This window comes from Pseudonaja textilis, chromosome 1, assembly GCF_049901715.1.
Source record: "Pseudonaja textilis isolate UNSWEBS1 chromosome 1, rPseTex1.2, whole genome shotgun sequence".
In the NCBI taxonomy this organism is placed as follows: domain Eukaryota; kingdom Metazoa; phylum Chordata; class Lepidosauria; order Squamata; family Elapidae; genus Pseudonaja; species Pseudonaja textilis.
In genome coordinates this window covers 317,581,125-317,704,543 of record NC_141990.1, presented here as the reverse complement: position 1 = coordinate 317,704,543, position 123,419 = coordinate 317,581,125, and the positions used below count along the sequence as shown (strand labels likewise).

General features: G+C 48.9%; 3 protein-coding genes and 1 long non-coding RNA gene across 11 annotated transcripts; 3 read left to right on the top strand and 1 right to left on the bottom strand.

The window, feature by feature from the left end:
- Positions 1-16,716: 16,716 nt before the first annotated feature.
- Positions 16,717-33,367, top strand: ACER1 (alkaline ceramidase 1). The gene is made up of 6 exons (XM_087936024.1): positions 16,717-16,809; positions 25,986-26,100; positions 26,849-26,987; positions 30,186-30,323; positions 31,855-31,992; positions 33,196-33,367. The coding sequence occupies exons 1-6, from the start codon at positions 16,717-16,719 to the stop codon at positions 33,365-33,367; spliced, it is 795 nt and encodes a 264-aa protein (XP_087792150.1).
- LOC148128363 (uncharacterized) lies at positions 19,222-20,450 on the top strand. Its single transcript, XR_015741257.1, has 2 exons — positions 19,222-19,573; positions 20,006-20,450. It is a non-coding gene; the product is annotated as an uncharacterized LOC148128363 (long non-coding RNA).
- An 11,418-nt stretch (positions 33,368-44,785) lies between the features above and the next one.
- Positions 44,786-48,864, top strand: PRR22 (proline rich 22). Its single transcript, XM_026722456.1, has 3 exons — positions 44,786-44,915; positions 45,807-45,863; positions 47,717-48,864. The coding sequence occupies exons 1-3, from the start codon at positions 44,786-44,788 to the stop codon at positions 48,862-48,864; spliced, it is 1,335 nt and encodes a 444-aa protein (XP_026578241.1).
- Positions 48,865-53,574: 4,710 nt separating this feature from the next.
- RFX2 (regulatory factor X2) lies at positions 53,575-119,431 on the bottom strand. Of its 8 annotated transcripts, none has more exons than XM_087922568.1 (18): positions 119,282-119,431; positions 92,175-92,272; positions 89,993-90,070; positions 86,081-86,160; positions 83,056-83,326; positions 81,200-81,274; positions 75,207-75,388; positions 73,412-73,531; positions 71,007-71,122; positions 69,631-69,749; positions 69,332-69,450; positions 68,845-68,996; positions 66,379-66,476; positions 65,595-65,744; positions 58,606-58,814; positions 57,344-57,497; positions 54,224-54,266; positions 53,575-54,126 (listed from the first exon to the last, which is right to left on the bottom strand). In XM_087922568.1, exons 2-18 carry the CDS (start codon positions 92,262-92,264, stop codon positions 54,029-54,031), a joined length of 2,154 nt encoding a protein of 717 aa, XP_087778694.1. In that variant the 5' UTR covers positions 92,265-92,272; positions 119,282-119,431; the 3' UTR covers positions 53,575-54,028. The 8 variants fall into 8 exon arrangements, with proteins under 8 accessions (XP_087778694.1, XP_087778693.1, XP_087778699.1 ...); XM_087922567.1 differs by having other exon boundaries at positions 75,207-75,391; positions 119,282-119,399; XM_087922573.1 differs by having other exon boundaries at positions 75,207-75,391; positions 83,236-83,326; positions 119,282-119,399.
- Positions 119,432-123,419: the final 3,988 nt, after the last annotated feature.

The following is a 123,419-nucleotide window of genomic DNA, read 5'->3' as shown; positions in this document are numbered from 1 at the left end:
TTACATTTCCAACATCATTCATCCTCTTTTCATCTCTTCCAATCATTTTCAGCAACCCATTTCCCAACTTAACACCTTCCTCTTTGCTCCCACCAGTGATAGAATCTATAAAATCTATCTAAATTGCACAATAAGCCGATCCCTCTTTGTTTTTCATTGCTAAAGTCAGCTTGTCCATTTCAGCGCCTATCAATATTTTGTTTTTTTTACTTCTTCTTCACTTGGTATGTCTGTCTCTTTCCAGTTCTGGGCAAATGTTCTCCTTGCTGCAATAATAATGTGTATAATCAAATAAAGCTCATCCTTCTTGTCTTTTTTTTTTTTTTTTTGGACATAATTCCTAATAGAAAACATTCCGGTAGATGATCTAATTTTTAAAACCCAACATTTCCTCCACGAGTCTTAAAAGTTGCCAAGTTTGGGCACCCTGGCTGTCATCTGTACCTGTCCTTTGGGCTTTTTCCTGCCCAGGTGTAACACCTGGCTCTCTCTCTCTCTCCACGGTAGTGTTGGGGCTGCAGAGATTCCTGCCAGCCAGGCATTGACTGGTGGGGGGTATTTCCAGCAGCCATTGCGAGGGCACCAGACTCTGGCAGATGGGGGGGTTAGGCCGCCCTCTGGAGCCAGGATGGCTGAGCAGCCTCTTCCCACCGACGTCTGATCCGCCTCATTTCCCTTTCTGCCTGCCAGCGATTCTCCTTCCGCGGTGTGGGCTGGTGTGTCTTGCCCTGGCAGACGGCTGCCGGCGCAGCAGATCAGTGGGAACCGCCTGCCAGACAGCCGGCAATTCCCACCCGTGGCTAATCGGGATGTGCCGGAGATGCCGCATCTCTTGCTCTGCTCACTCTCCCTTTCCCTCCCCCCCCCCCCACTTAAATTTGGCCTGCCGGTTTGTCTCCCGAGGGGGTTGCCCGCGGCCTCTTACAGATACAGACGAACAGAGTCGGAAGGGCCCTTGAAGGTCATCTAGCCCAACACCAACACCACCCAGCCAAGCAGACCCTACACTGTTTTTGACCGATGGCACTCCCCTATCTTCTTGAAAGCTTCCAGGGATATCACTTGATAAAAAAATTTTTTATCAATTTTTTAAAAAAGTTTTTTCCCAACGCCATCACTCTCCTAAACAAATAATTCCCTCAACGCCGTCCAACTATTTACAAAGTCTGCGCTACTATTACTATTAATCTTCTCATCACTCCTTATCACCCATCCCCTCCCACTTATGACTGTATGACTCTAACTTTGTCGCTTGTATCCTTACAACTTATATGGACTGTTTCTTAGTATGATTTGATTGTACCCTATAACTATCATTATTAAGTGTTGTACCTGATGATTCTTGATTCTTTACGAATGTACCTTTTCTTTTATGTACACTGAGAGCATTTGCACCAAGACAAATTCCTTGGGTGTCCAATCACACTTGGCCAAGAAAGAATTCTATTCTATTCTATTCTATTCTATTCTATTCTATTCTATTCTATTCTATTCTATCTATCATCTGATTTGATTGCTCGTTTTACCCTCTGACTATCATTAAGTGTTGTACCTGGTAATTCTTGACTCCTGACGAAAGTATCTTTTCTTTGATGTACACTGAGAGCATTTGCACCAAAACAAATTCTTTGTGCGTCCCATCACACTTGGCCAATAAAAGAATTCTGTTCTATTCTAAATAAGAAAGTAATTAAAGTAACTGTTCCAACAAGTAGCAATGTCCATTATATCAACTCCTAGTTGATAATGTAGCATCACAGTTGAGGAAAAGTCTGTTGACTCATGGGAAAAAGTACTGATGGGTTAAAGGCAGGATTTCCCCAGTCTCAGCATTATGAAAACGTGTGGACTTCAATCTCCCGCCGTTCCCCCAGCCAGCGTGCTGGATCTTCTCCCCCAGGCCCCAACTGAAAGAAGCTCTAGGGAACCCCATAACCAGAGGTGGGGCAGTTGTACAGCTGGCCAGCCCCAATTCCCACTCCTTGCTTCCAGGGATGGAGGAAGGAAGCAGTAAAAGGCTGTGGGTTCAAAGGCAGATTATCCTCCTGGGCTGGGTTTGCCCCCTCTGATGTTTGTTCCGTGCTGAGCCCAAGCCCACCCCACTCATTTCCAATCAAATCAAAGGGAGAGGGAGGGGTCCAGACTCAGGATCCATGGGGGAAGGGGGAAAGACAGGTTGTCAAGCCTTCCCTTTGAAAGGGGAGGGGTCCCATTCTTGGGAGGGAGTGGGATCAGCAGCCATCAATCCTGGGGGGTTGGGAGGGCAGAGGGTTTCAACTAACTCTTGACCTGCTTGCCAGTCGGTGTCAGGGAAGGGATGAAAACCTGGGCTAAGTCAGACTTTGGGGGCTGTTTGAATCAATTCGACTCAACTCAACAAGACAACTCAATACAACTCAACTCAACTCAATATAACTCAACACAACTCAATACAATTCAACTCAATACAACTCAACACAACTCAATACAATTCAATACAACTCTACTCAATACAACTCAACACAATACAACTCAACTCAACACAATACAACTCAACTCAATACCACTCAACTCAATACAACTCAACTCAACAAGACAACTCAATACCACTCAACACAACTCAACACAACACAACTCAGTACAACTCAACTACAACTGATCCCCACCCAACATTTCCATCGCTAAGCGAGACAGGTGTTCATTGAGTTTTGCCCTGTTTTAATTTTACAACCTTTCTTGCCACAACTGTTGAAGGGATCACTGAAGTCGTTAAGTTACTGATACGGTTGCTAAGTGAATCTGGTTAACTTTGCTTGTCGGAAGTTCGCCGAAGCTCATCATATGACATCTCCCCCCTTGGGACTCCACAACTGTCATAGGTATGAACCAGGTATGAAGCATCTGAATCTTGACCGCACGACCACGGGGATGGTACGACGGTCATAAGTGTGAAGAATGGTTCTTGTCCCTTCTTTTCAGCGGCATTATACCTTCAAACAGTCACTAAATGTGTAAGTTAAGGACTCTTTGTACTCTCGGTTGATCGATTGATGAAGGCAAATTGCGCAAAAGGCTGTGATCAAGATGGAAATCTTTTCTAAAGGCCGCTGCCCACTGCAGATAATTTCAGGAATAACCTTAATCAGATAAGGTAACCTATATTGTCATTCCCCCCAACCCCCATGGGCACATTGGCACACATTAAAAGTGAAATTCTGCTGTCTGCTCTCAAAAATACATAACATTACTGTTGGAACAGATGGGTTTTGCTAGAAAATTTATTCAAGCAATAGAAGCTATATACTATAAGCAAATGGCAAAGGTAATGATAGAGGGAGAACTGACAGACTCTATCAATATAAGAAAAGGAACAAGACAAGGGTGCCCACTATCACCTTTGCTATTTGTATTAACTTTGGAAGTGTTAAACAGAAATATTAGAGATGAAAAGAGTATAAAAGGAATGGAAATTAAAAAGGAATAATTTAAGCTGCAAGCATTTGCGGATGATCTGGTTTTCATCTTAGAAGACCCTTTAGAAACAGCACCAAAATTGATAGGAAAAGATAGAGACATATGGAAAGGTGGCTGGTTTGAAAATAAATAAAGATAAGACAAAGATCTTGACAAAGAATATGCTATTAAGACAAAAGGAAGAACTGGCAGACCTATTGAAAATTCAGGTCACGAATAAGATTAAGTACTTGGGGATATATTTGACAGCAAGATGTAGTACATTAAAAGAGAATAATTATATTAAACTGAAACAGCAGATAGCGCTAGATTTGGCGAAATGGGAAAATTTACAACTTTCACTAATAGGGAGAATATCAACAATCAAGATGAATATATTACCCAGAATTTTATATTTGTTCCAAACAATTCCAATTAGGCTTGGAAAAGACTAAAAATAAAATTGTGTTGAAATATATATGGCAAGGTAAGAAAGCGAGAATAACGTTAAAACTTTTGCAAGGTGCTAGAATTAGAGGAGGATTTGGTTTGCCTAATTGGGAGTTGTACTACTAAGCTACAAATTTGATGTGGGTTAAGGAATGGATAACACTAAGAAATACTAAATTGTTGACATTAGAAGGACATGATTTGTTGTTGGGGTGGCATGCTTTTTTATGGTATAACGGAACTAAAACACAGGGGTACTTTAGAAGACATTATATATAGGAGTCTCTGTGGTTAAACTGGGAGAAGATTAAAAGACAATGTTATTTGAAAATTCCAGTCTGGTTATCGACTATTGAAGCATTTTCGTATCCTATAATATACAAAAAGGAACAAACAGTTAGATATGGTGAAATATTGAATAAAAAGGGTGAACTTAAATCTATGCAAAAACTAGAGGAACAAGGTATAAAGATGAATTGGTTTTCATATGCGCAAATACATTCAAGGTATGATAAAGATTCTAAAACAGAAGGTTTCTATGATAAACTGACTGACTTAGATAAGATTTTGACAGGTACTGATGAAAAGGTGATTAAAAAATTGTATGGATATTTATTAGAAATTAAACTAGAAGAAGAACAAGTTAAAGAAACTATGATTGCTTGGGGGAAGAATTTTGGATATGGGATTGATTTAGAGAAATGGCAAAAATTGTGGTCTCAAAATTATAAAATGACAATGTCAACAGCATATAAAGAAAATTTGTATAAGATGTTTTACAGGTGGCATTTTCCCCCGACAAGAATAGCAAAAATGTTCAAGAATAAATCCGAAAAATGTTGGAAATGTCATCAGATATCTGGCTCATATTACCATATGTGGTCGGACTTGTGCGGATGCTAAAAAATACTGGACTAAAATCCACAGGTGGTTGGAAAAAATGGCAAAAAAACATATAGACTTGAAACCAGAGATATTTTTATTGGGAATTTTACCTGAAATATATAGTAAAGAATTGAAATACCTGATTGTAAATGTATTAACAGCGGCTAGGATTGTATTTGCTAAAAACTGGAAAAATGAGAAAACACCATCACAGGAGGAAATCATTAAGAAAATATTGGAATGTGCTGAAATGAGTAGATTGACATTTGAAATTAGAGAACAAGAAGATAAACAATTTTATAAAATTTGGGATCTATTCTATCAATGGTTAGACAATAAAATACAGTAATGAAATATGTAGACTTTTAGAAAATAATAAATATATATAGATGTACTTCTTTCTTATATCTACAAAATGATTTTAGGATAGATTTGGGGTGATAATATGAACTGTTACAAAACAAACTAAGTAAATTATGATTATCTTGTAAAACATGAACGAATAAAAGTATAGTCAGATTGATTAATAATGATACTAAGGTATTTAATTTTTGATTGACAATATGAGATTATATGCAATGTAATTGTAATTGAAGACTACGAAATGGAAGCACAAAACAATTTGTAAACCAACCGGCACACTGTATATACACCTATGGAAGATAGCTTGATGTTTTTATGTTTTGTTTGTTTAAGTTTGTTTTTAAAAACCAATAAAATAAAATAAAAATACATAATATCCATAGAGACATGCAATAATAAAAAGTCCCTTCCAACTCTGATTATCTGTTATCTGTCATCTATGGTCCAACAGCTCACTGATGATGGTCTTTAAGTTCATTGTTAAGTGCAATTATAGTTCTGGGATAAAAAAAAACCTGTTCAGAAAATGTGGTGGTCTGAGTTTTAATTGTTCAATATACATAGAAGACTTACAAATAACTTTATTGTCATCCTGAATGTACGCTTTATTTATTTGGTTCATAGTTACGACGGTGGCAGGCCTTCCGGGGTACGACCCTCCTCCCTTGGGGACCTTCCCAGAAGCCAAATCAGGTTCCTTTCAACAGCCCTGCAACTCATTTAATGACTGTGGCAAAACAGTTGTAAAAGGTAGGGCGACTCGCCCAACGACATGCCCCCCCCATTGCTTCCCAATGGTTGACAGCGGTGAATGTAAGTTGAGAAACGGCCTGTGGGAGGCAGCCAAAACAGAGGCCAAAATTTAAGCCAAAGAGCTGTTTGGTGAGTTTTGCCCCGCTCCCGGTATTACGTCTTTTCTCCTCATGGCGGTTAAGCGAATAACACCGCCGTTAAGCAAATCTGGCTTCCCCCGTAGAGCTTGCTTGCCAGGATCTCACCAAACGGGGATCCCATGACCGACCTCCCCTTTCCCAGGGACTCTGCGACCGTCATAAATATAAGTCGGGTTGGCGAGCGCCCCATTTTTATCCCCGCGAGGGCAGGGAAGGCTGCAACGGTGCACCAGTGTGCCGCATAACTGTTGGCATTCAAACTGTTTTACCACCAGTTCGGTGGCTGTTGGCTTGGTGGGCGCACTTTGCGTGCACGCGCGTGCAAACACAGCGCACTTTGCACCAGGCGCAGAGGCGTTCCCACTCGCCTCCTGCAGGCCTGCACTCTCTCGGTCGCTTCAGCAGCTGCCGCACGTCACTCGGCTGTGCCGCGCAAAGCAGCTGTGCTTCAAAAGGAGAGGATGAAGGGGAGTATCGGAGCCCAGGTGGGCGGGTGGGCCCAACCACAGAACCGTGGAGAGAATCGGTTCGTTCTCCGCTGCTCATCGGCGCTACCGGCTCGGCCGAACCAGGCTGAACCAGTAGAATACCATCACTGGTGCCGTGGTCCCTTTGAATGGTCCCTAAACGGTGCTACCGGCTCGGCCGAAACAGGCCGAACCAGTAGAATACCACCACTGGTGCCGTGGTCCCTTTGAACGGTCCCTAAACGGCGCTACCGGCTCGGCCGAACCAGGCCGAACCAGTAGAATACCACCACTGGTGCCGTGGTCCCTTTGAACGGTCCCTAAACGGCGCTACCGGCTCGGCCGAACCAGGCCGAACCAGTAGAATACCACCACTGGTGCCGTGGTCCCTTTGAAAGGTCCTAAGCGGCGCTACCGGCTCGGCCGAACCAGGCCGAACCAGTAGAATACCACCACTGGTGCCGTGGTCCCTTTGAACGGTCCCTTTGAACGAACGGCCGTAAGTCAAGGACCGGCTGCCTTTCTGCCTGAAAGAAGGTGAGCCAGCTGCCATCCGCTCCAAAGCTCCGGCTGCCACGCAGCCCTTCGTAGCTTCGGGGCAACCGAGGAGATTCAGGTCGGCGTGACGAAATGAAACTCCCCAAACGGGTCGGGGTGCTCGGAAGTCCCGACTGAAGGAATCGCTACCTCAGCGGGTGTTAAGATGCTGTTTCAGGGGTGGGCGGCCCTCCTGCCACCACCCACCCCGTACCTGTGATGGCTGCCCCACCTGGCTCCCCCTTTCCTCGCACGCCGAGGCGGATTTATTTAAATCTTTTCTTCAAGAGGCGCTCATCTGCTGAAACAGCCGGCGTCGGTATTGACAGCCGGAGCTCTGCTCTCTGCTGCCTCAGTTTCCCCCTTTGACCTCCTCGGGGCCAGTTCCTTCCATCCGCAGGTGGCAAAACAGGTTGGAAGGAAGAGGTGCCTGAACACCTGCCGGCACAGCAGGGGACAAGGCGCCAAGGTGGGGAGAAAGCAGAGACTCCTCCGAGACAGGTAGGAAGACGGAGAGATTCCTGCTCATTCCTGCTGGAAGGTTGCTGGTTGTTGGTTTTTCCCCCTCCCCTTTTTTCGGATCTCTGCACACGCTCAGGGGCACGGCTGCAGACGTGCCTAAAATCAGGACTTGCCGGGAGATGGTGACGGCCGGCCTTTTGCATTCCCGCTGGCACCGACTTTTTTTTTAGAGCGCTGGCTCCCTGCCTCTGACGCAAGAAACCGGCTAAACCGAAAAGTAAGGTTGATGTTGGAGAGTCAAAACTGTGCATGCCGCTCTGTGTGTGTGTGTGTGTGTGTGTGTGTGTGTGTGTGTGTGTGCGTGTGTGCTCTGGAGAAAGGAAGTGAAGCAGGGGGCAGATGACAAGCCCCCTTTTCCCCTCTGTGGGGAAAATCTGTGCTTTTTTTGGAGAAAATCTGACACAACTAACCGGTGGAACAGCCTGTCACCAGAAGTTGTGGTGGGTGTCCCATCAGCAGAGGTTTTTAAGAGGAGTCTGCAATAGAACAGTACAGGGATTTCTACCTGAGCAGGGGAGTGGACTAGAGGACCTCCAAGGTGCCTCCTAACTCTGTTATCCTCTTCTCTTCTCCTCTATTCTACATTCTATTCTTTCCTCTCCTCTCCTCTGTTCTCCTCTTCTTCCTCTCTTCTCCTCTCCTCTCTTCTGTGTTCTAGTCTCTCTTCTCTAGCATATTCTATTCTCTCCTCTCCTCTCCTCTCCTCTCCTCTCCTCTCCTCTCTTCTCCTCTCTTCTATATTCTAGTCTCTCTTCTCTAGCAGATTCTATTCTCTCCTCTCCTTTCCTCTCTTCTCCTCTCTTCTCCTCTATTCTATGTTCTAGTCTCTCTTCTCTAGCATATTCTATTCTCTCCTCTCCTCTCCTCTCCTCTCTTCTCTTCTCCTCTCCTCTATTCTATGTTCTAGTCTCTCTTCTTTAGCATATTCTATTCTCTCCTCTCCTCTCTTTTCCTCTCTTCTTCCCCTCCTCTGTTCTATATTCTAGTCTCTCTGCTCCAGCATATTCTATTCTGTCTTTTCTCCTCTCTCTCCTCTCTTCTCTTCTCTTCTCCTCTCCTCTATTCTATGTTCTAGTCTCTCTTCTCTAGCATATTCTATTCTCTCCTTTCTTCTCCTCTCCTCTCCTCTCCTCTCTTCTATATTCTAGTCTCTCTTCTCTATATTGTCTCCTCTCCTCTCCTCTCTTCTATATTCTAGTCTCTCTTCTCTAGCATATTCTATTGTCTCCTCTCCTCTCCTCTCTTCTATATTCTAGTCTCTCTTCTCTAGCATATTCTATTCTCTCCTCTCTTCTCCTCTCCTCTCTTCTATATTCTAGTCTCTCTTCTCTAGCATATTCTATTCTCTCCTCTCCTCTCTTCTCCTCTCTTCTCCTCTCCTCTCTTCTATATTCTAGTCTCTCTTCTCTAGCATATTCTATTCTCTCCTCTCTTCTCCTCTCTTCTCCTCTCCTCTCTTCTATATTCTAGTCTCTCTTCTCTAGCATATTCTATTCTCTCCTCTCCTCTCTTCTCCTCTCCTCTCCTCTCCTCTCTTCTATATTCTAGTCTCTCTTCTCTAGCATATTCTATTCTCTCCTCTCTTCTCCTCTCCTCTCTTCTCCTCTCCTCTCTTCTATATTCTAGTCTCTCTTCTCTAGCATATTCTATTCTCTCCTCTCCTCTCTTCTCCTCTCTTCTCCTCTCCTCTCTTCTATATTCTAGTCTCTCTTCTCTAGCATATTCTATTCTCTCCTCTCTTCTCCTCTCCTCTCTTCTATATTCTAGTCTCTCTTCTCTAGCATATTCTATTCTCTCCTCTCCTCTCTTCTCCTCTCTTCTCCTCTCCTCTCTTCTATATTCTAGTCTCTCTTCTCTAGCATATTCTATTCTCTCCTCTCCTCTCTTCTCCTCTCTTCTCCTCTCCTCTCTTCTATATTCTAGTCTCTCTTCTCTAGCATATTCTATTCTCTCCTCTCCTCTCTTCTCCTCTCCTCTCCTCTCCTCTCTTCTATATTCTAGTCTCTCTTCTCTAGCATATTCTATTCTCTCCTCTCCTCTCTTCTCCTCTCCTCTCTTCTATATTCTAGTCTCTCTTCTCTAGCATATTCTATTCTCTCCTCTCCTCTCTTCTCCTCTCCTCTCTTCTATATTCTAGTCTCTCTTCTCTAGCATATTCTATTCTCTCCTCTCCTTTCCTCTCTTCTCCTCTCTTCTCCTCTCTTCTCCTCTCCTCTCTTCTATATTCTAGTCTCTCTTCTCTAGCATATTCTATTCTCTCCTCTCCTCTCTTCTATATTCTAGTCTCTCTTCTCTAGCATATTCTATTCTCTCCTCTCCTCTCCTCTCCTCTCTTCTCCTCTCCTCTCTTCTGTATTCTAGTCTCTCTTCTCTAGCATATTCTATTCTCTCCTCTCCTTTCCTCTCTTCTCCTCTCTTCTATATTCTAGTCTCTCTTCTCTAGCATATTCTATTCTCTCCTCTCCTCTCCTCTCCTCTCCTCTCTTCTCCTCTCCTCTCTTCTATATTCTAGTCTCTCTTCTCTAGCATATTCCATTCTCTCCTCTCCTCTCCTCTCCTCTCCTCTCCTCTCCTCTCTCCTCTCTTCTCCTCTCCTCTCTTCTATATTCTAGTCTCTCTTCTCTAGCATATTCTATTCTCTCCTCTCCTCTCTTCTCCTCTCCTCTCTTCTATATTCTAGTCTCTCTTCTCTAGCATATTCTATTCTCTCCTCTCCTTTCCTCTCTTCTCCTCTCTTCTCCTCTCTTCTCCTCTCCTCTCTTCTATATTCTAGTCTCTCTTCTCTAGCATATTCTATTCTCTCCTCTCCTCTCCTCTCTTCTCCTCTCCTCTCTTCTCCTCTCCTCTCTTCTATATTCTAGTCTCTCTTCTCTAGCATATTCTATTCTCTCCTCTCTTCTCCTCTCCTCTCCTCTCCTCTCCTCTCCTCTATTCTATGTTCTAGTCTCTCTTCTCTAGCAGATTCTATTCTCTCCTCTCCTCTCCTCTCTTCTCCTCTCCTCTCTTCTATATTCTAGTCTCTCTTCTCTAGCATATTCTATTCTCTCTCTCTCTCTCCTCTCCTCTCCTCTCCTCTCCTCTCCTCTCCTCTCCTCTCCTCTCCTCTCTCTCTTCTCTCTTCTCCTCTCCTCTCTTCTATATTCTAGTCTCTCTTCTCTAGCATATTCTATTCTCTCCTCTCCTCTCCTCTCCTCTCCTCTCTTCTATATTCTAGTCTCTCTTCTCTAGCATATTCTATTCTCTCCTCTCCTCTCTTTTCCTCTCTTCTTCCCCTCCTCTGTTCTATATTCTAGTCTCTCTGCTCCAGCATATTCTATTCTGTCTTTTCTCCTCTCTCTCCTCTCTTCTCTTCTCTTCTCCTCTCCTCTATTCTATGTTCTAGTCTCTCTTCTCTAGCATATTCTATTGTCTCCTCTCCTCTCCTCTCTTCTATATTCTAGTCTCTCTTCTCTAGCATATTCTATTCTCTCCTCTCTTCTCCTCTCCTCTCTTCTATATTCTAGTCTCTCTTCTCTAGCATATTCTATTCTCTCCTCTCCTCTCTTCTCCTCTCTTCTCCTCTCCTCTCTTCTATATTCTAGTCTCTCTTCTCTAGCATATTCTATTCTCTCCTCTCTTCTCCTCTCTTCTCCTCTCTTCTCCTCTCCTCTCTTCTATATTCTAGTCTCTCTTCTCTAGCATATTCTATTCTCTCCTCTCCTCTCTTCTCCTCTCCTCTCCTCTCCTCTCTTCTATATTCTAGTCTCTCTTCTCTAGCATATTCTATTCTCTCCTCTCTTCTCCTCTCCTCTCTTCTCCTCTCCTCTCTTCTATATTCTAGTCTCTCTTCTCTAGCATATTCTATTCTCTCCTCTCCTCTCTTCTCCTCTCTTCTCTTCTCCTCTCTTCTATATTCTAGTCTCTCTTCTCTAGCATATTCTATTCTCTCCTCTCTTCTCCTCTCCTCTCTTCTATATTCTAGTCTCTCTTCTCTAGCATATTCTATTCTCTCCTCTCCTCTCTTCTCCTCTCTTCTCCTCTCCTCTCTTCTATATTCTAGTCTCTCTTCTCTAGCATATTCTATTCTCTCCTCTCCTCTCTTCTCCTCTCTTCTCCTCTCCTCTCTTCTATATTCTAGTCTCTCTTCTCTAGCATATTCTATTCTCTCCTCTCCTCTCTTCTCCTCTCCTCTCCTCTCCTCTCTTCTATATTCTAGTCTCTCTTCTCTAGCATATTCTATTCTCTCCTCTCCTCTCTTCTCCTCTCCTCTCTTCTATATTCTAGTCTCTCTTCTCTAGCATATTCTATTCTCTCCTCTCCTCTCCTCTCCTCTCTTCTATATTCTAGTCTCTCTTCTCTAGCATATTCTATTCTCTCCTCTCCTCTCTTCTCCTCTCCTCTCTTCTATATTCTAGTCTCTCTTCTCTAGCATATTCTATTCTCTCCTCTCCTTTCCTCTCTTCTCCTCTCTTCTCCTCTCTTCTCCTCTCTTCTCCTCTCCTCTCTTCTATATTCTAGTCTCTCTTCTCTAGCATATTCTATTCTCTCCTCTCCTCTCCTCTCTTCTATATTCTAGTCTCTCTTCTCTAGCATATTCTATTCTCTCCTCTCCTCTCCTCTCCTCTCTTCTCCTCTCCTCTCTTCTGTATTCTAGTCTCTCTTCTCTAGCATATTCTATTCTCTCCTCTCCTTTCCTCTCTTCTCCTCTCTTCTATATTCTAGTCTCTCTTCTCTAGCATATTCTATTCTCTCCTCTCCTCTCATCTCCCTCTCCTCTCCTCTCCTCTCTTCTCCTCTCCTCTCTTCTATATTCTAGTCTCTCTTCTCTAGCATATTCCATTCTCTCCTCTCCTCTCCTCTCCTCTCCTCTCCTCTCCTCTCCTCTCCTCTCTCTCTCTTCTCCTCTCCTCTCTTCTATATTCTAGTCTCTCTTCTCTAGCATATTCTATTCTCTCCTCTCCTCTCTTCTCCTCTCCTCTCTTCTATATTCTAGTCTCTCTTCTCTAGCATATTCTATTCTCTCCTCTCCTTTCCTCTCTTCTCCTCTCTTCTCCTCTCTTCTCCTCTCCTCTCTTCTATATTCTAGTCTCTCTTCTCTAGCATATTCTATTCTCTCCTCTCCTCTCCTCTCTTCTCCTCTCCACTCTTCTATATTCTAGTCTCTCTTCTCTAGCATATTCTATTCTCTCCTCTCTTCTCCTCTCCTCTCCTCTCCTCTCCTCTCCTCTATTCTATGTTCTAGTCTCTCTTCTCTAGCAGATTCTATTCTCTCCTCTCCTCTCCTCTCTTCTCCTCTCCTCTCTTCTATATTCTAGTCTCTCTTCTCTAGCATATTCTATTCTCTCCTCTCCTCTCCTCTCCTCTCCTCTCCTCTCCTCTCCTCTCCTCTCCTCTCTTCTCTCTTCTCCTCTCCTCTCTTCTATATTCTAGTCTCTCTTCTCTAGCATATTCTATTCTCTCCTCTCCTCTCCTCTCCTCTCCTCTCCTCTCTTCTATATTCTAGTCTCTCTTCTCTAGCATATTCTATTCTCTCCTCTCCTCTCCTCTCCTCTCCTCTCCTCTCCTCTCCTCTCCTCTCCTCTCTTCTATATTCTAGTCTCTCTTCTTTAGCATATTCTATTCTCTCCTCTCCTCTCTTTTCCTCTCTTCTTCCCCTCCTCTGTTCTATATTCTAGTCTCTCTGCTCCAGCATATTCTATTCTGTCTTTTCTCTCTCTCTCTCCTCTCTTCTCTTCTCCTCTCCTCTATTCTATGTTCTAGTCTCTCTTCTCTAGCATATTCTATTCTCTCCTTTCTTCTCCTGTCTTCTCCTCTCCTCTCTTCTATATTCTAGTCTCTCTTCTCTAGCATATTCTATTCTCTCCTCTCCTCTCTTTTCCTCTCTTCTTCCCCTCCTCTGTTCTATATTCTAGTCTCTCTGCTCCAGCATATTCTATTCTGTCTTTTCTCCTCTCTCTCATCTCTTCTCTTCTCTTCTCCTCTCCTCTATTCTATGTTCTAGTCTCTCTTCTCTAGCATATTCTATTCTCTCCTCTCCTCTCCTCTCTTCTCCTCTCCTCTCTTCTATATTCTAGTCTCTCTTCTCTAGCATATTCTATTCTCTCCTCTCCTCTCCTCTCCTCTCCTCTCTTCTCCTCTCCTCTATTCTGTATTCTAGTCTCTCTTCTCTAGCATATTCTATTCTCTCCTCTCTTCTCCTCTCCTCTCCTCTCTCTCCTCTCTTCTATATTCTAGTCTCTCTTCTCTAGCATATTCTATTCTCTCCTCTCCTCTCCTCTCCTCTCCTCTCCTCTCCTCTCCTCTCCTCTCCTCTCTTCTCCTCTCCTCTCTTCTATGTTCTAGTCTCTCTTCTGCTCTGCTGTGCTCTGCTCTCCTCTTCTCCTCTCCTCGGTTCTATATTCTAGTCTCTCTGCTCCAGCATATTCTATTCTGTCTTTTATCCTCTCTCTGCTGTCCTCTCTCCCGTCTTCTCCTCTCATATATCCTAGTGTCTCTTCTCTTCTCCTCTCTCTGCTCTCCTCGTTCCAAGGCCAGAAAACACCGAGGTCTTAAGGGTGGACAGCTTTGAAAAGTACAGAAAGTAGCTTGAAATAAATCCTCCATCCCAGTGGAAGACAAGTTGGGGTTCACCTACACCCCTCGAAAGCAGGGCGGATCTGTTCTCCGCGGCTCCCAGAGCAAAGGAGGGAGTGGGATCAGAAGGGGTTAAGGATGACCCTGTGGCGTTTCCGTTCTCAAGAAACGACGGGACAGCCGTGGGTCTGGAACGCTGTAGAGAGAGTCCTGCGTGAGCACGGGGGGGGTGGCGGGAGGGGGGAGTTGGGCTAGATGACCTCTGAGGTCCCTACCCAACGCTGTTCTTCTGTTACTCTTACCTGTGGACCAGGATGCGGTGTCAGAAATAGTTGCTTGGCTGCAATGACAACACAGAGTTGGCTGGAATGTGCGGTACCACAAAGCATATCTTAGTCAGTCCCCCGGGCGACGGATGATTCGATCAGGCGTCGGAGGAATGGCAGCTCAAGCGGTTGAAGAAGCTGCGCCGCCGAAACGCCTCCTGAAACCACATCCGGAGTGTCTGTGTGTGTGTGTGTGTGTGTGCGTGTGTCTTACCCTATGCACATTTCACGGATTAACAGAGTTGGAAAGGAGCTTGGAGGCCATCTAGTCCAACCCCCCGCCCAAGCAGGAGAACCTAAACCATTCAAGAGATTAAGAGAGTCGGAAGGGACCTTTGTGGCCATTTAGTCCACCGCCCCACCCAAGCAGGAAAACCTACACCATTTAACAGATTAGTAGAGTCGGGAGGAATCTTGAAGGTCATCTAGTCCAACCCCCCCACCCAAGCAGGAGAACCTACACCATTTAACAGATTAGCAGAGTTGGAAGGGGCCTTGATGGTCATCTAGTCCAACCCCCGCCCAAGCAGGAGAACCTACACCATTTAACAGATTAGCAGAGTCAGAAGGGATCTTTGAGGTCATCTAGTCCACCCCCAAAGCAGGAGAACCTACACCATTTAACACATTAGCAGAGTTGGAAGGGACCTTGGAGGTCATCTAGTCCAACCCCCTGCCCAAGCAGGAGAACCTACACCATTTAACAGATTGAGAGAGTCAGAAGGGACCTTGGAGGTCATCTAGCCCAACCCCCTGCCCAAGCAGGAGAACCTACATCATTTAACAGATTAGCAGAGTTGGAAGGGAGCTTGGAGGTCATCTAGCCCAGCCTGCCCCCCAAGCAGGAGAACCTACACAATTGATTAATAGAGTCGGAAGGGACCTTGGAGGTCATCTAGTCCAACCCACTGCCCAAGCAGGAGAACCTACACCATTTAACAGATTGAGAGAGTCAGAAGGGATCTTGGAGGTCATCTAGTCCAACCCCCGCACCCAAGCAGGAGAACCTACACCATTCAACAGATTAAGAGAGTCAGAAGGGATCTTGGAGGTCATCTAGTCGAACCCCCACCCAAGCAGGAGAACCTACACCATTCAACAGATTAAGAGAGTCGGAAGGGACCTTTGAGGCCATTTAGTCCACCCCCCGCACCCAAGCAGGAGAACCCACACCATTTAACAGATTAGCAAAGTTGGAAGGGACCTTGGAGGTCATCTAGCCCAGCCCCCCACCCACCAGGAGTACCTACACCATTCAACAGATTAAGAGAGTCAGAAGGGACCTTGGAGGTCATCTAGTCCAACCCCTGCCCAAGCAGGAGAACCTACATCATTTAACAGATTAACAGAATAGGAAGGGGCCTTGGTGGTCATCTAGTCCAACCCCCTGCCCAAGCAGGAGAACCTACATCATTTAACAGATTAACAGAATAGGAAGGGGCCTTGGTGGTCATCTAGTCCAACCCCCGCCCAAGCAGGAGAACCTACATCATTTAACAGATTAACAGAATAGGAAGGGGCCTTGGTAGTCATCTAGTCCAACCCCCAAGCAGGAGAACCTACACCATTTAACAGATTAAGAGAGTCAGAAGGGATCTTGGAGGTCATCTAGTCCAACCCCCAAGCAGGAAAACCTAGACCATTCAACAGATTAAGAGAGTCGCAAGGGACCTTGGAGGTCATCTAGTCCAACCCCCAAGCAGGAGAACCTACACCATTCAACAGATTAAGAGAGTCGCAAGGGACCTTGGAGGTCATCTAGTCCAACCCCCAAGCAGGAAAACCTACACCATTCAACAGATTAAGAGAGTCGCAAGGACCTTGGAGGTCATCTAGTCCAACCCCCAAGCAGGAAAACCTACACCATTCAACAGATTAAGAGAGTCGGAAGGGACCTTGGTGAGACGGACAGGAATCGGCCCTTTCTGGCATCCCAATGAGGCATTTTGGGTAGGAGCGGCCTCCCCGGGTGAGACGATTCCCCTGTGGAACTCATGGCCACCAGACCTGAGCATGCTGCAAAAGGCAGATTACAATCAACAGTTTGGAGAATTAGTCAGACACGGCGCTCCATCCGCTCCATCTAATAATAAAGTTAATTTGGCCACGCATCCGGCAGGGCAGGCTGTGCGTGGGCTCACCCCTTGGGCCGCGTGGGCCGGGCCCCATAAAAGGGAGCGCCAAGAGGCAGAAAAGCTGGACGGGCAACTTTGCCTCATTTCTTCCCTCTTCTTCTTTTTTTTTTCCCCCCGCTTTCCCTCCTAGAACGGCAGAGTCGACAGCGCCAGGATGCGGCACGTTTTCTCTTATCTCAGCTCCGAGGTGGACTGGTGCGAAGCCAACTTCGAGCGCTCGGAATATATTGCGGAATATTACAACTCGGTAATGCAACTTCTCCGGAGAACGTGCAAGAATCTCTTGTGGGATAAGGGGGCAGGTGCTTCAATTCCCTCCGGCCCATCCACTGGGGGTACGAGGGGGCTGCGTGGGTGGGCTCTATCCCCACTGGAGGTTTGCAGGAATAGAGTGGGCAGCCATTGGATTGGGACGGGGTGAAGATCTCTTGCTTTGAGGAGGGGGCTCGACTAGATGACCTAGAAAGAGGGCAGAGAAGAGCAACCAGGATGAGGAGGGGACTGGAGGCTGAAACATATGAACAACGGTTGCAGGAACTGGCTAGTCTAGGGAAGAGAAGGACCAGGGGACACAGGAGAGCATCTTCCAATAGTTGAGGGGCTGCCCCAGAGAGGAGGAGGAAGGGGGTCAAGCTATTTTCCAAAGCACCCGAAGGCCAGACAAGGAATTATAATGGATGGAAACTGATCCAGGAGAGATTCAACCTGGAAATAAGGAGAAACTTTCTGACAGGGAGAACAATCAACGCATGGAACAGAAGTTGGCTTCAGAAGTTGTGGGAGCTTCATCCCTGGAGGGTTTCAAGAAGAGACTGGAGTGCCATTGGTCAGAAATTGGTGTAGGGTCTCCTGCTTGGGTGGGGGGTTGGACTAGATGACCTACAAGGTCCCTCCCAACTTTGTTAATCTGATAATAGATAGGTTGGTAGGTAAGTAGGTAGAAAGAAAGAGAAAGAAAGAAAAAAGAGAGAGAGAGAGGAAAGAAGGAAGGAAGAAGGAAAGAAGGAAGGAAGGAAGGAAGGAAGGAAGGAAGGAAAGAAGGAAGGAAGGAAGGAAGGAAGGAAAGAAAGAAAGAAAGAAAGTAAGTAAGTAAGTTGTGGGAGCTTCATCCCTGGAGGCTTTCAAGAAGAGACCGGACTGCCCTCTGTCAGAAATGGTGCAGGGTCTCCTGCTTGGGCAGAGGGGGGTTGGACTAGATGACCTACAAGGTCCCTCCCAACTCTGTTAATCTGATAATAGATAGGTTGGTAGGTCGGTGGGTAGAAAGAAAGAAAGAAAGAAAAAAGAGAGAGAGAGAGAAGGAAGGAAGGAAGGAAGGAAGGAAGGAAGGAAGGAAGGAAGGAAGGGAAGGAAGGAAGGAAGGAAGAAAGAAAGAAAGAAAGAAAGAAAGAAAGAAAGAAAGAAAGAAAGAAAGAAAGAAAGAAAGAAGTTGTGGGAGCTTCATCCCTGGAGGCTTTCAAGAAGAGACTGGACTGCCCTCTGTCAGAAATGGTGCAGGGTCTCCTGCTTGGGCAGAGGGGGGTTGGACTAGATGACCTACAAGGTCCCTCCCAACTCTGTTCATCTGTGAAATGGTCCCCCCTACCCCCTTCTAGAGCAAAAGGGTTCCCCCGTCGGCTCAGACCATCGGTTCTCTGGGGTTGCTCAGCTACTGAAAATGGCTGCCCCTCACCTGCCAGTGGGGTTTTCTCAGCCAATTCAGAATCCAGCCCAGTCCTGAGGTCTAGAACCTTGAATTTTTCACCGCCTTATAGGCCTGTTCGCTTTGCAGCGAGGGACGCCTCGAACGCCCTGGGTTTTCTCCTTCCGGGTGCCAACCGTACGTTTCGCACAGTCTCGGCAACAGGCCGCGGTTGAGAAAGGGCACCGGAGCGCTGGGAAACGGCACGAAAAATAGCCCAACCCAGAGCATTTTTAGACTGTTTGGGGGCCTTTTTCGGGCTATTTTTCAGGTTGTTTTCCAGCCATTTTTTGGCTTGTTTTCCAGGCTGTTTTCTGGCTAGTTTGGGGGCTGTTTTCAGGCCCCAAATGCCCCCCAAATGACCTGAAAATGGCCTGAAACTGCCTGAAAACGGCATGAAAAAACGGCCCCAAACAAGGCATTTTTTTCCAGACCATTTTTAGGCCATTTTTCAGGCTGTTTTCAGATGATTTTTCAGGCCATTTTTCAGGCCATTTGGGGGGTTGTTTTACAGCCTTTTTGGACCGTTTCCCAGCTCTTTTCCAGGCTGTTTCCTGGCTGGTTTTCTGGTTGTTTTCTGGGCCATTTTGGGGCCTTTGGGGGGCCGTTTTCAGGACAAAAACGGCCCCCCAAATCATCTGAAAATGACCCCCAAATGACTCCCCTAAACACCCCCAAAACAGGCAGGCATGCACTGGCCAGCTCGCCTTCAGGTTTCTGGTGCTCTGCCATGCTCTCCTGCGTGCGCATGCACATGCATTCCAGTTTGGGCACTTGGCTGCCGAAAAGGTTTGCCGTCCCTGCACTTAAACAGTGGAAGCCTGAGCAATTAAAGCAGTGGACCCGGAAGAAGAATACAGTTAATCACTGATTTGTGGTCATTTGCTAGAAAGTTCTGCAGTTTCATTTCCTTGCAACCTAGTCAGCCTCTTCTCCAAAACTCCTGGAGGCAGAACAAGAAGCAATGGACGGAAACGGGAAGAAGGCGGAGCCTCCTCGCCGACAGACGGTAGATCGCAACTCTCTGCGGCTATCGTCCGTGCTCTTTCGTCCGAGAGCCCCAACCATTCTGATTAGGGGCTGAAACTGCCTTGGAGGGGCGGCAGAGTAAGGGGAAGCCGCAAGCCAGATTGTGGGGAGCCGCATCTCCCCCCCCCGGGCTTGGTTTTTTTTCCTCCCGAAGATGACCACAGCGATGGTCTAAAATGGCCACCCCGAAGAGGACGACTCAGCTGGACTAAGTTATGTGCAGGAGGGAAGAAAGAGGTGGATAACATCTGAACCGGGACAACTGGGCAATATAACCAAACAAAAGTACCCCGGGATTAAGGTAACATAGAATTTTTAAGAAAAGAAAAGTGAGCGGCGAAATTACAAAGGGACAGAAAAGAAAAAAAGAAAAATATTTTCGACAGCTAAATGGGGCTTCGAACCGGGAAAGGAAGAAGCTGGAATTAAAGACTTAATGAAATTGGACTAAAATAATTTGGGAATAAACAAGTATAAAACCAAAGCTGGATTTAAGATTGTCAAAGAATAATAATAACAAAGTTTACAAATTGGAGACTGGATTGTGTTGGAATATTGAGGTTCGAAAAACTTTACATAAAAATATAGGGGAAAAAAGTGAAGACTTTGTATAATGGAGAGTGTCACCTTTTGATAAAAATTTAGTTTAAATAAAAGGGAAAGCATCTTGTTTTTGAATGAACTGGTGTGGATATAACATTACAGAAATATTGAGACAAAGTAAGAATTTTAGAAAGTGAAAGCAGAACCAGAATAAAGGAAAAAGCAAGGAAGGAAAGATTGTTTGTGGGACTGATTGATGTTTTTGGTATAAACCCTGGGCTGGAATAGCTGAGAACTTTAAAAAACTGAAAGAAGAAAGAAGGAAAGTAAAAGTGGTTTCTTTTTGTGGACTTTTAATGATCGTAAAATATAAGAATGATGATATCTCTTCGGGAATTAAAAATGGAACTTAAAAATATGAGAGAATTGCCACAGGAAAGAGGCGAATCACTTTGCTCTGTGCTAGAAAAAATGGAAATGGCGATTGAAGAACAAGAAGAAAGATTCTCAGAGGAGGAGGAATCGACTCAAGGAGAAGACATTTTAAATAGACAATTAACACAAAGAACGCTACAAAAGAAGTGGGGAAAGAAGGAAGGTTAAAAAGTTGAGTTTTAAGAAAGCAATTAAAAGAGGGGAATACCTGTGAAGTCAGAAAAGGCAGGAAGATTCAGCAGAAAAGAGGAAAGGAAGATATTAAGAAAGAGAGGGATATAAACTGGAATGAGAAAAGATATGGGGAAAAGAGGGGGAGGAGAAGCAGTAAGAAACAGGCATGTGAAAGAAAGAAACACAGAACTAGTAAAATGTTAAAAGGAAATTGCTTTTTCAGAGATAATGGTTGATGAATTAAAAAAGGGATTCTGCAGGGTGACAAGGGGTAATAAGAATATCTCTGCAATTAAAAATATTTAGAAAATAGGGTAATATAGATACTGATAACTCTTATTAAAGGGGGGGAAAATATGCTGTGGAATCCAATTGAAAAGATGTAATGATTAATGGTTTATTGGGAATTAAGATGAGGGAATAAAGGTATATTCTAATCATTAAGGTGCCACACTCAAAATAGTAAAAGAAGGGAAACTTATACGTGTTCTTTTTTCTTTTTTTGTGGGTGTGTTAAGATCTGTATTAATTTAGAATTCATAAAAAAAAATGTGTCATGGAAAGGGAATAGGACAGACTAAAGAACCAGCTAAATTAATAAGTTTAATATAGATTATTAAAAGCAAGGAGAGACATCGGTAACTTCATTATTACCACTATTAGGCAAATATATATTGTTTATTTTTAAAATAAATATTAAGGATTATATTTGAAATAATTGAAATGAAATAAAAAGATGTTTAGATTGAGATTAATGAAAGAACTTAGAATTAAACTTTATTATTATTTATTAGGCAAACACATATTGTTTATCTTTATGTTTAAAAACAAATACTAAAGGATTATATTTGAAATAATTGAAATGAAACAAAATCGATTGAGATGAATGAAAGAGGCTAGAATTAATGTGTTTGTTTCTCTCCTTACTGGAAATCTGGAATGGAAAAGGTAATAATAGAATTAAGTATGCATATATCAACGTATAATTGCTGTCATATTTGTATGTAAAGATGATGACCCGGAAATACGTTGTCCACTAAAAAGAGATTTTTGTTTTTAATGTGAAAAACTGAATAAAGTTCTGTTAAAAAAAAAGAAGCGATGGACGGAAACGAACCAAGGAGGAATTTCCTGATAGTGAGAACAATTAACCAGTGGAACTGCTGGACTCCAGAAGTTGTGGCTGCTCCAAAACTGGAGGTTTTTAAGAAGAAATTGGACAACCGTTTGTCTGGAATAGTCTAGTAGAACCCCCTTCCCAGAACATCCAATCCTTTCTGGAAAACTTCCCTGTGATGGAGCAGATAACAGATAATCAGAGTTGGAAGGGACCTTGGAGGTCATCTAGTCCAACCCCCCCCTCCCTGCCCAAGCAGGAGACCCTACACCATTTCTGACAGGTGGCAGTCCAGTCTCTTCTTGAAAGCCTCCAGGCTTTCAGAAGCTCCCGCAACTTCTGAAAACAACTTCTGTTCCATTCTGCACTGTCAGAAAATTTATCCTTATTTCCAGGTTGAATCTCTCCTTGATCAGTTTCCATCCATTATTATTCCTTGCCTGGCCTTCAGATGCCTTGGAAAATAGCTGGGGCAGCCCCTCAACTATTGGAAGGCTGCTCTCCTGTCTCCCCTGGTCCTTCTCTTCCCTAGACTAGCCAGGCCCAGTTCCTGCAACTGTTCATTGTATATTTTAGCCTCCAGTGTCCCCTCATCCTCCTGGTTGCTCTTCTCTGCACTTTTTCTAGAGTCCCAACATCTTTTTTTATAGTGTGGTGACCAAAACTGGGTGCAGAATATTCCAGGCGTGGCCTTACTAAGGCTTTATAGAGGGGTATTAGTCCCTCCCTTGATCTCGATTGTATCCCTCTGTTAATGCACCATGTGACTTCAGGAGACAGGTGAGAGAGGCATAAGGTGAATGTTTCTTCCAGTCAGAAAATTGCTGTCCACTTTGAGGGTGGCCATTCCTTTCTGTGTGGGTCACCTTTCAAATACAGACGTGCCACTTTGCCACAATCACAACACATTCCTCCAGGCTTAGTCTATTCATAGTTCGAGTTCATCGTTCAAAGGAGTCGTCTCGTGCCATGGAAACAGCCTGTTTCCGTTCCTCTGTTCGGTCTAGGCCAATTTATTTTATTTTTTTATTTATTTTATTTTGTCAAGCGAGTATAAGATAATATGTATAAGTATAAACATAGTTAGGAATACATGAAATGGGTACATATAAGAAAAATAAAAGAAAGGATAGGACAGGGACGGTAGGCACGTTGGTGCGCTTATGCACGCCCCCAGCAGACCTCTTAGGAAAGGGGTGAGGTCAATAGTAGACAGTCTAAGGTTAAAAGTTTTTGGGGTTTGGGGAAGAAGCAACAGAGTCAGGTAGAGTATTCCAGACATTGACCACTCTGTTGCTTAAGTTGTATTTCCTGCAATCAAGTTTGGTGTGATTAATCTTGAGCTTGTATCTATTATTTGCTCGTGTGTTGTTGGTTGAAGTTGAAGTATTCATTGACAGGTAGGACATTGCAACGTATAATTTTATATACTATACTTAGATCAGACCGAAGGCGGCGTAGTTGTAGGTTTTCTAGGTCTAGAATTTCAAGTCTGGTGGCATAAGGTCTTCCGCAACGAGTAGAGGAGTGGAGAACTCTTCTTGTGAAATATTTCTGGACTTTCTCAACTGTGCTAATATCAGATACGTAATGTGGGTTCCAGACTGATGAGCTGTATTCAAGTATTGGTCTAGCAAATGTTTTATATACTCTAGTTAGTAGTGTGATATTACCAAAGTTACGATTAGGTTAAAAACTCTTAATGCCTTTTTGGCTATGTAGTTACAATGGACTCTAGCACTTAGGTCATTAGAGATGAGGACTTCAAGATCCTGGACAGAGTTTGGATCATCAACAAGGTCTTGACTATTTTATTTTATTTTCTGATTTTTTTTTTGCCAATATGTAAGGCGGAACATTTATTTGTTGAGATTTGAAGTTGCCATTTGTTTGACTATTCTGATACATAGTCAAGATCTTTTTGAAGGGTAGCAGTATTGTCTGTGTTATTGAACAGCTTTACATCGTCAGCGAAAAGAACGCAGTTGCTCTTGATATGATCACAGAGGTCATTTATGTAGAGGATGAAGAGAGTTGGTCCTAGAATGCTGCCTTGGGTGGACACCACTGTTGACAGGTACAGAATTTGATAGGATGCTCCCAATTTTGACCATTTGTTGTCTGTTTGACAGGAATGCTTCTATCCAGCTGTGCAGTTGTCCAGAGATACCATAAGATTTTAGTTTTAGGAGCAGTTTGTCGTGTACCACTGAATCAAAGGCTTTACAGAAGTCTATGTAGATTGTGTCTATTGCTTTGCCCTGATTGAGTTGTGTCGTCCGTATGTTTTTGCAGTTGCAGATTACAGGAGTTGTGGGTCACTGGAGGTTTTTAAGAAGAGACAAATGGACAGCCATTTGTCTGAAATGTGGTACAGGATCTTCCGCTCGAGCAATGGGGTTGACTAGAGGACCTCCAAGTTCCCTTCCAGCTCTATTCTGATTGAGAATTATTATCAGCAGGCACGACGTCCCTCCATTCCAACCGGATGTTTGAAAAAAATATATATATATCTGAGGACAGGAGGGAGGCATGCAAATCTTAGAGATCTCCAAGTTGCAACACACACACACACACACACACACACACGCCAACAGAGGTCCCACTTAAAAGGGTTTGCAGGAATCCCGACAATGGATCGCTGGTGGGAGAATTTAGGGTCGGTGGGGCATCGTTTCTTAGCCCAAGTCCTCGTCCACAAGCGAATATCCATGCCCCGGAAAGGACGCAAGCCAACAGATGTCTGGGCGTTGAAATCCACCTGTGCTGGCTGGGGAATTCTGGGAGTTGAAGTTCACTCGTCTCACCGTCCCTTAGATGAAACGGTATCGGTTCTTCCTGCTAGAGCAGAGGGTTGGACTAGATGACCCGCCAGATCCCTTCCAGCCAGGAGTGGGCTTCAAAAAAATTTAGCAACTGGTTCTCGGCCTCGTTGCTGGGTGGGTTGGCCTAGTTGGCCTCCCGTACCATGGCGGGGGGGGAGGACATTTTCACCCTCCCCAGGCTCCGGAGGGTTTTCTCGGAGACTCTGGGAAGGTGAAAATGGCCTCCAGAGGCCACCGGGAAGCCGCCTGTTTTTGGCCCTCACCCCTTCGAGCCCCTTCACTTACCTGGAATCCAAAATGGGCTCCGTGGGGACTCCGGGAAGAGGTGGGGAGGGGCAGGGCAGGAGGGGCCAGCCAGGGGTGGGATTGGCCGGTTCACCGAACGGACCGTAAAAATGAACAACCGGTTCGCCCAAACCGGGGTGAACCGGTCTCAGTCCACACCCCTCCCCGCTGCTCCCAGCTCTCTTCTATCCGGGCCTTCAGGTGTCTTCAGGTGGAGAAACCGCCGTCTCGGACCAGGGATCTCTGAACTTGGCAACGGTAAGATTCACGGATTTCGGCTCCCAGAATTCCCCAGCCAGCCCCCCAAGGACTGACGAATTCTGGGAATTAAAGTCCCAAAGTTTTAAAAGTAGCCAAGCTTGGAAAAATCACGCACACACAAAACTAGGAAAAAAATGATAGAGAATTCAGAAGTGATCCTAACTCTCTCTACAACCCCACATCCCTCGTTCTGCCCCGGTGGGCTTAGTAGCTCCCCGGGTGTCAAAGAGTGGGGGCCACTGGCCTTGCCTCTCGGACAGGTTTGCCCCATCTGGGTTTCTCATATTGCTAATCCTTTTTGTCTCTTTCTCTCCTTCCTTCCTTCCTTCCTTCCTTCCTTCCTTCCTTCCTTCCTTCCTTCCTTCCTTCCTTCCTTCCTTTCTTTCTTCCTTCCTTCCTTCCTTCCTTCCTTCCTCGCTCCCTTTCTCTTCCTCCCTCCCTTCTTCCCCCTTCCTTCCTTCCTTCCTTCCTCCCTTTCTCTCCCTCCCTCCCTCCCTCCCTTCCTTCCTTCCTTCCTTTCTCTTCCTCCCTCCCTGCTTCCTCCTTCCTCCCTCCCTCCCTCCCTCCCTCCCTCCCTCACCTTCCTTCCTTCCTTCCTCCCTCCCTTCTTTCCTTCCTTCCTCCCTCCCTGCTTCCTTCCTTCCTTCCTTCCTTCCTTCCTTCCTTCTTTCCTTCCTCCGTCCCTCCCTCCGTCCCTCCCTCCCTCACCTTCCTTCCTTCCTTCCCTCCTCCCTCCCTTCCTTCCTTCCTCCCTTCCTTCCTTCCTTTCTTTCCTTCCTTCCTTCCTCCCTTTCTCTCCCTCCCTGCTTCCTCCTTCCTCCTTCCTCCTTCCTTCCTTCCTTCCTTCTCCTTCCTTCCTTCCTTCTTTCCTTCCTCCGTCCCTCCCTCCCCTTCCTTCCTCCCTCCCTCCCTCCCCTCCTTCCTTCCTTCCTTCCTTCCTTCCTTCCTTCCTTCCTTCCTTCCTTCCTTCCTTCCTTCCTTCCTCCTTTCTCTTCCTCCTTCCCTACTTCCCCTTCCTTCCTCCCTCCCTCCCTCCCTCCCCACTCTTTCTCCTCCCTCTTTCCCTCCTCCAGATCAGCAACGTGGCCTTTTTCATCCTGGCCCCCATGATGCTGTGGCTCAACACCGATTACATTGGCTATCGTCCTGTGCCGATCCGGGGCTTCGTCATCTTGCAGCTTATTATTGGTAGGTGGCCACAAAGGCCAGGCAGGAGCAGAAGGCCAGGCCTGCCCTCCCCCCCGCCAGCCCTGCGCGGTAGGCCAGCCGAGCATCCTCCTCAGGAGAACTAGCCCCGTCTTCGTTTTAGCGCTGTATTCACACAGGCAGTCTTCAGAAAGTCCAACATGTCGGTTGCCAGGCAAGGCAGTTTTACCCCATTTTACGGCCCTGCCTTGCCACTGTCGTTAAGTGAATCAGTGCAGTTGTTCAGTGGGTCGCACGGTTACTAAGTAAATCGAGCTTCCCACGTGGACTTTGCTTGCCAGAAGGTCACAAAAGGGGGAATCGCGTTGACCCCGGGGACTCTGCGACCGTCATAAATACAAGTCGGTTGCCAAGCATCGTAAAATGAAGCGAAGCTCCACCGTCTCCCTTAGCAACGTTAAATTTGGAGCTCAATTGTGGCCGTAGGTTGAGGGTGACCCGTGGGAAGGACCCTTTGGGAGAAAGCATGGTCCTCACCTTATGACCGTAACAGAACCCGCCGGTTACAGCCGTCCATTACGACAGTCGTAAAGCAGGCCATCGGGACATTGATCTGAGTTGATGAGAATGGCCGCTGTCCAGGGGGTTCTGATGGGCCTCAATTGAACCCAGAGGCTTTGCCGGTGAGGAGACGGCCTGTTCGAACGGGAGGGGGGGGGGCTGGACTGGAAGACCTCCAGGGTCCCTTCCGACTTGCTTATTCCGTTAAGTCGCCCCTCTTCCTCCGCAGGCGTCTTCTCCTTCTACTACCACATGACCCTGAGTTACGCCGGGCAGCTCCTGGACGAGCTATCCATCCTTTGGACGCTCTGCATCTCTTACGGCTTCTGGTTCCCGGTCCGCTACTTCCCGTCCTTCATCAAAAACAGGTAAGGAGGCCAAACAACGCCCCCCCCATCCCCGGGCAGCTGTTCCGGGGGGGTGGGATTCAGAATTTACTACCGGTTCTCTGGGCGTGGCTTGGTGGGCGTGGCAGGGGGAAGGATCCTATAAAATCTCCTTTCCCTCCCTCACCCCACTCACCTGCTTTCCAGCTCCGTTCTCCCGTGCGGGGCAACCGAAAGAAGAGCCAGCCAATCAGCTGGGACTCCGGAGGCAGAGAATAGAAGGGAGAGGGGCCACTCAGAGGTTCTCCAAACTACTCAAAATTTCCGCTACTGGTTCTCCAGAACTGGTGGACTCCCACCTCTGAGCTGTTCCCTTGCGGCTGGAGGGCAGAGGGTCGGTTGGTGGGGATTGGGGGGGGGGTTCTCTGGACCCCAAAGGTGCCGGCTGGCAATGGCAGAGGGAGGCCGAAATCTGGGGGAGGGGGCGGGGGGGGGGCTGAGCAGGCAGCAGGTGCCAAGGTTCTGGGGACCGAAAGTGCAGCAACCTAGAACGAAGGAGGAATTTCTTGCCAGGGAGAAGAATTAGCCAGCGGAACGACTTGCCACCAGAAGTTGTGGTTACTCGAACCCTGGGAGTTTTTAAAGAAGAGACTAGACCACCATTTGTCTGGGCTGGCGTGGGGCCCTTGGTCTAGCCTGTGTTTTATGGGCATTGCCAGTGGTTTGGGACAGTGCCCTGCAGAGGGGTGGCAGCAATCTTACTTGAGGGGAGGGGAGGGGAGGAGGAGGAAGGAAGAAGAAGGAGAGGAGGAAAAGGAAAGAGGAGGAGGAGAGGAGGAAGGAAGAAGAAGGAGAGGAGGAAGGAAGAAGGAGGAGAGGAGGAAAAGGAAAGAGGAGGAGGAGAGGAGGAAGGGGGGAGAAAGATGGGGAGGAGGAGGAGGGAAGAAGAAGGCAATGAGGAAGAGGAGGAGAGGGAGAAGGGGAAAGAGGAGAGGAGGAGGAAAAGGAGGAAGGAAGAAGAAGGAGAGGAGGAAAAGGAAAGAGGAGGAGGAGAGGAGGAAGGAAGAAGGAGGAGAGGAGGAAAAGGAAAGAGGAGGAGGAGAGGAGGAAGGGGGAGAAAGATGGGGAGGAGGAGGAGGAAGAAGAAGGCAATGAGGAAGAGGAGGAGAGGGAGAAGGGGAAAGAGGAGAGGAGGAGGAAAAGGAGGAAGGAAGAAGAAGGAGAGGAGGAAAAGGAAAGAGGAGGAGGAGAGGAGGAAGGAAGAAGGAGGAGAGGAGGAAAAGGAAAGAGGAGGAGGAGAGGAGGAAGGAAGAAGGAGGAGAGGAGGAAAAGGAAAGAGGAGGAGGAGAGGAGGAAGGAAGAAGGAGGAGAGGAGGAAAAGGAAAGAGGAGGAGGAGAGGAGGAAGGAAGAAGGAGGAGAGGAGGAAAGGAAAGAGGAGGAGGAGAGGAGGAAGGAAGGAGGAGGAGAGGAGGAAAAGGAAAGAGGAGGAGGAGAGAGGAGGAAGGAAGGAGGAGGAGAGGAGGAAAAGGAAAGAGGAGGAGGACAGGAGGAAGGAAGAAGAAGGAGAGGAGGAAAAGGAAAGAGGAGGAGAGGAGGAAGGGGGAGAGAGATGGGGAGGAGGAGGAGGAAGAAGAAGGCAATGAGGAAGAGGAGAAGAGGGAGAAGGGGAAAGAGGAGAGGAGGAGGAAAAGGAGGAAGGAAGAAGGAGAGGAGGAAAAGGAAAGAGGAGGAGAGGAGGAAGGAAGAAGAAGGAGAGGAGGAAAAGGAAAGAGGAGGAGGAGGAGAGATTTAGATTTCAGCAAAGCATTCGATAAAGTAGACCACAACCTACTTCTTAGTAGGCGAGAAAAAGGTGGAATAGATAAGCACCACCACTAGATGGACTGGCTGGCAAACGGTACTCAACGAGTAGTCCTTAGTGGGTCTAAGTCTACCTGGAGGGAAGGAAGCAGTGGGGTGCCACAAGGTTCCCTCTCAGGCCCAGGACTCCTCAATATCTTCATTAACGTCTTAGAGGAGGGAATAGAAGGGGAACTTACCCAATTTTGCAGATGATACTAAGCTGGCAGGAAGAGCCGACACCCCAGAAGATCGGCTTAAGGTCCAGAGGGATCTGGACAGACTAGAACACTGGGCCGTAACTAACAGAATGAAATTCGACGTAGAGAAAAGGGAAGTCCTACACTTAGGCAAGAAAAACCCAAAGGACACATACAGACTGGGTGAAACCGGGCTCAATAGCAGGAACTGGGAGGGGGGATCTTGGAGTCTTAGTGGACAACCAGCTAAATAGGAGCCAGCCATGTGCAGCAGCAGCCAAAAAATCCAATGCAATCCTAAATTGCATCAACAGAGGGATACAATCGAGATCAAGGGAGGCACTAATACCACTCTATAAAGCCTTAGTAAGGCCACACCTAGAGTCCTGCATCCAGTTTTGGTCACCACACTATAAAAAAGATGTTGAGACTCTAGAAAAAGGGCAGAGAAGAGCAACCAGGATGATGAGGGGGCTGGAGGCTGAAACATACGATGAACGGTTGCAGGACCTGGGCCTGGCTGGTCTAGGAAAGAGAAGAGGAGACAGGATAGCGGTCTTCTAATATTTGAGGAGGGGCTGCCAAGGAGAGGAGGAGGAAGGGGGTCAAGCTATTTTCTAAAGCTCCTATAGGCCAGGCAAGGAATAATAATGGATGGAAACTGACCAAGGAGAGATTCAACCTGGAAATAAGGAGAAACTTTCTGACAGGGAAAACAATCCACCCATGGAACAGAAGTTGCCCTTGGAAGTTGTGGGAGCTTCATCCCTGGAGACTTTCAAGAAGAGACTGGACTGCCATCGGTCAGAAATGGTGTAGGGTCTCCCGCTTGGGCAGAGGGGGGTTGGACTAGATGACCTCCAAGGTCCCTTCCAACTCTGATTATCTGTATCTGAGAGGGAGAGGAGGAGAGGGAGAAGGGGAAGGAAGAAGAAGGAAAGGAAGAAAAGGAAAGTGGAGGAGGGAGAGAGAGAGATGGGAAGGAGTGGAGGAGAGGAGGAAGAGGAGGAGAGGGAGAAAGGGAAGAAGCAGAGGAGGAGGAGGAAAAGGAGGAAGGAGGAGGGAGGAGAGAGATAGAGAGGTGGAGAAAGAGTAGGAAGGAGGAGAGGAAGAAGAGGAGGAGAGAGAAAAGAAGGGGAAGGAGGCGGAGGAGGGCCTCCTCCAGGGTCAACCACATCAATATGGCCGCCCCTCTCTTAGGGAGCAGTTCCTCACCTTCGTGGCCACAGTGACGGTGACCAGCACCCTGATGTCCTTCGTCAAGCCGGCCCTCAATGCCTACATCCTCAACTGCGTGGCTTTCCACCTGCTCTACCTGGCGTTCGTGGAAGTGCGCAGGTAAGCCGCTTCTTTCGCGGGGCTGCCTGCTGGGCCCCGGACCCTGCGAAGGGAAGAGGGCTGCCTTTCCCCAGTCGCTTTTCTCAGAGTCCTTGCAACTTAGGAGGAAAAGAGGAGGAGAGGGAGAAGGGGAAGGAGGAGAGGAGGAGGAAAAGGAGGGAAGAGGTAGAAGGAGAGGAGGAAAAGAGGAGGAGAGGGTGGAGGGGAGGAGGAGAGGAGGAGGAAGAGGAGGGAAGAAGTAGAAGGAGAGGAGGAAACGAGGAGGAGAGGGAGGAGGAGAGGAGGAGGAAAGGAGGAAGGAAATAGAAGGAGAGGAGGAGGAGAGAGGGAGGAGGGGGACAGAGATGGGGAGGAAAGGAGGAGGAAGGGGAGGAAGAGGGAAATGAGGAAGAGGGAGGAGAGGGAGAAGGGGAGGAGGAGAGGAAAGGAGGAACTTCCTCCTCCTCTCCTCTCCATCTCTCTCCCCCTCCTCCCTCTCTTCTCCTCCCCCTCTTTCCTCTTCCTCCTCTCCTTCTTCCTTCCTCCTTTTCCTCCTCCTCTCCTCCTTCCCTTCTCCCTCTCCTCTTCCTCCTCTCCTTCTTCCTTCTTCCTTCCTCCTTTTCCTCCTCCTCCTCTTCTTCCACTTCTCCCTCTCCTCTTCCTCCTCTCCTTCTTCCTTCCTCCTTTTCCTCCTCCTCTCCTCCCTTCCCCTTCTCCCTCTCCTCTTCCTCCTCTCCTTCCTTCCTTCTTCCTCCTTTTCCTCCTCCTCTCCTCCTTCCCCTTCTCCCTCTCCTCTTCCTCCTCTCCTTCTTCCTTCCTCCTTTTCCTCCTCCTCTCCTCCTTCTCCCTTCTCCCTCTCCTCTTCCTCCTCTCCTTTTCCTTCTTCCTTCCTCCTTTCCTCCTCCTCTCCTCCTTCCCCTTCTCCCTCTCCTCTTCCTCCTCTCCTTCTTCCTTCTTCCTTCCTCCTTTTCCTCCTCCTCTCCTCCTTCCCCTTCTCCCTCTCCTCTTCCTCCTCTCCTTCCTTCCTTCTTCCTCCTTTTCCTCCTCCTCTCCTCCTTCCCCTTCTCCCTCTCCTCTTCCTCCTCTCCTTCTTCCTTCCTCCTTTTCCTCCTCCTCTCCTCCTTCCCCTTCTCCCTCTCCTCTTCCTCCTCTCCTTCTTCCTTCTTCCTTCCTCCTTTTCCTCCTCCTCTCCTCCTTCCCCTTCTCCCTCTCCTCCTCTTCCTCTTCCGTGACCTGTCGTAAACCGAGGACTCCCTGTATTCCGTCGCGGAGGCCTTGCGGGGAGCCATTTCCGAGGTCCGGTCCAAGGCCAGACTGGCCCCCCAGAGACCGGCAGCCAAGCCATCTCCACGCGGAGCCCGGCCTTTTCTTCAAAGCGGGGTGCGGGGAGAGGACCCCAGGGGCTCACCCCATTTGAGAGGGAGGGTCTGGGAGAGGCTCCCGGTGCAGGGACTCAGGTGGGGACCCAGCGGGGAGGCTGCCCCCCTCCCCCCCTGGGGCACGGATGGGCTGGACCGCTAAGCCCGCCGCCCCCCCTCCCTCCCTCCCGCAGGTGCAGCAGCCCGGCCGTCAAGCGTGCAGCCTGGACCATGACCTTCTGGTGGGTCGTCGCCATCAGCTGCTGGCTGGTGGACAAATTCTTCTGCGGCTTCTGCCAACGGCTCAACTTTTGCTACCTCCACAGTTTCTGGTAAGAGGGAAGGTGAGGGAGAGGGAGGGAGGGAGGGAGAGGAGGAGGAGGGAGGGAGGGGAAGGGAGAGAGGAAAAGAGGGTGGGAGAGGGGAGAGGGAGAGGGAGGGATACAGAGGGGGAGAAGGAGGGAGGGAGGGAGAGAGAGAAGGTGGGAGGGAGAGGGAGAGAGGGAGGCTAGGAGAGGGAGAGAGGAGGAGGGAGGGAGAGGAGGAGGGAGGGGAGAGGAGGAAGGGAGAGAGGAAAGGAGGGTGGGAGAGGGAAGGAGGGAGGGAGAGGGAGGGATAGGGAGGGGGAAAAGGAGAGAGGGAGGGAAAGAGAGAAGGAGGGAGGGAGAGGGGAGGGAGAGAGCAAAAGAGGGAGGGAAGGTGGGAGGGAGAGGGAGAGAGGGAGGCTGGGAGAGGGAGAGGGAGGGAGAGAGAGAAGGAGGGAGGGAGAGGGGGAAGGGAGAGAGGAAAAGAGGGTGGGAGAGGGAAGGAGGGAGGGAGGGGAAGAAGGAGGAGGGAGGGAGAAGGAGGGAGGGAGGGATAGGGAGGGGAGAAGGAGAAGGAGAGAGGGATGGAGAGAGAGAAGGAGGGAGGGAGAGGGGAAGGAGAGAGAGGAAAGAGGGTGGGAGAGGGAAGGAGGGAGGGAGGGGAAGAAGGAGGAGGGAGGGAGAAGGAGGGAGGGAGGGATAGGGAGGGGAGAAGGAGAAGGAGAGAGGGATGGAGAGAGAGAAGGAGGGAGGGAGAGGGGAAGGGAGAGAGGAAAAGAGGGTGGGAGAGGGAAGGAGGGAGGGAGGGGAAGAAGGAGGGAGGGAGGGAGAAGGAGGGAGGGAGGGATAGGGAGGGGGAGAAGGAGAGAGATGATGGAGAGAGAGAAGGAGGGAGGGAGAGGGGAGAGGAAAAGTGGGTGGGAGAGGGAGGGATAGGGAGGGGGAGAAGGAGGGAGGGAAGGTGGGATTGAGAGGGAGAGAGGGAGGCTGGAAGAGGGAGAGGGAGAGAGAGAAGGATGGAGGGAAGGAAGGTGGGAGGGAGAGGGAGAGAGGGAGACTGGGAGAGGGAGGGAGGGAGGAAGAGGGGGAAGGGAGAGGGGGAAGGGAGAGAGGAAAAGAGGGAGGGAGGGAGGGGAGAGGGAGGAAGGAAGAGGGGTCTAGTTCACCCCCGGGCGGGACCTGGAGGTCGGAGAGGGACTGAGGCCGCTTCCTGCTTCCCCCCCCCTCCAGGCACGTCCTCATCAACATGGCCCTCCTGCACTGCATCACCCTCATCCTCTTCTTCGACATCTACCACGACCTGCCCAGCAGCGAGCCCTCCATGGAGTACTGGCCCAGCGGCAACTTCCCCCTCGCGCTGCCCTACGTCAAGATCCAGAAGCCCCTGAAGTGGTGCTGCTAGCGGTGGGGCTGGCGGGGCAGCGTTGGGGGGGGCAGGTGGCCACTACCAAACCCCCCCATTGGCTCCTCCAGGATTGGACCCGGCAGCTATAGGGTGGGGGCCTCGGAGATCCCGGGAAGGAGGCGGCGGGGACCGTCTGCAGGCCGCGTCTTCCGTGGCCCCGTGCCCTCCATCGCTCGCACCCAGGTCTCCGAAAGGACAAAGACAAAAACCAGAGGCCGGACATCCAGCAGAAATTCCATTTTTTTCTTCTTCTTCCTCTTCTTCTTCTTCTCTCCCCAAATGCCCCTGGAGATTCTCCATCCTCTTGAGTCCTGGTTGTCCTAAAGGTGCATTTTTTATTTTTATTTTGGTCAAGAGGCAACTGGACTTTCTGGGTTTTTTTTTTTTCTTTGAAGACGTTTCGCTTCTCCTCCAAGAAGCTTCTTGGTTCTCTCCAAAAAACCGTATTTAAAAGCATTTTGGTACCTTTCAGATTAGAACATAGAATAACAGGGTTTTGGGGAGACCTTGGAGGTCTTCTAGTCCAACCCCCTGCTCAAACAGGACACCCTCTCCCACTTTGGACACAACAAAGAGGTATCCAGTCTCTCCTTAAAAACCTCCAGCAATGAGGCACCCACAACTTCTGGTGGCAGGCAGTTCCACTGGTTAACTGTCCTCCCTGTCAGAAAGTTTCTCCCCTGGATTAGTTTCTACCTGTTGTTCCTTGTCTGGCCTTTTGGTGCTTTGGAGAACAGGTGGACCCCCTCTCATCTTTGGGGCAGCCCCTCAAATATTAGAAGACGACTATCACATCCTCCATAACCCTTTCCATTAAACTAAACCTACCCAGTTCCCGCAACCATTCTTCGTATATTTTAGCCTCCGGTCCCCTAAATCCTCTTTCTCGCTCTTCTCTGCCCTCTTTCCAGAGTCTCCACATCTTTTTTTAATATCGTGGCGACCAAAACTGGCTTCTAAACTATTCCAAGGGTGGCCTTACTAAGCATTTATAAAGCAGGACTAACCCGTCACCAGATCTCGATTCTATCTCTCTGTTTAGGCATCTTGAATCAGAATAAGAGCTGGAAGGGGCCTCGGAGGGTCTTCTAGACCAACCCCTCCCCCCTGGCTCAAACGAGAGACCCTATGGGTGGCCCTCCATTTTTTTTCTTAAGTACGTTTGGTCAGCCCGGGTCAAATCCATCTGGGGGTGATCCTGTCTATCCCGTGTTTTTTTTAGCTTATTGAGAATTAAATTGTGGTCTACTCGGTCAAACGCCTTATTGAAGTCCAGCTATGCTCTCTCCGCAGCGTTTCGCTGGTTTGCTCATTTAGTCACTTTGTCAAGCCGTGCTGACCGCTAGTTACAACTTCGTTTGTTTCTAGATCTTCGCAGATCCGGGTTTTTTTAATTCCCCCCACCCCTGCCCCCACCCCAATCTATTCCCAGGCATTTTTCTAAAGTGGGTTTTTTTTTTTTTTTAAAGTGCCGTGTCTTAAATGGCAGCCTGGCACTCGCTTCAAACCAAGTTTGTTCGATAAGGCCATTCAATTTAAAAGGGAAAAAAACTTGAACAGGACACCCTTATACCATTTCAGACAATTGACTGTCCACTCTTGTCTTTAAAAAAAAAAACACCTCCGCGGAGTGCATCGGCTTGGCTTTTTTTTTGGCAGCCGCGGCATAGCACAGACTCACGCTCCAATAATGGCCTATGAAGACACCGACTCTAGGACCGTTTCACAGCTACGATGGTGCCCCCTCTTCCCTACCTGTGCATGAGCAAAGCATGGCTCTTCCTCCTGCTGCGGAGGAGAGAGCAAGATCAGCGGATAGAATTGGCGAGGCCTAGGTCTCCCTCCCCCTCCCCCACCCCCCGCCACACAGGAAGCCCAGCCCCTCCCTCTCCGAGGCATCGGATCTTAGGGGTGTCCCAAAGGCACGGCTAGAAAAAAAAAAATCAAGATGGCAGCCGCGACTTTGTGGTGGAAACTCCGCCAGTTCCTTACGTGCATTGCAAGCACCGTCGGTGACTTTAGCGATGATCCTGGAGAGAACTCGGTCTTCCCAGAGCGATTCATTGCCTGAATTCTGCAGGATTTCCTTTCTGGGACCTCTCCTTGGTCTCTCTGTTTCCTTGGCTAAGCACCCAGCTCCTTCCTTTCCCTTTTTTTATAACAGGGGTCCCCAACCTCAACCCCCCCCCCCAGGGCCGGGCCGTGGCAAGCCAGAAACCAGGCCTCACACATAAATGAAGCTTCGTCTACGGAATGCAGGCAGGATGCAAAGCCACGTCCCGCTACGGTCCACGGGAAAACCGCTCTCCATGAAACCGGACCCTGGTGCCCGAAAGGTTGTTTCTAATTGCCTCGCCCCGCCTCCTGGTCCTTCCTGGATTTCTTCGGTCCTCCTTAATATGACTCAGAATGCCTGGAGCACCATATTTTGGGGGTGTGTGTGGAGGGACTCTGACCAACTCACAATAAAAGGGAACCATTTTCTTTTTCTCGGATTCAGAAAATATTCTTCCGTTGAAGCTGTCCCGAATGGCATTCACCCTTTTTTTTTTTGCCGCTGGATGAGAGCTCTGGCTCTGTCGGTGTGTTTTTCTTTTTCAAGATAAAAATCTCTTCAAATCTTGTATGCAATTGATTTGAATTGTCCTGGGAGAGAGGGAGAGTGGAACAGAGAATAATAGGATTGAAAGGGATCTTGGAAATCCAAGCCGTACACCATGTCAGGGAAATGGGAGAAAAGGAAGTGTAAGGTTCCAAAGTGTACTCGAGTCATCAGAATGCCAAAGAGAGAAGAGGCTTTGGGGAAAATATATCAGCTTTTATTTGTAAATAAAGAAGAGCTGGATAGACATCCCACAACATACAGACAAACAGCATGCAGTGAAAGGCCCCACCTTGGAGAAGGTATGGCGTCCTTTTATACCTTCAGAGACATCAGCTTAGTACCAATTCTGGGCCCCTGGCCCATGCCTTCCCTGTAGGCCTGCATTGACCATGCAGCAAGGAACAGGGGGAGCTTGGTGCTTAGCAACACAGGTATTTACCTGGTGTAACCCTGTCAAGTTATGACATATGCCATTCCAGGCATCAAGTTATACAAAACAACAACAACAACACAACAACCAAGATAACTGAAGTTAGATCACTGGTGGAACCAAGTGGCAGAGGGAATTCTAATGCTTGCAGAAGTGAAATAGCAAGTAATTATTATGTCCTTTCATTCCTCCTTTTTCTTTAAGGACAGGATGCCTCCTGTCGGTGGTGAACTAGGGGAGCATATTTAAAGGGGACAGTCTGGAGGACCGCGATACTTGCTGGTGTATTGGGAGGGGTAGCAGACTCCCAATGAGCTGGATTAAAGGGATGAAACAGGTGAGGAGAAGGAGACCTCCAAAAAGTTAACAACACTAGACATCCAATCCTGCTGTTTTGCTGTTAAATTTAAATCAATGGCAGTTTCATTAGTTATCATTTCAAGCACTGCCTAGAATCACCTTATAATTCCAATCAGCGTATAAATGGGAGTTCTGTAACTGAGACACACTATCTTCTGCTCAAGTGGCTGGTCCATATATCTGACATTCTTTCTGGAGGCCGCACATCATCCTTCCTCATAAACAGGTACACCCAGTCATTCACCTTGTTCGATGGGCAGTAGGAAAAAAAAAAAACTAGGTTTCACAGAGCCTCATACACCTACTCCATATCAGCGGCCAGAAAATTGCACATAGGCAAAGTTTCCACGTATCAACTATAAGCCATCTGGAGCGTGACGATTAAGAGTTACCACATCCATCCATAACTCAATCAGTCTAGTTGTATTTTCAAATTACTAGGTTGTGTCAGGGTCAATGCAGACTGAAAGGTCACATCTAGCAAAGAAAACACCCTTGCTTGTAATGTGTGATGTTTCACACCGATCATTGCATTGTATTCTCCTATTAGTGCTTTGCATAAGAAAATTATTCCAGAATCGAATCAAATCGAATAGAATAGAATCGAATAAGGAATAGAATAGAATTCTTTATTGGCCAAGTGTGCTTGGACACACAAGGAATTTGTCTTTGGTGCATAAGCTCTCGGTGTACATAAAGGGAAAAAATACATTCATCAAGAATCATAAGACATAGCACTTAGTGATAGTTATAGGTCATATAAGTAAGTCATAGGTTATAGTCATAGTTTACTAATAATCATAGTCACAATCATCCTCATCCTCATCATCTAATAATCAGAATCATAATAATAATCCTAGTCATAATAATCCTAGTCATAGATGATCATAGGTTACTAATAATTGAACCATTGCATTAAATCAATCCATTCTATATCTTCGGGGTTTATGATATCACTATCTCCTAGGTAGATTCAATTTAGGTTGATCCGAATTCAATGCCCCAATATATAGAGTTTATATGGGAGCAATCCTGCGCACAGCTCCACAATCACAGCATCCCACTATTCCCCGCAGGCGTGTATCAGTTCACAATCACAACAATAACGACAACAATATTCAGTTCCCATCACAGAGGCAACACAATTGGTAGAGTGCAAAGTTGCGCAGCTTCTTTGGGGATCTTCAGAGGGAATAAGAGAGGCCTCAGGCTGGAAAGACGAAAAAGTTGCTACTCCTACAACAAGAAACATCGCCAACAAAAACCATTCATACCACCATGACCACATCTGTTTTGGGGGATGTTTATTCTCAGCGGGTCTTCTCCAGGAATCACTTTCCACTCTTTAAGTTCTCCCACTGGTCCTTTGACATGTGTGTGATGGTCCATGCTTGGTTTTTAGTTTGGACGGCTGTTTCAATGGTCAGCAGGTACGGCTTGCCCAGAGCTTGGCTAGGTTTTTCCTCAGGTCAGCTTTTATCATCAGGCTGGAACTTATGGACAGCAAATTCGAGAGGCAGAGTTTGAGCTAATAGTCCTTTGTTTCAGAGGTAAGATTAAGAGGAAGAAAGGCCAAGTATACAGTTCTTTACAGATTTACAGATTAACAGAGTTGGAAGGGACCTTGTAGGTCATCAAGTCCAAGGGTCGCCAACCTTTTGGACCCCAGGGACCACCAAACTCATCATTTTAAATCCCACGGACCAGAGACTCTGGGAAAATCGCCCCAAAAGCCTGCAGGAAAATCCCCCACCCCGTTTTCCTACCAATTGATCGCTCTTTATTTGGGATCACAGGATACCGTCTCCAGCTCCGTTCTCAGGGAAAGAGAGAGACTTTTGGCTTCATGCAAGGAAAGCAGCAGAAGCAGCAGAAGTCTTTTTTTCCTCTCCCACAAACTCCGCCAGAAAGGAGCCTTTGCCGGCTCAGCCTCTTGGAGCAGGAGGCCTTGCAGGGTCCCAAAGACTCATTTCTGGCAGAGTTTGGGGGAGAGAAAGGAAGACTTTGGCTGCTTTCCTTGCGTGCAGCCAAAAGCAGAAGAAGGAAGAAGCGGAAAGAAGCAGCCCGGTGGCCAGGCCAGGCACGTGGGGCGAGTGGTACAAGTTCTCCCCCTTTCCCCCTTCCTCTCACTACAGATTACAGATTACAGATAATCAGAGTGGGAAGGGACCTTATAGGTCATCTAGTCCAACCCCCTGCCCAAGTGGGAGACCCTACACCATTTCTGACAAATGGCAGTCCAATCTCTTCTTGAAAGTCTCAAGCGATGGCGCTCCCACAACGTCCAAGGGCAACTTCTGTGCCATGGGTTGATTGTTCTCACTGTCAAAAAGTTTCTCCTTATTTCCAGGTTGAATCTCTCCTTGTTCAGTTTCCATCCATTATTCCTCGTCGGGCCTACAGGAGCTTTAGAAAATAGCTTGACCCCTTCCTCCTCTCTGGGGCAGCCCCTCAAATATTGGAAGACTGCTATCATGTCTCCTCTGGTCCTTCTCTTCCCTAGACCAGCCAGGCCCAGTTCCTGCAACCGTTTATTGTATGTTTTAGCCTCCAGTCCCCTCATCATCCTGGTTGCTCTTCTCTGGACTATTTCTAGAGCCTCAACACTACCTCGTGTTGTTCGCAATGCAAGTGACGCAAGCCTTGTGTTCCCACGCAGCCTGGATTCATTGCTTGGGGGGTGACATTTCTCTGTGGACCACCAGTGGTCCCCAGCCCACTGTTTGGCGACCACTGAACTAGCCCAATCCCCTGCCTAAACCGGAGACAAAGTGCCTGCAGTGAAAGTCCCCACGTCGGAGAAGGTATGGTGTCCTTTTATACCTTCAGAGACACCAGCTTAGTACCAATTCTGGGCCCCTGACCCATGCCTTCCCGGTAGGCCTGCATTGGCCGTGCAGCCAGGAACTGGTGGGTGGTGGTGAGGGGATGTCTGGAACCTCCATTCCATCTTCCCTTTCACTCCACCATGGTTTGTTGGCAAGCTGAGAAACAATAATGGCTGCAACAGCAAAAGTGCTCTTCAGAACTTAACCCCCTAAAATGTAGGTGATACCTGGGACAGCTGTTAAGTGAGCAACATGGTTGTTAAGTGAATCGGGCTTCCCCCTGGACTTTGCTTGTCAGTAGGTCACAAAAAGGGGATCATGTGACCTTGGAACACACACAAACACAGAGGTGGGACTTATCTCCGGGGGGTGGGGGGGGAATGATTCTGCCTACGGAGATGAGGTGGTCCGGTTGCTTTCATGCTGTGGAGACCGTAACTTGGTCCTCAACACCAATAAGACTAAGGAGCTTATAGTGGACGAGAGAAAGAACAGATCAGACCTCCAGCCCTTGCTTATCCATGGAGACCGAGGGGAGCCAGTTTTAAGTTTCTGGGTGTTACCGTAAAAGGGGACCTGACCTGGTGGGGATCACATTACAGCCCTGGTCAAAAGGGCCCAGCAGAGATTAGACTCCCCGAGGCTTCTCAGGAAACAACAACTGGATGGAAAACTGCTGGTGACTTTCTACCGCTGAGCAACTGCGTTCTCTTCGCTGATGATGTAAAGCTATTCAACACCACAGACAATACAGCTACCCTTCAAAAAGACCTCGACTATGTATCAGAATGGTCAAAGAAATGGCAACTTCAAATCTCAACAAATAAATGCTCCGTCTTACATATTGGCAAAAAAATAAATAAATATCAGAAAATAAAATACAGGCTGAATAGTCGAGATCTTGTTGATGATCCAAGCTCTGTCAAGGACCTTGGAGTCCTCATCTCTAATGATCTAAGTGCTAGAGCCCACTGGAACTACATAGCCAAAAAGGCGTTAAGGGTTGTTAACCTAATCCTACGTAGCTTTTTCTCAGGTAATATCACACTACTAACTACAGCATACAAAACATTTGCTAGATCAATACTCAACTACAGCTCATCAGTCTGGAACCCACATTACGTATCTGATATTAGCACGGTTGAGAAAGTCCAGAAATATTTCACAAGAAGAGTTCTCCACTCCTCTACTCGTTGTAGAATACCTTATGCCACCAGACTTGAAATTTGAGACCTAGAAAGCCTAGAACTACGCCGCCTTCGGTCCGATCTTAGTACATAAAATGATATATTGCAATGTCCTACCTGTCAATGAATACTTCTACTTCAACCACAACAACACAGGAGCACACAACAGATACAAACTCAAGGTTAACCGCACCAAACTCGATTGCAGGAAATACGACTTCAGCCACAGAGTGGTCAGTATCTGGAATCCTCTACCTGACTCTGTGGTTTCTTCCCTAAACGCCAAAAACTTTAACCTTAGACTGTCTACTATTGACCTCACCCCTTTCCTAAGAGGTCTGTAGGGGGCGGCATAAGCGCACCTACGTGCCTATCGTCCCTGTCCTATCCTTTCTTTTAATTTTTCTTGTTCGTATCCATGTATTCATAACTATGCTTTGTATTTATACCTATTATCTTGTAAGCAATTGACAAAAATAAATTAATAAATAAAATAATATTTTATTTTTTTTAACTTACGGCACCTCTGTATGGTTTGCCAATTGCACGGTGGCAGATAGGACGGCACTCCAGAGGGTGAACGTCATTGCCCAGAGGATCACGGGTTGCCCTCTCCGCTCTTTGGAAGAGCTTTATAGCTCCCGCTGCCTTAAGAAAGTTCAAAACATCCTCAAAGATCCATCTCGTCCTGGGCACCCTATTTTTTTTTAAACTATTACCATCTGACAGATGGTATGGGATAATAAAAACAAGGACAAATAGGCTGAAAAACAGCTTGTATCCCAAGGCAGTAACTCTTTTGAATTCTACTGTATAGTGCAGTGCTGGTGTGGTGTTGGGGATTCTCAGTTCAAGGTGTGGCGTGTGAAGGATGTGTGTTTGTGTTTATTTTCATGGTCATGATGTGCACTGAAGGTGGTGTTTGATTTCATTGTATGAGGTGCAAGGACAATAAGGTAAACTAAACATGAAAGCATTTTAGAGATACAACCAATAAGAGGAAAATATCTGTAGCTCAGAGCTGTGGGGTCCTTAGTAACATCCTTAGCTACAGCCCTGATGATATTACTTAGTTGGGTAATGAAACGTCTGTAACAAAACCACCAAGCTCAGAGAGCGCCAAAAATTCCACAGAAAAAGAAACTCAGATAAGCAGGGATTAACACCAGACAAACCAGCAATACCTTAATCAAGGCACTATTAAGGGAGAAATCGCTCTCCTACCAATGCAGACAAGGCAAGGCACTAGTATATGAAGAGAGAGCAAACCCCACAACCCCTACTAGCACTGATGATGTTATCTAGCTTGGTAATGAAATGTCTGCAACAAAACCACCAAGCTCAGAGAACACCAAGGAATTCACAGAAAGAGAAACTCAGATAAGCAGGGATTAACACCAGACAAATAATCCAGCAATATCCGAATCAAGGGACTATCAAGAGAAAGCCCCACACTCCCTATTGGTGGTCTAGTAGTTAGGATTCTTGGTCATCAATCCAGTCCCAGTGCAACTGAAGTTGCCCCGCCTGTTAGGGAAAATACACCTAGGTGTTGTGGCTCCGGGCTTGGATTCAGCTCCTGTGATTGATATGAGTTCAAGTGAAGAGGTCATGGAAGAACAATATGAGCCGGCCTGGCTCAGTGATTGGACTGATAACCAGGATGAGGAGATGGACGTGACAAAGGACGACAGACCTGATGTATTAGAATTGTCAGGACCTTTGACCTCCTCTGGTTCCTTATCTGATCAACAGCCAGGAATGGCTGACAGGGAAGTTTTGAGAGAGTCTTCTAGTGGAGATGAGAACTTGGAAAATTTGTGGTTAAATGTAAAAAACAGAAGACGGTTGAAAAGGCAAAATCAGCTGGAGCGAATGAGGAGAGCAAGTCAGTAAATTAGCACGTTGCCTCAATGAGTATAAAAGGACACAGCTGGGCTGGTACATTTTGCCAGGAACAAAATAACTATTTGAGTGAAGACGTTACAGCAAGAAGCTCTGAGGCTGGAGATTTATTGCCAGGACTGGTTTGCCGGACAGAGTAAAGATTTATGCTGTGGTTTCTGCCAGCCGTTATCTTGTAAGACTTCTTTCCGTTTGATTTAATTGTGAAACGGCTGCTTTCTGTTTTGTTCGTTTGAATTTTGAAGGGGAGTCATAACACCTAGGTATTCCATAGCAGCCTCTTAAAACTTGTGGGATCGACCCAAAAATGGGGCATGCGGAGGCCAAAAATGGGGTGCACCGAGGCCAAAAATGGGGTGTGGCGGCTGAAAACAGGGTGCACGGAGGCAGCCATAGGCTACGGCAATCCCTGCAGCCTGAAACAGCTGATCGTTGGGAGGCCAATCCAAGCGACTATCAGCTGCTTGTGCTAATCAGGCTGCGCTGAAGCTGAAACTGGCTGTTTGCTGCAAAGGCAGATTTTTGTTTTTCTTGTTTTCCGCCCCCAAAAGCTAGGTGTGCCTTATACTTTGAAAAATAAGGTACCTAGTTGGGTAATGAAACATCTGCAAGAAAAACCACCACACGGAGATAAGCCGCGTGTCAAACCGGAAGTTGGTCTGGCTGCAGCCTTTTTCCTTTTTTTTGCAGGGTTTTTCCTATTAGGGTTTCTTTTCACATGGATTCAGGTTGACACAGCTTGGAGCTGAAGGGAGGGTAGAGATAGATGGTGGTTGTAGCCAAAACAGGATAGTCCTTTTATGAGTCAGAGACATTCCAACAACTGTCCGGCCAGAGAAGGAGGGGAGACGTAACCAGGCAACCAGCCACTACCCAGATTGGACAATGTGGTTTCTTGTTTTGAGAAAACAGGAAGCGTTTACTTTTTAATGTGGTGGAAAGCGCGGGGACATTCAGAGTTGGTTTTCCACCAGTTTATGCCAAGATTCAGAGCTGGCTTTCTACCAGTTGATCTCCAAATAAAACTGTTCTTTGAGGAACCAATTTGGCTCGGAGTTCTGCTTGCAGTGGGTGTATTACTTGGAATCTTGGCACGCTGAGTAGCACCATTGGCCGCTCCTCACAGTCATAATGTACACAGAAGATGGTATTTAATTTCGTTGTACGAGGTGCAATGACAATAAACGAATTCATCCAAGAGTCAAGCAATATCCTAATCAAGGAAGTACCAAGAGGAAAAAAAAAATACTCTCCCATCAGTACTGAAAGAGCAAGCCACTAGTAGATAAACAGAGAGCAAATCCCACACTCCCTACTAGCACTGACGATGTTGCCTAGTTGGGTAGTGAAACATCTGCAAGAAAACCCCACAGCCCAGAGAGCACCGAGGACTCCCGCCAAGATGCAACGGATCGGAAGGGCAAAGCCTTCAAAACAAGACCCAGACAAACCAGAGCACCACGGACACTCTGCCCCCTCCCCACCCTAGCCAGGACCCCAATGGGCTTGGGAGGGCGGGGGAGGAGGAGAGAGCAGGGAGACCCCGAAGAGGCCAGCCACGGATAGATCCTAACTGCCACACGAAGGGCAGAGCTTCAATTAGACGCCAGGGTGGCCATCTTGCCTTTTTTGACTGCTCCCTCAGGTTTCAGGGATGGGGGGGAGGACACAGCTCAGATTTGGGGAACGTCCAGCCCTCTTGGTGCCCACGTGGCTCCTCCGTTCCACAGACGTGACTCTTGGAATGCCCAAAGGAGGTTCGAAGAGGACGACAATGGGGGCCCTGGATCTTCTGCCCACACCAGAGACCCCCCCCTTGCCCCATCTTGGTTCTTCCTTGCCCACCTCTTCTCCTCCAGCCCCCTTTCTCTCTTTCCCCCCACCCCCACCCCTACCCCGCTGTCCGTCCGTCCGTCCGTCTGTCTGCCCCACAGGGGTCGAGGGGATGCAGAACTTATAAAGGACCCACCTGGAACCTGTCTCTGAGTAACCATGCAAACAGAAGGAGGGTGCCCATGGCAACGGACTCCAGGAAGCCACGCCCCTCCCTCCACGGGGGTCCAGATGGGAAGAAGGTCCTTCGTCCCGCCCAGAAGGAGCATGCAGCAGCCCAAAGTCTTCTACCCCCAGCACGAGACCTACGCCTCTCGACCCTTGGAGCGAACCGACGGGCAACAGCGCAACCGATGCTTCCCGGCGTTTGTCCTGCCCGAAAACCTTGCCTCTGTAGGTAGGCATCCCTTACTCGACCCATAGCTGGAGTGGCAGCCCTGGGGGGGTAGGTGGGTGGGGGCTCATCTATGCCTTCCCAGGCTTGGGCCCTCTTCTGGGAGGGCGCAGTGCCCCATTGCAACTTCCTGGACCCAGCTGGACCTCACGGACATCCCCGGGGAGCCCATGGGATGTTGCCCAAGGAAAGGGATGAATCGGTCTTATGGGTCCACAACCCCCGCCCCCCACCCTCCTGGGTTCATTCTTGGTGGGGCATCCTGGCTTTCCTACCCCCTTGAAAGGACAGGGATGCAACCCCCTCCCTATTTCACTGCTTGAAACCGCCCCCGAGGGGATGACTGGACAGATGAAATTCTCGGCTGGGACAGGGGTGGTAGATTTTCACCATTTCTGCCAAGAAAGGACCCCTTGCTCTCAAAATCAAGCTCTCTTGAAATGCCCTGATGGGGGTGGGGTTGAAGACACCCTTGCCCCCAAAAGTAGCTGGTTTCCTTCCACCCTCTTTCCTCCTCCCCGCAATTCAGCCTTGGAAGGAGATACAAAACTTCTTGCAAACTTCTGCAGGGGTGAAGTTGACGCAGCTTTCTGCTCCATTCTCCCCCACCCACCCACCCAATGGTTTCACCCAAACTTAAACCACCATCCGGCACAAATAGGAGGCCAACAGGTCGGAAAGGCACTTTAGAAGGCAAGGCCAAGCTAAACCAGGATTGGCTAAACCCTAAAAGCTGGCGGCCACATTTCCATCCAAACTCTACGCTGGTCCAAATGGGAAGCCAGAGGATAAAAACAGCAGCCAGACGTGGTAAATTGAGGGGGGAAGCCACCAATCCTGGCTTAATCCGCGAACCCTGGGAAGCGGCTGAATCGTCTTGTGTTGTCCTTACAGGAACACCCAGTTTGTATCACCTGCCCAGCCAAGACCTTTGCGCAGCGCCCCCAGCAGGTAAATATTCCGTGGTGCGTAGAAAAAGGAGCCCTTGTGGCAGAGTGGCCTTTGTGGCAACCCCAGGATGCTGGCTTGTCCCTTCTGTGCTCGCCGTTGCGCTTCACATCTCATCTCCAAAGAGTTTTCATCCACCGCAGATGCAACCCAGTGGTGCAATATTTTGTGGGGTTGGTGGAGCCGGGGAGGGTTAAGGGAAACCGGAGTTATTTAAAAATAAAAGTTCTTGGGAGGGAAATTGTAGAAACTGGACAGGCCTCTTGCAGGGGTCCTGGGGGAAGGGTGGACTCACCCCCCCCCCCATTCTGAAGGTAGAGCTCCCCCGTCCCCATCCAGGGGAGAAGACCAGGACTGGACATTGTGGTGTCCATCAATGTTCCTCTAATGCTCAAGATGATTGATTCATGTTGCAGTTACCTTTCCTCTCTCTCATCTCTCATTCTCTCATTTGTGTATCTATGTGTAGAATATCTATCATCGATCATTCCCTCTAGCTTCATCATATCTATTATCCATCCATCCATCTCTCTCTCTCTCTCTCTCTGTCAATCGATCATCTCTCCCTCTCTCATCTCTCATCCCCTTTTTCTTCATCATATCTAATCTATCATCTATCAATTCTCCTCTCTCTCAGCTATCATTTTCTCTTTATCTTCATCCTCTCTCTCTCTCTCCCTCTCTCATCTATCATTCTCTTTATCTTCATCATATCTATCTAATCTATCATCTGTCTATCATCTCTCCCTCTCTCTCCTCTCATCTATCATTCTCTTTCTTCTCTCTCTCTCTCATTCCCTCTATCTTCATCATATCTAATCTATCATCTATCAATTCTCCTTTCTCTCATCTATCATTCTCCTTATCTTCATCATATCTATCGATCTAATCTATCATCTATCATCTATCATCTCTCCTCTCTCTCCTCTCATCTATCATTCTCTTTCTTCTCTCTCCCTATCATTCTCTTTATCTTCATCATATCTATCGATCTAATCCATCATCTATCATCTCTCCCTCTCTCATCTATCATTCTCCTTATCTTCATCATATCTATCGATCTAATCTATCATCTGTCTATCATCTCTTCTCTCTCTCTCCTCTCATCTATCATTCTCTTTCTTCTCTCTCCCTATCATTCTCTTTATATTCATCATATCTATCTAATCTATCATCTATCATCTCTCCTCTCTCTCCTCTCATCTATCATTCTCTTTCTTCTTCTCTATCGTTCTCTTTATCTTCATCATATCTATCGATCTAATCTATCATCTATCATCTCTCCCTCTCTCATCTATCATTCTCCTTATCTTCATCATATCTATCGATCTAATCTATCATCTGTCTATCATCTCTCCTCTCTCTCTCCTCTCATCTATCATTCTCTTTATCTTCATCATATCTATCTAATCAATCATCTGTCTATCACCTCTCCTTTCTCTCTCCTCTCATCTCTCATTCTCTTTCTTCTCTCTCTCTCTCTCTTCTAATAGATCATCTGTCACGTCTCTCTCCTCTCTCTGTCTCTCTCTCTTTCTCTTCATCCTATCCATCACCTACCTACCTACCTACCATCTATCATCTGCCTATCTCGGCCTCGTGCATCTGTCCCTCTTCCTGGCCCATGCAGTGCAGGAGGTGGGAATGGGGCTCCTTGCATGTAAAGCATCCGTGTATGGGCATCTGCTCTGGCTGGGCGAGGCCTTCTTCCCCGGACTTCAGGGCATCTTGGGCACAAGGAAAGCCATTTTGGACGCTTCCAAACCAACGGCGTTGTCCGTCACACCCCGGCTGGGCTTAGGCCCGGACCGGTTCCTCCCCTCCAGCTGTTCCTGACCTTTCGCCCTTCGTTGCAGGCTTCCACATGGCGCCCTGCGGCTGCTTCTTCGACCCCCGAATCTACCGCATCGAGTGGGCCACGGCCAACTTCGTCCAGCCCTCCATGTACAAACTGTCCGGCGGGCCCAACCCCACAAACTCATATCTTCTGGACAACCAGAAGTACCTCAAGGGCTCCGTCCAGCCGCTGCCCTACGCTCCCTATCAGCCCGTGGCCGGCAACCCGCTGTTTGCCACGCCCTTCTTCAAACCCGAGGGCTCCCCCGCCAAGCTGACTGACCACATCGGCTTTGTGGCTAACCTGTCCCAGGGCTCCCCGTTTGTGGAGGTGCCCCGCCTGCCCGGCGAGAGCCTGATGCCCGTGGAAGACCACAAACTGTTGGCCGTGGTCCAGGATTCAAGTCTCAAGGATCCGCAGCAGCATCCCAGCCAGATGGGACCCTACCAACCACTTGACCCCAGGCCCGGCCTAGCTTTCCCCGTCTTCAAGAGCTTCCCGGTGGAAGGAGCCGACTTCAAGGTCAGCGAGGTGCCCCTGGGGATGGGGGAGCTCCCTCTGAGCCCTGGCAGCCACCCCGAAGAGCCAGTCCCCTGCAGCGGGATGGAACAGCTGGAGCCTTGCGTGAACCTGGAGGGGATTCTTCCCCGGGAGACGTCCTTGATGGCGGAGCCAGGCGAGGCCTTTCCGCTGCTGGACCAGGTCCCCCTAGAAGATGCCATGAAGCTGTTTGACTGCTTGCCCATCCATTCGGACACCGAGGCCCCCCTGGAGGACCTGGGAGGCGGAGGGCAGGCGGCTCTTCCAGGGGAGGCCGTGGTGCAGGAGGGCTGCTTCTCCGGCGGCGAGGACTCATCCAGTGACATCCGGTCCCTCAACCTGCCGGACGAGCTACTCTCCTTTGACTACAGCGTGCCGGAGATCCTCAGCGCCGTGACCAGCTTGGATTATCTCTACGACGTGAACTCCTTCGGGGAGGAGATCCCATGGGAAGGCAGGCTGGGCTCTCCGCTGCCTCTCCCGAGACTCCTCGGGTCTCCCGCGGGCCTGGAGGAGAAGAGGAGGAACCTGGGCCCCGCCAACAGAGCCAGGAAGCCCGAATGGGCCTGCATTCAGGGGGGCGACAGGGAGACCCCGGAGGAAAACTCTGCCTTGCTGGCCCTCTGAGACGGGCAGGAGGAAGGGGGCAACCTGGGACGTATCTTTGAGCGCAGAGAGTTGGATTCAGATGGATCTGGCGCATTAAAAAGGAAAGAAAAAAAGGGAGTGTATCCTGATACGCAGCGGCTCCTGCAATGCATGTGGCTCCTTTTCTGTCGTCCGGATACGGCTTCACGGGAACCTGGGTGAACCGTGGCAATTGCACTTGCCCTGGAATCCTGGAGTTGGAGGGATCTCTCTCTCCCTCTCCCCCCAATTCCCTGAGGACATCTAGTCCAACCCCTGGATTGGTGCAGGGGTCCAAGAGGAAGGGTCCCCGGGAAGCGGGGGATTTGCCCATCTGGGAAAGGGGGTATTTATCATGCAGAGGAAATTGGAAAGAATGTGTGGTGAATCGGGGGGCCTTTAAATCCGCGAATGCCACAGGTGGGGGGGTGGGCTTGACTGGTTCTGCCAGGGTGGGAGTTAAACCCAGGTGGGAGTGTGAGGGCAGCACTGTGCATGATGGCTTTAATATACTGGGCTTGTTTAATTTCCTGTGTTGCTGATGTGAGCCATCCAGCGATATTATAAAAGTTTCCTTCCTTCCTTCCGTCCTTCCTTCCTTCCTTCCAACCTTCCTTCCTTCCATCCAACCTTCCTTCCAACCTTCCTTCCTTCCTTCCTTCCAACCTTCCTTCCTTCCATCCAACCTTCCTTCCAACCTTCCTTCCAACCTTCCTTCCTTCCTTCCAACCTTCCTTCCTTCCTTCCTTCCGTCCTTCCTTCCTTCCTTCCTTCCTTCCAACCTTTCTTCCTTCCATCCAACCTTCCTTCCTTCCATCCAACCTTCCTTCCTTCCATCCAACCTTCCTTCCTTCCTTCCTTCCTTCCTTCCTTCCTTCCTTCCTTCCTTCCTTCCTTCCTTCCATCCAACCTTCCTTCCTTCCATCCAACCTTCCTTCCTTCCATCCATCCAACCTTCCTTCCTTCCATCCAACCTTCCTTCCATCCATCCTTCCTTCCATCCAACCTACCTACCTACCTACCTTACCCTTTCGTTTGATATGCTACCCATGTCAATAGCAGTAGTGATTAGGCATATTTACCCCAGTGCTTTCCAGCCCTCCCTAAGTGGTTTACCAAGTCAGCCTCTTGACCCCGAACAATCTAGTCCCTCATTTTACCCACCTCGGAAGGATAGAAGGCTGAGTCAACCTTGAGCCAGTCAGGATCGAACCGCTGGCAGTCAGCAGAGCGAGCCTGCAATACTGCATTCTAATACTGTGTTTCCCTGAAAATAAGACCCTGTCTTATACTCTTTTTGCCACCAAAAAAAGGCACCAGGTCTTATTTTGGGGGGGATGTCCTCCACTGAAAACCTCACTTGTGCGAGTCGCCCCCGGCCTCCTTTTCGCTGTCCGAGGCCTTCAGGAACTTCTTCTGCGGCCAGCAAGGCCTCTGCAGCCGATAACAGAGCTCAGGATCGATCCAGAGCTTTCTTATCAGCTCTGGAGGCCTTCAGGAAAACCTTGCCGGCCTTGCTGGCTGCAGAAGAAATGGGCTGGCCAGGCAGGTATCGGGGGGGTGCGAGGCCTGGCTACACCTGTCCAAAGGTAAGTAAGTAGGGCAGCTTCACCCCTCCATCCCCACCATACCTTAATTTTTTCTGGAGTGGGTGGGATCTTAATTAGGGCTTATTTTGGGGGTCGGGCTTATATTGGGTGCATGTGTAAAAATCAAGCTAGGACATATTTCAGGTTAGGTCATATTTTCGGGGAAACAGGATAGATAGATAGAATTAAGACAGAAGATAGATAGATAGATAGATATAGATGATAGATAGATAGATAGATATAGATGATAGATAGACGATAGATATAGATGATAGATAGATAGATAGATATAGATGATAGATAGATAGATAGATATAGATGATAGATAGATGATAGATATAGATGATAGATAGATAGATATAGATGATAGATAGATGATAGATAGGGAGATAGATAGATAGATATAAATGATAGATAGATAGATAGATAGATAGATAGATAGATAGATAGATAGATACAGAGAGAAACAGCAATAGACTTATGGATTGCTTCACAGTCCTTTCCAGCCCTCTCTGAGCGATTTACAGTCAGCCTCCTCGTTTTACTGACCTTGGAAGGCTGAGTCAACCTTGAGCCGGTCAGGATTGAACCGCTGGCAGTGAGCAGTGAGTTAGCTTGCAATGCTGCATTCTGATCACTATGGCTCTTACAAGGGAAAGGAAGGAAGAGAAAGAAAGAAAAGGAGAAAGAAAAAAGAGGGAGGGAGGGAAGAAGGAAGGAGAGAAAAGAAGAGGGGGAGAGAAAGAGAAGAGAAAGAAGAGATGGAGAGGAGAGAAAGAAAAAATGGAGAAAAAGAAGGCAAGGAAGGAGAGAGAGAAGAAAAAAGATAGAAAGAAAAGGGGACAAAGTAAGAAGAGAGGGAAGGAAGAGTAGTAACACTTAAGACTTATATACTTTACAACCCTCTCTAAGTGGTTTACAGAGTCATCCTATTGTCCCCCAACAATCTGGGTTCCCTTCTCACCGATCTTGGAAGGAAGGACGGAAGACTGAGTCAACCTTGAACTGATGAGTGTCGAACCACTGGCAGCGGGCAGAATTAGCCTGCAGTACCACATTTAACCACTGTGCCACCATTCTCTGGGCTGCTTAAATCTTTTAAATTATTCTCTCAATTATGAAACCGAATGAAGGAATGAATCTAACCAATGAAATACGCAAATATTTTGCACGCCACTTTGTCGCTGCGTTCATAGCCAAGCTCGTAACTTTGGTCTTCCCGTTTTGGGGCTGTCTCTCGCGCGCCCATGATTGAAACCTGGGTGCAGTTGGCTAAAGAGACGAGACCCCACTTGTAAGCAGGTCAGCAATTCCCACAGGGGTACCTGGGCGCGTAAGAGCCCTGTGAAACCTTGGCATGCTGGGGTTGGCCTTGGTAGCTTGCTGAGGGTTGTGGGGGGACCTGCAGGAGGATCCGGGTGCAACAACCTGGGGAGTTCTGGGAAGCCTGCTTGCAGGGAGAGGATTTTGCCATTTTGCCAGTCAAGTGGCTGTTTGAGCTGGGAGCACAGGTAGGCCTGGACTGAGCCCCAAATTTCTGACGCCCAGCAAGTTTCAGCGAGTCTGGCCTCCGTTTTACAACCTGTCTTGCCGCCGTTGAGTGAATGACTGCAGTTGATCGGTTAGTAAGCCAGTTGTTAAGTGAATCCAGCTCCCCCGTTGACTTTGATCGGCAGGTGGTTGCAAAAGGGGACCACCTGGAACATTGCAACCATCATAAATACCCCGTTTCCCTGAAAATAATTATCCAAAAAATAAGACCTAGCTTGATTTTTTTTTACACGTGTGTCCAATATAAGCCCTACCCCCCTCCCCAAAATAAGCCCTAGTTAAGACCTCACCCCACTCTGGGGTGCATAGGGTGGGGTGAGGTAGACAGGTAAAAATCAAGGTAGGATGGAGATGGGGAAGGTGAAGCTGCCCTACCGATACTTACCTTCGGACAGTTGCAGTCAGGCCTCATACCCCCCTCTACACCTGCCTCACCATGCCGGCCCACTTCTTCTGTGGCCACTGATCCGCGCCAATCCGGAGCTCTGTTATTGGCTGCAGAGGCCCTTCCTGATGGCCTCTGGTGGCAAAACGAGGCCAGGGGTGAGGCACGCGTCCACCAGGAGCCCCTTTCTCACCTGCAAGAGGCCTTTCCTGAAGGCCCCTGGCAAAAGAACGGAGGCCGGGGACGATGCACTCAAGCGGCGGCAAGTGGCTACAGAGGTGGGCTGGCGGAGGGCTCCTGTTAAGCGGGGCGAGTCAAGTGGAAGGTGTCCCCCGAAAATAAGACCTGGTGCCAGGAGTAGGATTCAAATTTTGTAACAGCTGGTTCTGTGGGCGGTGGCTAGGTGGGCATGGCCATGTGACTAGGTGGGTATGGCTTTTTTGCAGCAACACCCCCCCCATTTTGGGGGGCCTTCGGGGCCTCCTGGACGGAGCAGTAAGTAAGCGAGGAGAATCCTGGAATAGCTGATCATAGGAACAGCTGATCGTCGGCAGGGGGAAAAAAGGAAATACCTTAAGGAGGGACTGGATGGGGAAGACCACGGTCGGCTCGGGCATGTGCGCAATGTTGTGCATGCGCGATAAGAACTGACTGGGAGGGAGGGGTGGGTGGAGAGGGGTGGGCCCAGCCAGGGGCCTGATTTGCTGGTTTTCCAAACTGTGCAGAATCATAACAACCAGTTCTATAGAACCGGTCCGAACTGGTAGAATGCCCCCCCGGCCTGGTACCTTTTGGGTGGTAAAAAAAAATAAAAATAAAACCAGGTCTTATTTTCGGGGAAACACGGTACGAGTTGGGGACTGACAAGCACCTGAATTTGGATCCCGTGACGGCCAAGAATGCCGCAAGAGTCATAAGCTGGAAAAAAAAAGAGGTCCTGAGTACCCTTTTTTCCAGGGTCCCTTGAACTTGGAATGGTCGCTAAATGAAACCCTCGAGAACCACCGGCACTGCTCAACCTGGCTGGGGAGTTGAAGTCCAACCCATCTTCAAGCAGCTCGGGTTGAAAAATTCTCTCCTAGAGTAACCCACCTCGGGTGGTGGCTCCTTGAGGGCCCAGGAGAAGAACGGCGCTTAGCCAGGTGAGACGATGGGCAAAGAGGCATGGAAGGATGACGACGGATGTTCGTGGTTGGCCACAAGTGTCCGTTTATTTAGCAAGAGTCGGAGAGGACACCGGAAGGACGCCCTTCCCCTTCTCTCGCGAGGCGCAGAATCGACCGGCGGCCCCCCCGGATCACAGTGGCACCTTGGCAGGGTTTTCCCCCCCGTCGGGGAGCGGAGTCACTTAAGGCAAAGCATCGGAGCAGGAGGGAGGACGGGAAGTGGGCCGGCCGGGGGACCCTTGCAAAGAGAAGGACCGGCCGACGGTCGAGGACCTTCTCTGTCTTGCCGGACACCCGGCCCGTCTTTGGCAAAGACCCGTAAAAGCACGAGGAAGAGGAGGAGGAGGAGGAGGGACGAAGAGGCACAGCGGCGTCCGGGAGGGCCAGGAGTCCTCGCAGGGCATCGTTCGGAAAGCTTTGGCACTCTCGGCGGAGTCGGGATAGAGGACAGGGGCGCACGGCCTGCCCGTCGGTTAGATCTCCTGCAAGGATGGGCCGGGGTCGCTGTGCTCTCGCTTCACCCGGGGCTTCACCCGGGCTCCGGCCTCGTGTCCCAAAGTGCCGAAGGCGTCTGTGGGAAAGGAGAAAGAGGGGACCAGCTTTACTCTGGGGTGAGGGGCAGGGCGGGGGAATCCCCTCTTTGTGGAGGAAGGCCAGAGAGTCCCTACCTTTCTCGAGCACCGCCGGGGACAGGGAGGCGAGGTCGCTGAACTGGAAGAGAGAAGACGACGGGGGTTCAATGGGGGCTCCGGAGACCAGGCAGGGAGGGAGGAAGGGGCCGGTCTCCCACCCGGGCCCTCTCCCAGGGGTGCATGCAGTAATGGCGGCGGCAACGTTCAGGTCTACAGCCCCGGAGGCCAAAGGGAGGAGCGGGGTCTCTGGAGGGTCTGCCAGAACTGAGCAGGACTCCCCCAGAAAGGGAGGCGGTGTCTCCAGCCCCTCCCGGTGTGTGTGTGTGTGTGTGTGTGTGTGTGTGTGTGTGTATGTGTGTGTGTGTGTTATTTTTAAACTGGGGAGAATCATCCAGCTGGCCAGCCTTCCATGGGACAACTCAGGGCAGGACGACTGAACCGTTCAATGGGATTGTTTCAAATACATGGAAAAAGATGACTGTAATTTTTGGACATCCACGTTTCATGGCGCCTCCTTTTGCATCCATTCTCTTTAATTGCCGTAGCAACAGCACTTGGACTTATGTGCCGCTTCGTAGTGCTTTTACAACCCTCTCTAAGCGCTTTACAGAGTCAGCCTCTTGCCCCCCAACAAACTGGGTCCTCGTTTTAGCCACCTTGGAAGGACGGAAGGCTGAGTCGATCTTGAGCCGGTGAGGACCGAACTTGCTGGCAGTGAGCAGTGAGTTAGGCTGCAATACTGCATCCTGACCACTGAAGCACTATGGCTCTTCCTTCCTTCCTTCCTTCCTTCCTTCCTTCCTTCCTTCCTTCCTTCTCTTTCTTTTCCTTCCTTCCTTCCTTCCTTCCTTCCCTTTCTTTTCCTTCCTTTCCTTCCTTCCTTCCTTCCCTTTCTTTTCCTTCCTTCCTTTCCTTCCTTCCTTCCTTCCCTTTCTTTTCTTTCCTTCCTTCCCTTTCTTTTCCTTCCTTCCTTTCCTTCCTTCCTTCCTTCCTTTCTTTTCCTTCCTTCCTTTCCTTCCTTCCTTCCTTCCCTTTCTTTTCCTTCCTTCCTTTCCTTCCTTCCTTCTCTTCCTTCCTTTTCCTTCCTTCCTTTTCTTTTCCTTCTTTCCTTCCTTCCCTTTCTTTTCCTTCCTTCCTTCCTTTTCTTTTCCTTCCTTCCTTCCTTCCCTTTCTTTTCCTTCCTTCCTTCCCTCCTTTTCTTTCCTTCCTTCCCTTCCTTCCTTCCTTCCCTTTTCCTTCCTTCCTTCCTTCCATCCTTCCTTCCTTCTCTTTCTTTGCCTTCCTTCCTTCCCTTTCTTTTCCTTCCTTCCTTCCTTCCTTCCTTCCTTCCTTCCTTCCTTCCTTCCTTCCATCCTTCCTTCCTTCTTTCTTTTCCTTCCTTCCTTCCCTTTCTTTTCCTTCCTTCCTTCCTTCCCTTTTCCTTCCTTCCCTTTTTTTTTCTTCCTTCCTTCCTTCCGTTTCTTTTCCTTCCTTCCTTCCTTCCTTCCTTCCCTCCCTCCTGCCTTCCTTTGCCTTCCTTCCTTCCTTCCTTCCTTCCTTCCTTCCTTCCTTCCTTCCTTCCTTCCTTCCTTCCTCCCTCCCTCCCTCCCTTCCCTTTCTTTTCCTTCCTTCCTTCCTTCCTTCCTTCCCACTTAGCACTTGGACTTATGTGCCGCTTCAGAGGGCTTTTACAACCCTCTCTAAGCGCTTTACAGAGTCAGCCTCTTGCCCCCCAACAAACTGGGTCCTCGTTTTAGCCACCTTGGAAGGACGGAAGGCTGAGTCGATCTTGAGCCGGTGAGGACCGAACTTGCTGGCAGTGAGCAGTGAGTTAGGCTGCAATACTGCATCCTGACCACTGAAGCACTATGGCTCTTCCTTCCTTCCTTCCTTCCTTCCTTCCTTCCTTCCTTCCTTCCTTCCTTCCTTCCTTCCTTCCTTCCTTCCTTCTCTTTCTTTTCCTTCCTTCCTTCCTTCCTTCCTTCCCTTTCTTTTCCTTCCTTTCCTTCCTTCCTTCCTTCCCTTTCTTTTCCTTCCTTCCTTTCCTTCCTTCCTTCCTTCCCTTTCTTTTCTTTCCTTCCTTCCCTTTCTTTTCCTTCCTTCCTTTCCTTCCTTCCTTCCTTCCCTTTCTTTTCCTTCCTTCCTTTCCTTCCTTCCTTCCTTCCCTTTCTTTTCCTTCCTTCCTTTCCTTCCTTCCTTCTCTTCCTTCCTTTTCCTTCCTTCCTTTTCTTTTCCTTCTTTCCTTCCTTCCCTTTATTTTCCTTCCTTCCTTTCTTTTCCTTCCTTCCTTCCTTTTCTTTTCCTTCCTTCCTTCCTCCCTTCCTTCCTTCCTTCCCTTTCTTTTCCTTCCTTCCTTCCCTCCTTTTCTTTCCCTTCCTTCCCTTCCTTCCTTCCTTCCTTCCTTCCCTTTTCCTTCCTTCCTTCCTTCCATCCTTCCTTCCTTCTCTTTCTTTTCCTTCCTTCCCTTTCTTTTCCTTCCTTCCTTCCTTCCCTTTTCCTTCCTTCCCTTTGTTTTTCTTCCTTCCTTCCTTCCGTTTCTTTTCCTTCCTTCCTTCCTTCCTTCCTTCCTTCCTTCCTTCCTTCCTTCCTTCCTTCCCTTCCCTCCCTCCTGCCTTCCTTTGCCTTCCTTCCTTCCTTCCTTCCTTCCTTCCTTCCTTCCTTCCTTCCTTCCTTCCTCCCTTCCTCCCTCCCTCCCTTCCCTTTCTTTTCCTTCCTTCCTTCCTTCCTTCCCACTTAGCACTTAGACTTATATGCCGCTTCAGAGGGCTTTTACAACCCTCTCTAAGGGGTTTACAGAGTCAGCCTCTTGCCCCACAACAATCCGGCTCCTCCTTTTACCGACCTCGGAAGGATGGACGGGAGGCCGGTCAGCCTGGAGCCGCTCAGGGGTCGAACTGCTGGCAGTCCACAGAATTAGCCTGCAATGCTGCCTTGTGACCACCGCATCCCTCCCTTTGCTCGACATCAGTGCAAGTCTTGTCCTGCAGCGAGTTTTCCCGTGGCCTAGACCGCCCCCACACCGCTAAGCAGGGGACCCATGTTCCCCTGCCCCCCCCGGCCATGATTCCTGCCCTGCAAGGTCTCCTGCTCCAGCCGGGGGTTGGGCTAGAAGACCTCCAAGGGTCCCTCTCAACTCTTGTTCTTCTGTGACCCCCGGCTCGTTCCCGGCGCTCTCACCTCTCCCATCACCGCGATGGGCGTCTCCCCCGTGGCTTCGGCCACCCGGTGCTCCACCAGGTAGAACATGTACTCGTCGTACAGGAGGCGGATCAGGTGGAAGGAGCCGAAACTGGCGGCGCTGCGCAAGGTGAGGTCGCGGATCACCATGGAGCTGGGGGAGAAAGGAAGGGGTGCCCGGCAGCTTAGCCTGAGACCCTGGGGGGGGGGAGGGGAGGGGGAGGCCCTCCCTGCCTTGGTAAGAGAGGAGGGGCCTTTCCCTGCCCCGGGGGTGTGGGGGGAGGGCTCTCGGCAAAGCGACACGTCTGGGTGTGTGTGTGTGTGTGTGTGTGCGTGCGTGCGTGTGCTGATAGAAGGGAGTATTTGCAGGGTTGAACTGAGAGGTCCTTGGGGGGGCTCTGTGAACTAGACTGTTTTCTTGTAGACGTTTCATGGCCCAGCTAGGTAATGTCATCAGTGCTAGAAGGAAATGGAGTTTGCAGGGAGGAGGAGGAGGAGGAGGAAGACAGAGGGAGAGAGAGGGAAGGAGGAGGACTGTGGGGTCCTTGGGGTCTCTGATCATGGTTGTTTTCTTGCAGATGTTTCATTACTCAAAGAAGAAGAAGAAGAAGAAGAAGAAGAAGAAGAAGAAGAAGAAGAAGAAGAGGAGGAGGAGGAGGAGGAGGAGGAGGAGGAGGAGGAGGAGGAGGAGGAGGAGGAGGAGGAGGAGGAGGAAGGGGAGGGGGAGGGGGAGGAGGAGGAGGAGGAGAAGAGGAGGAGGAGGAGGAGGAGGAAGGGGAAGGGGGAGGAGGAGGAGGAAGAGAAGAGGAGGAGGAGGAGGAGGAGGAGGAGGAGGAAGGGGAAGGGAGGAGGAGGAGGAGGAGGAGGAGGAGGAGGAGGAGAAGAAGAAGAAGAAGAAGAAGAAGAAGAAGAAGAAGAAGAAGAAGAAGAAGAAGAAGAAGAAGAAGAAGAAGAACAACAACAACAACAACAACAACAACTGTGGGGTCCTCGGTGCTCTCTGAACTCGTCTGTTTGCTTGCAGACGTTTCATTACCCAGCTGGGTAACACCATCACTACAACTCCAGCGCAGGATCGTGTCGGTGTTCGTGTTTAGATACAACGTGATGGCGTCACGACAGGCTCTTCCAGGTAAGGGAACCCTCCCCAAGGAGAAAGCTAGCAGAGCAGACCGCAGTAACCGGTCAGTTTCTACACACACACACACACACACACACACAGAGGAGGGGCCGGGAGGGGCGAGGTGGGGGGGGGCGCTTACCTGTAGAAGGACCACTTCAGCAGGAACTGCCGGGCCGCCCGGGGGAAGCTGGCCGCCCCCTCGTGGGGCTTCAGCACCTGCGACACCACCTGGCCCAGCCACCTCGCCCACTGGTCCAGGGAGCTCTGCTGCTGCAGCGTCACCTTGAAATCGTGCTCCAGTTTCTGCACCAGCCCCTCTTCGCACTGGCAGACCCAGGAGGCTTGCTCCTGCCCGGGGGAGGGGAGGGGGAGAGGGAGAGGGAGAGAGACCCAGAGAAGAGGAGGTTGGAGGAGGAGCTGGGCGGGTTTCCTTCTGCAGGCGTCTCATGAGCCAACTTGGTGACTTCATCAGTGCCAGAAGGGAGGAGGGTTTGCAGAAGGTTGGCAGGGAGGAGAAAGGGGACCCTGGGCGCCCTCTGAGCTTCCTGGCGGGCGTTTTATGACCCTGTTAAATAACACCATCAGAGCTAGGGAAGGAGGGAGGAGGAGGAGGAGGAGGAGGACAACGACAGAGGGGTTCTGGGTGGTTTTCTTGCAGATGTTTCACTGCCCAACTAGGTAGCGTCATCAGAGCTAGAAGAGAGTGGTTTTGCACTGCAGAGTGGTGGAGGAGGAGGAGGAGGAGAATCAGGAGGAGGATTCTGGGGTCCTTGGGGGTCTCTGAGATTGGTGGTTTTCTTGCAGATGTTTCATGACTCAACTAGGTAGCATCATCAGTGTTAGAATGTAGCTGAATGCAACGAAATTTCATTTTAGGGTATGGCGACGAGTGCACATTCTATCTATTTTATCTTCTTTCTATCTATCTATCTATCTATCTATCTATCTATCTATCTATCTATCTATCTATCTATCTGTTATCTTCTATCTATCTATCATCTATCTATCTATCTATCTATCTATCTATCTATCTATCTATCTATCTATCTATCTATCTATCTATCTATCTATCTATCTATCATCATCATCTGTGTGTCTTCTGTCTACCTATCTATCTACATACCTACCTACCTACCTATCATGTCTCTGAGTGTGTGTGTGTCTACCTACCTACCTACTTACCTACCAACCAACCTATTATCTGCCTGCCTATCTACCTACTTATCTACCCACCCACCCACTCACCCATCCATCATCTATCCATTATCCGTCTATCAATCATCTTTATCTACCTACCTACAGTACCTACTTACTTTGTCTCTGCCTGCCTACCTACAAACCTACTTATCTATCTATTTATCATCTCTCTCTCTCTCTCTCTCTATCTTTCTCTCTCTCTCTGCCTCTCTGCCTCTCTGCCTCTCTGGAAGTTGCTCTGTGTTTACATATGGTAGCTTGGCTTGCCAGCGTTGATTATTTGTCTGGTGTTGATCCCTGCTTATCTGGGTTTCTCTTTCGGTGGGGGCCCTTGGTGGTGGTCTTCTTGCAGACATTTCACTACCCAACATGATAACACCGTCACTTGCCAGCATTAATGAGGAGTGTTGATTTTCTCCTTGGTAAGGTACTGTACCTAAACAGGGAGCCCATCCTGTTTTCAGCCTGGGTGTTTGCAGCCAGGGTGTGAAACAGACTCCTTCCCCCCTGCCGCCCCTCCTTCCCTCTTCCCTCTTCCCCAAATTGCAAATCTGGACTTTCTCTTTAAAAGGACAGTAACTTTGGACCTTCAATAAATAGGGAAGTATTGTTATAACCAATATATCTTCCTCTGAAGATTGGAAGCAATTTTATTTCCGGTGATATAAGCAGAAGTATATTGAAGCCAGGAGCGAATGCTCAATACAAATCGGAGTCGACATAGTAAAAATATAAACTGTTCAAATTGCCAGTGCAAGACTATCTTTCTTTCTCTTTCTCTTAAAAGCAACAAACTTGGAAAACATATTTAAATTAACTAGGAGGGGGCCAGAAATCCCATTCATCAAGGGAAAACAAAACAAAAAATTTCCTGTTGCCTCCCAGTGAATTGTTCTGTTTATCTCTGCTGAAGAAGGGGCCAGAGATCCCCCGTCAACATCTTTGCATCTTTACAATCTCAAAAACTCAATCTACAAAACAAGAAAGGGAGTGTAAACCCTTGCTCATTGATTGTTTTCAAACAGCCCAGGAAAAGAGACCTTGTGCCAGTTTATCAAGGGTTATAAACCTATTCTCAGATATCAGCAACAGCTAAGCAAAACAAAGCAAAGCATTAACCCTTTACTTACCAACTCTCAATACTGCTTCATACTACTTACTTTCATTATCGCAAAAAATCAATTTCTTTAAAATAATTAATTTTCATCAAATGATTGATTTATTGTTTTTTGCTTAGTATGATTGAATGTTTAGTGCATATAGTGTAATTACTGAATACCTGATTAGTAAAATCAGTGATTTAGTGAATTTAATTGACCACTGTGTTTAGTAATTACTGTAATAAATTAGGCTGTTCGTTGCTGAGCAAAATTTGATTAGAGTGATTTGAATAACCAATTGATCAATTGATTTTTAGTAATAAGCAACCTTACTTTTGATTTGTTCTCTAACATATCAATTACATTTATTAATTACCAACATTCATTAAGTAACTCTCTACCTATCACATTAACTAGCTATTGTAATTGATTACTGTACCATGCCAGCGAAAAACTCCAAACCAAAACAAAAGAAAAATATCTTTACCAATGACCTCCAGACTCCTGCACATGTTTCAAATGTCTTGAAACCATCAATGAAAGCGAAATTTACATCAAATGACACCTATGGGATAATCTAGCCCACCCTGCCTGCTTAAACGCAAACAAAAACCTAGCTGATATGGTTAAAAATTCAGATACATTCTTTTTTCTATGTCCATCATGTTCTCCTAAGCTAAACAAACTGAGTACCCTACCTGACAGAGTTGAAAACATAAAATCACTCATTCACTCAATAGAAGAACGCTTTGCAACAAATTTTGAAACAACTATACAAGCAAGCCTAATCTCTCTTGAAAAAAAAAAATACAGCACGGATAAGTGAGTACCTATCAGCTCAAAATCAAATCCCACAACAACCACAACTGCGACCTCAACTACAATCACATACAACCAAAAATAACCACCAAACCACAACCACAAACAATTACTATCCCTTCAAATAATTCCACAAATAATATCTCCTTACTCATCAAAGACACCATGGAACGTGAACAGAAACGTCCAAAGGCCATCTTATTTGGACTCGAAGACACCAACGAATCAGACAACATCACCAAAGTTTGTGATATCATAAGCAACTCTAATACAACAAACATCTCTCCTGAAGATATCATTGAAATAACCAGAGATGGCCATGGGTACAAATACAATGACGGCTCTGTGGCCCCAAGATTTTGTAGAGTTGTATGCAAAAATGAGTCCAGCAAACGCATATTCTTTCATACAATAAATGCCATTGCAAAAACCAATCCCAACCACAAAAAACTTCGCTCGAGACCAGATTTATCCATACTACAAAGAATCCACTCCCATGAACTCCACGCAGAACTCAAAAACCGTCTAGACAATGGAGACAAGGACCTGTACGTTGACTATAGAGCTGATTGAATCAAAAGAAAGTCACACAACCCACAACTCCACATCCAACCCCACCCCACCCAATCCAACATCACTCAAAACTAGGCATGCACGCCACTAACTACCTCTATTCCAACCACAACTGGCCTTAAATGCAAGCTACTCAATCCAAGAAGCCTTGCAATTTCTCCTCTTAATAAATGCGGCTAAATTCGACATGATATTTGTCTGTGAAACATGGCTCAATGCATCTCCCCCTGACTCCATTACCACAGTAAGAGACTATCATGTTTACCAGTCAGATCGTGAAATTCATAGAGAAGGTGGTGTTGCTATCTTCTATAAAAAGTCCCTACATCTAAAAAACATCCAAGTTACCCAGGAGCTTGCTATTCCTGAGACCATCATCTGTGAACTGTCCTTAAATATCACATTTCGGTTCTTACTATATTACAGAGCCCCTGATTATGACATCGAACATGCAAACAAGCTAAATACACTACTAACTTGGGAAGCATCCTGCCCACACGCTTTTATCTTTCTTGGTGACTTCAATCTACCTCATCTTAACTGGACCCTAAACGAATGTACAACTGAACCCACACATACAACCTTTTACAATGCAGTAACAAATCTGGGAATAGAACAACTAGTAAGTAACAACACTAGACTTAACAACTGCCTCGATCTCATCTTCTGAAATAGTTTGAATTCAATTTACGGAATACGAATTAAAGAACCCTTTTCCAACAGTGACCACAACATGATTGACTTTTGTCTCAACATACGTCCACACAAAAATCATCACAAAGACAGAATCCCCAATTATAACTTCAAAAAAGGCAACTATGACCTTATAAACAACGATTTCTCATCCCTTGATTGGCAATTTCTATTCACTGGATGCAATACTGTAGAAGACCATTACAACATATTTTTAATTGAAGTCAAAAAAGTCATCAAACTATATGTACCATTAACAACTCCCAAAACCAGAAAAAAAAAAAAATTACCCATAACAATAAGGAAACTTCAATCCAAAAAGAAATCACGTTGGCGGAAAAACAAATCTGGTCGCGTTGCCAACTTCAAAAGCCAATACAAAAATTTATGCCACCAGATAAAAACTGAATGCACCAATTATCACATTAAACAATAAGAAAACCTTCTACGCACCAATTCCACCCGCGCTTTCTACAATTTTGTAAACAGCAAACTAAAAGACTCAAGGTCCATCCCACCCTTGTAAGGACGTAATGGTAAAGACTGCAACGACGACACCATTAAAGCCAACCTCTTTAACACATTCTTTGGCTCAGTATTTGTAAACAGCAATGGATCATGCCCAGTATTTCCTAGCCTAACCACAGACAACTACTGTACAATGATCTAATACATATTGATTTTACAGAAGACATTGTTGAAAAAGCACTGCACAATCTGAAACCATCTCTATCTATTGGACCGGACAGAATATATGCCTACTTCTTAAAAAAGCTATCCACTGCCATAGCAGAACCTCTACGCATACTCTTTGAAAAATCTTTCAGGACCAGCTCCTTGCCAAAACTATGGTCACAAGCCACGGTCATCCCCAATCTCCTTATGCTGCGTTACCTGTAAAGTCATGGAATCAATTATTAACCAATCCATCATCCTCCACTTAGAGACAAATAACCTACTCTCTAATAAACAATTTGGTTTCAGAAAAAAACTATCCTGCAATCTGCAACTCTTACACTGCAAAAACATATGGACTACATAACTCAATCAAGGCAAAGCAATAGATGCAATCTACATAGATTTCTGTAAAGCCTTTGATTCAGTGGTACACGAGAAACTGCTCCTAAAACTAAAATCTTATGGTATCTCTGGACAACTGCACAGCTGGATAGAAGCATTCCTGGCAAACAGACAACAAATAGTCAAAATTGGGAGCGTCCTATCAAATTCTGTACCTGTCAACAGTGGTGTCCCCCAAGGCAGTGTTCTAGGACCAACTCTTTTCATCCTCTACATAAATGACCTCTGTGATCATATCAAGAGCAACTGCGTTCTTTTCGCTGATGATGTAAAGCTATTCAACACCACAGACAATACAGCTACGCTTCAAAAAGACCTTGACTGTGTATCAGAATGGTCAAACAAATGTCAACTTCAAATCTCAACAAATAAATGTTCTGTCTTACATATTGGCAAAAAATATATCAGAAAATAAAATACAAGCTGAATAGTCAAGACCTTGTTGATGATCCAAGCTCTGTCAAGGACCTTGGAGTTCTCATCTCTAACTATCTAAGTGCTAGAGCCCACTACAACTACATAGCCAAAAAGGCGTTAAGAGTTGTTAACCTAATCCTATGTAGCTTTTTCTCAGGTAATATCACACTACTAACTAGAGCATACAAAACATTTGCTAGATCAATACTCAACTACAGCTCATCAGTCTGGAACCCACATTACGTATCTGATATTAGCACGGTTGAGAAAGTCCAGAAATATTTCACAAAAAGAGTTCTCCACTCCTCTACTCGTTGTAGTATACCTTATGCCACCAGACTTAAAATTCTAGACCTAAAAAACCTGGAACTACGCCGCCTTTGGTCTGATCTAAGTATAGTATATAAAATCATACATTGCAATGTCCTACCTGTCAATGAATACTTCAGCTTCAACCACAACAACACAAGAACACACAATAGATACAAACTCAAGGTTAACCGCACCAAACTCGACTGCAGGAAATACGACTTCAGCAACAGAGTGGTCAATGTCTGGAATCCTCTACCCGACTCTGTGGTTTCTTCCCCAAACCCCAAAAACTTTAACCTTAGACTTTCTACTATTGACCTCACCCCTTTCCTAAGAGGTCTGTATGAGGCATGCATAAGTGTACCAATGTGCCTACTGTCCCTGTCCTATTGTTTCTTTTATTTTTCTTATATGTATCCATGTATTCATAACTATGTTTTTACTTATACCTATTATCTTGTAAGCAATTGACAAACAAACATAAATAAATAAAAATAAGTAAAAGATTCAGTAGCACTGATGATGTTCCCGAGTCGGATCATGAAACGTCTGCAAGAAACACCACCCAGCTCAGAGAGCACTGAGGACCCCACAGTCATTCTCCTCCCCTTCCTCCTCCTCCCCCTCCTCTCTGCAAACTCCACTCCCTTCTATCACTGATGAAGTTCCCTAGTTGGGTCATGAAACGTCTGCAAGAAACACCACCCAGCTCAGAGAGCCCCAAGCGACCCCCTACTCTTAATTCCCAAATTCTCACTATTTCTGGCAAACAAAAACTCTATTACACAGTGTCGTTTTCGGGCCGCGTCCTGCTACAGAAGTGCCGGACTAGGAGTCCCACCCACCAGGGTGCCCATGGCCGCAAGGCAGCCCTGCCTGCTGCCCGCCCACCCACCCCCACCAACACGCCCAGGAGACCCCCGAGTCCTGAACTGACCTGCACGTTGGCAAAATCCACCCGGTTGAGATCGCTGAGCATTTGGTTGATCTGGGAGGTGTTCTGGAGGACGGCCCGGGCGGCCTGAGCCAGGTGGTTCAGAGAGGTGTACCTGCGCAGGGTCTGGGCAAAGGCACTCACCACGCTCACCTGGGGGAAGAGAGAGAGCAGGAGGCTGCCCAGGTAGGAAGCCAGGAGGAAGCAGTCCCCCGATACTTATGGTGACACCTCCAAGGCAGACAAAATTACCCAAGGAACAATTGATTGGATACATCATATATGGGCACAAACTGGTGAAAAACCGACTCTGAAAGTTCCCGCGGCTTTCACCTGATTAAAAGTCAAAGTTTCCCTCAAAGTTTCCCCAAACAAACAGTCGCACGGTCCAATCAAAAGGCTGCCCGGTTGCTTGGTTACTTGGCTCCTCCTCTGGCCAGCCCCCTGTGAGAAGGTCCTTGGTTCCCACAGGGTAACTTTCTCGTTTCGGCTCACTTTCAGGGTCGACCTTCCCTTTCTAAATTTTAAAGATATTTTGTGTGTGTGTGTGTGTGTGCGCGCACCCGAGATGAGAGATTAGGTCGGTCATGGGTCTCCACGGAATCCCACCACGGATGCAAAGGGCACCATCGTGTCCTTGGCAAGACGAGGTCGAGAGCCGGCCCTGGCGTCCCGGTGCCCCCTTCAAGGAGGAAGAGGGTAGCGAGGGTGACATTTTGGGTGGGAATTTTGTTCCTGGGGGGGTGGGGTGGGGGGGGTGGGGGAGACCACGGCGCTGCTTGCTTACCTTACTCTGGACCACGGGCTGCGGGAACTCGCTCATGGCGCTCATCAGCCAGCCTTCCAGGCTCTTGGCAAAGTTGCGGATGGCTTGGGTCAAGGTGCCTGCGGCGGAAGAGAAGGGAGCGGCCTCAGCCGAGACGGGCAGCTGCGATCCCCGACCGGAAGACCCAAAGGGGCTTCTTCCCCCCCCCCTCAAAAAAAAAAGCAACTGGAGTTTTCTGATTTTTCGTTTGGAGAGGGTTCGCTTCTCCTCCAAGAAGCTTCTTCTTCAGCTCTGACTGGATGGTTGGGGAAGGGAAGGATGGAGACTCCTTGCAGACCGCTGGGACATTTGCATCCTTTTTAAGAGAGTCGTTGAGGCCGCTTGGTGGTTTTACCTGCGACCTCGGGGGTCACCTTGGAACTGCTGAATGGACTCTGTGGTAGACCAGAGACGGACGATGTGGTCAGCAGTTCTAAGATGGCCCCACACGCCATTTGTACTACTCAGGTGATCCTATGGCCCACAACAATCTGGGTCCTCCTTTTACTGACCTCGGAAGGAAGGATGGAAGGTTGAGTCAACCTTGAGTCTGTCAGGATCGAACTGCCGGCTGTGGGCAGAGTTAGCCTGGAATACGGCATTCTAACCATTGTGCCACCATGACACCACTGTATTAGGAAATATCTTCAGGGCTAGGATGGAGAGGGCTTTGTGGAATGGGGAGAGGAAAGGCGGAGGAGGAGGAAGAGGAGGAGGAGAAAGGGAGGAGGAGGAGGATTATGGGGTCCTTGGTGCTGATAGGTGACACAAGTAGGTGACATCATCAGAGTTGAAGGGAGTGCTGTGTAGATACAAGTGGGTTGCCCTGTTTAGTGTAAGGTACAGCAGGAGCATTGATTTCTACTCGGTAGTTCCTAAAACAACTGTTTGTCAACTAAAAAAATACTCCTTTGATCTTTTTAGTTGCCAGCAGAAAGGGAGAGAAAGCAGCGCATTCCTTAAATGCTTCAGATAACTGCTAGGCAGTCCAAAGCTGTCTGCGTGCAAGATTATTATTGGAGAGCATGATTGATGACTCTTGGCTATGGATGTGTCCCATTGGAGAATATACACCTAGGGGGGGTGGGAGGAAGACCAGGGTGATGAATGAATGTATTTTAGTGTCAGTTGCACCCAGGCTAATGCCAACATGGCCGCTCCTAATAAATCATTTTTTTTTTTTACTCTGAGAGATGTGGCTAGAGACTTATGATTTGAATGGAGGTGGATTTGTTGGGAGCTATTTTTTTTACCAATCCAAAATACGCTAGAGAATTGTGTGAGACTGAGGCAAACCAGCCATCAACGGGCACAGAGAGATAAATAACACGTACACACCGTTCAGAACCACAAGACCAAAAGGGGAATTCTGGGAGTTGGAAGTCTACCCATTTTAAAGTAGGTGAGACTGAGAAACCCGGCCAGAGCAGGAATCTGTATTTTGGTACCCGCTAAACCCCTCCCCATCAAAAGAGAACCCGCCACTGCCCAAAGCAGTATGTTTCCACGGCGCTTTCTCCCCATGGCTGGTTATTGAAATCCAGTTCCTTATCCTACCCTCTGGAACAACTCTGAGGTTTTTCAGGCTGGCGAGAACCTCAAACTCTCCACCGATGCCCCGTGTTCAAATCCCTTAAAGAACGGGAAGCTTAAAAAAAGGCCCCCAAGGTATTGTACCAGAGATATACAGTAGAGAACTGATACATTTGATTGTGAATGTACTAAAAGCAGCTAGAATTGTTATTTGCAAAGAATTGGAAAAAGGAGGAAATACCAACACAGGAGGAAGTTATTAAGAAAATAGTGGAATGTGCTGAAAATGAGTAAATTGACATTTGAAATTAGAGAACAAGAAAAAAAAACAGTATTATAAGATATGGGATTTATTTTATCAATGGTAAGAAAAAAAAGTGTGGAAATGATATATTTTATAGATAAATTTGCAATATAAAAATAATAGAATTTAAGAGAAAATGATATAAGAATGTATTTTTTATTAGATGCAGTGGCAATGGAAGTTACATTACATATTGGTTTAAAATGTTGAATATCCTATATGAAGTGGTGGAACAAATAGTTATTGTTAAATGAAAGAACCATAATGATAATAATACTTATATATATACATAAAATGGAAAATATGAGAATTTATGGGACTTGTGAAGGAGGACTACAGACACGTAGCACAAAATAAACGCAACCAGTCGACACACTGTACGTAACTGAAAGATGGTTTCATGTTTTTATGTATTGTTTTGTCTGTGTTTGTTTAGAAAAATAAAAAACTTTATAAAAAAAGAAAAGGCCCCCAAGGATTTGCGGAGAGGAAATATGATCGAAAACTCGGTGATGGAGGAGTCTGAGCTGAATGGGGAAGAGGAAGAGGCGGGTTCGTGCACCCACGCACGCACACACACACACGCAGACACCCTGGTCCCTTTTACGCACCGGGAACAGGCCGGAGAACGTCCGGGATGAGAATCTCCACCAGGGTTTGGTACAAGAGGTGGTCACAGCTCCGCATCCAGGCCAGGATGGGCTCGTGTTTGCATAAGGCGATCAGCTGGTGTCTCGGGAGGATGGCTTCGTAGGACTCTTCGCTGCAAAGGGAAGGCATGACTGAAAGCATCCGGGCCGCCCCTCTTCCTAAAAAAATCCCCTCCAAGGACTCGTCTCCGCATTCGGAGCCAACGCTTCGAGGGCAGAGTTAAAATACAGGTGGTCCCCCACTGTCCACTAAAAAAATATGCTCGTTTGGTCTTTTTAGTTGACAGCAGAAAGAGAGCGTGTCATGCCCTTGTTAACAGCCAGGCTCTGAGGGAGAGGAGGGACAGCCGGCAGGGAGTGGCGGTGTGATTGCGGAGGTTGTGGAGGCCGCCTCTGAATTCACTTTGAGCCTAACTGTCACGGGAAGCAGAGAGGCCTGTGGTGTTACCTGGAGGCTCCGGCAGCAGAAGCGCCCGTCCGGCTGGGGATGGATTCGGAATTCCAGAAGGAACGCCAAAGTTTCTCGAGGAATGGCAGCTGGAGGCTCACCACCACTTCGACGTTGGCCTGCAGGGACAGACGCCCCCCGCCCCCATCAGATTTCGTTCCAGCGTGCGGGAGACCGAGGGAGCAAGGCATCTCTGGACAGAGGTGCTCCCGTGGTTGCCAATTAGACGCCGCACAGCGAGCCAATGGAGGCAGGGCCCCCCAGGAAGGGCCGCATCAAACCTGGCCTCACAGAATCACCTCGCAATGCCGGCGGTAGAAGAGCTGCAGAGCCTGGAGGTCGCGCGTCTCGATCCCTTCCTGCAGGAGGACGCTTTCCGGATTCAGGACCGGGAATTCAGGCAGCACGTGAGTGACGTCTGCGGGGCAAGAAAAAAAATTGTTTGGGAGGGGTTTTGTTTGTTTTATGCACCGTTGCCATAATTGTAGTATCAGGGTTCCAGTTAATACACCCATTTCGGAAGCATCTTCAGGGCAGCCATGTAGTTTCAGTCAATGCGGCTAAATTTTTGTTATACGGCTGGCAAAATTAGGCGGAATCTTAACTGCCCACTGGTGATCCACCGCGAATCGCAAGATATTACCAGTAGCCCTTCTGACTTAACGACCACAATTGTGACCCAAGTTTCCATGGTTAATACGTTGTGTCCCGTTTTACGACTTTTCTGGCCACAGTGGCTAAGGGGGAACCCCTGTGATGGTAAAGTTAGTCCCTCGGTCGTGAAGTGAATCCCCATTGACTTTGCTTATCAGAAGGTCACAATCCTGGGCCACTTGACCACGGGGACACGGCAATGGTCGTAAGGGTGAAAAACAGTCACTTTTTTTCAGTGCTGTCATAACGTCAATCACTAAACAAATGGTTGCAAGCAGAGGGCTCTCTGTACTTCAAAGCCTCGCACGATCTGGCTTTGAGGCGCTGGCTTGGAGCCTGGGATTCAAATTTATATATAGATTAAATTTATGTACCGTCTACCTGCCAGGGACCTACCTGTGCGAGGCTTGCCAAAAGATAACAGACAAGAAATAATTTGCAAAATAAGAATCTTCAAATATAAACTCAGGATACTGGAATGTCCAGGAGGCTGGAGTTTTCAAAACGTCTTTGCTTCCTGCAAAGTACGTTCTCTGCACAGCTGCCTTTTATCTTCTTGAAGGAGGGGCCATTACTTTGCAGCCTTACTCTTGAGTCGCCCGTGCTGTTGTAACTGCTCTTTCCTCCGAGCAAACCTGCGCGCATGTGCGCTTGGCACAGGCTCCTCAGGAAACTCATCGCTGCTGCCAGCCCCCACAATCTCCCAAGGCAGCAGTCCACTCCCCAATGGTCCCGGCCCCTCATCTGAGTCCTCGCTCTCCTCCGCCGTCCGCACCTGCTGCTGGCTAACCACACCATCAGGTTACTCTGATGCTGACCCTGACTCCCACACCTCCTCCTCCTCCTCCTCCTCCTCCTGATTTGGCTGCTGGAGGGCTGCCGGCACATCATGTCGGATAAGGATATAGGGTGGCAAGTAAATCGAATCATTAAACCCAAAGAAGGTAAAAAAATTTGGGGGTCCTGTAAAATGCACTTTATTGACCAAGACCGACAGCAGGCAATCGGAAGCATTTCTCACCAATGTATTGCTGGTGGTGTTGACACTGGGCCGCTACTGACTCTTCGGGGGTAGTGTGGGGGGCACTGATGCTCCCCCCCTCTGTTGCACCATCCAACTTCTGGGAAGGTCGGTACCTGCAGAACGAGAGGGGAAGAGACTCCTTTTATGAGGGCTTTCAGGGAAGGAAGGAAGAATAAGGGCGTAACAGAATTGGAAGGGACCTGAGAGGTCCTCTAGTCCAACCCCGTTTGAGCAAGAGACCATGTTGGACAAACGGTTGTCCGATCTCTTCTTCAAAACTTCCAGTGCTGGAGCACCCACAACGTCTGGATTGCTAGAATATAGAATAACAGAATTGGAAGGCACCTGGGAGGTCTTCTAGTCCAACCCCCTGCCCAAGCAGGAGACCTGATGTCATTTCAGACAAATGGTGGTCCAGTCTATTTTTAAAAATCTCCAGTGTTGGAGCAGGTAGAACTTCTGGTGGCAAGCTGTTCCACTGGTTCATTGTTCTTAGCGTCGGGAAATTTCTCTTTATTTCTAGGTTGGATGCGGGGGCGGGCTTCAAAAAATTTAGCACCCGGTTCTGTGGCCCAGTTGCCGGGTGGGCGTGGCCACGGTGGGCGTGGCCTAGTCAGCATCCTTCACTACCCTGGCCTGGGAGTAGAAATGGGCTGTGGGGGGGGGGCTGTTTTCACCCTCCCCAGGCTCCGGAGGCATCTCTGGAGACTGGAAACGGGCCCATTTCTGGCCTTCCAGAACTTCCAGGCGGCCCATTTTTTTGTCCTCCCGGAGCTTCCACGCAGGCCCTGTACTTTCCTGCGATCCAAAACGGGCCATGCAGGGACTCCCGGGTGGGGCCAGCCAGGGGTGGATTTGCCGGTTCGCCAAACTGGCCACAAAATCAACAACCGGTTCGGCTGAACCGGTGTGAACCGTGTGAGCAGAGGATTCCCTGGTTGGATTTCTCTTGGATAAACTTCCACCTGTTAACTTCTTGTCCCGGCCTTGCGTGCTTTGGAAAACAGGTTCATCCCTAGTGGTGTGTTTGTGTGTGTGTGTGTGTGTATGTGGTTGGGTGGGTGGGGGGGACAGCTGGTCAGACGGGACTTCTGGAAACTTCCAATTTCTTCAAGGCAAGCCGGCCATTCAGCCCCAGTTTTATTTGTTTTGATCGATTAGCCCTCGGGCCGTATCGAAGGGCAGAGTTCCAGGTGTCAGGATTCCGGCAGTTACCCCCCCCACTCCCATTTAAATCATGAGTCTCGAGCCAAACTTCCAAAACTCAAAAAGGATTTATCGGGAGTTAACATGTCTGGCACTGCTTGGGTGTAGCCGACTCTGAGATATATCATTCACTGTCACCCTTGACCCTGGTTTCCCCCACCCCCCAGGGGTATTGTAATTCATATCCTCCAATGGGACACATCCATAGCGTCATGCCCCTAGTGGAGACTGACTCCGAGACAGCCGACAGGGAATGGAGGTGTGGCTCCGAGGGTTGTGGAGGAGGCTGGGGAAGGGCAGAGGCCGGCTGGGCAGTCAGAGAAGGACCCAGGCCCATCCCCTCTCCATCCTAGGGCAGGAAGGGAGGAGCGGATAAGGGAGAAATGTGAATAGGGTGGTCTACGGGGGAGGTAAGGGCCCTGATCCCCTTCATGGGCTGCAGCTGTGACAACTGAGTAAGAGGACGGACATGCGTATTGGCAAACGCTGGAAACAAAGCATGGAAATATCTCTAGTTTATGGTTTCTCTCTGGGTTTGGCGTCCTTCCCAGTGTGTGTTCTGTTATCTGTGGACGTCCACCAGGCCTTCTCTCGCCTGGTTTGTGTTGCTTTTTTCCTTCTTCTTGTCACTGTTTGTGTGGGAGTTTTTTGTCTTTCCCACAAGGATATTCAGAGCTTGGAAGCAAAGCAAAGGAATAAAAGGGGCTTCCCCTGTTTTCATCACACATAGCCCAGAGTCATCAATCATGATCTCCAGGTAGAATTGTGCAGGGCAGAAACTTCAAGTCACCTAGTTTACTATCTTTGAAAACATTTGTGGAATGCACTTTCGATTTCCAAGCTGCCAGCAGTGCTCTTTCAAACCACTTTTCCCTCCTCTTTTCTGTTGGCAGCTCGAAAAAGAGAATAGAAATAGAAATATTTCATGAGATGACACCAGAAACAAATCATTACTAAGACTTGATAACAGTGATTTCAAACGAACACAGCTACGTGGGCTTTCTGGATGGAGCGAGGGGGTTTGGAGTGGCACACCGACTTCGCCTTATATTTTTGAGGAAGTCACCTTTAAAAAAAACCCAACAACATGGAATTTCTTTCTCCTTTGCGGTGTGTGGAGGTGGTGTCTTCTTCTGACTTCTGTCATTCCATGAGGACTAGCAACATGAGTTTGCAACGTGCCGCTAAGCTCCTACCTCTGCTTCTGGTGGGCTGGTTGCTGCCTCATGGCCATGTACTGGGCATCTTCCTGCAAACGGTTGAGCGGCGACTCTGGCTTGAGACGGATCCCGTAGTAATGGTACTTGGAGTTCCCCCTGCGGAGGAGAATGGGCAGCGGGTTATTTCCAAGAAGGGTCGACTCCCGCCGTCTCCATCCTCATTACCCTCTTCGCCCTTGAGGGGGCGCCATGAGGCCATGTCCGGGTTCTGACGTCATTAGCAGAGCCGGAAGTTAGTATTACCTTTATGGTCCGAGTACAACAGGTGTACGATGAGCCTCTCACGGCCCCCAACACAACTCGCAGTGAGGAGAGAAGTCCCTAACCCAGTCCCAATCCTATTACACGGTCTAATAAGGGACCCCGTAGGTCATCTAGTCCAACCCCCTGCCCAAGCAGGAGACCCTACGCCATTTAACAGATTAACAGAGTTGGAAGGGACCCTGTAGGTCATCTAGTCCCACCCCCTGCCCAAGAGGAGGCCCTGTGCCATTATACAGATTAACAGAGTAGGAAGGGACCCTGTAGGTCATCTAGTCCAACCCCCTGCCCAAGCAGGACACCCTATGCCATTTAACAGATTAACAGAGTTGGAAGGGACCCTGCAGGTCATCTAGTCCAACCCCCTGTCCAAGAGGAGACCCTACGCCATTTAACAGATTAACAGAGTTGGAAGGGACCCTGTAGGTCATCTAGTCCAACCCCTTGCCCAAGCAGGAGACCCTAAGCCATTTCACAGATTAAAGAGTTGGAAGGGACGCTGTAGGTCATCTAGTCCAACCCCCTGCCCAAGCAGGACACCCTACGCCATTTAACAGATTAACAGAGTTGGAAGGGACCCTGTAGGTCATCTAGTCCAACCCCCTGCCCAAGCAGGAGACCCTAAGCCATTTCACAGATTAAAGAGTTGGAAGGGACCCTGTAGGTCATCTAGTCCAACCCCCAGGAGATCTTACACCATTTCTGACACATGCAGTTCAGTCTCTTCTCGAAAGCCTCCAGTGTTTGGAGCACCCACAACTTCCGAAGGCAACTTTTGTTCCATGGGTTCCCTTGGTCATCATCCAAACGGCACGGTGATGCCCACGGGTGTGTGTGTGTGTGTATGCGTTTAAAAAGACCCTCTCCGCCCCCTCTCTCGCCCAGAATTCCCTGCAGCCAAGGCCGGGAAACCCTTCTCGGAAAGCAGCCCTGGACACCAGAGAAAAAGCCAAAAAAAAAAAAACCAAAAAAGGGGGTGGGGGGAGAGGAAAAAAAAAGGCCGGCCCAGTTGCCGAAAGGATCCCGAATGCCTTGCAGAAGGGAATTCCCCCCTCCGCCCAGTCCTCCTGAAACCGGGGATCCTTTCTGGGCTCGGGGGTGTGTGTGTGTGTCTGCGTGTGTATCTGTGTGTGTGTGTCAAAAAAGGGCATGATGGCGGCTTCTCCCAAATAAGTGGACCCCCAAATATCCCGCCTCCCCACTTCCAAGCTCCCAACTCTTGTCAGACCGGAATGAGACCACTCCACCGCGGCCGCCTCTCCACGGCAAACTCGCCAGGGGACAGTTTAACCATTCAAATGGGCTTAAAACGAAGCAAGAAAATCTTGGAATTGCGGCCGTTCCCTCCCACTGGGCTCCCTCCCTCGGCCCCCGTTCTTTGGACCGGTCCGTTCCGCCCTTTCTTCCATATTCGCGTCGCTCTTGCCCCGTGGAGAGCCGGGCTGTGGCCAGGGGGCCGTGGCCAGTGGTCCCAGATGCCCGCCCGTGCCCCCCGCCCCCCGTTGCAGACCTGGTGCCCAGCCGGCGCGTCCTCAGGCCCATGAAGACCGAGCGGATCAGCTTCCCGAAGGAGGCGGCGTTGACCGGGTCCAGCTTGTGCTCCTGGCAGTGGCGCAGGTAGTGGTTGTAGAGGGAGCTGCGGGGCAGGCTGACCCCCTCCGCCGTTTCGTAGTTGTCCAGCAGCCACTGCAGCTGCTTGGAGGAAGGGGAGATGAGGCAAGGGGAGAGAAGAGAAGGAGGAGAAAAGAAGAGAGGAGAGGAGAGAAAGAGGAGAAAAGAAAGAAGGGAAGGGAAGAGAAGAAAAGGTAAGAGAACAGAAGAGAAAAGAGAAGAGAACGGAAGGGAACAGAAGAGAAGGGAAAGAAAGAGAAAAGAAAAAAACAAGAAAAGAGGGAAGGGAAGGGAAGAGAGGAAAAGGGAGGGGAACAGAAGAGAAGATAAGGGAAGGGAAGGAAAGAGAAAGAGAAAAGAAAAAAGGAGAAAAGGGAGAAGGGAAGAAAAGGGAACAGAAAGGAAGGAAAGGAAACAGAAAAGAGAAGAGAACGGAACAGAAGGGAAGGGAAAGAGAAAGGAGAAAAGAGAAGTGAAAGAGAAGAGAAGAGAGAAGGGGAGGGAAGAGAAGAAAAGGAAACAGAAGAGAAGAGAAGGGAAGGAAAGAGAAAAGAGAGAAAAAGTAAGAAAAGAGAGAAGGGAAGAGAGGAAAAGGGAAGGGGACAGAAGAGAAGAGAAGAGAAGGGAAAAAAAGGAGAGAAAGAGAAGAGAAAGAAGAGAAGGGAAGAGAAGAGAAGAAAAGGGAAGGAAAGAGAAAAGAAAGAAAAACAAGAAAAGAGAGAAGGGAAGAGAGGAAAAGGGAAGGGGGCAGAAGGGAAGAGAAGGGAAGGGAAGGAAAGATAAAAGAAGAGAAAGTGAACAAAAGGGAAGAGAAGGGAAAGAGAAAGAGAAGAGAAAGAAAAGAGAAGGGAAGAGAAAGAGGAACAGAAAAGAAGAGAAAGAGAAGAGAAAGAAAAGAGAAGAACAAGAGGAGAGAAAAAAAGAGAAATGAAGAGAAGAGAGAAGGAGAGAAAGAGTAAAGGAAAGAGAAAGAGGAGAGAGGGAAAAGGGGAAGAGAAGAAAAAGGTCAGAGGCCATCCCACCCCAAAAGAGGACCTGACCAAGTGGGGACACGACGTCTGGGAGATGGGAAAGGCGGCTCAGCCTCCTTGGGGAGTGTGTGGGGGGGGTCACCTTCTGGGGTCCCCCGTACCTCTTTTCACCCTTTGTCCCCCCCCCTCCAAGAAGCAGGGCCCCTCCTGGGAGGGCCCCCACAGCAAAGCAATGGCCGGGAGCCCGGGGCGCAGTGGGCAGAATGCAGTACAGGTAGTCCTCATTCAGCGACCGTTCGAAAGTTACAACGGCGATGAAACCGGTGACTTATATGGCCCCCGTGGTCAAAACTCAAGATGCTTGGCAAGGGACCCACACTTATGACGGTTGCAGCGTCCCTGGGAGGTGGGGGGGGGTGTCACGTGATCCCCTTTGGTGACCTTCTGACAAGCCGAGTCAAGAGGAAAAGCCGGGTTCGCTTAACGACTGGGTGGCTAACTTATCAACGGCGGCGATCCACTTAACAACCGAGGCAAGGGAGGTCGTCAAAATGGGGCTTAATGAGTGCCTCACTTAGCAACATAAATGTTGGGCTCAGTTCGTGGCTGCAAGTCGAGAACTCCCCGCATTGCAGGCAAACTCTTACGTTCCCACAGCCAGCGGTTCGATCCTGACCGGCTGAAGATCAACTCGTCCTTCTGAGGTCAATAAAACGAGGACCCGGATTGTTGGGGGAGGGGCAAAATGGAGGAGTGGTCCCTCCAACCTTTCCCCCTTGGAGGCCTGTTAGAATCTGACTCCGAGGGAGGGGAGGAACAACCGACGGGGAGTGGGAGTGTGGCTGCAGAGGATGTGGAGGAGGCTGGGGAGGGGCAGAGGCCGGCTGGGCAGTCAGAGGAAGACCCAGGCCCGTCCCCTCTCCATCCTAGGGCACGCAGGAAGGAGAGGATAAGGGAGCAACATGAATGGCATGGTCTATGGGGGAGGAAGAGGCCTTGATCCCCTTCGTGGGCTGCAGCTGTGAGCCCTGTTTAAAAGGACCCAGTGCGCATGGCAAAGTTGCTGGAAGAAAAGCGTGAAAATATTTCCAGTCTGTCAGTTCTTATCTGCGTTCTGGTGTCCTTCCCAGGGTGTGTGTGTGTATTTCGGTATCTGTGGACATCTTCAAGCCCTTCTCCTTAATTCCTTCCGTGTGGTTTGTGTTGTTTTTTTTCCTATTTATAATTTATATGTATTTTGAGTTTGAGTTTGAACGGCATTTCTTCCTTTTCACCACTGTTTGTGGGGGAGTTTTTTTTTCTCTCCAGTCAGTGATAATTGCAGCTTTGAAGCCAAGTTGAAGGAATTAAAGGGACTTCACCGGTTTTTGTGACTTGGTTGCTTTTGTAACCCACTCTGGGTCATCACACCTGGCCTGCCGCAAGGGAGGGGAAACGTGTGGGTGGCAGGCGTCCACGCACCCACCTTCCGTTCACACTAGGGTTTCGCGCACGAGCGCAAGGTGCCCGCCACTCGCACGAGGGTGGTAACCGCGCCATGACCCGTCGCTTTTGCATCCTGGGGTGAAACAGGATACGGCCCCGTAGTGGGCTGTGATCCGTGGCGGGGTGGGGGTGGGCGGGCTGTGGACTCCCTGCCACGGAGTACCTGATGCCCCCTTGCCCAGTGCATCCCACCAACCCATCCGAGGCCAGGCCCTCAAGAGGCGAAGGGAAGGGGAAGCCAAGCGCCAGGCAGGGAAAGAGGGAGGGGTCCCCAGGGGGAATAAAAGAGAGAGTGAGGGGGGGGGGCGTGTTAGAAGCGAAGAGGGCTGGGCAGGGGGGATCGAACTCGACATCAGATTTGGATGCCACGTTCCACGCTGCCACATAGCCTGAGAAAGTGGGTTGTTATGTGTTTATTGGATCACCGTGTGTGTGTGTCTGTGTGTGTGTGTGTGTGTGTGTGTGTGTGTGTGTGTGTAATAGCAGGGTTATTGTAAATTACAGGGTTAGGCTGTGTTAATTGTTATAAAGTCAGTGTGGGGATGTGGTTGCTCTCCAATCTGGCTTTGAACAGATCATTGTTACTGTCAATACTGAACGTCACCTGGAGATTCTACGTTAAACCTTTTTCCTCGTGTCTCACCGACTTGTGAAAGCCAGCGAGTAACGTGATTTGTGGTAAATGTATCCCGTGCGTAGCAGGCTGTGACAGTGTGTGTGTGTGTGTGTGTGTGTGTGTGTGTGTGTGTGATTTCAATTGACTAGCTCTAAGTAGACAAAATAAAATCCTTTTCTTAGTTCAAGGTCATGGAGTGCGGCACAGGAGGAAAGAAGGATCTTGCTCTGCGATGGATCATGATTGGTCCGTGTGATGGGATGATGGGAGAAAAGGGGGTGGGTTTGTCGTTTGGGACATCGTGGGAAGCCCAGGAAACTTTTGGTATCGAAATTCCACAGAGGTACCAGGTGTGATTTCTAATCTTTTGAGACGATGCTGGTCTCGGAGTTCCTGATCGGAATGGAGGCTCCCTGGAACACTGACGTTCGATTTCATCGAGGGCCGCCGCCAGCGTTGTGTTTGATCTTGGAGGTCGTGGCCAGCTCAATGTCACTCCCCGAGGCTCCGTTTTCGACCACGACAGCTCCTGCAGCCCTCTCCCAGTGAAAATGGAGCAGGCGGCCTCATCGGGCCTCTGTTTTCACTGGCGGAGGTCTGCAGGAGGCCGTCGTGGCCCAAAACGGAGCCTGGTTGGACCACGCATGCTCGCCCCAAGCTCCGTTTTCGCTGGCAGAGATCTGCGGGAGGCCGTCGTGGCCCAAAACGGAGCCTGGTTGGACCACGCATGCTCGCCCCAAGCTCCGTTTCGCTGGCAGAGGTCTGCGGGAGGCCGTCGTGGCCCAAAAGCGGAGCCTGGTTGGACCACGCATGCTCGCCCCAAGCTCCGTTTCGCTGGCAGAGGTCTGCGGGAGGCCGTCGTGGCCCAAAACGGAGCCTCGTTGGACCACGCATGCTCGCCCCAAGCTCCGTCTTCGCTGGCAGAGGTCTTCAGGAGGCTGTCGTGGCCCAAAACGGAGCCTGGTTGGAGCACGCATGCTCGCCCCAAGCTCCGTTTTCGCTGGCAGAGGTCTGCAGGAGGCTGTCGTGGCCCAAAACGGAGCCTGGTTGGACCACGCATGCTCGCCCCAAGCTCCGTTTCGCTGGCAGAGGTCTTCAGGAGGCTGTCGTGGCCCAAAACGGAGCCTGGTTGGAGCACGCATGCTCGCCCCAAGCTCCGTTTTCGCTGGCAGAGGTCTGCAGGAGGCTGTCGTGGCCCAAAACGGAGCCTGGTTGGACCACGCATGCTCGCCCCAAGCTCCGTTTTCACTGGCAAAGGTCTGCAGGAGGCTGTCGTGGCCCAAAACGGAGCCTGGTTGGACCACGCATGCTCGCCCCAAGCTCCGTTTTCGCTGGCAGAGGTCTGCGGGAGGCCGTCGTGGCCCGAAACGGAGCTTGCGTGGCCTTCCTGAACTCCGTTATCACTGGCAGAAGCACCGCGAGCTGGTCCTTTGCTGTTTCCAAGGTGGCCCCCGCGGGCCAGATCTAAGCCCCCCCCCACAGGTCCGATCCGGGGCCCCGGGCCTTGAGTTTGACCCCCTTGGCTTCTTTCCAGCTTGGCGCCGAGGCCTAGAGAAGGTGGGGTAGGAGAGTAAGGGGCGAGGTGGGAGGGGAGAGGGAAGGCATTGGAACGGAAGGGGAGGTTGGGAGGCGGTTGGGAGCCTGAGACAGAGCCAACTCCTCAAGGTCACCGGCTGTGGAAGTCCAAGGCAGACGGAAAGTTCCCGAAACAAAGAAGGTTAGAGGGATTATGGGTTAAGGGGAGGTCCAAGGAGGAAGGTTTTCCTATGTTTGTCGGTGGAGATTCTCCATCATGCGGGTCGTGGTAGTCCCAAAGGTGCTTCCCCCTTCCCCCGAAGGAGGCAACTGGACTTTCTGGCTTTTTTCTTCTGAAGACATTTCGCTTCCCCTTGAAAAAGCTTCTTCAGCTCTGACTGGGGGGAAAGGGAAGGATTGATAGTCCTTGCAGACAAAGCAGGTCATTTGCATCCTTTTAGAGCAAGGCTCTTCAAACTTTTCAGACTTGTGGACTTCAACTCCCAGAATTCCTGAGCTCACATGACTGGTGGAAGAATCCTGGGAGTTGAAGTCCACGAGCCTTAATGCTCTCGAGTTTGAAGTCCCCTGTTTTAGAGAGACGTTGAGGCCGCCTGGAGGTTTATCTCAGGTGTCCTCAGGGCCACCGGAGTGGTGCAAATAGGTGTGGAGCCTTCTTGGAACTGCTGAAAGGACTCTGTTGTAGACTGGAGATAGATGAAGTCGTACCCCTCCCTCCTCAGTTGAAGGAGGGCTGTTCAATTTGGACACCGATGGCCTCTTGGTCCCCTCTTTCAAACCAGTGTTCCTCTCTGTCCAAAATGTGGACTTGGTTGTCTTCAAAAGAGTGGCCTTTGTCTTTTAAAATGCAGATGGATTGCTGAATCGAGTCCTGAAGGATTTGTCCTCCTAGGTTGTGCCGTGCGCTTGTGAAGTAGCTGTTTTGTTTCCCCAATGCACAGATCTGCACAGGGCTCACTGCATTGTGCTGCATGTACCACGATGCTCAGTTTGGCCTGGGGGTTTTATCCTTGGGGTGGACACAATCTGTCTCCAGACTACAACACAGTCCTTTCGGCAGTTCCAAGAATTATCCACCCCCCATCTGCACCACTCAGATGACCCTGAGGATACAGACAAACCTTCGAGCATCCTCAACAACTCTCTCAAAGTATGCAAATGACCAAGCTGTTTGCACCCACCCCAACCCTGGATGTCAGGGGACCAAGACAGGAGGAGGAGGGAAGGAAGGAAGGAAGGAAGGGAGGGAGGGAGGGAGGGTGGGGGAGGACAATCAAAACTTACATGGCTGTTCAGCAGGGTGCTTTTGTGCGACGTAATGCCTTCGTTTTTTTGGAGGTTCTCAATGGCCATTTCGAGCTACCCGAAGGAAGCCGGCCGGAAAGAGAAAGAGGGTGGGGGGTGGAAAGGGAAGAAAAAGGCAAATCAGGCACGGGGCATGGGCTGAGCTTCCGCCGACACCATGATCTCCGGGTCTTCCCCTCCCCAAACAGGCCAAAGCAAAACTTTGGAAGGCAGGAGAGGGTTAGTCTGGCAGAGACACGAAAGGGGAACTGCGTAGGACGGCATGCGGAAGAAGCCACACGGCACAGCAGTGAACGCAAAGGGCAGGGCGGGTGGGGAATACGGGGCAGAGAAAGGATGGCATCCGCTCGCCACCTCTTGCACAGAGGGCCACGCTTCTAGTCCTCAGTGACTTCCAAACGGGGGACATTCCCCACGAGTCCTAAGGATTTCGCTCGCTATCTACATGTCTGCTGTTTTCTCGTCGGTGCGACAGACGGGGGCTCTCCCCACACGGCGCTGTGTGTCGCCCCTTTGGTTTAGCCGAGGGGTCCGGGATGCCTCTCTTGAGCACGGCGGTGTTCTTGCCGACGTTTCATAATGACCAAACGCGCTGATGATGTTACCTAGTTGGGTCATGAAACGCCTGCAAAAGAACTACCGAGCTGAGAGAGCAGCAAGACCCCTCCCAGTTCAATCCTCCCTGGAGCTGGGATGGGCAACTACGGCTGCTTTACAGTCTGTGTCAAGATTCCGGCAATTACCCCACCATTTAAAAATCATGAGCTTCGAGCCAGACTCCCAAAACTAAAGAAGGATTTATTTGAAGCTAACGTTCTACGTCCCGCACTAACTTGCACGTCGCTGACTTTGAGATACGTAATTCAGTCACCCTTGATCCTACTTCCTCCCCCCCTCCGCCGTCCCTCTGGGTGTACCATCCAATGAAACAACTCCATAGCCAAGAGTCATCAATCATGCTCTCCAATTAGATTTTTTTTGTCGCAGAAGCTTCGGTCATCTAATCGGTCTTTGAAGAAAATATGAATGGAACGTACTTTCGATTCCACACTGCCGCCTGCTCTTTGAAACTCCCCCCCCCCTCTTTGTGTTGACAACTATAAAACGTGTATACAAAATGTTTCATGAGTTGACATCAAACTTCCAAAACTTTAAAAAAAGGATTTATTGCGAGTTAACATGCCGGGACTGCCTGGGTGTAGCCGACTCTGAGACACGTCATTCTTTGTCACCCTTGACCCTGGTTTTCCCTCCACCCCTCTGGGTGGATCATAATTCATATCCTCCAATGGGACACCTCCATAGCCCAGAGTCTGATGACTCTCCGTCACTATTGTACTTTCCAGGTAGGATTTTACACGGCAGAAACTTTAGTCGCCTAGAACAGGGGGGGGGGGTGTCTCCAACCTTAGCAACTTTAAGCCTGGAGGACTTCAACTCCTAGAATGCCCCAGCCAGCAAAGCTGAAACTATCTAGAAAACTAGAAACTATCTTTGGAAAACATTGATGGAATGCCCTTTCGGTTTGCAAGCTGCCGCGCTGCTCTCTCCTCCCTTTCAGTTGGCAACTTTAAAAAAACCCGAGAAATAGGTTATATGAGTTGACAGTCTGTGGATTTCAACTCCCAGAAATCCTGGGGATTGAAGTCCACGGGTCGTTGCTAATCCCCGCTTCGGGAGGAAGAGCTAAACGGTAAACTAGTTTGAGAAAAGGGTGTGTGTCCCCCCCCCCCAGTTGTAGAACGTGCAACTGGGATGGTGCGCCCACTCCACAGCTCCCCACCCATGTCCAGTTGGGACCCAGCCCGCTTGACCCCCTTTCTATGGGGACTTACCGTGGCCGGAGAGGAGCGGGAGGTGTGCGACAACGTGTGCCGGGCATTCTCCAACCCGCCATGGATGAGATAGGTGCCGGAGCTGGTGACGATCTGGCTGGTGCCCGTGCTGTCCAGGGCGAGGCCCACCATGCCATGGGAGGGGATGGCGGTGGGGGAGGAGGAAGCCCCCGGGCTCACCTGAGCGCTGCCTCCTTGCGGCTCGAAGTAGGCCGTGGCGCTGCCCGGTGCGTAAATCTGGGCCTCCGTGTTGTAGGCGTAGGTGGCGCGCCTGTCGAGGAGGAGAGGGAGGAGAGAGAGAGACTCCCTTTAGCCTGCGGAACTGACGGACACTTGGATGAAGGCTGCCGAAATCTCAAGAGGTGGAGGGGGGGGAAACCCCTTCCCCAGGCGGGAATGGTCTGCCCCCCCTTCCTTAGGAAGGACCTCATGTCATCCAACATTCCTTTGCCCGTTTTAAGAGCTGCCATTAAAAAAAAAAGGGAGGAGGGGAGAAGGAAGGAACTCGGGGTGAGCAGGAAGCGAAAGTTACATTCCAACTCTTCTCTTCAAGAGGTTGTAACTAAACTACCAGAGCTTTTGCCCCGCCAATATATGTATGTTGGGTATATGGATACACCAACTAAGTTTGGGTGGATAAATATATAAACCAAGGTTTAAGTGTTTGTAGCTTTAAGCACCAAACTGCAATGTCATTAGCTAATTAAGGGTGCGGTTGCAAGCAGCAATAAAAGGCAGTAAGAGAAACGTAACAGCCTTCTGGTTCGCTGGTCTGTCTGCTCTCTGCTCTGCCTGCTGCTTACTCCTGTTTGAGTCATCTGCTTGTTACTGTTTGCTGGCTACTGTGCTGGATACCGTTTCTGCTAAACAAAAGGACTATTTCCTTGGTGAGCTGATATCCTGTGTATACTCAGCGTTGTCTTCGAGAGAAAGGTATCAGGAGGAGAAGATTTACAAGCAGATAAGGACATAGTACTAACTAGTTAATGGACTAAGTTACTGGATGGATATATTTGTGAATGACATATGGACTGATTGACAATGCTTAAACTCTGAATGGATTAAACAACTATTTAAAACTACAAACAGTGTTTTTGTCTCCAGTGTGTGTATACTCTTGGGCCCAGCCTCTCTCATTTTGGCTGCCTGGCTTGACTGCTGCTGCACACTCTGCTTGGGGGTTTGTCCCCAATCACTAACAATGTATATAGATATTCGCGGGGCCGGTCGTTAAGTGGGACAAACGGCCATAAGTCACTTTTACCCATCGTGGGGTCACTTCGAACGGTCCCACTAAACAAACTGTTGTAAGTTGAGGACTACCGTACCTTATAGCTCGACTTGGGGGAACTGGAAAGGTAGGTAGACTCTGCCGGCTGGGGGAATTCTGGGAGTTGAAGTCTACCTGTCTTCCAATTTCCCCGCCCCCCAGGGGGAGAAAGACCCCGACCCAGACCCTCCCTCCCCCTTCTTCTCAGGTCTCCCCTTCCTTCTTCCCCGCCTCCTTTGCCCCCTTGGAAGCAGTCAAGGGTCTTTGAAGCCTTCTTCCCAGTAGACCAGGTCAGGCCAGGGGGGTGCCTCTCCCCCCCCCTTCCTCTGATGGCCAGAGAGGGAAGAGGGGCTCCCTTCCCCCCCCCCCACCCCCACCCCCACCCCAGCCTCCTCTTCCAGGGTTCCCCAACCTCTGCTGGAAGGCTGGCTCTCTGCCCCCACGCTCTAAGCTTGGGAGGCAAAATTCGTCACAAAGAGAGACAGAGAGGGAAAGAGGAGGGGGGGGAGGGAGGAAGAGAGAATGAGGGGGGGGAAGGGAGAGGGGGAGGGAGAGAGAGAAACAGGGAGAGAGGGAGTGGGAGAGAGAATGAGAGGGGGAAGAGGGAGAGAGAGAGAGAAAAAGAGGAAGGGAGAGGAAGAAAGGGGGGGAGAGAGAGGGAGAGAAAGAGGGAGAGAGGGAGAGGGAGAGAGAGGGAGGGAGAGAGAGAGGGAGAGAAAAAGAGAAAAAGAGAAAGAGGGAGAGGGAGAGAGAATGAGAGAAGGGGAAGAGGGAAGAGAGAGAGAGGGAGAGGGAGAGAGAATAAGAGGAAGGGAGAGGAAGAAAGAGAGGGGGAGAGAATGGGGGAGAGGGAGAGAAAAAGAGAAAGAGAGAAAGAGGGAGAGGGAGAGAGAGAGAGAGAGAATAAGAGGAAGGGAGAGGAAGAAAGAGAGGGGGGAGAGAATGGGGAGAGGGAGAGAAAAAGAGAAAGAGAGAAAGAGGGAGGAGAGAGAATGAGAGAGGGGAAGAGGAGAGAGAATAAGAGGAAGGGAGAGGAAGAAAGAGAGGGGGAGAGAGAGGGAGAGAAAAAGAGAAAGAGGGAGAGGGAGAGAGAATGAGAGAAGGGGAAGAGGGAGAGAGAGAGAGGGAGGGAGAGAGAATAAGAGGAAGGGAGAGGAAGAAAGAGAGGGGGAGAGAGAGAATGGGGGAGAGGGAGAGAAAAAGAGAAAGAGAGAAAGAGGGAGGGAGAGAGAATGAGAGAGGGGAAGAGGGAGAGAGAATAAGAGGAAGGGAGAGGAAGAAAGAGAGGGGGAGAGAGAGGGAGAGAAAAAGAGAAAGAGGGAGAGGGAGAGAGAATGAGAGAAGGGGAAGAGGGAAGAGAGAGAGAGGGAGGAGAGAGAGAATAAGAGGAAGGGAGAGGAAGAAAGAGAGGGGGAGAGAGAGAGGAGAGAAAAAGAGAAAAGGGAGGGAGAGGAGAGAGAGAAGAGAGAAGAGGGAAGAGGGAAGAGAGAGAGAGGGAGGGAGAGAGAATAAGAGGAAGGGAGAGGAAGAAAGAGAGGGGAGAGAGAGAGAATGGGGGAGAGAGGGAGAGAAAAGAGAAAGAGAGAAAGAGGGAGAGAGAGAGAGAGAGAGAGGGAGACAGACAGAATAAGAAAGGGAGAGGAAGGAAGAAAGAGAGAGAGAGACAGGGAGAATGAGAGGGGAAAGGGGGAGGGAGAAAGGGAGAGGCAGAATGAGAGAGAAAGAGGGAGAGAGAGAGAGAGAGGGGGCACCTACAGGGTCCCGTTGGCGTAGACGGCCTCTCCTCCCTCGATATACTGGACTTCGGCTGGGTAGACGTGCTGCACTGTTTGCACCTGGAGGAAGGGGAGATTTAAGTGGGGGTGGAGTCGGGGGCGGGTGGGGGGGATAAAGGGCCATGCAGAGGGAAAGAGGCTGAGTTCTTGATCCAGCGCACGTGCGCGCGGGCACACACACACACACACACACACACACACACCGCTGTCGAGGGGTCAGCCGTCCGCCTGCCCCCCCCCTTTCCCCCCCAGCTGGACTCCCTCAGTCAACCAGGCCAGCCCGCCCCTTGCACCATGGGAGGAGGGAGGGGGCAACGGGCCGGATCCCCCACGCCACCCCCACCCCCACAGGCCAAAGGCCAACATTGGGACCCCTCTGGACATCGTCCCACCCTGGAGCCCCTCCTCTTTCTCTCTTCTCCCTCCCTCCCCTTCCTTTTTCCTTTCTTCCCTTCCCTTCTGTTCTATCGCTTCTTCTCTTCTCCTTCTTTCCCTTCCCCTTCCCTTCCCTTTTTCTTTTCCTTCCTTCCTTCCCTCTTCTTTCTTTCTTTCCTTACTCTTTCCCTCCCTTCCTTCCCTCCCGTTGGCAACCTTCCAAGTGGGCAAGTTGAGCGGGCAAAGCCGGATGGCCTTAAAAGGACCCGGGGGACAAGTTTGAGAACGGTGGGGGATTTCGCTTAAGGGACGCAGCGAGGAGGAGAGTCGTCGTCGAAGCGGGGGCCAAACGGCCCTTGAGCACAAACGCCTCGCTTAACGACGTCCATTTGGGTTGTACCGGAAGTGTGTGTGTGTGTGTGTGGGTGGGTGGGTGGGTGTGTGTTTTAATTAAATCCTGTAAAAACTCGCCCGTCCAAAGCTCGTCTTTCAAGACCAAATTTCTCCTGTTGGCTTTTCAACGTAAAACAGACATAAATCTTTGCTTGTTCGAAGGGGATTGGCGGCTTTGTGTGTGTGTGTGTGTGTGTGTGTGTGTGTGTGTGTGTGCGCGCACATTTGTGTATAGAAAACAAAAACAGTGCAGTCTTTTCCGGCCACAAGGTGGCATTAGAAACCAGGCCATATCCAGGTAGTCAGATAACAGAGAACAGATCATCAGAGTGGGAAGGGACCTTGTAGGTCATCTAGTCCAACCCCTCCGCCCAAGCGGGAGTCCCTACACCATTTCTGACAAATGGCAGTCCAGTCTCTTCTTGAAGGTCTCAAGGGATGGCGCTCCCTCAACTTCCGACCACAATGGACCCCAAGTAATATCCATCGCTAAGCGAGGCAATTGTTAAGTGAGCCTTTGCCCGTTTTACGACCATTCTTGACACGCGGGGGGTTTAAGCCAATCCCTGAAATTCTTCAGTTAGTAAACACACCCCCGGTTGTTAAGTGAAACCCGGCTCCCCCGACTCGGCTGGTCAGAAGGTCGCAAAGGGGGTCGGGCGGCATCGTCGTAAATAGGAGTCGGCCGGCAAGCGGCTGATCGCATGGGATGCTGGGATGGCCGCAAGTGTGAAAAACTTGGGGGCGAGTCACTTCTTTTCAGGTTGCTTGTCATTTCGAACGGTCACTAAACGAACGCTCGTAAGTCGAGGAATACCTGTTATTAAGGCTTAAAAAAACCCACAAAACTAATGCAAACTAGGAAAAAATATAAAAAGAGGAAAAAAGGAGCCCGGAGAAAATTTTTTTAAAACCAACCAGAGAGGAAGGCTTCTTAAAATTAACTGAATTCAAAATCTGATGGAAAACAGATTCACAGGATTGGAAGGGACCTTGTAGGTCATCTAGTCCAACCCGCCTCCCAAGCAGGAGACCCTACGCCCTTTCTGACAAAGGGCATGTAATGACAAATGAAACAACCGAAATTTGAGTGACACACCCATACCGCACGAAAAGAAAAGTCATCAAACTACACCGGTTCGTGTGACTGAACTGTTTTGCAACCACCGAGACCTTAACGTTGCAGGCTCCGTTACCGTCGCAAACTCGAGGACTAGCACCTAAACCGGGTCTAAATTTAGACAGAAACCGTTAGGGTTAGAATTTGGGTGGGAGACCATCCGGAGACCGATTTCGAAATGTTACAAATGGACGAAAGCCCAGATGGGAGGGGAAATTAAGATATTTTTTTTTGAATCCAATTAATTATAAGCAGGGGTGGGATTCCAAAATGGGAGGGGCCGTGAGGTGGGCGTGGCCTACCGGAACGTCCGGGAGGGGCCGTTTTTCACCTTTCCCAGAGTCCGGAGGCTTCCCTCGGGCCTCTGGGAAGGCGAAAACGGCCTCCCCCAGGCTCTGGAGACCCCGCCCGGAAGCCGGAAACAGGCCCGTTTCCGGACTTCCGTAACTTGCAGGACGGCTGTTTTTCGCCCTCCAAGAGCCTCTCGGTGGACCCTGCCCCTTACCTGCGTCCAAAATGGGCCACCTGGAGGCTCCTGGGAGGGGAGGGTGGGGCCAGCCAGTCGGTTCAACGACCCGCTTCGGCAAACCAGGTGTAAATTTAACCCCTGGTTTGCCAGAACCAGCCTGAACCGGCTGAATCCCAGCCAAACCCTTTTGCTTGCTTGGTTTAAAATCTCAGCTCTTTTTATAATTTTTCTTACTTTGCGTGAGTTTTTTTAACCCTAGCGTCATGTGGCAACTATAAAACGTGTGGCCTGAGGCTCATGATTTAATTGGGAGTAACGGCCGGAATCTGATCCCTGTCGGAATCTGATTCGGAGGGGGAGGCCGAGCAGCTGACAGGGAGCGGGACCGTGGCTCAGGTGGCTGTGGAGGAAACTGGGGAAGGGCAAAGTCTGGCTGGGCAGAGCAGGGAAGAGGTAGAACAAGGGAGAGGGAATTCAGAGGAAGACGCAGGCCCACCCCCTCTTCATCCTAGGGCACGCAGGGAGGAATGGAGAAAGGAGCAAGGGGAGTTGCGTGGCTTACGGGGGAGGAAAAGGCCCTGATTCCCTTCATTAGCTGTAGCTGGGAACAAGCCAAACTGAAGTAATTAGTTGGGCAGGGCAGGAGCAAGAATTTCAGACTTGAAAGCATGGCAAAACTCACAAAGTTTGAAGACGCCAAGAACCCAGATAAGCAACAACAATACCAGGTAATTCACGATGTGCTCCCAACAATTTGCTGTGCGCAGCTTCCCTTTTTAAACATTGTGTTCCCAGCCGCAGCTAATGAAGGGAATCAGGGCCCTTTCCTCCCCTGTAAGCCATGCAACTTACATTGCTCCCTTCTCCATTCCTCCCTGTGTGTTGACCCTCTTTTGGACTGAATTCTCTGCAGTCAAAGGCTGTTTCTGGGAGAGTTTTCCTCCAGCCAGAAGGTAACCAGGACATTGGGGGCAAAGTTGGAGATAATAAAGGGATTTTTATTGATCATCTGACTGTGTTGCCTTTGTGCCACGCCCCTTTGGGTCATCACACTTAGCACGTGTAAACCTTTAACACAGGTAGGCCTCGAACTTATGAACTCTTTGTTGAGCGACTGTTCGAAATGACAACGCCCTGGGAGAGGAAAAGAAGTGACTTATCCCCGAGTTTCACACTTAATGACCGTGGCCAGGGGATCGAAATTCCAGACGCTTGGCAACCAACTCGTCCTTTTATGACGGTTGCAGTGCCCCAGGGTGACGTGGTCCCCTTTTGCGGCCTTCTGACAAGCGGAGTCGAGGAGGGGAAGGGAAGGGTCCCTTAACGGCCGCACGATGCAGTTAATGTTGCAGGGGGTAGGGTTTTTTTTTTTTTAACAATTGTGGTCGTAAGTCAAGGACTTGCCTGCATCCCTGTTGGCTGTTTCTGCTGTTCTCCCTCTGAACTTGGAGGAGAAACCTTGGCAGGCTGCAAATTCTCCAGTCTTCTTCTTCCCCGTTAGCTGAGCCATTTAGTGTCCCTCCCCAAAAGTTTACCTGTTGGGCTCTGGGCAGAGTCAGCTCCGACATGGGCACACCTTTGGGGGCGGAACTCGTGGCTTGGACCAAAATTCTCTGGGGAGGAAGAAAAAAGGTGGGTAGATTGGGGTCAGTTGGGGGCTGGGGGTGAGGCGGAGGTCGGATTCAGCAGGTTCTGACCGGTTCTGGAAAAACCGGTAGCGGAAACTTGGCATCCTTCAGAGAACCGGCCCATCCCACCTCTGACTGGCCCCGCCAACCCCATCTCTTCCCCGCCTCCCATCGAGTAACCCAGCTGATCGGCTGGGTCTCCTTTGGTTACCCTGCAGAGGAGAACGGAGCTGGAAAGCAGGTTAAGTGGGGTGGGGAGGGAAGGGGGATTTTGGTAGTATATCCTTCCCTTGCCGTGCCCAGAGGCCCAGGAGTAAAAAATAAATAAATAAATAAAATCGAATCCCACCACTGGGGTGGGGGCTGAGACCAGTAAGGCCATACCTAGAGTACCGCATCCACTTTTGGTCGCCGCGCTATAAAAATAGCAAAAGATGTTGAGACTCTAGAAAGAGGGCAGAGAAGAGACTAAGGTATATATATGATGGACGGTTGCAGGAACTGGGCCTGGCTGGTCTAGGGAAGAGAAGGACCAGGGGAGACAGGAGAGCGGCCTTCCCAATATTTGAGGGAGGGGCTGCCCCGGAGAGGAGGAGGAGGAAGGGGGTCAAGCTATTCTCCAAGGCACCCGAAGGCCAGACAAGGAATTATAATGGATGGAAACTGATCCGGGAGAGATTCAACCTGGAAATGAGGAGAAACTTTGTGACAGGGAGAACGATCAGAGAAGCTGCCTTCGGAAGTTGTGGGAGCTTCACCCCGGAGGCTTCCAAGAAGAGACTGGACTGCCATTGGTCAGAAACGGTGTAGGATCTCCTGCTTGGGCAGAGGGGATTGGACTCTAGATGACCTCCAAGGTTCCTCCCAACTCAGTTAATTTGTTAAATGGTGTAGGGTCTCCTGCTTGGGCAGGGGGGGTTGGACTAGATGACCTCCAAGGTTCCTCCCAACCCAGTTAATTTGTTAAATGGTGTAGGATCTCCTGCTTGGGCGGGGGTTGGACTAGATGACCTCCAAGGTTCCTCCCAACTCAGTTAATTTGTTAAATGGTGTAGGATCTCCTGCTTGGGCGGGGGTTGGACTAGATGACCTCCAAGGTTCCTCCCAACCCAGTTAATTTGTTAAATGGTGTAGGGTCTCCTGCTTGGGCGGGGGTTGGACTAGATGACCTCCAAGGTTCCTCCCAACTCAGTTAATTTGTTAAATGGTGTAGGATCTCCTGCTTGGGCGGGGGTTGGACTAGATGACCTCCAAGGTTCCTCCCAACCCAGTTAATTTGTTAAATGGTGTAGGATCTCCTGTTGGGCAGGGGATTGGACTAGATGACCTCCAAGGTTCCTCCCAACTCAGTTAATTTGTTAAATGGTGTAGGATCTCCTGCTTGGGCGGGGGTTGGACTAGATGACCTCCAAGGTCCCTCCCAACCCAGTTAATTTGTTAAATGATGTAGGTTCTCCTGCTTGGGCGGGGGTTGGACTAGATGACCTCCAAGGTCCCTCCCAACACTGCTAATCTGTTAAATGATGTAGGTTCTCCTGCTTGGGGGGATTGGACTAGATGACCTCCAAGGTCCCTTCCGACTCTCTTAGTCTGTTAAATGGGGTAGGATCTCCTGCTTGGGCGGGGTTGGACTAGATGACCTCCAAGGTCCCTTCCAATTGTACTAATCTGTTAAATGGGGTAGGTTCTCCTGCTTGGGAGGGGGATTGGACTAGATGACCTCCAAGGTCCCTCCCAACTCTGCTAACCTGCATCTAAACACCTTTTTTTTTTTTGCTCTTCTGGGACCTCTTCCTAAAATCTCAGCATCTTCCTGACCTTGTGGCGACCCAAACCGGCTGCGGTGTTGACCCCTGGCCAGTGCAGAATCTGCTCCTGCGTCCAACTGGCCTCTCCGGACGGTCTTGTCCGATTCAAGGATTCGGACCTTTGTTTGCCCTGCGTTGTGGAGGAAGTTGGGAACCCCGGGGGAGTCCCGGCTGCTCCCTGGAGAGAACCGGAGGAGACGGGCCCGGGTGGGGGGGGGAGGGCCAAGGTGGGAATCCGTGGGGAGCCAGGTGGGTGGGTCTCCTCCGGCCGGGGGCCTTACCTGCTGGGAAGCCGGGCCGGGCTGGGCGGAGGCCGAGGTGCGCAGCGCCACGGGGGTGGCCGAATTGGAGCCCTCCTCGGAAGTCTGCATGCTTGGCTCTGGGAGGGGGGAGAAAATAATGGGGAGGGGTCACTTCGGCCTCTTTTGGGCCGAGAAGCCAGGATGACAAGGTTGAAAGCGGAAGGTTTGGGAGCAACTCACCAGCTCAACGATTTGAATCAATCATGATTACTTCAATAGTTCTCTCTCGCTCACTTCCTCTTTCTTCCTCTTTTTCTCTCTTCCTCTCCCTCTCCTTCTTTCCTCTCTCCCCCTCCTTTCCCTTTCTCTCCCTCCCTCCCTCTCTTCTGTCTCTTCATCTTGCCCCCTCTTTTCTCCCTCTCTCGCTTCCTCTTTCTCTCTGCCTCTCTTCTTTCTCTCCCTCTCGTTCCCTCTTTCCTCTCTCTCTCTCACTTCCTCATCCTTTTTCTCTCTTCCTCTTCCTCTCTCTCTCTCCCTCTCTTCTTTCTCTTCCTTAGTCTGTCTCCCTTACTGTTTCTCTCTCCATCCCTCTCTCTTCTGTCTCTTCATCTCACTCTCTTTCTTCTCTCTCACTTCCTCTTTCTCCCTTTCTCTCCTTCTCTCTTCCTCTTGCTCCCTTTTCTCTTTCTCACTCCCTCTTTTCTCTCTCTCCCTCCTTTATCTCTCTTCCTCTCCCTCTTTTCCTGTCTGTCCCTTTCTTTCCTTCCATTTTTCTCTCTATCCTCCTTTATCTGTCTCTCCCTTTCTTTCCTTTTCTCTCTCTTCCTCTTCTTCTTCCTCCCTTTCGTTCTTTCCTCTCTCCCTCTTTTCCTCTCTCAACTATGTCAGAATTAAAACCTTTAAAATTGTTCTTTTAATTTTTTAAATTTTATTTTAATACAAAAATCCATCTTCAGTTAAACAGGGTGTCTCCTGGGTACAAATATCCTGTGCAATAACAATTACAATTTACAGCCATATTCATTAAATTAGTATTAATTCTCTAGTCTTGGCTTAATACTGGTATGCATAATAAATCTAATACTGGTACAGCCCTCATCTTAATTTATTTCATTTTTGTTAGCATATTTTCTATAGCCCACTAATCTTTTCTTTCTAGCTTTCATGTTTATTCTCAAGCCATCCATAAAATAATTCCCATATCATATAATATATTCAGTTTGTTCCTTCTCTTTGATTGCAAGCGTTAGCCTATTCATTTCTGCACATTCTAATATTTTCCTGATCACAGTCTCTTCATTTTTTTCCAGTTTTGCGCAAATACAATTCTAGCTGCAGTTAATACCCGGATAATCAAATATACATTCTCTTTGCTATAAGTTTTGGATAAAATCCCCAACAGAAATATTTCGGGTTTAAAATCAATGTGCTGTTGTATCATTTTTTCCAACCGCGTCTGTATTTTTGTCCAATACTTTTTGGCTTCTACACATGTCTACCATGTGTAAAACTGTCGCACAACCGAGCAGAGCATTCCTTGGCCCAGGTGAAGCATTAACCCACCATTCTTTTCAGGAAAGGGGCCATCAATGTCGTGACATCCCCAAGAATACCGCGAGAACTATTTTTTGTCCAAAGGAAAGAGGATAATAAACATCATAATAAAACAGGGAGATTCTCTTGACAACCTTTTGATCTGCACAGGACCCAGGAACTACACGAGAAGGACGAGGGAGGCTTTTCAAAACTGAAATAGGAATTTGAAAAAGAGGCTTATTTTTTATCCAAGCCGAACCTTCCCTCCCCAGTTGCAAAGCCCGGGGCAACTTCTACACTCTTCGTGCCGGGAGAATAGCCCCATCCATCGGATTTCTGGATTCTATGCCTGATTAACAATCAATAACAATCAGAATGGAGCTGGAAGGGACCTTGGAGGTCTTCTAGTCCGACCCAAACTAATCCCACTCTGTAAAGTTGAGTAACACCACACCTAGAGTAGTGCATCCAGTTTTGGTCACCGCACTATAAAAAAAGATGTTGAGACTCTAGAAAAAGTGCAGAGAAGAGCAACCAGGAGGATGAGGGGACTGGAGGCTAAAACATACGACGAACGGTTGCAGGATCTGGGCCTGGCTGGTCTAGGGAAGAGAAGGACCAGGGGAGACAAGAGAGCATCTTCCAATATTTGAGGGGCTGCCCCAGAGAGGAGGAGGAAGGGGTCAAGCTATTTTCTAAAGCACCTGTAGGCCAGACAAGGAACAATGGGTGGAAACTGATCAGGGAGAGATTCAACCTGGAAATAAGGAGAAACTTTCTGACACGGAGAACCATCCACCCATGGAACAGAAGTTGCCTTCGGAAATTGTGGGAGCTTCATCCCTGGAAGCTTCCAAGAAGAGACTGGACTGCCATCGGTCAGAAATGGTGTAAGGATCTCCCGCTTGGGCAGGGAGGGCGGGGGGTTGGACTAGATGACCCACAAGGTCCCTTCCAATTCTGTGTTAAACCCCTGCTCAAGCAAGAAGGCCCTATATCATTCGAGACAAGTGGCTGTCCAGTCTCTTTGTCACAAGAATAAACCACCCACTGTCGGAGCACCCACAACGTCTGCAGGCGAGTTGTTCCGCTGAATAATTTGTCAGGAAATTTCCGGTTAGTTCTAAGGTGGCGTCTCTCCTGGTCTACAGATCCTAAGTTGGTACCCAGGACGAAAGTCATTTCTCCAGGAACTCGGCCTTAACTACCCCAGAGCGGAATATATAACCCTCAATACTAGCTGTTGGAAATTTGTCCCTTGAGTAAGTACGGAGCCCCCCAAAAAGAGGTAGTTAGAATAACAATTGGAAGGGATCTTCGAGGTCTTCTAGCCCAACCCTTTCGCACAAGCAGGAGACCCCAGCTGACCCCACCCCCTTTCTTCGGGGCGGCCCCTCGTTTTGTGGCGAGGAGTCAGAGATAGGTGGCATCCGAATTTGAGGGAGGAGAAACGCCAGGCCGGCGGCCGAACTGCCCCGTGGGAATTCAGGAGCTGGCTAAGCGAAGGCCGCCTTGCAAACGGCCGGCATCATCGCGCCAGACACAAACTCCGGCAAGTGAGCACCGGTTGGGCGGATGGCGTCGCTAGCAACCGTCTGTTTACTCCGTTTCCAGGCAGAGAGCGTGAACGAGGGAAACCAGGCACTTCTTCGCAAAAGGGAGGAGGAGAGAGAGAGGGAGAGAGGGAGGGGGAAGGAAAGATGGAAGGAAAAGAAGAGAAAGGAGAGGAAAGGAAAGAGAGGAAAAGGAAAGAGGGGAAGGAAAGCAATGAAAGGGAAAGGAAAGAGGGGAAGGAAAGGAAAGGAATGAAAGGGAAAGGAAAGAGGGGAAGCAAAGGAATGAAAGGGAAGGGGAAGGAAAGAGGGAAGGAAAGGAATGAAAGGGAAAGGAAAGGAAAGAGGGAAAGGAAAGGAAGGAAAGGGGAAGGAAAGGAAAGAGGGAAAGGAAAGGAATGAAAGGGGAAGGAAAGGAAAGAGGGAAAGGAAAGGAATGAAAGGGGAAGGAAAGGAAAGAGGGAAAGGAAAGGAATGAAAGGGGAAGGAAAGGAAAGAGGGAAAGGAAAGGAATGAAAGGGGAAGGAAAGGAAAGAGGGGAAGGAAAGGAATGAAAGGGGAAGGAAAGGAAAGAGGGAAAGGAAAGGAATGAAAGGGGAAGGAAAGGAAAGAGGGGAAGGAAAGGAATGAAAGGGGAAGGAAAGGAAAGAGGGGAAGGAAAGAGGGGAAGCAAAGGAATGAAAGGGAAGGGGAAGGAAAGAGGGGAAGGAAAGAAGGGAAGGAAAGGAAAGGAATGAAAGGGAAAGGAAAGGAATGAAAGGGAAAGGAAAGGAAAGAGGGAAAGAAAAGGGGAAGGAAAGGAAAGAGGGAAAGGAAAGGAAGGAAAGGGGAAGGAAAGGAAAGACGGGAAGGAAAGAAAAGAGGGGAAGGAAAGGAAAGGAATGAAAGGGAAAGGAAAGAAAAGAGGGGAAGGAAAGGAAAAAGGGAAAGGAAAGGGGAGAGAAAGAGCTTTGTCAGGCCCTCGGGGGCTCGGGAGAAGCCCCCAGGATCTCTCGAGGCCTCTGACCTCCCAAGGCCCCCTGCAAACGGAAGCAACTTTGGCAACGCTGCCCTTGGGTTTCTTTTTAAAAGGGGAGAAGAGCAAAAACGGAGTGGGAATGAGAGAGCTGGGAGGGACCCTTGGAGGTCATCTCCTCCAGCCCCCCCTGCTCAAGCAGGAGAACCTATCCCACTTCAGACCAATGTCTGTCCACTCTCTTCTTTTAACAGATGAGCAGAGTTGGAAGTGACCTTGGAGGTCATCTAGCCCAACCCCCCGCCCAAGCAGGAGACCCTACACCATTTCCGACCGAGGGCAGTCCAGTCTCTTCTTGGAAGCCTCCAGGGATGAAGAAGCTCCCACAATTTCCGAAGGCAACTTGATTCATTGTCCTCACCGTTAGAAAAACTCCTCCTTATTTCCACACTGAATCTCTCCTTGGTCAGTTTCCATCCATTATTCCTTGTCCGGCCTTCGGGGGCTTTAGAAAAATAGCTTGACCCGCTTCCTCCTCTTCTCTGGGGCAGCCCCTCCCTCAAATATTGGAAGACCACTATCATGTCTCCCCGGGTCCTCCTCTTCCCTAGACTAGCCAAGCCCAGTTCCTGCAACCGGTCATCTTATGTTTTAACTTCCAGTCCCCTTATCATCGGGGAAGGGTGGGGGGTTGGCCTAGATGACCTCCAAGGTTCCCTTCCAACTCTGATTATCCACCCTGGTTGCTCTTCTCAGCCCTCTTTCCAGAGTCTCCACGCCTTTTTTTTTTTATTATGTGCTGACCAAAACTGGATGCAGGACTCTAGGTGTGGCCTTACCAAGGCTTTATAGGGTGGGATTAGTCCCTCCCTTGATCTTGACTGGCTCCCTCTGTTTATCAATCCCTTCCTGGTTTTAACCTCACACCTGCAAGGTAGGCCAGGCTGGACCAGGCGGCCACCATCAGCCAACCAGCCTTAGGTGGGCTGGTTGAAGGCTCTGAATTCAACAATCTAAGTCTAAAGAAAAGAAGAATGAGGGGTGGGAAGAAGAGCCCGTCGAATTAATTCTCCAAGGCACCAGAAGGCAGGACGAGAAGCAACGGACGGATGATAATCGAAGAGAGAAGCAACCTAGAACTTAGGGGGAACTTCCTGACAGGGAGGACAATTAAACCGGTGGAACGGCCTGCCACCGGATATTGTGGGCGCTTCATCACTGGAGGTTTTTAGGAAGAGACTGGACAGCCATCTGTCTGGGATGGGCATAGGCTTTCTTGCTTGAGCAGGGGGTTGGACTAGAAGACCTCTGAGGTCCCTTCCAAGCTCTGGCATAGGCAGTCCTTGACTTACGGCCACAACGGAAGCCCACGTTTCTGTCGCTAACTGAGGCGTTTTGTCCAAGTGGGTTTCGCCCCATTGGACGACTTCGCTTGCCACCGTTGTTAAGTGAATCATCCCTCTTGTTCAATTAGCAACCCGGTGGTTAAGTGGGCTTGGCTTGTCGGAAGGCCGCAAAAGGGGATTCCCGTGGACTCCGGAACGCTGCGACCGTCATAAATATGAGTCAGCTACCAAGGGCCTGGATTTTGAAACATGACCAGGGCGCAGGGAGTGGTGGGGTGGAGAGATATTGCAACTGTCTTGTGATTTAGGATGAATGTATTTTTTACGATTGGCAACTTGTGGCTTTTATGCACACCAAAAGCTTCCGCACCTGAGACAAACTCATTGTGTGTCCAGTCACACTTGGCCAATAACGAATCCTCTTCCCTTCCCTTCCATATCCTATTCTGCAACCTATCCTATATTTTATATACCGTATTTATTTTATTCTGCATTCTATTCTCTATTCTATTCTGCCTTATATTGTATTCTATTTTCTATTATATTCTATTTACATTCTATTCTATATTCTATTCTATATTCTATTCTGCAATCTATTCTATTTATATTCTATTCTGCATACTATTCTATTCTATGTTCTATTCTATTCTGCATTCTATTCTATTCTATATTCTATTCTATATTTTCTATATTTTATTCTGCATTCTATTCTATATTCTATTCTATTCTAAATTTATTCTGTATCTATTCTATATTTTATTTATTTTATTCTGCATTCTGTTCTGCATTCTATTCTGTTCTATTCTATTTTCTGTATTTTATTCTGCATTCGATTCTATATTCTATTCTATTCTAAATTTATTCTGTATTCTATTCTATATTTTATTTATTTTATTCTGCATTCTGTTCTGCATTCTATTCTATTCTATGTACTATTCTATTCTATTTTCTATATTTTATTCTGCATTCTATTCTATATTCTATTCTATTCTAAATTTATTCTGTATTCTATTCTATATTTTATTTTATTCTGCATTCTGTTCTGCATTCTATTCTATTCTATGTTCTATTCTATTTTCTATATTTTCTATATTTTATTCTGCATTCTATTCTATTCTAAATTTATTCTGTATTCTATTCTATATTTTCTATATTTTATTCTGCATTCTATTCTATATTCTATTCTATTCTAAATTTATTCTGTATTCTATTCTATATTTTATTTTATTTGCATTCTGTTTTGCATTCTATTCTATTCTATTCTATTCTATTCTATGTTCTATTCTATTCTATTCTATATTCTATATATTTTATTCTGCATTCTATTCTATCTTCTATTCCATCTTCTATTCTATATTCTATTCTAAATTTTATATATTTTATTCTGCATTCTATCTTCTTTTCCCTATAAGCCTTCGGTGTGTCCCCCCCCCGCCCCCCATCATATCCAAAAAGATGGATTGCAAAGTGGGGAGGGCGGGGGCGGGTCGTTTTCAAAGGACACGATTGCAAAGCGCCCGGCGGCTTCTTCGCAGTCTCCACAGAGGGGCGATTTCAGACCCGCCGCCGCCGCCGCCCGCCTCGGCAGGCCTGACCCAACAGCCCGACGCAGGTCGGGCGCTTCAGGGGGAGGGGAAACGGAACAGCTTTTGTTTGGTTTGGGAAGCTTTCTCTGCGTCGCCGGGGCAACCGTCGGCGGGAGCCAATCGGGAGCCGAGCCCGTCGCCCGGGGCAACGGTTGTTACTCGGTCAACAATGCGGCGGTTCCCGGGATTAATTGCTCATCTGCAGGCTTCGCTCCGGCTGCTGTTCCCCCGCCCTTCCTCCCCCCCCCCCGCCCTCTCTTGCACCCGGTGCTTTCGCTGCGCAACGGGAGGATGGCGCTCCATCCATTGCACCAAGTTGCGCGCAGGGGGGGGGGGGAAGCGAAGGCAGAGCAGCTCCAACTCCCCTCCCCACCCCGCCGCTGTCCCCTGTCCGGATTTTCCCGGAGCGGGAGGGATGATGACCCCCCCGTTGGGGGTCCGCCCGGCCTCTGCCTTGCACCCTCAACCGAGCAAAGGCGACTTTGGTCCGGGATAATCTCCTTGGAAGGGGGCAAGTTTTTCCCCCTCCGGGAAGAAAGAGGTGGCGGTGCAGGCGATGTGCAATTTGTGCAAAGGAGGATCAGGCGCAAACATCCGACTCTGTCATCTTTCTTGGCCCGGTGGGATTGGGGCACACCAGGAATTTGCCTCTGGTGCAAATGCTCTCAGTGTCCATAAAAGACACTCGTCAAGAATCATCAGGTACAACATTTCAAGATAGCCCTAGGGAAGCTAGGCCACACGGGCCAGAACCTATGGCACATGGCACACGGGCCAGAACCTATGCCACACGGGCCAGAACCTATGGCACATGGCACACGGGCCAGAACCTATGCCACACGGGCCAGAACCTATGGCACATGGCACACGGGCCAGAACCTATGGCACACGGGCCAGAACCTATGGCACACGGGCCAGAACCTATGGCACATGGCACACGAGCCAGAACCTATGGCACACGAGCCAGAACCTATGGCACACGGGCCAGAACCTATGGCACACGGGCCAGAATCTATGGCACACGGGCCAGAACCTATGGCACACGGGCCAGAACCTATGGCACACGAGCCAGAACCTATGGCACACGAGCCAGAACCTATGGCACACGAGCCAGAACCTATGGCACACGGGCCAGAACCTATGGCACACGGGCCAGACCCTATGGCACAGGGGCCAGAACCTATGGCACAGGGGCCAGAACCTATGGCACAGGGGCCAGAACCTATGGCACACGGGCCAGAACCTATGGCACACGTGTGCCAGGGGTGGCATGCAGAGCTCCCCTCTCTTTCTGGGCACACCAGCTGTTGCCCCAGCTCAGGTCCTGCTGGCCAGCTGGTCTTTTGGGTCTCTGCTGCGAATGCACGGGGGAGGGGCCTGCGTAGGGATGTGTGCACATGCGCAGGGCACCTACACAGGGACATGCGCACATGCGTGGGGGCATGAGGCATGTGCACAGGGGACATGTGCACGTTGCACTTGGGGGGATGATGCGCACGCACGCACGCTTTGGGCACTTGGTGCCCAAAGGTTAGCCATCGCTGTCATAAGGTGTATATATATAGTAGATAGAATGTAGTCACGGGGGACAATAAGCCATCAAATCCTACTAGGACACAGTCCATATAAACCGTAAGGATACAAGCGACTAAGTTACAGTCCTCCAGTCCCAAGTGGGAGGGGATGGGCGATGAGGGATGAGATTAATAGTAATAGTAGTGCAGACTTTGTAAAGAGTTGGACAGCGCTGAGGGAAGTATTTGTTGAGCAGAGTGATGGCATGTTGGGAAAAATACTGTCCTTGTGTCTAGTTGTTCTGGTGTGCAGGGCTCTGTAGCGTCGTTTTGAGGGTAGGAGTTGAAACAGTTTACGTCCGGGATGTGAGGGGTCTGTAGATATTTTCACCGCCCTCTTTCTGTAAAAACAATGTGTGGTTTCTCTCCAGAAGTTGTGGGTGCTCCAACCCTGCAGGCTTTCAAGGAGAGACTGGACTGCCACCTGTCAGAAATGAGTGTAGTAGGGTCCTGCTTGGGTGGGTGGGGAGGTCGGACTAGATGACCTCCCGAGGTCCCTTCCAAATCTGTTATTTGTTTCCTGGGTCTGATCGGCCCCTTCGGGGCAAACCTTGAAGCTGGGCTCTCCAACCTCTTTCCTCTACCAAAAGGAAAAAAACAAGGAAGTCCAGGGGCCTCCGGAAAAAGCGCCTTTGGGACAACTATGACCTGGAGCAGCGATCGCCAACCTTTTGGACCTCAGGGACCACCAAAGTCATCATTTTAAGTCTCGCGGACCAGAGACCCCCGGGAAAATCCCCCCAAAAGTCTGCAGGAAAATTCCCCACCCCGTTTTCCTACCGATTGATCTTTCTTTATTTGGGATGGCAGGATACCATCTCCAGCTCCGTTCTCGGTGGGAGAGACTTTTGGCTTCATGCAAGGAAAACAGCAGAAGCTGCAGAAGTCTTTTTTTTTTTTCCCCTCCCCCAAACTCCACCAGAAATGAGTCTTTGCCGGCAGAGCCTCTCGGAGCAGGAGGCCTTGCAGGGTCCCAAAGACTCATTTCTGGTGGAGTTTGGGGAAGAGAAAGGAAGACTTCGGCTGCTTTCCTTGCGTGCAGCCAAAAACAGAAGAAGAAAGAAGCGGAAAAAAGCAGCCCGGTGGCCAGGCCAGGTGTGTGTGGGGGGGGCACGTGGGACAAGTCCCCCCCTCCGCCCTTTCCCCCCTCCCCTCACTACCCGGTGTTGTTCGCAATGCAAGCGACGCAAGACTTGTGTTCCCGCGGGCCATGTGGGCGGGGCAGCCCTGCGTTCCCGCACAGCCTGGATTCATTGCTTTGGGGGGCATTTCTCTGAGGACCACCCAAATTTTCTCGTGGACCACCAGTGGTCCCCGGCCCAGGGGTTGGCGACCCCTGCTCCAGAGGTTGTAGGTGCTTCATCCCTGAAGGCTTTTTAAGAAGAGACTGGGCACTCGCTTGTCTGGAGTGGGGTAGGGTTTCCCCCTCGAGTGGAGGGTTGGACTAAAAGACCTCCAAGGACCCTTCCGGGTCTATTCTGATCGATCGATCGATTTTCCAAAGAAGGCAGGACAAGAAGCAACGGGTGGAAACGAACCGAGGAGAGAAGCAACCTGGAATTAAGGAGAAACTTTCTAACAGCGAAGACAATGAAGCAGGGGAACTGCTTGCCACCAGAAGTTGTGGGTAATCCAGCGCTGGAGGCTTTTAAGAGGAGACTGGACAGTCATTGGAATGGTAGGGGGTCTCCGGCTTGAGCAGGGGGCTGGACTAGAAGACCTCCAAGGCCCCTTCCAACTCTGTCATCCTTTAAATCGCGGCACACGGTTATTCACAATGATCCCCTCCCCTGCCCTCCCTCCCCCCAGGTGGAGGGGGTCTCCCACGTGTGTGCACGAAGGTGCCAAGTTTCCCTCTCCGGAAAATAACTTTCCAAGGGCTCCGCCGAAGACGCCCTTTTCGTCCCGCGGAGCGTCACGGCCTGACTAAGCAGGGACGGAGGGTGGTGGCGCGTGGTCCCGGCACACCCGCCCCCAAAACACACCAGCAACTGGGGGAAAGTAAGCAGCGGTTGCTGTTTATAGGGTGGAGATCTTGGAGACGGGACGGGACACACGCACAAACACACCCACACACAACTCCCCCCGCCCGCCCTCCCTTCTCGGTGGCAGCGATTCGAGGAGGAAGTTCACTTCTCCTGTTTGTAAACCTTCCGACGGTGCCCGGAGTGTGCAGCTGCCCACCCCGTCTGAGAAGCAAACCCCGAGGGGGAAACCCTCCACGCAGCAACCACAAACACACACCCCAAGAGGCACACAGGTGGCTCTGACAGCACCCCAGAGGCCAGACGGGGGTAGAGTTTCGATTCTTCTTCTTCTTCTTCGGTGGGGGAGTAACGCAATGAGATCTTGTTGAGGACTAGCTTTACTGGGCGATGCATTTCAACCCCGAGGGGCCCCGGCTGCTTCTGAGTTAGGAAAAAAAAAGGCTGGGCTATTAAGGAGATAAACGACACGGGTCTTCCATTCCGAATCAGAATAGAGCTGAAAGGGACCTTGGAGGTCTTCTAGTCCAGCCCTGCAGGAGAGCCTACTACACCTTTTCACACAAGTGACTCCCTTAAAGAGAGTCTTTTCTTCAAAGCTCCCGTGATGAAGCACCCACAACTTCCGGCGGCAAGGAGTTCCGCGGGTTAAAATGTCCTCCCTGCTAGGAAGTTTCGCCTTCTTTCCAGGTTGCTTCTCGGATCAGTTTCCATCCTTCACTTCTTGTCCTGCGTTTGGAAAAACCTTTTATAAATGAATGTTATAACTTTTATGAAGGAACTCTTGATAAATGAGACGGGTGAAGGGAAGTTTAATCACATAATACAGAATTGAAGGCTTAGAAGGGACCTCAGAGGCCTTCTAGTCCAACCCACCCATTCAAGCAGGAGACTTTATTTATATCCTTATATCCAAGATGGCGTCAACTATGTGAAATGCTCTCTAATGGTTTCTTTATTCCTTATTATTATCTGCAATTCACTACGGATTTCATACGAGACCATCTGCTAAGAATTAGACCATGTTTCCTTAAGGAGCAGCTCTCTGATTCCTCACCCCCACCTGTCTTTGCAAACGCGGAGGAGATTCTCACTAATTCCCGGTGCTATGGATTACAACAAAGGAGGAAAGCGACCACGCCAGAAAAAGAGACGAGATAAACGAGCGGGAGTTTTAAACAGACTAAAGAATAGGGGGGGGGGGGGAGTCCTCTCCCTTCAATCTTTCTGACTAATTCACGCTCACTTGCTAACAAGATGGATGAAAGTTATCTCTTAAATAGATGGAATTCTGATTTTTACAATTCAGCTGTTCTTTGTTTTACTGAAACCTGGCTTAATCCACAAATTCATGGGGACAACACCATATACACCCCAGGATTTCAGGCATTTAGATCAGACAGAATTGAAGAGACATCAGGTAAAACAAAGGGTGGAGGATTAGGTTGATATATCAACAACAGCTGGTCTCAGGATGTAACTATAATATATAAGTTCTGTGATGAAAACTTTACATATCAACTGCGAGCCATTTTACTCTCCAGGTGAGTTCTCATTTCTCCTAATAGCTGTGTATGTTCCTCCACAAGCCTGTGTAAACAAGGCATTACAAACTCTTGCTGATCAAATTATGGAGGCTGAAGCCAAACACTCAGGTTCCCTCCCCATCATTTTAGGAGATTTCAGTCAAGCAAATTTAAGGAAAGAGCTCCCAAAATATTTCCAGCATGTCAATTGTCCCACCAGAGGCAAAAATACTTTAGACCACTGCTACACAACGGTAAAAGAGGCTTGTAGGTCTTTACCACGAGCAGCTGTGGGACTCTCTGACCACTGCATGATTCACCTTGCACCTGCCTACAGACAAAGACTTAAAACCATGAAACCAACAATTAAATCATTGAGGACTTGGTCGGATGAGGCAAAGCTGAAACTCCAGGCCTGCCTCGATTGCACTGATTGGAATGTTTTTGAGGATGCCTCTGCAGACCTAGATGAGCTTACAGATACTGTAACATCATATGTCAGCTTCTGCGAAGACTTATGTGTACCAACAAGGAACCTGCAAATATATAGTAACAATAAACCTTGGTTCACAGCTAAACTTAAGCAGCTACATTCGTTCCAAAGAGGAAGCCTACAGAAAAGGTGACCGAATGCGATACAACCAGGCCAGAAACATATTAACAGGAGAGATCAGAGCAGGAAAAAAAAGCTACTCTGAAAAGTTAAGGAATCAGTTCTCAACAAATGAACCAGCAAACATGTGGAAAACTCTTAAAAACATCACTGGCTTCAGCAAACCTCCTTCCCAGGCAGAAGGAAATCAACAACTAGCAGATGACCTGCATGTGTTTTACTGCAGGTTTGAAAAGAAACTACAGCCACCTATCTCCACAACCCACATCTCAAACACACCAACAACAGCCAAGCCTCCTACAACTGGCCCCAACTCATTGGGCTCACAACCTCTGGAGATCCCAGAAAAAGAAGTGCAAGATCTATTTCACAGACAGAAGCCAGGAAAAGCACCAGGGCCAGGCAAGATAACTCCTTCTTGCTTAAAAGTCTGTGCTGGCAAATTGGCCCCCATCTTCACCCGAATCTTCAATAAATCACTAGAGATGCGCTATGTTCCTTCTGACTTCAAATGCTCTACCATCATCCCAGTGCTGAAGAAATCTTCCATCAAGGAACTGAATGACTACAGACCAGTTGCTCTAACATCTGTAGTTATGAAAATCTTCGAAAGGCTTGTGCTGTCCCACCTGAAAACCATCACGGATCCGCTGTTAGATCCCATGCAGTTTGCATACCGAGCAAATAGATCGACAGATGATGCTGTTAGCATGGCTCTGCATTACATCCGACAACACCTTGAATCTCCAAATACCTGCGCAAGGATCCTCTTTGTAGACTTCAGTTCAGCATTCAATACCACCATTCCAGACACTCTTCTAAGTAAATTAAACCAACTAGCAGTACCTGAATACACTTCCTAACGGACAGAAAGCAGCAGGTGAAGCTAGGCAGAATCACATCCGATACCTGTACAATCAGCACAGCCCCCGTGCTATCTCCACTTCTCCCTATATACCAATGACTGCATCTCAAATGATCCATTTGTTAAAATATTGAAGTTTGCTGGTGACACAACAGTGACTGGTCTCATTTGAGAGAACGACGAAGCCACATACAGGCAGGAGGTTATACAACTTACCTCGTGGTGTAACTGGAACAATCTTGAACTGAACACGCTCAAAACCGTAGAAATGGTGGTAGACTTTAGAAGAAACCCTCCCACACTACCACCTCCGACAATACTAGACAACACAGCATCAACAGTAGAGACCTTCCAATTTCTAGGTTCTACTATATCACATGACCTAAAATGGACACCTAACATCAAAAACATCATCAAAAAAGCACCACAAAGAATGTTCTTTCTGTGCCAATTGCCCAAGGAGCTGCTGATCCAGTTCTACAGAGGAAGGATGGAGTCTGTCATCTGCACCTGTCTGGTTTGGTTCTGCAACCCAACGAGACAGACACAGACTCCAGAGGATAATTAGGACTGCAGAAAAAACAATTACTACCAACCTGCCTTCCATCGAGGACCTGTATCCTGCACGAATCAAAAAGAGGGCTGTGAAAATATCTACAGACCCCTCACATCCCGGACATAAACTGTTTCAACTCCTTCCCTCAAAACGATGCTATAGAGCCCTGCACACCAGAACAACTAGACACAAGGACAGTTTTTTCCCAAATGCCATCACTCTGCTAAACAAATAATTCTCTCAACACTGTTCAACTATTACAAAGTCTGCACTACTATTACTATTAATCTTCTCATCACTCTTTATCACCCATCCCCTCCCACTTGTGATTGTAGGACTGTAACTTTGTCGCTTGCATCCTTACGATTCATATTGACTGTTTCCTAGTATGATTTAATTGCTTGTTGTACCCTATGACTATCATTAAGTGTTGTACATTATGATTCTTGACAAATGTATCTTTCCTTTTATGTACACTGAGGGTATTTTCACCAAGACAAACTCCTTGTGTGTCCAATCTCACTTGGCCAAGAAAGTACTCTTATCATCCTGGTCAAATGGCTCTCCAGTCTCTTCTTAAAATCCTCCAGTGATGGAGCAGCCACAAGGCAAGCCATTCCAATGATTAATCGTTCTCGCTGTCAGGAAACTTCTTCTTAATTTTAGGTTGGATCTCTCTTCAAAACAGCTTCCACCCATTGTTACTCCTTGTTCTTCCCTCGGGGGCTTTGGAGAAGAGGATTTATAGATGTTCTATAAAGAATCTGAGTTAAACCGACCATCTTTTCTTTGTGGGAAATTTATCTCCTCTTTCCCACGTTAGCCAGGTTTTTCTGCCCACGTTCCCAAAGTTTGCAGGCTACTTCCAAAAATTCCCCCCCCCCATTTTATGGTGACCAAAAAGGAAAGGAATATATGGGGGACCCTCCCATCCACTGCCTGTAAATGGAACGCCAATCAATCACGCTGACCTTAAATCAAAGGTCACTTTTTGTTCTGGACCTTACTTTCGCTGTCTCTCCACCGTGCGAGAAGGTCATCTAGGTTGTTCTGCAACGTGCTGATTCCCTCGGGAGACAGCTTACTTGTTGGGGCTTCGCAGATATCCAGGAGCTCCGTCCATAAGTCTGCATAGCGGCGATCCTGCCTGTCCCAATCCCTCCTATAGCATGACTCCATAGGTTCGGTAAGCTTCCTATGCTGTCCGAGGTCATAGGCTTTCTGAGGTATCGTCGCTTCTGCGGAGGTTGGGACATCCAAAACTGGGTTTGGGGAACCAGACTCCACGTTCACATTGAGGGTGGGTGGAGGGTTCAAGTCCTCTGGTACATCGGAGACATCTGTCATGGCTGAAGACGTCGCCATGCTTCAAATTGGCAAAAGGTGAATGTTGGAAAATTTAGTGGTTTTCTGTGTAATTCCCTTTTGTCCACTAGGGTGTGCTGCAAGCAGGTATCTGAATGTAGAAACTTCTGGGAAATTCAGCACTTGACCATGTAGATGGCGCTGCAGGCGTGTGGCTGAATTGAGAAAATTCAGTAAATTTCAGTGGTTGACCACTAGAGGGGTGCGTTGCAAGGTCTAGAAGACGTTGGCACAGTACACTGGTTGGCCGCTAGAGGGTGCGTTGCGAGGTCTGGAAGACAGCGCATTGCACAGATTGGCCTGTTAATGGTACTTGCTAGTTCTGGGAGACACTGTTGTGATGCACAGATTGGTCTCTCAGTGATGCTGGACCCTTGGGTTAAAGTGACAAGTTGCTAAAATTAGGAAACTTCCTGTAAATTCAGTACTTGCCACAAGGTGGAGCTAGACAGCAAAGATTGCTGTAAGCTACTTGCCATCAGATGGTGCTATAGGCTATTAGTTGAACTGCAGCCAATTAGGCTGAGATGAATAATTAAAGAGATGCAATACTTTAGTACATTGCATGAACACTGTGATTAAATAATTTCTCTTTGCTGAGCAGTGTAGGCTGTTAGACTGGCCTTTAAATTATTTTCTAAATTGTATGTCAATGAAAAAATCTTGCTCTGTCAGCAAAGAGAGGCAACCTGCTTTAGGTTTCTCTCTTCAGGGGGAGGGGATGTGCCCATTGCTCTGGAAACGGCCGAATCCAAGGAATTTTTACGACCCTGTTGCTTAGATCCCGTCGTAAACTAATTAAAGGGGCCTCTTTATTGCTTTGCCTCCCTTCCAGATGAGCAGAGGAAATCAACAATTATCCCTTTCTGACTGAAGCCTTAGGAATTAACAGATTTTCTTACTTAAATCCTGTTTCTTGTTTGCAAAAAAAAGAAGTCTTAGAGGTGCCAGGGAGAGACGGGGATGATGGTGCTTGTCTCTGGCAAGTGGGGGGATTTCCGGCCCCTCCCAATAATTCAAACATGCTGTATAACTTCAGTTGCTCAAAGGGAGACACAAGAGAGAGAGAGAGTCCTTCACAGGCAAACTGATTAATTTATATCTTTACTTTGGAAACTCAGATTAGCATGGTGCTTTGACTTGGGAGTTCGGATTTCAATATCCTTGTGCTTTTCATGGGAATACGGAGATAGGACCATCTTTTTACTGTTCTGGACCTTACAACCACGATCTGATTATAAAGCAGACAGATTAAACTCCACAAAGGCATCCATACAAAGTCTCTTTATTCGTTCATCAGACATCCTCAAATATAACTCACAGTTAAGTCGAGGTTCATCTCAAGGTCCAATTCTCTGCATAGCTGACTTTCTGGTGTAAAAGGATGGTAATCTTTCATCCCATATCGTAGGAGCAAGGAGGTGAGATCTTGCACACGGCTGGGTTCAGGCAAGTGTGGACAAACCTTCCCCCAACCCACCAAGGGTCGATTCAAGTGACCAATCGGGATTACAGAGGTGGCCACATGACATGGACTACATTTCCCAGGATACCTTAACTACATTTACCATGATGCATTCCCTTAAGGGAACAGCTCCTAATTCCTAACTGACTATCCCAAATCCCTATTAACTATAACTGGCTGGATGGCACACTTTTCAATCCCTTCTTTCTTGGCTAGAAAGAAGCCAAACACAGATTCAGAGCGAGGAAGACAGTTATTGCGGTAAAGTTACACGGGGGGCCTCCTTGTGCTAACGGCCATCCCTGAGAAGCCGTATCCAGAGGGACCCCAGAGGAATGTCATTGTTCGGGAAAATCCACATTTCTGACTTTATGGCCCCGGACTGAATAACCTATGAAAACCTGCTTGGGGGGCCAGAAAGGTTTCATTGGAAGAAAAACAAAGTGGAAGGAAGTCCCTTTTCTCATTTTAATTTTTTCAACATCCTTTCCAGAAAAAGAGAGAAGCAGTGGGGGGGCTTCAAATAATTTAACAACCAGTTCTGGCAAATAAATGGGGAAGAAATAAACGGTGGCAGGGACGGATGTTATTTTCCTGGGCTCCGATAGGACCGCAGATGCGGTCTGCGGCCAAGAAACTCAAAGATGCTTGCCCCTGGGGAGGAAAGCTATGGCAAATCTGGACAGCACCCTCCAAAGCAGAGACAAGAGGGCGTAGAGTCGACGCTGTGGTTTTTCCCGGTTGCCAGGCACGGCTGCGAAAGTTGGACCGTAAGGAAAGCTGAGCGCCAACGCATGGCGGCCTTTGAACTCCGGGGCTGGAGGAGAAGGTCCCTGCGAGTCCCTTGGGCTGCAAGGCGATCAAATCGATCGGTCCTATGGGGAGATCCACCCTGGCTGCTCTTTAAAAGGCCGGACCCTGAAGACGAAACTCAAGGACTTTGGCCACCCAATGAGAAGGACTCCCTGGAGAAGAGCTGAATGCTGGGAACGATGGAGGGCAGAAGAAGAAGGAGGGGACGGCAGAGAAGGAGGGGGCTGGATGGAGTCCCTGAAGCAGTCAGGGTGAGCTTAAATGGGCTCACTAGAAGACCTCCAAGGCCCCTTCCAGCTCTGGTTCTGGTTCTGGTTCTGGTTCTGGTTCTGGTTCTATCTATCTATCTATCTATCTATCTACCTACCTACCTACCTACCTACCTACCATTTATCTGTGTCTGTCTGTCATCTGATCTACCTACCTATTATCTATTTATCTGTCTGTCTGATCTATCCATCCATCCATCCATCCATCTCTATCCTGCGGTGGCGCAGTGGTTAGAATGCAGTACTGCAGGCTATTTCTGCTGACTGCCAGCTGCCCGTAGTTTGGCAGTTCGATCTTGACCAAGGTTGACTCAGCCTTCTGTAAAAGGCGTAAAAGGACGCAGATTGTTGGGGGGGAAGAGGCTGACTCTTTAAAAACCTCTTAGAGAGGGTGATAAAAGCTCTGTGAAGCGGTATATAAGTCTAAAGCGCTCCAGCTATTGCTATCCGGAAGAGTCAGACTCTTTTACCATGTTTTCCACCTCATTTAACAGGAACCGGCCTCTTCTTCCATCCTCGTTTTACGTGCCACGTTTTATTGAGTGTTTTACACGGTTTGTATGGTTTTAATTGTACGCTGTCCAAAGTCACTCAAGAGCGAAACGGCAGAGGGAGGGGGGGTCTCTTAAGTTGGATAAATAAATTTAAAAAAACGAAAGCTGAAACACCAAGCAGAAAAAAAATATATGTTCCTTTCACTGTAAGGAGGAGTCTTTCACCTTTATGTAGGCAAGAAAAGGGAGAGTGGAACTGACGGGGGGAAGAAAAGAGAGAGAGACTTCTAGCACTGATGAATGAATGAATGAATGAATGAATGAATGAATGAATGAATGAATTTATTGGCCAAGTGTGATTAGATACACAAGGAATTTACCGAGGGTGTTACCTGGTTGGGTCATGAAACATCAAACAACCCAGCTCAGAGAGCCATAAGGACCCCGTAAAAAAAAACGTGGGAAAAGCAGAGTCACCTTCCTGAGGGAGATCTTGAGATGTTTCATGATTTGAGGCCAACACAGGTGAGTGGTTGACTTGGTTTGTATTGGAATTAAAATTCTTTTTTTGGCCAACTGGGATTGGACAGACAAGGAATTTGTCCCCAGTGCATAAGCTCTCAGTGATGGAGCGTTGGTCTGTCATGGCATCTCCAGGCGAGATCCGGACGGGACTTCCTGGACAAGCAATGCGGACCAAGAACAAATACCCTGAAGGAGCTTCCTACGTCCTTTGGAAGTCGTCTCCTGATTCAGAAACCTGAGGGCTGGACTTTTGCTCTGGGTTTCCGTGCCAATTTTGAGACAAGAATTTAGTCTCTGACAGCTACAGACCCCTGGCTGTCCTCACTGGGGAAGGCGGAGATAAAGATTTGAGTTCTCTTGGGAGCTTGCATTTATTTGAATTCTTCTGCCTGTAGACGACAACAGAAATTCAGCAGCTTGTTCTGGGTGGGGTTTTTTTTGCAGATGTTTTATAACCCAACTATGCAATATCATCAGTGCTAGAAGGAGAAAGAGAAGAAGAGGAGGCAGAGGAGGAGGAGGAGGAGAATATGATCCTTGGTCTCTGAGCTTGGTGGTTTTCTTGCAGATTTATAACCCAACTAGGGAATATCATCAGTGCTAGAAGGAGAAAGAGAAGAAGAAGAAGAAGAAGAGGAGGAGGAGGAGGAGGAGGAGGAGGAGGAGGAGGAGGAGGAGGAGGAGGAGGAGGAGGAGGAGGAGGAGGAGGAGGAGGAGGAGGAGAATAATAATATGATCCTTGGTCTCTGAGCTTGGTGGTTTTCTTGCAGATATTTCATTACCCAACTAGGTAACATCATTTTCCCCGCAACGCCATCACTCTGCTAAACAAATAATTCCCTCAACCTTGTTCAACTATTACAAAGTCTGCCCTAGTATTACTGTTAACCTTCTCATCACTCCTTAGCACCCATCTCCTCCCACTTGTGACTGTATGACTGTAACTTTGTCGCTTGTATCCTTACGATTTATATTGACTGTTTCCTAGTATGATTGATTACTTATTGTACCCTATGACTATCATTAAGTGTGTAACTTACGATTCTCGACTCCTGACGAATATACCTTTTCTTTTATGTATACTGAGAGTATTTACACCAAGACAAATTCCTTGTGTGTCCAATCACACTCGGCCAATAAAGAATTCTATTCTACTCTACTCTACTCATCAGTGCTAAAATGAGAAGAGGAAGAGGAGGGGGGGAGGAGGAAGAAGCAGCAGAAAAGGAGGAGGAAGGAAAAGGAGAAGTAGGAGGAGGAGGAGAAGAGGAGGAGGAGGAGGAAAAGGAGTATGACAATACGATTCTGGGTGATCTATGAGCTCTGTGATTTTCTTTCAGATGTTTCATTACCCAACTAGGTAACATCATCAGTGCTAGAAAGAGGAAGAGGAGGAGGAAGAGGGAGTGGGAAGAGGAAAACAATGTTCTCTGAGTGTTCTCATCAATTTGTGCACAAACTCACTGCAGCAACCCTGAACAGCAGAAAAAGAGAAACAGAGCATTGATGCAACGTTTTCCAACACAGTGGATATCCACGCAACTTTATCAAAAAGTGCCCGACTCAACCCAATACCGCACAACCAACACAAGCCCTAATTTAAAAAAACAACAACACTGCCATGCATCACCTACTACTATAACCACTACGACAACATCTACCGCTACAACCACATGGAATCAGCATAAGCAGACAAGCCAACAACAGCCCTTCACCATAACCTACGCAGACCAAAAGACACAGCGGCCCCAGAATGAAAAAAACAACAACAAGGAAGAATCATATTCTACAACATGCAGTGCAACCACCACTATGTAGGAGAAACAGGCAGAAGGCATCCAGGAACGCCAGCGACATGAGGAAAACGCTTTCATTTTACAACATATGCACAGACTTTTAACCATATGGCCCCTCCTGGACCAAGCCAATTCCGAAAACGCCAGGGAGTTCCTACAAGTCTGGCACCTGGACAAATCGGCCATCAACAGATACATAGACGTAAACAGTATCTTTACGCTATCCAAACGAGACCATCAACGGGCCCAGAAGGGAACAAAAACGCTTCCCCACCAGCAGTCAGCGCCCAGAGGAGCATCGATTGACTCCAAGGTTGACATCAGACTAGCAAGCAGACTTCAGACCAACGTTTCCTGACAGTGAGAACAATCGGCCAGGGGAATGGCTTTCCTTCCATAAGTTGTGAATGCTCCAACGCGGGAAGCTTTGTAAGAAGAGATCGGACAGCCAATTGATTTGTCTGAAGTGGTGTCATCTGAAATAATACGTTTGTGGGGCACCGTGCAAAAGCGATAAAACGTGTGGCAAAAAAATAGCTCAGCCCGTAGGGCTTTTGCTGAGAGGAATCCTTTGGCGCGGCATGAAATGGTTTATTTCATCTTAACGTTTCAAGTGGGAAATCTTAGTTCCTGCCCTAATGGAAGGTCCTGCCTGGCCCGTCTTCTCAAGAAAGCAGAACTCTTGAACCGGAAGCCATTTCAAAACGGAAACTTTTATTGGAAGATTGTGAGAGCGAGAGGAAAGGACGGAGGCAGGAACCGGAGGTTTCCGGCTGGAAACCATTAGATTAAACCATTGCAAACAGAGCCCCTGCCCCAAGTCCAGTCCATCATATTCAAGCCAATCCCTGAGGTGCGAAGATGTTCTGGGAAACTCTTGGCCCGAGAAGGTGATAAACGCCAAACGCCGCCGGTGTCCAAGGCAACGCTGCCGGTCTTCTCCAGAGACGAGATACGGCAGCTGGCTCCAGGCACATTCCTTCCCCCCCCCCCACCAAGGTCCCAAAAGTTACAGCGAACCAAAGCAAAGAATAGAAACAGAAACTCCATTCAGAGATACAACACCCCCCCCAAAAAAACCCCTCTCCACTCCCACCAGAATGACAAGCATCCTATAGGAATCTATGGGCCTGAGACATGGCATAAGATAAGGCGGCGTTGGCGAACCTTTTCGGTACTGAGTGCTGAAACGGGAGTGCGTGTGCACGGGAGTGCCAGAAACCGGAAGAGCAGCTCCCCGGCGTGCATGTGTATGCCGGGAAGCTGAGCTTCCGGTTTCCAGCGTGTACATGCGCACCGGCCACCCAGTCTTCCGGTTTTGGGCGTGCATGCGCGCGCGCAAAGACCACCTGGCCTCGGGGAATCACCCGAGTTGTGTAAATGGGTGTGTAGCCTTCTTGGAACTGCTGACATCATCATCTCCCTCCGGTCTACAACACGGCCCGTTCAGCGGTTCCAAGAAGGCTCCAAGCGGGCTCAACCTCTCTCCAAAACGAATGCAAAGCATGCTGTCTTGCCAGGAGTATAAATCCTTCGCTTCCCCATCATCCGGACAGAGAGGAAGAAGCTTCTTGGAGGAGAAGCGAAACGTTTTCAAAAAAACAACAACCCTGAAACAGCACATGACCTGAGGACACAGATAAGCCTCCAAGTGGCCTCAACGACCCTCTAAAAAGGATGCAAATGACCAGCTGTCTGCAAGGAGCATCAATCCTTCCCTTCCCCACCATCCAGTCGGAACTGAAGAAGCTTCTTGGAGGAGAAGCGAAACGTCGTCAAAGAAAAATCAGAAAGTCCCTTTTGCCTCTTTGGGGAAAAAAAAAAGAAAAAGAAAAAAAGAAAGCACTTTTGGGATACCAAACTCAGAGAGCACCCAGGAGCCCAAAAAGGAGTTTGACTGAGAGAGAAAGGAGTTGAATATCTGAAGCTCGGTCGGGGTCATTTTGTCTGACATGGTACCTAGTTTTTCCTGACGGGGAAGAAAGTTGGAGTAGAAGACCTGCAAAGTGGTCCCTCCCAACTCTCTTCTTGGGATCTAAATTTGCAGCCTTTCGAGGTCTGGACCGGCACTCCAACCCGGACGGAGTTCAGGCAGGGCTCTCCAAAGCGAAAGTAAAAAAAACATCGTCCAGGCGGCTTCAAGGTCTCTGCAGGCCATGCAGGGAAATGGAAACACCCGCTCCCCCCGCCCCCCCTCCCCGCCCGGCCCTGGAAGAAACTGCAGAAAGCCAAAAAGGACAGGAAGCGGGGAAGGGCGAGAAGAGGAGGCCAGGCGCCTCTTGCAACACCAGGGCAGTGACGCTGCACTTCCCCACTTGTGCACGGAAGAGAGAGCGGCCGACGAAGGGAAGAGCCGAGTTGGCACCGCAGCGATGAACGAGGGCGGTGGTGGGGGCGGTGGGGGGCATTTAAGCAAAGTGGGTGCCGCGGTCCGGATGAGGCAAGGGAGGGCAGAGAACAGGACTGGATTTCCAGGTTGGCATCAAAGCTGTTCTCCCCGTCCTCTTTCAATGGAATTGCCCTATCCGGCAAACTTCCATGCAGTTTGGGTTTGAAGTGGGCGTTGCAGCCTTTTTTTTTTTTTCTCACCAGGCTGCCATTTAGGACATGGCACTTTAAAAAAAAAGAAAAAAGAAAAGAAAACACTTTAGAAAAGTGCCTGGGAAGATACTGGGGGGAAAAAAAAAAAGAAAAGAGAATTGAAAAAACAAACCCAGATTGCGAAGATGTCGAAACAAATAAATAAGCCGGCACGGGTTGGTTGAAAACAGGCCGCGCCCGACGAATCTCATTTCATCCTTTGACAAAGTGACTAAATGAGTAGACCAGGGAAACGCTGTGGAGAGAGTATACTTGGGAGTTCAATAAGGCATTCGACAAAGTAGACCGCAATTTACTTCTCGATAAGCTAGAAAAAAACGTGGGATAGACAGCATCACCCCCAGATGGATTCGTAACCGGCTGAAACGGCTGCCTGAAATGCTATAGGGCAGTGGTGGCGAACCTGTTTTCTTGTGCTGTGCCGAAAGCGTATGCGTGCCGGCACCTACAGTGTGATGCGCGGTGCGCATGCAACACCCCCCCGCCCCTTTACCTGCACCGTGCCATGCGCGTGCCTCCCAACTGTTTTGGGGTCCGTTTGAGGCCTTTCTCGGCCTCCCAGAGGCTCCAGGGAAGCCTCCGCAGCCTTGGGAGTCCGAAAAACAGGCCTTTCTGGAAATACTGGGAGTGCCCGTTTTGAACCTCCGGAGAGCCTCTGGAGCCCGGGGGAGGCCGTTCTCGCCCTCCTGGGGGCTTGTGGGAAGCCTCTGCAGCCTTGGGAGGCTGAAAAATGGGGCCCGTTTCGGCACTTCCGGTATTTCCTCAAAAGGGCCGAAAATCGGCCGGGAGGCACGCACATGCGCAGTGCGGGTAAGTTTGGCTGGGGCTCGCGTGCATGCACAAATGGCTCCACGTGCCACCTGTGTCATGCATTCCATAGGTTCGCCATTGCGGCTCTAGGGTCCCCTGCTTGAGCTGGGGGAGGGGGGGTTGGACTAGAAGACCTCCAAGGTCCCTTCCAGCTCTATTCTGATTAAACCTCTCCACTCTTGCACATCCGCCTCTTCTTCATTGCATGCTGAGAACAGTAATCCTAAACCATAAACCCATTAAACCACGGGCGTGTCTGGCCAATTGCATCTCGGGTTAATAAGCGGAGGTAGGAGCGAGAGCTTTAGGCCCAAACGGGACCTGTTGCTCCCAGTGGGTCCGTTTCCTCGCCTGGATGAAAACGAACTAAAATTCCGACTAAAAAGAACGATTCAGCCAAAAGGAGAAGGAGAAGGAGAAGGAGAAGGAGGAGAAGGAGAAGGAGAAGGAGAAGGAGAAGGAGAAGAAGAAGAAGAAGAAGAAAAAGAAGAAGAAAGAAAGAAGAAGAAGAAGAAGAAGAAGAAGAAGAAGAAGAAGAAGAAGAAGAAGAGTAGTGATTATCTCCGTTTCCTGAGCCGGGCTTTGATCATTTGTGGCGGGGGCTGTGGGAGTGTCTCGTCAACAGATAAACCATCCTCGCCGTCATAAACGCTCTTATCGTTCACCCAGCTGAGAGTAGCTTTTATCAGGAACCGCAGCCGCAAAAGGCACTGTCAGCCTTCCTCCCCCTCCTCCTCCTCCTCCTCGCATCACGTCAATCTGCGTCAGGCCACTAAGGTCACTTCCAAATGTTTGCAAAGTGCCTCAAAACTCATCCACGGCTCGGCCGTGCTCCAAATCCCGAGGCCAAACGGGCCCGCCCCTTTTTCCTGCTCCTCTCTGGTTCAATTTCAGAGAGAGAGAGAGAGAGAGAGACAGAGACAGACAGACAAGGATCAGCCCAGCGTGCAATGGAAAAGGAAGGCCGGGTTGAGCTTATGTGAAATCTAATCTCTCCAACGCCGAGTCGAGGGAGGAGGCAGCCGCGGCAAGTCCTGGCACGCCAAGCCAGACAGAAGTCAGCTCCAGCAGGAATGTCAGCCAGATTTGAAGAGTGCTGGCATTTGAGAGGGGAGGGGGATGTTTTAAATAGATCGGGGCGGCTCTGGCCAAGACCCCTGAGCTGCCTGGAAGGAATTCCACCAGGATCTGCGCCGCAAACCAAGTTCAGTCCTGATTCCCCAGCCTGCCTTCGAGAGAAGCCAGGTGGTATAAAAAGGCCAGAAATGGGGAAAAGTCCCTGCCACAAACAGCAATCCAAGAATGCCGGAGGATTCTTCCTGTCTGTCTTTCTGTCGTTCCTCTTCCTCTTCCCTCCCTACTCCCTTCCCCTTTCTTTTCTTTGTTTCTCTTTCTTCCCTTCCTCTTCCTATCCCCTTCCTTCCTGCCGACCTGCCTTCTTCTTTCTTTCTTTCTCTTTCCTTTTCTTTCTTTCTTCTTCCTATTCCTCCCTACTCCTTCCTTCCTTCCCCTTTCTTTTCTGTTCTTTCTCTTTTTCTTTCTTCCCTTCCTCTTCCTATCCCCACCTTCCTTCCTTCCTACCTGTTTTCCCTCCCTACCCTTTCTTTCTTTCTTTCTTTCTTTCTTTCTTTCTCTTTTCTTATCTCCCTCTTTTCTCCTTCCCTTCCTATCTCTTTGCTTCCTTCCTCTCCCAATCTCTTTCCTTCCATCCTTCCCCTACCCCTTCCTCTCTTTTTCTTTTCTTTCTTTGCTTCTTTCTTTCTTCTTTCTTTCTCTTTTCTTATCTCCCTTTCTCCTTCCCTTCCTATCTCTTTGCTTCCTTCCTCTCCCAATCTCTTTCCTTCCATCCTTCCCCTACCCCCTTCCTCTCTTTCTTTCTTTCTTTCTTTCTTTCTTTCTTTCTTTCTTTTTTCTTATCTCCCTCCTTTCTCCTTCCCTTCCTATCTCTTTGCTTCCTTCCTCTCCCTATCTCTTTCCTTCCATCCTTCCCCTATCCCCTTCCTCTCTTTCTTTTTCTTTCTTTGCTTCTCTTTCTCTCTCTCTCTCTCTCTTTCTTTCCTTCCTTTCTCCTTCCCTCCCCCCACAACACACCAGAGTCAGCCCTATAGCAGGAAAGCCAGGAGGTCCCTTGACAGCTCGCACCTTCAACCACCGCGTGTGTCATTTCCCTGCCAACCCAAACTGGATTCCCCGCAGCAGACGCTCCCGTACGAGGATGCCCCCCACCCCAGGCTGCCACTCAAACCAACCCCCCTTCCTTTGCCACCCATCCTAACGAATGGAGGCGAGAAGGGGCAAGGCAGAGTACCCCCTGCCCACCAACCCGCAACCCCCAAATGAACCAGGGGCTTTGGGAGCTCAGGAGGGGCACGGTGCAAAAGAGTTTGGGAAAAAATATCTAGAATTTCCCACGCTCAGCAACTTTTAAGATGGGCGGACTTCAACTCCCAGAATTCCCGGACAGCTAAGCTGTCCGGGGAATTCTGGGAGTTGAAGTCCGCCATCTTAAAAGTTGCTGAGCGTGGGAAACACCGTCCAGGGAGCCCCCCCGAACTCAGTTTAATCGCCCCTAGACCAAAATTACAGGGTGGGGGGACCCTGAGCCAGGCCCTCCCGTAAGGAAAGCTTGCCAACAAGGGTTGGGGGGTGGCAGCAAATGGGGGTCCCTGGTCCCCGGGTGGGGTGGGGTGGGGGTGCCTGCAACCCTCCCCAGGGGCTCCATCTGCACCTCGGCCGTCCGTTGCTTCTCGGGGGCCAACTTGCTCTAGAGTCACTCCGGATTAACGAGGCCTCCTACCCCCCACCGCCGCCGCCCCGCCGCTCCCCAAACATCCCGGAACTCCTGTCCGGCTCCGGAACGCTTCGAGTCCCGGGCGCGGAGCCCTTCCGAAGGGGGACCCCGCCGCGTCTTACCTGGCCTCCCCGGGGCTCCGGGACTCCCCGCGGGGCTGCGCTGGGTTCCGGCGGCCGGGGGTGCAGGCGGCGCCGGCGGCGGCGGCGGCGGCGGCTCCCGTTGGCAAGTAACCGTCTCCAGGGCTACGGTCACTATGGCGCCTCCTCGCGCGGGGGTTTCGAGGCAACTGTTGCTAGCCTGCCCCGTGACGACAGCGGGCACGCCCCTCCCGGCCGGCCCCGCCCATTCGGCTCGCTCCGATTGGGCGGCTGTCATAAGGCGGGGCGGGGGGGCGGAAGAGAGGAGGAGGGGCCGGCGGTTGGCGCGCGTTTTGGCGCCAAAGTGCCTGAGGAGAATGAGGGAGGGAGGGGGGAGGGGGGAAGGGGCGGTGCCGAGGGTCTCTGGGCATGTACAGAGCGCCTAAGGGGGAGCGAATCCCGCCTTACGCGAGAAATACAGCTGGTTTTGAAGCGCCCACATGAGCCTTTTTTGGGTGTGTGTGTGTGTGTGTCATGTTGAGCCATGTTGTCCATTCCGCTGGGGATGATGGGACTTCATGTCTATACAGGTTCTCTGTCACCCGGGTTGTCCCATAGGTGCTTTGTTTTCAAGAGGCAACTGGATTTTTTGGGTGTGTGTGTGTGTGTGTGTGTGTGTGTGTGTGTTTCCTTGAAGAGGTTTTGCTTCTCATCTGAGTAGCTTCTTCCACTCTATAAGACAGAGCCGAAGAAGCTTTTCCAAGGAGAAGCGAAATGTCTTCAAAGAAAACCCCCACCCCCCAAAAAAGTCCAGTTGCTTCTTTAAAAAAAGGCACCTTTGGGATGGGACAATGTTTAGGCTGCCATACCAGCCGCCCCTTTTTGGGTGGGGGGGTGAACAATGGTGGCTAATCTTTGTGGGGTCCTGTGACGAAAATTGCGTGCGCACTTGTGTGCCAGCACCCAGTAGGCAATGCGTGCGGTGGGGGGGGCATGCTCCCTGCACATGTGTGCATGACCCCCGTGTGCAATGCATCTGTGCATGTGTGTGAGACACCCCCTGCTCATGCCATGTGTCTCTGTGCATGCGCACGCTTTTCCTGCAACCCTCCGCACCAGATAACCGACAATCGGCTGGCGGGTGCGCAGTGCGCGCACATGGACAGTACACCTGCTCTGGGCGAGGGCTCGCATGCCGGCAGTAATGGCTCTGCTTGCCACTTCCGGCACACATGCCATAGGGAATAGAATATTGGAATGAAGAATAGAACATTGGCATGAAGAATAGAATAGAAATAGAATAGAATATTGGCATGAAGAATAGAATATTGGAATGAAGTATAGAATATTGGAATGAAGAATAGAATAGAAATAGAATAGAATATTGGAATGAAGAATAGATTAGAAATAGAATAGAATATTGGCATGAAGAATAGAATATTGGAATGAAGTATAGAATATTGGAACGAAGAATAGAATAGAAATAGAATAGAATATTGGCATGAAGAATAGAATAGAAATAGAATAGAATATTGGCATGAAGAATAGAATAGAAATAGAATAGAACATTGGAAAGAAGAATAGAATAGAAATAGAATATAATATTGGAATGAAGAATAGAATAGAAATAGAATATTGGAATGAAGAATAGAATATTGGAATGAAGAATAGAATAGAAATAGAATAGAATATTGGAATGAAGAATAGAATAGAAATAGAATAGAATATTGGCATGAAGAATAGAATATTGGAATGAAGTATAGAATATTGGAATGAAGAATAGAATAGAAATAGAATAGAATATTGGAATGAAGAATAGAATAGAAATAGAATAGAACATTGGAAAGAAGTATAGAATAGAAATAGAATATAATATTGGAATGAAGAATAGAATAGAAATAGAATATTGGAATGAAGAATAGAATATTGGAATGAAGAATAGAATAGAAATAGAATAGAATATTGGAATGAAGAATAGAATATTGGAATGAAGAATAGAATAGAAATAGAATAGAATATTGGAATGAAGAATAGAATAGAATATTGGCATGAAGAATAGAATATTGGAATGAAGTATAGAACATTGGAATGAAGAATAGAATAGAAATAGAATATTGGAATGAAGAATAGAATAGAAATAGAATATTGGAATGAAGAATAGAATAGAAATAGAATAGAATATTGGAATGAAGAATAGAATAGAAATAGAATATTGGAATGAAGAATAGAATAGAAATAGAATAGAATATTGGAATGAAGAATAGAATAGAAATAGAATATTGGAATGAAGAATAGAATAGAAATAGAATGGCTCTGCATGCCACCTGTGGGGGGGGGGAGGAGAGACTTTTGGCTTCATGCAAGGAAAGCAGCAGAAACAGAAAAACTTCTTCAGCTTTGCCAGCAAATTAAAACAGGCAGGCTGTGTTTAGATTCCCTCTTAAAGGGGTGGGGGGGCGGTTATGGCCCATTTCTATGGAGATGGCTTATCCTAAAGAATTTATGACTCTGTTGCCTGGAGACCACCGTCATAAACTTGGGTAGAAGTGGACCTCTTTATGACTCTTTCCTCCCAATGAACGGAGGGGAATCAACTTTGATTCTGGTGACCGGAGAGGCAAGAAATAGCACAGCTTTCAAACAATTCTGTCTCTTTTGCAAAACGGTCATTGAGGCAACACAGACAAACCGCAGAATGCAGAGAGAGCCAGCAAGGATGCTACTTGTTTGTCTCTTGCGAATGGGGCAAAATTCTGGCCCCTCCCAGTAATTCAAACAGGCTTTTTAAAATTTCCTTGCTCCGGGAGATATAGAGAGTGAAAGCTCTTTACTTTCCTAGGCTATCAGCTTTACCATATACTTTCACTCTTTCACAGGCAATCTGATTAACTTATATCTTCACTTTGGGAGTTCCGATTACGCCGTATTTTACTATGGGAGTTCCGATTTAACTGTATTTTTACTTCACGGGAATTCAGATAAAACTGTATTTTTACTTGGGGATTTCCTATGAAGATCAAAATACAGTTAAATCGGAACTCCCACAGTAAAAATATAGTTTTATTTGAACTCCTGTGAAGGATAAATCCCATCTCCTCTTAAGCAAAGTAAAACTACAATTAAATCGGAACTCCCAAAGTAAAGGTATAAGTTAATCAGATTGCCTGTGAGAGTGAAAGTATTGTAAACCTGTTTATGTATGTAACTGGAAGATGGTTTATGGTTTATGTTTTGGTTGTGTATGTTTGTCTAAAAATAAAAATTCTTATTTAAAAAAAAAGTTTCTTTCTCTCCCACCAACTCTGCCAGAAATGAGTCTTTGTTGCGCCGGTGCAGCCTCTCCGGGCAGGAGGCCTTGCAGGGTCCCAAAGAATCATTTCTGGCAGAGTTTGGGCAAGAGAAAGGAAGACTTGGGCTGCTTTCCTTGCGTGCAGCCAAAAGCAGAAGAAGAAAGAAGCGGAAAGAAGCAACCCGGTGGCCAGGCCAGGCGCGTGGGACAAGTCCCCCCCCCTTTCCCCCATCCCCTCACTACCCGGAGTTGTTCGCAATGCAAGCGACGCAAGCCTTGTGCTCCCGTGAGCCATGTGGGTGGTGCAACCTTGTGTTCCTGGATTAATTGCTTTGGGGGGGGGGTGTTTGACGTTCTTCTGTGGATCACCAACATTTTCTCGCGGACCAGCAGTGGTCCCCGGTCACTGGTTGGCGACCACTGCTTTACAGGACTCCTGCGAGCCTCCTGCCTGTCCCATTAACCATGGTTTCGTGGGGCTCGTGGTGTTTTACGCCCTGCAACACCCATGGGGAGCAGCCCCCACCCCCGAAATAAACTTTGCAGGCAGGTCCAACTCCTGCGGGGCTGTGTTAGCTGCAGAGAGAAGTTCACGCAGAAGAATCTTGAGCAAGGGTCTTCAACCGTGGCACGTTTAAGACTTGCGGACTTCAACTCCCAGAATTCCTCAACTAACGTGACTGGAGGAGGAACTCTGGGAGTGGAAGTCCCCAAGGCTTAAAGCTGTCAAGTGTGAAGGCCCCTGCCCTTGAGAGACGCTACAAAAAAACAAACACTCAAGACAAGTTTTGAGCTTGCATCCTTTTTTTATTCTGAAATATTTTCCTGACATGATTCCAAAGGGCCTTACACAAACCTGGGGCCACATAAAAAACAGCAGGCCCTGAAACA

Bases quoted from the DNA above. Each gene is read 5' to 3' on its own strand.
- ACER1 (XM_087936024.1), top strand. From the start codon at position 16,717: ATGCGGCACGTTTTCTCTTATCTCAGCTCCGAGGTGGACTGGTGCGAA. The intron at 16,810-25,985 runs GTAATGCAACTT...TCCCTCCTCCAG, and splicing joins TTGCGGAATATTACAACTCG to ATCAGCAACGTGGCCTTTTT. The intron at 31,993-33,195 runs GTAAGAGGGAAG...CCCCCCCTCCAG, and splicing joins TGCTACCTCCACAGTTTCTG to GCACGTCCTCATCAACATGG.
- PRR22 (XM_026722456.1), top strand. From the start codon at position 44,786: ATGCAGCAGCCCAAAGTCTTCTACCCCCAGCACGAGACCTACGCCTCT. The intron at 44,916-45,806 runs GTAGGCATCCCT...TTGTCCTTACAG, and splicing joins CGAAAACCTTGCCTCTGTAG to GAACACCCAGTTTGTATCAC. The intron at 45,864-47,716 runs GTAAATATTCCG...CCTTCGTTGCAG, and splicing joins TTGCGCAGCGCCCCCAGCAG to GCTTCCACATGGCGCCCTGC.
- RFX2 (XM_087922567.1), bottom strand. From the start codon at position 92,264: ATGCAGACTTCCGAGGAGGGCTCCAATTCGGCCACCCCCGTGGCGCTG. The intron at 69,451-69,630 runs GTGATTCTGTGA...CTGTCCCTGCAG, and splicing joins TCTACCGCCGGCATTGCGAG to GCCAACGTCGAAGTGGTGGT. The intron at 54,127-54,223 runs GTAGGGACTCTC...CCTTTCCCACAG, and splicing joins CCCGGCGGTGCTCGAGAAAG to ACGCCTTCGGCACTTTGGGA.